Here is a 128,804-nt window from a genome sequence, read left to right as displayed (position 1 = left end):
GTACATTTGCTGGAGCAATATGACAATTCAGTGACACAATGGTAGGGATTTACTGAGTTGGACTTGGGTCAATGATAAGTCACTGTCTCAATGCAGCCTTATAACGCTGTGAAAGGATCCAGGAACCCAAACGATTTGGGTGGACCCCATCCTCCTTATAAAACTTTGTTTCCAGAAAGTATCAAAATTGTCAATAAATGTTATACCCACAGAGATGCAATAGTCTCATTGCCAATTATGGAGGACTAAAAGTCTGCTGAAACATTTATTGCCACGATTTAGGGAGGGCACAGGGCCAGATTGTCACGCCCTGACCTTAGTTATCTTTGTTTTGTTTATTATTTTGGTTAGGTCATGATGTGACTAGGGTGGGTATGTTAGTTTTTGTATTGTCTAAGGTTTTTTGTATATCTAGGTTTTTTTGTAAGTCTAGGTATTTGTATGTCTATGGTGGCCTGAATTGGTTCCCAATCAGATGCAGCTGTTTATCGTTGTCTCTGATTGGGGACCATATTTAGGTAGCCATTTTGTCTAGGGTATTTGTGGGTTCTTGTCTATGTGCCTGTCAGCACTCCTTTAATATAGCGTCACGGTCGTTTTTGTTATTTGGTTCAGTGTTCTTTATTTAATAAAGAAGTATGTAAGCTTACCACGCTGCGCCTTGGTCTCCTCCATACAACGAACGTGACAGATGAACCCACCATAAAAGGACCAAGCAGCGTGGCCAGGAGGAGCAGAACGGCGATACTAGGAGAAGTACCGAGGGGACAGGACCCTGTCATGGAAGCAGGTGGAAACAGCGCAGGAGGAATGGCGACGATACGAGGGGACACGGCTAGCACGGAAGCCCGAGGAGGCAGCCCCAATAACTTTTTTTGAGGAGATTGGTTGGGTCTGGTTGGAGACTTGAGCCAACTCTTCGTGCTTACTGTGGGGAGCCTGTGACTGGTCAGGCACCGTGTCATGCAGAGATGTGCACGGTGTCTCCAGTTCGCATTCATAGCCCAATGCGCTCTATTCCAGCTCCTCGTATTCGCCAGGCTAGAATGGGCATCCAGCCAGGATGCATTAAGTCAGCTCTACGTTCCAGATCTCCAGTGCGCCTCCAGAGTCCAGTACGTCCTGTGCATACTCCCCGCACTTGCCCTGAGGTGCGTGTCCCCAGCCCGGTACCACCAGTGCAGGCACCAGGTATCCAGTGCGACTCGGCAGTCCAGAGCGTCCGGAGACACTACCCATTTTGTTTAGGGTATTTGTGGGATTTTGTCTATGTGTAGTTGCCTGTCAGCACTTGTTTAACATAGCTTCACATTAGTTTTGTTATTTTGTTCAGTGTTCTTTCTTTAATAAAGAAGTATGTACGCTTACCACACTGCACCTTGGTCTCCTCCATACAACGAATGTGGCACAGGTATTATAGGGTATTTGTTGGTGTCACGCAGAGACCCAATCAGTTCTTTAAAATACATCTTCAGCTGTTCTGAGCTGACCTTCATAATGTCATTGAATCCCACAAACTATGATCGACTCAATTTCCTGATGCAGGTTTAAAATGTTTGGGAGCAGCTTAATGATGTTCTGTACTCGTGGTCCTGAATAGCACAACGTTTGCGCTCCAGGGATTGAGACATTTCTCACCATTGAACTACCCAATACAATGGCCAGTGAAGGGGATGGAGAAATCCACCCATTCCTACCCCTCACACAATTTGTTGAACCTTTCACTGGCACACGAGAAGCAGGATAGCATATGTCCGCTGCTCCCGGTGATGGGTCCACACCTCCCACAGCAGGCAGTGCCCCGTCAGATCCAGAGAGAGGAAAGGAGCCGAGCTCGACGACGAAGCTGCTGCTGGAGTCAGCATAGTTGGAGTTGCAGACACAGGCAGTCCCAGCGATGAAGGCGCAGGTAGATCAGGCACCAGTGCAGTGAAGCTATTCCTTATGCCAATCTGCTCCGAACCTCTCACAGACACTCCAGTCTGCTTAGCAGCATGCCATTGCCTTTGGTTTCCACGACTTGTGACATGGGATCTGCGCTGATCAGAAAATCCCACTTGCTGTTCTCCGTTTACTCCACTACAAGATGGAGGAGGAGAAGCAGATGGAGATGACTTCCTTGGCAGGCAAGTTCCAGGTGGTACAGGTCATTCGGAGAGGGACAGATGACAAGGCGGGGATGTAACTATCAGGCCCGAGCAGTGTCCAGCCACAGGATATGATTTGCGTTTTCCCCATAAGTTCCCACAGAATTGAAATTTGCTTGCTAAGGTTAGCCACCTCATTACTGTAATCCTCCGCAAACAAACAATTGCCACATTAGAACACCGGATTGTCAATATTGTCCTGGACAAGAGCGTAAAAAACTGATTCTTCAGTGCTTGAAACATTTGTTAGCTATTCCAGGTGAAGCGGACTCCATTGCAACCTAGATAGCAAGCTAGCTCTCTGGCTAGTTGGTAGCAGGTGTTGACACAAACACTTCAGAACAAGATCAAAATAAAACTTTGGGGCCTCCCGGGTGGCGCAGGGCGCTGTACTGCAGCGTGAGCTGCGCCACCAGAGACTCTGGGTTTGCGTCCAGGCTCTGTCGTAACCGGCTGTGACCGAGAGGTCTGTGGGGCGATGCACAATTGGCCTAGCGTCGTCCAGGTTAGGGAGTGTTTGGCCGGTAGGGAAATCCTTGGTTGGGTTGTCTATCAGAGGACGCATGACTTTCAACCTTCCTCTCTCCCGAGCCCGTACGGGAGTTATAGCGATGAGACAAGATAGTAGCTACTAAACAATTGGATACCACGAAATTGGGGAGAAAAAGGGGTAAAAAAAAATTTAAAAAATTAAATAAAAAAATAATTTGGAAACAGGACAAAACAACAGGTATCCAAGTTTGTGACAGGAGTTTGTGACAGGAAATGGAATTCGTGACAGGAAATAGTTGTGAGATATGTTTCGTGCATTTATCCCAAAAAATAATGCGAGGCAACAAAATGTCAAACCAGTTGGAGAATGTTCCTAGAACATTACCAACATTTTACCATGTTTGAACTTTTAGGAACATTCTGTAAAATATATATATGTTTTTGGTCAAGTTCTTTAAATGTGCTGAGAACGTTCAAAAGCCTACACCATTCCCAGAAAGTTGTGGGAAGGCTGTGGCAAAATAACCATAGGAAAACCACACTTTCACCAACCTCTAAGGTTCTCAGAATGTTATGTGTTAGCTGGGTATCCAGCACAAGCTACCTTTTTGGTTTTTCAAATTGCAGGCATCTTGATTTGCACTTTTCGCACCAAAGTATGTTTATCTCTAGGAGACAGAACGCGCCTCCTTCCTGAGCAGTATGACGGCTGCGTGGTCCCATGGTGTTTATACTTGCGTACTATTGTTTGTACAGATGAACGTGGTACCTTCAGGCATTTGGAAATGGCTCCCAAGGATGAACCAGATTTGTGGAGGTGTACAATTTCTTGGCTGATTTCTTTTGATTTTCCCATGATGTCAAGCAAAGAGGCACTGAGTTTGAACTTTGAAGTTTGAGCCTTGAAATACATCCATGGGTGCACCTCCAATTGACTCAAATTATGTCAATTAGCCTATCAGAAGCTTCTAAAGCCATGACATCATTTTCTGGAATTTTCCAAGCTGTTTAAAGGCACAGTCAACTTAGTGTATGTAAACAACTGACCCACTGGAATTGTGATACAGTGAATTACTATTGAAATAATCTGTTTGTGAACAATTGTTAGAAAAATGACTTGTGTCATGCACAAAGTAGATGTCCTAACCGACTTGCCAAAACTATAGTTTGTTAACAAGAATTTTGTGGAGTGGTTGAAAAACAAGTTTTAATGACTCCAACCTATGTGTATGTAAACTTCCGACTTCAACTATAGACTGACCAGATGAACCCAGGTAAAAGCTATGTCCCTTATTGATGTCAACTGCTAAAGCCACTTTTATCAGTGTATATGAAGGGGAGGAGATAGATAAAATAAGTATTTTTAAGCCTTCAGACATGGATTGTGTATGTGTGCCATTGAGAGGGTTTGAGCGTGTCAAGAACTGCTATGCTGCGGAGTTTTTCACACTCAACAGTTTTCCATGTGTATCAAGAATGATCCACCATCCAAAGGAAACCCGTGGGTAGCATTTTAAAAAATTTATATATATATATATATATATATTTTTTTTAAGGGCTGGATCAGCTTAATATTGAGGAAAGAATGTTGCCTTCATCAATGTAATTGTCTGCATCATTTCCAATCCCCCATATATTTTTGGGGTAAATATATATATCCATACACGCATGCATACATATACACATATATATATATATATATACAGTGCCTTGCGAAAGTATTTGGCCCCCTTGAACTTTGCGACCTTTTGCCACATTTCAGGCTTCAAACATAAAGATATAAAACTGTATTTTTTTGTGAAGAATCAACAACAAGTGGGACACAATCATGAAGTGGAACGACATTTATTGGATATTTCAAACTTTTTTAACAAATCAAAAACTGAAAAATTGGGCGTGCAAAATTATTCAGCCCCTTTACTTTCAGTGCAGCAAACTCTCTCCAGAAGTTCAGTGAGGATCTCTGAATGATCCAATGTTGACCTAAATAACTAATGATGATAAATACAATCCACCTGTGTGTAATCAAGTCTCCGTATAAATGCACCTGCACTGTGATAGTCTCAGAGGTCCGTTAAAAGCGCAGAGAGCATCATGAAGAACAAGAAACACACCAGGCAGGTCCGAGATACTGTTGTGAAGAAGTTTAAAGCCGGATTTGGATACAAAAAGATTTTCCAAGCTTTAAACATCCCAAGGAGCACTGTGCAAGCGATAATATTGAAATGGAAGGAGTATCAGACCACTGCAAATCTACCAAGACCTGGCCGTCCCTCCAAACTTTCAGCTCATACAAGGAGAAGACTGATCAGAGATGCAGCCAAGAGGCCCATGATCACTCTGGATGAACTGCAGAGATCTACAGCTGAGGTGGGAGACTCTGTCCATAGGACAACAATCAGTCGTATATTGCACAAATCTGGCCTTTATGGAAGAGTGGCAAGAAGAAAGCCATTTCTTAAAGATATCCATAAAAAGTGTCGGTTAAAGTTTGCCACAAGAAACACACCAAACATGTGGAAGAAGGTGCTCTGGTCAGATGAAACCAAAATTGAACTTTTTGGCAACAATGCAAAACGTTATGTTTGGCGTAAAAGCAACACAGCTGAACACACCATCCCCACTGTCAAACATGGTGGTGGCAGCATCATGGTTTGGGCCTGCTTTTCTTCAGCAGGGACAGGGAAGATGGTTAAAATTGATGGAAAGATGGATGGAGCCAAATACAGGACCATTCTGGAAGAATGATGGAGTCTGCAAAAGACCTGAGACTGGGACGGAGATTTGTCTTCCAACAAGACAATGATCCAAAACATAAAGCAAAATCTACAATGGAATGGTTCAAAAATAAACATATCCAGGTGTTAGAATGGCCAAGTCAAAGTCCAGACCTGAATCCAATCGAGAATCTGTGGAAAGAACTGAAAACTGCTGTTAACAAATGCTCTCCATCCAACCTTACTGAGCTCGAGCTGTTTTGCAAGGAGGAATGGGAAAAAATGTCAGTCTCTCGATGTGCAAAACTGATGGAGATATACCCCAAGCGACTTACAGCTGTAATCGCAGCAAAAGGTGGCGCTACAAAGTATTAACTTAAGGGGGCTGAATAATTTTGCACGCCCAATTTTTCAGTTTTTGATTTGTTAAAAAAGTTTGAAATATCCAATAAATGTCGTTCCACTTCATGATTGTGTCCCACTTGTTGTTAATTCTTCACAAAAAATACAGTTTTATATCTTTATGTTTGAAGCCTGAAATGTGGCAAAAGGTCGCAAAGTTCAAGGGGGCCGAATACTTTCGCAAGGCACTGTATATATATATTTTTTTTTAGATATATTTTTTTACCTTCATTTAACTAGGCATGTCAGTTAAGAACAAATTATTATTTTCAATGACGTCCTAGGAACAGTATATACCTATATAGACATACTTTTTAAAAGAATATACCTTTATTATTATTCCCCGCAAACCCTACCACCCAATTGAAGTAAACTAATAAACACTTCGGCTTTTACCTTCAATTTATACATCTTATACACATTTTACTGACAGTCTACTTTACAACAGTTCTCTCTTGTTTGTTCTTAGTCCTTCCTCTATTTCTGATGTCCATCCAGTTTGATTTCTATTTGTAACTGTGCTATTTCACCAAAGTTCTGAACCTATATACATTTTACAGACCCCGTATGTTTTACATTGGTTATCTTGTTATTAGTCCAACCCTTCAGCTCCATTCAACCCCTCCCATCTATCTCTCAACATCATCCATTTCAGATTTCGATTTGCCATATATTTTTCAACTGTGCTGTGATGCTTCACAAAATAATTGAAACTTTCTATTCTCATAGCTTCTGCAGATTGTAAATTAAAAATAAACATTTTTGCTAAAATAATTATTATATTATTGATTGATTGAATATGGCTTTTCAAATCACCCAGTATTGCTATCTGTAGCGTTAGTTCTAGGCAAATGTTGCAATTCTTCAGCCATTCCTGGACCTGTGACCAAAAATGAGCTACATAAGGACAATACCAAAATAAATGATCTAATGACTCTGCCTCCTCACAGCAGAATCTGCAGAGCTGGGAAGATTGTATCCCCCATATATATAACATTCTATTAGTTGCAAGAATTTTGTATAGTAAAGTTTTGAATCCAGCGTTGTTTTGCGTATCAATTCATAAACCATGTGCCATGGAATGGGTACATCGAAAATCTCTTTTGCAATTTATATGGCACAGTTGTCAGTTTTTTGGTCCTTAAATGAAATTGTTAGATGTTTTTATTTATCACACTTTTCTTTAACCAATTCTGTTCTTTAATACAGGGCCGACATACAAGTTCCTTACCTTTTTCCCCTCTTCCGTTTTTGTGGTAATGCTGCAATTAATTGGTTGTAATTTTGGGTAGAGCAGACATTTCCATATGTCTGTGTTAGCTGCATGTGTGACTTAACTCCACCAGTCCTATTTATGATATCATTCACTAAAATTATACCTTTTTTAACAATGTGGGGCGGCAGGGTAGCCTAGTGGTTAGAGCGTTGGACTAGTAACCGGAAGGTTGCAAGTTCAAACCCCCGAGCTGACAAGGTACAAATCTGTCGTTCTGCCCCTGAACAGGCAGTTAACCCACTGTTCCTAGGCCGTCATTGAAAATAAGAATTTGTTCTTAACTGACTTGCCTAGTTAAATAAAAATAAAAATGTCTTCGAAAAATACATTTTTTAAAAATCAATTAGTATATTTGAATTTAACCACAATATTTGTTGTATTATTTGTTCTGTCTTTTCAGGTGGATTAAACTGATATTGCAACCAACTTTCTAAGGCTTGTTTAAAAAATAAAGATATTTTGGAGATTATTTCCTTTTCAAACACCTGAAAGTGAGCAGGTGTAATCTGAATAAATGGGAAAAGGCCCTTCTTGAACATAGGATGAGACATTCGTACCAATTTACTAGAGAACCAGTTTGGATTGAAGTATAACTTTTGTATGACTGATGCCTTTAGTGAGAGGTCTAATGCTTTAATATTTAATACTTTCTGCCCTCCGAATCCATATTCGTTATATAAATAGGCCCTTTTAATTTTATATGGCTTGCCGTTCCAAATAAAATTGAATATTTTTTGTTCATATAACTTAAAAAGCAAGTCACTAGGTGTAGGCAAAACCATAAGCAAATAGGTAAACTGTGATATGACTAAAGAGTTAATCAGGGTGATTTTTCCACAAATAGACAGATATTTTCCTTTCCATGGTAGCAAGATCTTATCTATTTTTGCTAACTTTCTATAAAAATGTATTGGAGTGAGATCATTTCTTTCTTTTGGGATTGTCTACTGAGTATGTCCAAATCTCCGTCAGACCATTTAATTGGTAAACTACATGGTAATGTAAAATTTGCATTTTTTAGTGATCCAATACGTAACACACGCAAAAGTATCTAGGGTGATTTAGTGATCCTCTATGAGGCCGTGGAGTGACTCTAATTGTGGATTTAAAAGAAAACATGAATCATCAGCGAACACTGACGCCTTAGTTTTTAAGCCACGGATTTCTAATCCCTTAATATTATTGTTTGATCTAATCTTAAAAGCTAACATTTCTATGGTAATAATAAATAGATATGCCGATAGTGGACAACCTTGTTTTACTCCTCTGGATAGTTTAAAACCTTCTGAGATGTAGCCATTATTTACTATTTTACACCTAGGGTTACTATACATAACTTTAACCCATGGGTAGCATTGGAATCAACATGAGCCAGCATCCCTTTGGAACGCTTTCAGCACCTTGTAGAGTCCCTTCCCAATGAATTGAGGCTGTTCTGAGGGCAAAAGGGGGTGCAACTCAATAATAGGAAAGTGTTCCTAATATTTTGTACACTACCCCCATATGAAGGGCCTTACATGTCTCAACTTCCACAGTGAATGCTTTTAGTTATATGTTTTGTGGGTATGAATTGAATATTGCAAATGCATCAATAAAACATATTGCACCTATTTAATGTAACCCTTGCTGTTAATAGATTACAAAGCAGCATACAACTGACCTAAATGTTTGGAAATTATAAATTCACTTTCTCATCGGTGTCCCTCTACCGGGTTGAGCTTACGTGCACTAATGTGATTAGCATGACGTTGTAAGTAACAAGAATATTTCCCAGGGCATAGACGTGTTTTATATGGGCAGAAAGCTTAAATTCTTGTTAATCTAACTGAACTGTCCAATTTACAGTAGCTATTACAGTGAAGAAATGCCATACTATTGTTTGAGGAGAGTGCACAACAACAACAAAAAATGCATCACTGCAACTAGTTTGATACATACACCTCTGAAGGTAAATAATGTACTTACATAAAGTAATCTTGCTCTGATTTGTCATCCTGAGGGTCCCAGAGATAAAATGTAGCATAGATTTGTTTGATAAAATCCATTTTTAGATTCAAATGTAGGAACAGTTTGAACCCCTGCTGTCTCTGGCTCCACACCCACGCAACCCGGCCATCTAGATGTGTAAAAGTTAGTGTATAAGCTAATGAGCTATCATGTATGACATTCGTGGGAGTGTGTAAACTTACATTTTGTATTACCATGTCATTTTTGTATGTTTTCTATAGTTATGTACTTGAAAATGTATCAATTGACCAATCCGGCACATTTGGGCAGACTTGATACAAAATATTGTCCAGTATTGCAATACTTCACTGGATCAATCTGAAACTTTGCACACACACTGCAAAATCTAAATTGTGCCGAAACTGCAATATTACATTATGGCCTTTCTCTTGCGTTTCAAAGATGATGAAGAAAAAAACGAATTTATTTTTGGTTTGTATTATATTTCACCAGATCTAATGTGTTATATTCTCCTACATTACATTTCAAAGTGTTTCCTTTTAAATGGTATGAAGCAGACTTGTTTACGTGCTGCTGTGCGTTTTGTTGCTAACCTTACTTTGCTACCTGATGGTTTATACTTTTATTTTTTAACTCTGTTTATTAAGTTTTACACACACAGACAAGACAACACAAAGCAATATAAGTAATATACTCAACTAGAAAAAAAATACAAATAAAAATACAAATAAAAAAAATAGCTTTAAAGATACCATACTTTAGACAAGTTAACCACACCAGGCAGAAGGCTACAAAGGTTAAAGGGCAATCTATAGTACAGGGACAGAGCAAACACCTCACCATTGTTCCTGTAAACAGTCACGGGATAAGGGTGAAGAAATGCAACCACTCACCGACAGTCGTTGCCACAGACCGACCATCCACTGGACCAAAAATAAAGTTTACAATGCTTTAAAATAAAAAAAAAGCTCACACTTCAGTCTCTGCCCGGGCAAGATGTACAAGGCATCCGCGGGTCACAATCAATAAGCACATGGACCTTAATGCCCCCCCAACAAAAACACAGAGAGAAGCTCCTCCAACCCTTAAGTCACATGGGGGTCAAATACAGACTTATTTTAGTTTTAATTGGAATGCCATCAGAGGATGGACTGTTTAAAGTAAGACCGGAATGGAGCCCAAGCCTCATTAAACAGTTTGGGGTTTCCACGTGAATTGCATGTTTTCTAGTTTCAGAGAGCACAACACATCTCTCACCCAATATTTATAAGATGGGGGAGCTGCCATCTTCCAGTTCTGTAGTATTAGCCGTCTAGCTAAAAGAGTTGTATAAGCAACAGTGTCCGACTGGATTCTTGATAGGGGGTTACCCATGGGAAGTACTCCAAAAAGGGCTGTAAGGGGAGACGGATCTATAACAGTGTCATATATATCAGAAAAACATTTAATTATTAATTCCCAGAAACCTGACAGTTTATGACAGCCCCAAAACATATGCAACAGTGTGGCTGGTTCCACTTTATATCTGACACAGGTCGGATCAAAATCAGAGAATATTCTTCCATACGGATACGGTGAACCACCTTGAATTGAATGAGGCTGTGTCTAGTGCTAAAAGAGGACGAGTGCACCCTGTGCAGCACAGATTCCCAGGCGTCTTCCCCAAGTTCCTCCCCCAAATCCTTTTCCCATCGAGTCTTTAAAAGCGCCAAAGAAGGGTTCGGTAAGTTATGAATGATTGCATATACATCTGAAATTGCGCCCCTAGGAAGCTTGTTCAACTCCAAAATGCTCTCTATAGCTGTATTCGCAGGCCTATGGGAAAATCCAGGTGTGTTAGCTCTGACAAAGTTTCTAGTCTGGAGATAGTGCAAAAAGTGGGATTGGGGGAGATTGAATTTTTCCTGCAGCTGAGAAAAAGAGGCAAATGTATCATCAAAGAATAATTGGGCTAGCGAGGAGAGGCCTAGTGAGTGCCAAATGCCAAAAGCCCCATCATTCAAAGATGGAAGAAATAAAATGTTCTGATTGATTGGGCCTGATAGAGAAAAGCCTCGGAGGCTAAAGGCTAAACGGAACTGATTCCAAATTTTAAGAGACTGCTTTACAATTGGGTTGACACACCTTTTGCCTAGGGACACTGAGAGAGACGAGCACAACACAGAGGAAAGTGCTGCAGGTTTACACGATTCAGACTCCATCTGGACCCAGAGTGGTCTAGGGCCAGTAGGATCAGTCTGCAGCCAGTACAGAAGGGCTCTGAAATTTGCAGCCCAGTAGTATGTCTGAAAATTTGGTAGAGCTAAACCCCCCAATGACCTAGGCTTCTGTAAATGTTTTCTACCAATCCGTGGTACCTTGCCATCCAAAAATAAAATGCATGAATGTTTGATCCAGTGAAACAAAAAAAAGATTTTGGAATAAAAATGGGTAAACATTGAAATAAATATAAAAATTTGGGCAACACATTCATTTTAATGACATTAATCCTTCCGATAAGAGAAAGGGGTAGCGAATTCCAAAAAGTAAAAGATTGTTTCAAACTGTCTGCTAGAGCAACAAAGTTTTCCTGAAACAAATTTGAATATTTCCTTGTCACTTTAACTCCCAAGTAGGTGAATTGATCCCGGACAATCCTAAACTGAGAACTTGTAAAAGAGCACTTTAAAGCAGCCTTGTTTACCGGAAAAAGCTCACTATATTGCCTAGATTCAGCTTGTACCCTGAGATTGATCCAAACTTTTTAAGAACAGATAGGGCACGTGGCAATGAGGTATCAGGGTTGGAGATAAACAGAAGGAGATCGTCAGCATATAGCGAGACTTTCTGCTCCCAGCCCGCCCTGATTATTCCTTGAATGGCATCATTAGAGCATAGTGCAATGGCGAGAGGCTCGATTGCCAAAGCAAACAACAAGGGGGAGAGTGGACAACCCTGTCTGGATCCGCAGTGCAAGGGAAAATAGTCAGAGGACAAGTTATTAGTCCGTACCGAAGCCATGGGGGAAAAATAAAGAATCTTTATCCAATCAATGAATTTGGGGCCAAAGCCAAATCTATAAAGGGCAGCTGTTAGGTAATCCCACTCAACGCGGTCAAACGCTTTTTCGGCATCAAGTGAGACCACCACCTCCGGGTCCTCCGACGCTGGGGAGTACAGTATATTCATAAGGCGCCTAATATTGAAAAATAAATGCCTATTTCTCAGAAAGCCAGTCTGGTCAGAGTGTATTACTTGGTGCAGCAAGCCTTCCATACGGATGCCTAAAAGCTTAGCTAGGATTTTGTAATCACAGTTTAAAAGCGAGATTGGGCAATAGGATCCATATTCCAGGGGGTCTTTGTTTTTCTTTAATAGTAATGAAATTGAAGCCTGATAAAGACTAGGCGGTAGCTTTGAAGTAACTTCTTCGATATAGGGGGCGCTATTTTAATTTTTGGATGAAAAAACGTTCCCGTTTTAAACAAGATATTTTGTCACGAAAAGATACTCGACTATGCATATAATTGACAGCTTTGGAAAGAAAACACTCTGACGTTTCCAAAACTGCAAAGATATTGTCTGTGAGTGCCACAGAACTGATGCTACAGGCGAAACCAAGATGAAATTTCAAACAGGAAGTGCCCCAGATTTTGAAGGCGCTGTGTTCCAATGACTCCTTATATGGCTGAGAATGGGCCACGAAAGAGCTTACACTTTCTGTCATTTCCCCAAGGTGTCTGCAGCATTGTGACGTATTTGTAGGCATATCATTGGAAGATTGACCATAAGACACTACATTTACCAGGTGGTCGCTTGGTGTCCTCCGTCGCAATTATTGCGTAATCTCCAGCTGCAGTACTTTTCCGTTTGCTACTGAGGAGAAACCCAACTGCCACAAATGATTTATCATCGAATAGATATGTGAAAAACACCTTGAGGATTGATTCTAAACAACGTTTGCCATGTTTCTGTCGATATTATGGAGTTCATTTGGAAAAAAGTTCGCCGTTGTAATGACTGAATTTTCGGGGTTTTTTCTTAGCCAAACGTGATGAACAAAACGGAGCGATTTCTCCTACACAAATAATATTTTTGGAAAAAATGAATATTTGCTATCTAACTGAGAGTCTCCTCATTGAAAACATCCGAAGTTCTTCAAAGGTAAATAATTTTATTTTAATGCTTTTCTTGTTTTTGTGAAAATGTTGCCTGCTGAATGCTAGGCTTAATGCTATGCTAGCTATCAATACCCTTACACAAATGCTTGTGTAGCTATGGTTGAAAAGCATATTTTGAAAATCTGAGATGACAGTGTTGTTAACAAAAGTCTAAGCTTGTGAGTGAATATATTTATTTAATTTCATTTGCGATTTTCATGAATAGGAAACGTTGCGTTATGGTAATGAGCTTGAGGCTATGATTACGTTAAGTAAAACCTTAATACAATTAAATTAAAATGACTGAATGCTCGTAAGGCACGCACTAGATGATCAAAACATTAGATCACATCAAATAAGCCTGAATGGGTTCGCCAACTATACAAGACTAGCCTGTTATATCTAAACATAATTGTACCACAGGTGGGTTACTTGCTATCCACAGTTTGCAAGCAACTGTGAGCATGTTCAAGACTTCTTGATGTGACGTTGAATGTGAGCCATAGCCTCATCCGGAGATTCAAATGTGTAGTCTTTACCCTCATGAGATAGCCATAAATGGTCCGGGAATCGCAGTCCATACTTCACACTTGGATGGTCCCGAAGTACTCGTTTGGCCTGTCCGAAAGCTGTGCGCTGCCTGGAAACAGTGGGGGAGTAGTCCTGGTAGATGGAGAAGCTCTGTCCTTGAAAGCTCAGAGTTGTATTGTGGGCTCGTCGGAGGATCTCCATCTTCTCATATGAAAAAAGTGCACTGGAAGAATTATGTCACGAGGCCTCTCCCCATCCCGGGGCTTTGGGCGCAGCGACCGGTGGGCTCGATCAATCAGGGGCTTTTCATCTAAGGCAAGAACATCCTTCAGCAGCCCTGAAACGAAATCTGTGGCGCGATGCATTTCCGCTGACTCTGGGACCGATACAAGTCTCAGATTATTGCGGCGAGAGAATCCCTCTAAACTCACACAGCTCTCCTTCACCTTTTTCAAATCCGCAGCTAGGCGTTTAACTTCAGCCTCCAGGGATGTAGTTAAGTCGGAGACATTAGTAGCGGAGGTCTCCAGTGCTGCAATCATTGTAGTGTGTGACGCAGTTGTTGTTTTGAGAGATGTGATTGCTGGGACAGTCTCGTTCCGCAGGATGGTTAAATCTGCTTTTAAAGTATCAGAAACCTCCTGTATTCTGGCCTCAATCGTAGCAACCACCTCTGTTTTCATTTCAACTATCTCAGAGCGTAGTAGTTTGATGGCCTCGAGAATGTTCATTTCAGCGCCGCCAGGCCAAGCCGCACACCCGGGTACACTGCACACCCTGGCCTTATGTTTGGGCGACATGCTGACATTCGGAAGCAAAGTAGTCTTGGTTTTTACGGAAAGGACTCACCAAATTAATATTTGAAAATAAATACGGTTCTGCTGCAAAATTCACATAAACTTTAAGAATACCACGGGAGCAAACGGAAAACACGTCAGTCGCACATGGCGTCCCTCCTATCCCCCCCGGTTTATACTTTTTAATTACGGTTTATATTTTTAGTTTTTCCCTCGCTCAACTTTTTTTCATTAAACTTTTTCACTCGGGATGCTTTATCTGGATGTGGTTCGTCTTGACCTCCACCAGCCGAAGCTAAGTAGTTACATTAACATGATGCCTTCTGATTGCAGTCGCTGCACTCATAATATACAGGAGAACGATCGCCTTATGGCGAGGATAGCTGTGCTGCAAGCCCAGCTTCAGACGCAATCGTTAGGCAAGGGTCATTTCAGTGCAGGAAAGGATGAAACAGCATCTGTGCCACCAGTAAGTACAGATAGTAGTATAAATCCGCTCGCACAGTCCCCGCAGCCGGACAACTTTCTCATGGTTTCTGGAGGGAAATGCTGTAGGAATGCTCAACCGGTGTCGCTCATTCAGCCAATAGAAACATTCAATCGGTTCTCCCCATTAAGCAGCGAGTCGGAGTCAGAGGCCGAGCCTTCTAAGGTCTCTACTCCTCCCGTTACGGGGTCTGAGACGCCGAAGCCTCCCACCATTAGCTCTGACAAATTGAAAACCCTAGTCATTGGCGACTCCATTACCCGCAGTATTAGACTTAAAACGAATCATCCAGCGATCATACACTTTGTACAGGGGGCAGGGCTACCGATGTTAAGGCTGATCTGAAGATGGTGCTGGCTAAATCTAAAACTTGCGAGTGTAGAGAGTATAGGGATATTGTTATCCACGTCGGCACCAACGATGTTTGGATGAAACAGTCAGAGGTCACCAAGCGCAACATAGCTTTAGTGTGTAAATCAGCTAGAAAGATGTGTCGGCATCGAGTAATTGTCTCCGGCCCCCTCCCAGTTAGGGGGAGTGATGAGCTCTACAGCAGAGTCTCAGAACTCAATCGCTGGTTAAAAACTGTTTTCTGCCCCTCCAAAAGATAGAATTTGTAGATAATTGGCCCTCTTTCTGGGACTCACACACAAACAGGACCAAGCCTGGCCTGTTGAGGACTGACAGACTCCATCCTAGCTGGAGGGGTGCTCTCATCTTATCTACTAACATAGACAGGGCTCTAACTCCCCTAGCTCCACAATGAAATAGGGTGCAGGCCAGGCAGCAGGCTGTTAGCCAGCCTGCCAGCTTAGTGGCATCTGCCACTAGCACAGTCAGTGTTGTCAGCTCAGCTATCCCCATTGAGATCGTGTCTGTGCCTTGACCTAGGCTGGGCAAAACTAAACATGGCGGCGTTTGCCTTAGCAATCTCTATTTTTCTTTTCTCTCGCCAATTGGTAGTAGTTACAGTCTTGTCTCATCGCTGCAATTCCCGTACGGCCTCGGGAGAGGCGAGGGTTGAGAGCCATGCGTCCTCCGAAACACAAATTTCAATTTACCCCCAAAAAATATGTTTTAGTCTTTTGAGCTTCTAGTCATGAAATATATGCAGCCTACTCAATCACTTTTTATAGCTACTGTTTACAGGCCTCCTGGGCCATATACAGCGTTCCTCACGGAGTTCCCTGAATTCCTATCGGACCTTGTAGTCATGGCAGATGTTATTTAAATGTTTGGTGACTTTAATATTCACATGGAAAAGTCCACAGACCCACTCCAAAAGGCTTTTGGAGCCATCATCGACTCAGTGGATTTTGTCCAACATGTCTCCGGACCTACTCAATGCCAGAGTCATACTCTGGACCTAGTTTTGTCCCGTGGAATAAATGTTGTGGATCTTAATGTTTTTCCTCATAATCCTGGATTATTGGACCACCATTTTATTTTGTTTACAATCGCAACAAATAATCTGCTCAGACCCCATCCAAGGATCACCAAAAGTTGTGCTATAAATTCTATAAAAAACTATGCAGTATTTAGTTTTTTTACATGTAATTTATTACAGTGGTACCCCAGGTAATCTTAGGTTTTATTACATACAGTCGGGAGGAACTACTGGATATAAGAGCAATGTCAACTCACCATCATTACGACCAGGAATACCACTTTCCCGAAGCGGATCCTGTATTTTGCCCACCACCCCGGACAATGGATCGGATCACAGCTGGTGAACCAGTACAACGACGCCGTAAAAGGGGCAGACGAAGCGGTCTTCTGGTCAGGCTCCGGAGACGGGCACATCGTGTACCCATCCCGAGCATACTACTCGCCAATGTCCAGTCTCTTGACAACAAGGTTGATGAATTCCGAGCAAGAGTGGCATTCCAGAGAGACATCAGAGACTGTAATGTTCTTTGCTTCACGGAAACATGGCTCACTTGAGACATGCTATCGGAGTCGGTACAGCCAGCTGGTTTCTTCACGCATCGCGCCGACAGAAACAAACATCTTTCTGGTAAGAAGAGGTATGCCTTATGATTAACAAGACGTGGTGTGATCATAACAAATACAGGAACTCAAGTCCTTCTGTTCACCTGACTTAGAATTCCTCAAAATCAAATGTCGACCGCATTATCTACCAAGATTATTATCTTCGATTATAATCACAGCCGCATATATTTTCCCCCAAGCAGACAAATCGATGGCCCTGAACGAAAATTATTAGACTCTCTGTAAACTGGAAACCACATATCCCGAGGCTGCTTTCACTGTAGCTGGGGATTTTAACAAGGTTCATCTGAAAACAAGACTCCATAAATTCTATCAGCATCTCGATTGTGCTACGACTCCTTACTTCCAAGGCAGTTATAGTCAATGAACTAATCACTGATCATAATCTTGATGTGATTGGCCTGACAGAAACATGGCTTAAGCCTTATGAATTTACTGTGTAAATGAGGCCTCACCTCATTGTTATTCTAACTTCCGCGACGCATATAAGGTCCCCCCCGCCCTCCTTTCGGAAAAGCTGACCACGACTCCATTTTGTTGCTTCCAGCCTATAGACAGAAACTAAAACAGGAAGCTCCCGCTCTCAGGTCTGTTCAACGCTGGTTTGACCAATCTGATTCCACACTTCAAGATTGCTTCGATCACGTGGATTGGGATATGTTCCGCATTGCGTCAAACAACAACATTGACGAATACGCTGATTCGGTGAGCGGGTTCATAAGCAAGTGCATTGGCAAGGGAGAAAAAGCTGTTGCACGGCAACTCACTGCTTTCCTGAAGACAAACAATGTATGCAACATTTTTCAGTCTGGTTTTAGACCCCATCATAGCACTGAGACTGCACTTGTGAAGGTGGTAAATGACCTTTTAATGGCATCAGACTGAGGCTCTGCATCTGTCCTAGTGCTCCTAGACCTTAGTGCTTCTTTTGATACCATCGGTGACCACATTCTTTTGGAGAGATTGGAAACACAAATTGGTCTACACGGACAATTGGTCTACACGGACAGGGACTGGTTTAGATCTTATCTGTCGGAAATATATCAGTTTGTCTCTGTGGATGGTTTGTCCTCTGACAATTCAATTGTAAATTTGTGTTCCTCAAGGTTCGGTTTTAGGACCACTATTGTTTTCACTATATATTTTACCTCTTGGTGATGTCATTCGGAAACATGACATCATGGATGACACACAGCTGTACATTTCAATGAAACATGGTGAAGCCCCAAAATTGTCCTCGCTGGAAGCCTGTGTTTCAGACATAAGGAAGTGGATGGCTGTAAATGTTCTACTTTTAAACTTGGACAAATCAGAGATGCTTATTCTAGTTCCCAAGAAACAAAGAGATCTTCTGTTGAATCTGACAATTAATCTTGATGGTTGTACAGTCGTCTCAAATAAAACTGTGAAGGACCTCGGCGTTACTCTGGACACTGATCCCTCTTTTGACGAACATATCAAGACTGTTTCAAGGACAACTTTTTTCCATCAAAGTAACATTGCAAAAATCAGAAACTTTCTGTCCAAAAATTATGCAGAAAAATTAATCCATGCTTTTGTCACTTGAAGGTTAGACTACTGCAATGTCTACTTTCCGGCTACCTGAATAAAGCACTAAATACACTTCAGTTGCTAGAATCTTTACTAGAACCAAATATTTTTTTCATATTACTTCAATGCTATCCTCTGCACTGGCTTCTTGTTAAGGCTAGGGCTGATTTCAAGGTTTTACTGCTAACCGACAACGCATTACATGGGCTTTCTCCTACCTATCTTTCCGATTTAATCCTGCCGTACATACCTACACGCAAACTACTGTTATGTCCGTCGTCGGAGTGATTGAAGAAAGTATTTGATCCCCTGCTGATTTTGTACTATTGCCCACTGACAAAGAAATGATCGGTCTATAATTTTAATGGTAGGTTTATTTGAACAGTGAGAGACAGAATAACAACAAACAAAAAAATCTGAAAAACGCATATCAAAAATCTTATAAATTGATTTGCATTTTAATGAGGGAAATAAGTATTTGACACCCTCTCAATCAGAAAGATTTCTGGCCCCCAGGTGTCTTTTATACAGGTAACGAGCTGAGATTAGGAGCACACTCTTAAAGGGAGTGCTCCTAATCTCAGTTTGTTACCTGTATAAAAGACACCTGTCCACAGAAGCAATCAATCAGATTCCAAACTCTCCACCATGGTCAAGAACAAAGAGCTCTCCAAGGATGTCAGGGACAAGATTGTAGACCTACACAAGGCTGGAATGGGCTACAAGACCATCGCCAATCAGCTTGGTGAGAAGGTGACAACAGTTGGTGCGATTATTCGTAAATGGAAGAAACACAAAAGAACTGTCAATCTCCCTCGGCCTGGGGCTCCATGCACCTCACCTCGTGGAGTTGCAATGATCATGAGAACGGTGAGGAATCAGCCCAGCACTACACGGTCACACATCTTGTCAATGATCTCAAAGCAGCTGGGACCATAGTCACCAAGAAAACAATAGGTAACACACTGCGCCGTGAAGGACTGAAATCCTGTCCGCAAGGTCCCCCTGCTCAAGAAAGCTCAAGAAAGCACATATACAAGCCCATCTGAAGTTTGCCAATGAACATCTGAATGATTCAGAGGACAACTGAGTGAAAGTGTTGTGGTCATATGAGACCAAAATGGAACTCTTTGGCATCAACTCAACTTGCCGTGTTTGGAGGAGGAGGAATGCTTGGAGGAGAAGGAACACCATCCCCACCGTCAAACATGGAGGTGGAAACATTATGCTTTGGGGGTGTTTTTCTGCTAAGGGGACAGGACAACTTCACCGCATCAAAGGGACGATGGACGGGGCCATGTACCGTCAAATCTTGGGTGAGAACCAAGATTTTCAATGCCTCAGCCAGGGAAAATGGGTCGTGGATGGGTATTCCAGCATGACAATGACCCAAAACACACGGCCAAGGCAACAAAGGAGTGGCTCAAGAAGAAGCACATTAAGGTCCTGGAGTGGCCTAGCCAGACTCCAGACCTTAATCCCATAGAAAATCTGTGGTGGGAGCTGAAGATTTGAGTTGCCAAACGTCAGCCTCGAAACCTTAATGACTTGGAGAAGATCTGCAAAGAGGAGATCAAATACTTATTTCCCTCATTAAAATGCAAATCAATTTATAACATTTTTGACAAGTTTTTCTGGATTTTTTTTGTTGTTATTCTGTCTCTCACTGTTCACATAAACCTACCATTAAAATTATAGACTGATCATTTCTTTGTCAGTGGGCAAACGTACAAAATCAGCAGGGGATCAAATACTTTTTCCCCTCACTGTAACATTCTGCAGACAGTAACTTAACAAAGACAAGATCCCACAAACTCAGGTGGAAAACAGGCTGCCTAAGTATGATTCCCAATCAGAGACAACGATAGACAGCTGCCTCTGATTGGGAGCCATACCCGGCCAACAAAGAAATAGAAAACTAGAATGCCCACCCAAATCACACCCTGATCTAACCAAATAGAGAAATAAACAGGCTTTCTAAGGTCAGGGCATGACAGATACGGTCACAAGACGCAGGCCTCCTGTCCCTAGAATTTCTAAGCAAACAGCTGGAGGCAGGGCTTTCTCCTATAGAGCTCCATTTTTATTGAATGGTCTGTATCAAAAGTAAAAGTATGAATAATTTGAAATTCCTCATATTAAACAAACCAGATGGCACCATTTTGTTTTTTAAATGCATTTATTGATTGCCAAGGGTACACCCCAACACTCAGACATAATTTACAAACAAAGCAGGTGTGTTTTGAAGTTCTGCCAGATCAGAGCCATTCGGGATAATCAGGGATGTTCTCTTGACAAATGTGTGAATTGGACCATTTCCCTTTCCTGCTAAGCATTCAAAATGTAAAAAGTACTTTTGGGTGTCAGGGAGAATATATAGAGTAAAAAGGACAGTATTATCTTTAGAAATGTAGTCAAGTAAAAGTTGGTCTGGGATCACTTAGAAATGTCCTTGTTTTCCATGAAAACATACATGAAATGAGTTGCAAAATGAATAGGAAATATAGTCAAGACATTTACAAGGTTATAAATAATGATTTTTAATTGAAATAATAATTGTGTCCTTCAAACTTTGCATTCGTAAAAGAATCCTCCATTTGCAGCAATTACAGCCTTGCAGACCTTTGGCATTCCAGTTGTCAATTTGTTGAGGTAATCTGAAGAGATTTCACCCCATGCTTCCGGAAGCACCTCCCACAAATTGGATTGGCTTGATGGGCACTTTTACGTACCATACCGTCAAGCTGCTCCCACAACAGGAGACTGCTTCTTCCCTAAATAGTCCTTGCATAGTTTGGAGCTGTGCTTTGGGGTCAATGTCCTGTTGTAGGAGGAAATTGGCTCCAATTAAGTGCAGTCCACAGGGTATGGCATGGCATTACAAAATGGAGTGATAGCCTGCCTTCTTCAAGATCCCTTTCACCCTGTACAAATCTCCCACTTTACCAACACCAAAGCACCCCCAGACCATCACATTGCCTCCATGTTTGACAAGCACTCCTCCAGCATATTTTCATTTTTTCTGCGTCTCACAAATGTTCTTCTTTGTGATCCGAACACCTCAAACTTACATTCGTCAGTCCATAACACTTTTTTACAAAGTGGTTAGAGACAGTTTGCACTGTTCTGTAAAGGGAGTAGTACATAGCGTTGTACGAGATCTTCAGTTTCTTAGCAATTTCTCGCATGGAATAGCCTTCATTTCTCAGAACAAGAATAGACTGATGAGTTTCAGAAGAAAGTTATTTGTTTCTGGCCATTTAGAGTCTATAATCGAACCCACAATTGCTGATGCTCCAGATACTTAACTATTCTAAAGGCCAGTTTTATCTCTTCTTTAATCAGCGCGACAGTTTTCAGCTGTGCTAACAATTATAAAAGGGTGTTCTAATGATCAATTAACCTTTTAAAATTATAAACAAGGATTAGCTAACACAATGTGCCATTAAAACACGTGAGTGATGGTTGCTGATAATGGGCCTCTGTACGCCTATGTAGATTTCCATAAAAAATCTGCGGTTTCCAGCTTTTTTATTTTTCTAGACAGGTTTTTTATTTTTTATTTCACCTTTATTTAACCAGGTAGGCTAGTTGAGAACAAGTTCTGTGTGACACAGACAACAACACAGAGTTACACATGGAGTAAACAATAAACAAGTCAATAACAGAGTAGAAAAAAAGAAAAAAAAAAAGAGTATATACATTGTGTGCAAGAGGCATGAGGAGGTCATTACAATTTAGCAGGTTAACACTGGAGTGATAAATGATCAGATGGTCATGTGCAGGTAGAGATACTGGTGTGCAAAAGAGCAGAAAAGTAAATAAATAAAAACAGTATGGGGATGAGGTAGGTAAAATGGGTGGGCTATTTACCGATGGACTATGTACAGCTGCAGCGATCGGTTAGCTGCTCAGATAGCAGATGTTTAAAGTTGGTGAGGGAGATAAAAGTCTCCAACTTCAGCGATTTTTGCAATTCGTTCCAGTCACAGGCAGCAGAGAACTGGAACGAAAGGCGGCCAAATGAGGTGTTGGCTTTAGGGATGATCAGTGAGATATACCTGCTGGAGCGCGTGCTATGGGTGGGTGTTGCCATCGTGGCCAGTGAACTGAGATAAGGCGGAGCTTTACCTAGCATGGACTTGTAGATGACCTGGAGCCAGTGGGTCTGGCGACGATTATGTAGTGAGCACCAGCCGACTAGAGCATACAGGTCGCAGTGGTGGGTGGTATAAGGTGCTTTAGTAACAAAACAGATAGCACTGTGATAAACTGCATCCAGTTTGCTGAGTATGGTATTGGAAGCTATTTTGTAGATGACATCACCGAAGTCGAGGATCGGTAGGATAGTCAGTTTTACTAGGGTAAGTTTGGCGGCGTGAGTGAAGGAGGCTTTGTTGCGGAATAGAAAGCCTACTCTAGATTTGATTTTAGATTGGAGATGTTTGATATGAGTCTGGAAGGAGAGTTTATAGTCTAGCCAGACACCTAGGTACTTATAGATGTCCACATATTCTAGGTCGGAACCATCCAGGGTGGTGATGCTAGTCGGGCGTGCGGGTGCAGGCAGCGAACGGTTGAAAAGCATGCATTTGGTTTTACTAGCGTTTAAGAGCAGTTGGAGGCCACGGTAGGAGTGTTGTATGGCGTTGAAGCTCGTTTGGAGGTTAGATAGCACAGTCTCCAAGGAAGGGCCGGAAGTATACAGAATGGTGTCGTCTGCGTAGAGGTGGATCAGGGAATCGCCCGCAGCAAGAGCAACATCATTGATATATACAGAGAAAAGAGTCGGCCCGAGAATTGAACCCTGTGGCACCCCCATAGAGACTGCCAGAGGACCGGACAACATGCCCTCCGATTTGACACACTGAACTCTGTCTGCAAAGTAGTTGGTGAACCAGGCAAGGCAGTCATTAGAAAAACCGAGGCTACTGAGTCTGCCGATAAGAATATGATGATTGACAGAGTCGAAAGCCTTGGCCAGGTCGATGAAGACGGCTGCACAGCACTGTCTTTTATCGATAGCGGTTATGATATCGTTTAGTACCTTGAGCGTGGCTGAGGTGCACCAGTGACCGGCTCGGAAACCAGATTGCACAGCGGAAAAGGTACGGTGGGATTCGAGATGGTCAGTGATCTGGCTTGGCTTTCGAAGACCTTAGATAGGCAGGGCAGGATGGATATAGGTCTGTAACAGTTTGGGTCCAGGGTGTCTCCCCCTTTGAAGAGGGGGATGACTGCGGCAGCTTTCCAATCCTTGGGGATCTCAGACGATATGAAAGAGAGGTTGAACAGGCTGGTAATAGGGGTTGCGACAATGGCGGCGGATAGTTTCAGAAATAGAGGGTCCAGATTGTCAAGACCAGCTGATTTGTACGGGTCCAGACTCTGCAGCTCTTTCAGAACATCTGCTATCTGGATTTGGGTAAAGGAGAAGCTGGGGAGGCTTGGGCGAGTAGCTGCGGGGGGGGGGGGGGGGGGGGGGGGGGGGGGGCGAGCTGTTAGCTACAATAGTCATTTAAAACATTAACAATGTCTACACTGTGATTGATTACTTTGATGTTATTTTTAAAAATTGACAAAAAGTGCTTTTCTTTCAAAAACGTATATATTTTCAAGCCTATAAAAAAAACACTCCAGGCTTTCGTCATAGCTGTCAATTTATTGAACAAAAATGAATAATTACGGAGGGCAGTTTGTAAAAAACCCTCTGGAATAACGGGCATTCTGGGGTAGTAATTATATAATCAAAGTTCTCTGGTAATACTAGTCCCGTGACAATAGGGCTAAAATCGGCCTGTGGTGGAAGGCCGAGCTACATCAGAAAATCGGTCTTCTCAAAACGTCTGTAGAGTCCGAACGCATTTGGCCAACAAAACTAATATGGAAAGGGGAGACTCTCACTATGGTGTTCTCCGTTTTGCCCTACCACCCCCACCAGTGTCACGGGACTCGTCTGAAGGTAACCCATACAAACGAACAGAAGTATGGAGGTTGTGTGCCAACAAAAATAAGGGGTTAAAGAAGTCTGCCATCTCTTAGTATTTCTAAGACACTCCTCAAAACCGTATTTGATTTATTTTTTGACTGTCCTTTTTGCCATTTATGAATGCGTTATTCACTATGTGCTATAGTAGTAAAGGCCAACGTCAATATTTTATCAAATATGTTTTTAATTATGCCTAAAGGGTTTCGAAAAATAGCTAAATGATCCATGGTATGACTATCTTAAAACAATTCCAAATGTTAGTTTAGTACCCCCCAGGTTCTGTCTCCTCCCCTTAAACTACACTGACTGAGGTGGATTTAACAGGTGACATGGAGAAGGGATCATAGTGTTCACCTGGATTCACCTGATCAGTCTGTCATGGAAAGAGCAGGTGTTCCTAATAGCCTATCGGCTATATAAAATCCTTTGAAAATGACTTTTTCATCAGTCTCCACCAAAAAATTACCAAATTAAACGTTGACTGGAAAGTAGGCCTACCTACTGAATGATATCTTGATGATTTGTATCAAATCGGTTGCATTTGTTTTGCATACTCTGTCACATGTGCAGTACAGAAACCTGACAGAAACACCGCTTGTGTAACAAAAATACTGTGACTAAAACTTGGCTGGGACATGCTTTCAATGGTGCTCTCCAACAATATATTGGATTAGGGGGTGGGGGTACTCTGACTGGAACTCAAACCCTAGTCCCTGTGACTGTCATTCCAAAATCATTATACTGTCACAATCATTGCTATTTGAGCCATGATTAGGGTGGCAGGTAGCCACCCGGGTTAAGAGCATTGGGCAAGTAACCAAAAGGTTGCTGGTTTGAATCTCCTAGCTGACTATGTGAAAAATCTAATGTTCCCTTGAGCAAGGCATTTAACCCTGATTTCTGCTATAAATTGCCCTGGATAAGAGTGTCTGCCAAAATACTTAAATGTAATAATACTATGCCTACCAAGTGGGTTAACCCTATTGGCATGATGCATATGGTGTTTGCCTTTCACGCCAGTGACCCGGTTTCACTTCCTTGTCCTGCTACATTGGTTTCAGAAGTGGGATGGCGGTCATCGAAAAGCACGGCTCGGACGTGCTAGGGGGCTCAGTTGTCGAAGCACAGGGATGCGCCTTGAAGTACAGAGGGTGCAGTGTAGCAAACCTTGCTATATGAGCCATGATACAATTACCAGGAAATGGGTTAACCCTATTGGTACGATGCGTAGGGTACTTGCCTTTCACGCCAGTGACACAAGTTATATTCCTGCCCCACCATTCGCTACAATGCCAAAAGGCAAAATTCTCTTGATGTCACTAGGTGTATTACAAAGATTGCAATAATACTAAACAAGGGGTACAACTTTTAATTTTGTATACTGAACAAAAATATAAACCCAACATGCAACAATTTTAACGGAGTTACAATTCATAAAAGGAAATCAGTCAATTGAAATAAATTAGGCCCAATCTATGGATTTCACACAACTGGGCAGGGGTGCAGCCGTGGGTGGTCCTGGAAGGGGATAGGCTTACCCACTGGGGAGCCAATTAGAATGTATTTTTCACCACAAAAGGGCATTACAGACAGAAATTCTTCCCGGTTTCATCAGTTGTCCAGGTGGCTGGTCTCATACGATCCCGCAGGTGAAGAAGCCGGATGTGGAGGTCCTGGGCTGGTGTGGTTACAAGTGGTCTGCGATTGCGAGACTGGGTTGGAATTCCTGACAAATTCTCTAAAACGACATTGGAGGCAGCTAATGGTAGAGAAATAAACATGAAATAATCTGGCAACAGCTCTGGTAGACATTCCTACAGTCAGCATGCCCCCTCAAAACCTGAGACATCAGTAGCATTTTGTGTGGCAAAACTACACATTTTAAAGTGGACTAATTGTCCCCTGCACTAGGTGCACCTCATGCTGTTTAATCAGCTTTGTGATATGCCACACCTGTCAGGTGGCTGGATTATTTTGGCAAAGGAGAAACTCACTGATAGGGATGTTAATAAATCTGTGCACATAATTTGAGAGAAACACGCTTTTTGTGCAGAAAGAACATTTCTGGGATTTATCAGCTCATGAAACCAACACTTTACATGCTGCGTTTATATTTTTTGTTCAGTGTACTTTCAAACAAAAAAAGTCAGAACTCAAAAGCCAAATCAAAATAATTTATTTTTTTGTGACATTTCATACAGTTTGAGAATTGTGTCTCAAACACTTAATTGATCCATTGTCATATTTCGTTGCCACCTCAAACCAAAAAAATAAAAATGCCAAGCATGAGAAAAAAGCTATTCCTGCAGATTTTCACAAGCCTGTCTACCTCAATGCCATTACCATATGCTTCTAAAATGATTTCACATTACTTAAACAGTAAGATTTATTTGTATTTTTTTTTTAACAAGTGCATTTATTTAATTACACTAGATCACTAGCTGCTCAAAACTCATGAAATTGAAAAAAATAAAATAAAAGAAAAAGCCTCGGTGATTGTTTAAATCATTTAGAACTACATTACTAAACCCCAAGTCAATGCATCAAGTATTTCTCTCAGTTGAAATCTCAAACAATATGTCAAATGCGTGATTCTTTGCCAATGCGAGTTCACACACACAACTTTGGGGAAACCAGCCTACCAAGATTGGAAAAAGCGTTGCACAGTACGATTAAAATAAATAAAATGTAAAAAGCAAATAACGTCCAGTAAGTCCAAACTGCAAATACCCAAGTCAAATTTCGGTCTTCGTTTTAATCAAATTGGAAAACAGCAAACTCACCCTAAAAAGCACAACATCTGCAGTGGTGGACAGATACCAGTCTGACAAATGCCAGCCTCCCCTTCTCTGGAAGTTCAGCACTAGAACAAATACATTCTCCCACACACAACTCAAGTGAAGGGTTAATAATATGATATAGCATAGGCAACTACACCTCTACAGGTCTAAATGTTCAGTTTAACTGGGACAAAGTTCCCCCAAAGGACTACATTACCTAGCAAACCTTGACGAACGATTCAACTCTTGTGCGTCCCAAATGGCACCCTATTACCTATATAATGCAATACATTTAACCAGGGCCCTAGTCAAAATTAGTGCACTTTATAGGTAATAGGATGCCACTTGGGACACATCCCAAAGCTTTTACTCTACCAAGTCAACTAGGATCGTAGGCAGCTGGCACATAGCACATAGAAATGGTCTGATATCGTTTAACCCCTTTACTTCGCTGCCAAATGTATTATATAAGCTAGCTAAATCACTCTCAGCTAACAGCATTCAGCCTACTTCTGAATGATATTGCTATACCATCATTTATTTATATTTACAATACACAGAATGTGTTGCTAAACCTGAATATCCTGTGGAGAAAACAAGATCTTGCCAAGACCATTCCGGTCAACTCTTCAACCTAAGCACAGGCAGTCAGGTTTGACTGCATCGACCTAAGCCTGGTCTCAGATCTGTTCGTGCCCTTGCCAACACCATTGTTGTCATTGTTAAGCCAAACATGACAATTACATAAGGAGTTAGGGCAAGAGAGCCGAAACAGACTGGCACCCAGGCTACATCAACATATCTATTCCCTAGGTTTCCATAAAAATAGCCTAACTAAGCTACAATCCCATTGTGAATAGTAAGTTGTAAACAGAGAGCCTGACTGATTATCAGTATGTATGATCTGAATCCGTTAGAAGACGGGAAATCCAGACAAATCAGGAAATAAAGATAAAAATAGATTAAACAACTTCAAATAAACAGCATTGGACCAGGAGACTGCGATCTGCGAGTCGGACCAGGAGACTGCGATCTGCGAGTCGGACCGCGCGCTGCGCTGCTCCTACCCAGTGTGGATTTCAGCTTTAAAAAATATATAATAATAATAATAATTCACCCTTCCTTCCGCAAACAAGAGCCTTCCAGCTCTGGGCAAAAACCACCGACATAAAACTGTAGCTTGATTGTTACCGATAATTTTGTTGACCTTTATACAGATAACATAGTTGAGACAATAATTACCAAGCCTCAAATTATATATTTTTTATTTTCAATTAATAAACAGAGGATCATCTCTAACAGCCTAATTTCAGGTCATCGATTCCGATTCTAGAATGTTAGAATCACAATGAGCTGCTCGTTCATTCCATGAGAATCAGTGCAACAGCAAACTGAACTGAAGCACTCTGCCCCAATCTGTTTGCTTAGCAGCAGTCAATGCATTAACAGACATCTTAATTAATCAACCCAGCTCATCTACAGTCATTCATCCTTGCCAAACCTATGCTCAGAAGAAAAAAATAATAATAAGATGTCTCGTCGTCACTGCGTTGTTAGTGATATCTTTGTATGTGTACACGACATGTATGCATGTATGTTCTTTAGTGCATATGTTTCTTGTAGACCAACATCTATTCTTTAAAATCAAAAATGGTAGAGGGCCTTAATACAGGGCCCAAATGTCCCACCTCTCCTCAGAGAAGAAAATGAAACGGACCTCCAAAGAAAGCACATTGATTTTAAAATCACTGATTTTAAATTCTGTGAATACATTTGTTTACGAGGCCTAATTGAGATTTTTCCTTTTTAAAAATCACTGTGAAAGTTCACACTTCTTACGCAGTTTCTTTTTTGCCCTACTTTCTCCTGGATGTCCCCAGGCTTCCATTTTCATTTCATTGTCATTTCACAAAGCTTTTTTTCCTTTCTTTGGGACAATGCTCCAGGAGGCAGACAGGAGGCGGCTACCGTTAAGATTGTTGCTTTTATATGCATTTCATTTTTTATATATTTATATCCACGTATATATTTCATACTTTTTTGTTTGTTTTCGTTATTCATACCGGAAGTTTTACTTTGGCGATACCGGGGGGATGTTCTGCTCTTTGCCGGTGTGTCGGGGGCCTCCTTGGGGGGAGCTGCGGCAGGCTGGTTGGGGGCCCCGTCTCTGTTCACGGAACTTGAGGCCCCCGTAGCCTCCCTGTCTGGAGGGCCCGTTGCTGCGGTAGTAGCCTCCATCCCGGGAGTCCCGGTCTCGATGGTCACGATCACGGGGACGGGCCTCCTTGCACTCCCAGCCACCATCCCTGTCCTGGGCTTTGTCCAGCCGGTCTCCCCTTGGGCGGTCGCCCGAGCTGGTGGTAGAGCTGGAGCTTGGCTCCTCTACCTTATTGACACGCAGCTCACGCAGAGGCTGGGCTAGCGTGGAAGGGGAGGCTGAGGCTGGGGGGGCCGGAGGGGGGGCTCGCTGGCACACCTCGGCATAGCTAAGCTTACGGGGCTCCTGAACAAGAGCCAGAAAAAAGGAACAATGAGTTCAGAGGAACAGATGTAGATCTAAGAGTTCAGGTAGAGAACGGAAACCAATTACGTTTCATAAAATTAAGAAGCAATCCCAATGTAAAACAAAGCAATCATCTCTAAATGGCTAGATTAGAGGTACAGGATTATCTTTGGTGCCTCACCACTGATGCAGGGGTAGCGGTGGTGGCTGGGGTGCTGGGTGTAGCTGGAGTGGAGGACACTGTGCTGGGTTGAGGCTTGGGGCCAGGCATAGCTGGCGGTGTGGAGGGGACTCCGGGTGGGTTGGCTGCACAGGGAGCAGGTGTGGGTGGGGTTACTTTGGGGGCTGGGGCCTCTGCTACCCTCTCCACCTTCTCCCACTTCTTCTCCTGATGGGGTACACTACAGAAGAAAAAAAATCAGGAAGGAAAGGAAAGCCCCATTTGACCCAAAGTTAGTTTTAATGCCATTATGACTGAGGCAGACCTTTGTATGCTTCTTTGAGCTCTATTTATTGACGATTCTAGTCAATTCAGCACAACTTTATTGGCAGATCACTAATTAACAAGGCAAGTCTCTAGAATTCATCTGTGACATTAGCTTTACAGCTCATTGACTTGATGCTACCCAGTGATCTAGCAATTTTAATGTCTGAGTATAACAGAACTGAAACGGCAGGTGAAACCCAGAGGGCATATCACCCCCCCAAAAAAAATAATCCTACCACTGATTTCAATGGCTGGCACTTTTATAGTAGGGCGAAATCATGCCCGATTGCAGTTCCTAGGGCTTCCACTAGAAGTCTTTAGAAAGAGTTTCAGGCTGGTTTTGGGAAAAATTTGACAGAAATTGTAGTTTTTCTAGGTGGCTCCCATTTTGTCTGTAGTGTTTCCAAGTGCGTGAATGAGAGCGTGTTCTTTGGTATTTTTCTCCAGTAAAGACAATAACGATTCTCCGTCTTAAATTTTAACGTTTATTTGAGTATTAGGGTACCTAAGGTTTGATTATAAATGTTGATTGACTTGTTATATTATATCACTATTTCTGACTTTCGTGTCACAAATCCCTTGTTGAAAATGGTTTGCTACGCATGTGTGCGCTGGGCGCTGCCCTCAGATAATCACATGGTTTGCTTTTGCAGTAAAGCCTTTTTGAAATCTGACACGGTAGCTGGATTAACAACAAATTAAGCTTTATTTTGATGTATTGCACTTGTGATTTCATGAAAGTTGAATATTTATAGTAATTTAAATTTGGCGCTCTGCAATTTCACCGGAAGTTGTCGAAATGGGACACTAGCATCCCACTGATCCGCAAGAAGTTAAGTCTCTATACACAAAGAGAGTGATATTACACTAACCCTCTGAATAATAATGTACAAACTTCAGCCTATTTTCCCTTACCTGGGGGCAGGTACATGGATGGGGGTTCCGTGGGGGAGTACAGCAGGTTTGGCTGCAAGCTGAGCAAGATTAGAGACACACACTGCCTCCTCATGTCCTGGGGCTGGGGTCGGGGCTGGGACTGGTCCGGCACCCACTTCCTTGCTGGATTCCTTGTTTACTTGTTCCGGCGTCTGTAGAGAGAGTAAGGAAAGACTGAAGTCAGCATATGAGCGAAAAAAACAACACCCAAAACTAACTTGAGATCTGCATGTAAAACTCCAGTTTGTGGTTTAAGCAAAAGTCTGAGTTGATCATATGCATCTCAAGTTAGGATTCTGCCCAAAATGAAGTGATAGGAGTGTGGTAGTTAACCATAGGGATCCTGTCTTAACCTTGTCTCTGTTCAGTCCTCGCACCACGTCTGACATCCTGTTCTCCAGTAGGGGCTCTCCCTGTGTACTGGCTACACAGCCCGGCAGCGGGGGGAAGTTAGTAGCGGCCAGGTCAAACTTAGGGACCGGCACCTTTACCTCAGCCAGGGGTATGGGCCTCTGGGGGGAAAACAAAGAGATAACATTTACATTTTGCACCATACAAACTCAAAATGTACATAATAACAAAATAAGCTTAACAAACAAACAAAAAGACATGCAAACCAGAAAAACAAGGAAAGACAGTTGCGTTGATAACCGGTTCGGTCCAGATTAAATCTATTATGCAAAAGCCAACTAAATCCACATAGTAACTGTCATTCGTTTTGTAACGGTACCGTAATCCGCTCATCCTCTCTCCTCCTTCTTGTGCCTCTATATGTAGTCCTTCTGTAATCAAGGACAGAAAAGGTTTTTAAAAGTGGTTCAGAAACTAGTACACAAGTGTTCTGTTATCTGACTTAACATTCTCCATCAGACCTTCAGATCTCATAATCTTAGCGCTCATCGGGACAGGTGTGGAGGATCATAGCTTAGGGGAGAGGGGGAGCGTAGGTAGAGGACGAGGAGGAGAGAAGGGAAAAGACCCAAAGCCAGTCACACTCCACAGCCTGCTTTCCCCTCCTGCGCATCAAGTTGTCATCACTAGGTCTGATGAGATGACCTGGAAGAATTCACCACTTCAAAAACAGAATGCCATTGTTCCATTAGGGGGATAATACCATCCCTGAGGACCTCACTGTGTTCTGTCAGAATACTGGATCGAGATACATATATATATTTTTTAAACTTTCACCCCTTTTTTGTGATATCCAAATTGGTATTTACAGTCCTGTCCCATCACTGCAGGTCCCCTATGGACTCAGAAGAGGCGAAGGTCGAAAGCCACGCGTCCTCCGAAACACGACCCTGCCAAGCTGCACTGCTTCTTGACACACTGCTTGCTTAACCCAGAAGCACCAATGTGTCGGAGGAAACACCGTCCAGCTGGCAACCAAAGTCAGCTTGCAAGCGTCTGGCCCGCCACAAGGAGTTGCTAGATCGCGATGGAACAAGGAAATTCCGGCCGGCCAAACCCTTCCCTAAACCAGACGATGCTGGGCCAAATGTGTGTTCCGGTCACGGCCGGCTGTGACACAGCCTGGGATCGAACCTGCGTCTGTAGTGACACCTCAAGTGTTGCGATGCAGTGCCTTAAAACTGCTGCGCCAATCGGGAGGCCCCCCGAGAGACCTTTATGAATAAATAAAAAGTTCTTAAGTGTCAGACTCACCTTCCGCGTCCAGCCATGCTGCCGTCATCGTTGAGGTCCGAGGAGGTGGAGATGAGGGGGAAGGCTGAGGTCAGGTCTGGAGGTGTCTGGGTCTGCAGAGGTCCAGGGCCAGTGGTGGGGGGCTGGGGACTCCTCATGCCAGTCAAGCTCTCCAGGGGAACAGAAGCCACTTCGCCTGGTCTCCCCACCTGAGGCTTCACGTGTGCCCTAATAAATACGACCCAGGGTTACAGAGGCTAATCTTGGCACAACTGGGACGTGGTGGGGATACAAATAGCATGCAGCAGCTAGGCCTACATTTGATGATATATACACCAACATGCAACTGATGTGCAAAGAAAACTAGAAGACAAATGTTGGCTGAAATTAACTTTGCAAGAGTATTACAAACACCGCACCACCCTTTGAATTCATGCATTTGTTTTTTCAAGCCCATGCTTAAAAGAACTTCAGATATCAATCTTTGAACTTGTCGGGACAGGTGCGGAGATTCAGGGTTTTGGCGGGAGAGGAGTGGTTAGGGGTGAGCACAGGAGGAGAAACAAGAGAGACCCATTCTCTCCAAAGACTGTATTCCCTCTATGCACATCAATGTGTCATCAGGTCCAACCAGTGTCAGGGTTATACATGACACAAGAGTACAAAATAATACGCCAATCATTACGTCTGCCCACTACTGATCTTAAGAAATACATGCATTTGTTAAGTGGTGGACGCATTTCTCAATTAAAAAAAATACCCTGCAAAGTTAATGTGGGAATCCGTACCAATTCACCAGCTAAAATAAGGTCATTTCTTATTCAGGTTGAAATGGCAGTTTGCAAAGGAAAAGTTATCAGTCAATCATTTTTGGCTGACCAAATCTCCATTCCACATTACAGTATCTAGCTGTCTTATTTATACAGTCATATGAAACATTAGGTAACAGAAATTTCCCTCACCTCTTGGTAGCATGACTACATTAGCAAAGTAAAGCTGTACTACGGAAACATTTATAATGAAACTAAGAGATAAATGAAAATAAATAAAATGGTTAGTCAGGATGAGAGAAACGGTTAAATGACAAAATGGAGAGCTAGCTAGATCACTGTGGATAGGAGCCAAGTCATAGTTAGAACTTATCTGAGCTATAGCCTATAAAACTGTTATTAACCAGTTGCATCTCTAGGGGCGCTATTTCATTTTTGGATAAAAAACGTTCCCGTTTTAAGCGCGATATTTTGTCACGAAAAGATGCTCGACTATGCATATTCTATGCATATTCTCTGAAGTTTCAGAATCTGCAAAGATTTTGTCTGTAAGTGCCCCAGAACTCATTCTACAGGCGAAACCAAGATGATACGTTAAACAGGAAATGAGCAGAATTTCTGAAGCTCTGTTTTCTAATGTCTCCTTATATGACTGTGAATGCGACAGGAATAAGCTTAGACCTTCTGCCGTTTCCCCAAGATGTCGGCAGCATTGTGACGTATTTGTAGGCATATCATTGGAAGATTGACCATAAGAGACTACATTTTCCAAGTGTCCGCCTGGTGTCCTGCGTCGAAACTGGTGCGTAAAGCCATGTGCAAGTATTTTTCCATTTGATTGAGAGGGGAAACCATGCTTCCACGAACGATATATCATCGAAGAGATATGTGAAAACACCTTGAGGATTGATTCTAAACAACGTTTGCCATGTTTTCAGTCGATATTATGGAGTTAATTTGGAAAAAAGTTCGCGTTTTGAGGACTGAATTTTTGGTTTTTTTTGGTAGCCAAATATGATGTACAAAACGGAGCTATTTCTAATACACAAAGAATCTTTTTGGAAAAACTGAGCATCTGCTATCTAACTGAGAGTCTCCTCATTGAAAACATCTGAAGTTCTTCAAAGGTAAATGATTTTATTTGAAGGCTTTTATGTTTTTGTTGAAATGTTGCGTGCTGGATGCTAACGCTAATGCTAACACTAAATGCTACGCTAGCTAGCTACTGTTACACAAATGCTTGTTTTGCAATGGTTGAGAAGCATATTTTGAAAATCTAAGATGACAGTGTTGTTAACAAAAGGCTAAGCTTGAGAGCTAGCATATTTATTTCATTTCATTTGCGATTTTCATGAATAGTTAACGTTGCGTTATGGTAATGAGCTTGAGTCTGTATTCACGATCCCGGATCCGGGATGGGGAGATCAGAAAGGTTAACCAGTGGTGTCAAGTAAAACATATTTTAAAGTACTACTTAGTAAAGTACAGATATCCCAATAAACTACCTATTTGTATTTTTGCCAACTTTCACTCCACTACATACCTAAAGACAATGTACTTTTTCATTCATATACATTTTCCCTGACACCCAAAAGCAATCATTACATTTTGACAGGAAAAAAATGGTCCAATTCACACACTTATCAAGAGAACATCCATGCTGCCTCTGATCTGGAGGAATCACGAAACAAACGGTTCATTTGTAAATGTTACAAATGCACATAGGCTTGCTGTGCAATTAAACTGAACTTCTTTACTTCAGATGAAAATGTTAACTCACAAAACTCACTCATCCAATCCTCACAGCTCCGTTCACATACAACCTTAAACAGTGTTCAATACTCAAGTGAGCTACGACACCACATTACTGAACACAACAGTAAATTGTCTGAGTATTGGAGTGCGCCGCTGGCTATCCATAAATAAAAAATACATTTTGCCATCTGGTTTGCTTAATATAAGGAATTTGAAATGGATTATACCTTTACTTTTGATACTTAAGTTCATTTTTGCAATGCCATTTACTTTTGACACAAGTATATTTAAAACCAAATACTTAAGACTTTTACTCAAGTACTATTTTACTGGGTGTCTCACTTTAACTTGAGTAATTTTCTATTAAGCCATCTTTTCTTTCACACCACCAATTATTAACTCTTCTAAACATCTTGCAAACAGAAGCTGTCAAATGACTTCATATATGTCAATGTTAAAAGTATTAACTGAACTGTTATGCACTGGCTGTCAGAGCGAAGACCAGTTTTAGATTTAGTCATTTGGCTGTAGACTAGTATAGTAAGACATGGGATAATACTCAACTGTTCAATCAAAATCAAATTTGATGTAGCATATTTAGCAGACGTTATAGCGGGTGTAGCGAAATGCTTGTGTTCCTAGCTCCAACAGTGTAGTAGTACCTAAACTGTTAAACAGCTATGAACTGACAAAGCTGTCAGTGGTATTGCAAGAGATGGGGAAGCGATGAAGCTGTTATACAGTATAATGGCTGTACCTGAAGGCATTTATTACATTCTTTCTTGAATAGAGGGGTACACTGCAGGGACAGACAGTAAGAGAACAGGTGGTGAATTCAAAACCTTACCCTGGACTGGTTCATTCAATAAGACTCATACACTATTAATATGGAAATGCAAAATCTGTGGTTTTACGTAAGGATATATGCCATTAGGCTACGGCCACAGAGACACATGTACAAGAAATACTTCGTATTTGTATTAATCAATAGCCTGATTTTGTCAGTCAAAGGTTCAATCCAAGTAAACCATTTTCCCGACAAGCTGCATTAGTAAAAAGGTGAGACTATTGTGCATTTTTGAATGGATAATCTCAAATTGAAAAACCACTGGTTCAAGCCATAATTTCCAGACAATTTCTGTGCGGCTGTAGCCTTACTCTACGAAGAAGGAAGAAAATGTAACAAAGTATTTACCAATTTTACTATTGTTTATCCACAAACTGGCATGTACGGATTTAAAGCATTTTCACCCACAGAAAGACAACTTGAAACCACTCACGGCACTTCAGAGAGAATACAAGATCAACGTACCGGTTTCGGTTATAGGGCCGAGTCATATTCAGGGAGTTGTTGCCCGTTTTGTAGTGTCCAGTAGAACTGAATCCATTCACAAAGCCACTGTTGGGAAATGGTGCCTGGAGATGTGGGAAAAGGAGGAAGAATACTTAATTGTCAATATTCTTAAACTGAATTTTTCCTTTTTGTATGATCATCCCAACCCCGAGACACACACACAGCGGGATTGGAAGCACATGGTCAGTCGCAGTGTAGTGCAGGAGAGTTAGTCATTACACAAGTTTCCACCTTACAAATCACATTTATACAGGTCACTGTTGAACAAGAAATATCAATAATATTTTGTCATTCTCAATTTCATTAACCTTTTTGGGATAGCGGGAAGCATTTATTGTTGAACTGGGATTCCTGGGAGTGCCTTCTGATGAAGATCAAAGGTAAGTGAAAATTTATGGTGTTGTTTTTAACTTTGTTGACTCCAAAATGCCGGATATTCCTCTGGCTGTTTTGGGTTCTGAGCGCCGTTCTCAGATGAAGCTTTTTCCGTATAGTTTTTGAAATCTGACACAGCGGTCGCATTAAGGAGAAGTCTAATCAATTCTGTGAATAACACTTGTATCTTTTATCAATGTTTATTATGAGTATTTCTGCAAAATCACAAATGTTTTGGAATCAAAACATTACTGCACGTAAGGTGCCAATGTAAACTGAGATTTTTTGAAATAAATATGCACATTATCAAACAAAACATACATGTATTGTGTAACATGACGTCCTATGATGAAGATCAAAGGTTAGTGATTCATTTCATCTATATTTCTGCTTTTTGTGACTCCTATCTTTGTCTGGAAAAATGTCTGTTTTTTCGACTTGGCTATGACCAAACATAATCACATGTGCTTATGCTGTAAAGCATTTTTGAAATCGGACACGATGGGTAGATAAACATCTTGTTAATCTTACATTTGCTGTATTGGACTTGTTAATGTGTGAAAGTTACATATTTCTAAAAAGTATTTTTGAATTTCGCCTTTCTGCCTTTTCAGCAGAATGTTGTCGAGGGGTTCCGCTAGCCCTAGAAAGGTTAATAGGAAGACATATCTTCTATCATGTAGGATTTTCTCAATAAGACTACCCGAATGAAATTACAGTTGACACAATTTACGAGGATAAGGTTTATAGTCTGCTGAAACTTCCAAATAATTTGAATATTATACATTTATACCACAATTAACACCATAAAGATAATATATTGAGTGTTGATGTTCACCAGAGGAGTCTCGAAGTAGGGTGTAGGAGAGGGTGTCCAGGTCTGTGGTACGATGCCATAGAGAGGGTACTGCTGCTGAGGGCTATACACGTGCTGCATGTACAGGTTAGGGTTGTACTGGGACTGGGTCTGGGCAGCGTACATGCTGCTGTCCATGCTACGGTAGCCATTCTTAGCAAAGAACGTGTTGATGGCTTTTATCCTTGCCTGGAAGTTAGAAAAATCGAATCAAATTTTTTAAAACTTGTGAAATGAACCAAAATGTGGAAATGTGTCTTTGGCTTCACAATATGATTGTGAAGGGAAGAGAGATTAATAAAGGAAAGTGACAGTGTTAAATTACAAGTGATTGATTGTGTTATGTAACTCACCATGATAGGTTTTCCCTGAAATGTTTTCACCTCTTCTCTTAGATATCGGTGTGCCTGAACAGAGAGAAAGACAACAGACATGCAGAAATTCCATAGGTCTTCTCAACAAAACTGGGACTGATAAATGCTTACACCAATTAGAAGCCTGAATACTACTTTATACGCCAATCGGATCCAGCTTACCTGTTGAGCATCAGTGTCAGATTGGAATGTGATGTACCAGTTGTTGTTGTGCGCAAACTCCACACTAATCACTTTTGGACAGTTGTCATTTTTAAAGAGAGACTCCACTTCCTGAGGGGAACAAAAAAAAAAGATAAGAGTATGTGAGTTGTTGCTCAAATATAGCAAATGTGCCATCATTTTTACATAGGAGTACTACTAGCAATTCACCTTGTCATTTACAATAATAACACTGGCTACAAATATTGTTGTAACATGATTGCATATTGGTTATAAAGTGTGTATGTGTGTGTGTGTGTGTGGGGGGTTAAATTGTATTTTAGTTGTAAGAGTAATGTAACCACAGCAGTAACATGGTAATATATTGGTTTTAACACGGTCGTCTGACCTCTACAGGTGTTGTCTCAGGAACCTCCCTCAGGATGATGATGCAGCGTTTGTGATTAGGACGCACTTTCTCTCCTTTCTCATCCACTTGTACCATTGGAGAGGCTGAGAACAAGAACAAACATCAGGGTCACAAATTACATCACTATCCATCTACATTACCAGTCAAAAGTTTGGATGCCTACTGATTCCAGGATTTCACTTTATATTTGACTGTTATCTACATTGTAGAAGACAGCAACACTATGTACACACATGGACTCATGTAGTAACCAAAACAGGTGTTAAATTAAAATATTTTATATTTGAGATTCTCTTAAGTAGCCACCCTTTGCCTTGATGACACACTCTTGGCATTATCTCAATCAGCTTAATGAGGTAGTCACCTGGAATGCATTTCAATTCAATTAACTGGCCATCATGAGGACCACCAAAGGAAAGGAAGACCCAGAGTTACCTCTGCCGCAGAGGATAAGTTCATTAAAGTTCCCAGCCTCAAAAAATTGCAGCCCAAATAGAGTTCAACAGACACATCTCAACATCAACTGTTCAGAGGAGACTGCGTGAATCAGACCTTCATGGTCAAACCGCCATGTCTTTGTGAGACGCAGAGTAGGTGAACGGATGATCTCTGCATGTGTGGTTCCCACCGTGAACTATGGAGGAGGTGTGATGTGTGTGAGTGCTTTGCTGGTGACACTGTCAGTGATTTATTTTGAATTCAAGGCACACTTAACCAGCATGGCTACCACAGCATTCTGCAGTGAAACGCAATCCCATCTGGTTTGCGCTAAGTGGGACTATGATTTGTTTTTCAACAGGACAATGAACCAACACACCTCCTGGCTGTGAAAGGCCTATTTGACCAAGTAGAGTGATGCATCAGATGACCTGGCCTCTACAATCACCTGACCTCAACCCAATTGAGATGGTTTGGGATGAGTTGGACTGCAGAGTGAAGGAAAACCAGCCAAACAAGTGCTCAGCATATGTGGGAGCTCCTTCAAGACTGTTGGGAAAACATTCCACAAGTGTGCAAAGATGTCATCAAGGCAAAGGGTGGCTACTTTGAGGAATCTAAAATATATTTAGACTTGTTTAACACTTTTTTGGTTACTACATATGTGCAAATTCACAGTTGTCTTCACTATTATTCTACAATATAGAAAATAGTAAAAATAAATAAAACCCTGGAATGAGTTGGTGTCCAAACTTCTGGTACTGAACAAACTATAATTGTATGGGTTATACCACTCCATTGTCCAAAAAGTATTGCCATTGGTGCGTAACATTTAAAAAATTAAAAAGAATAATCAATACCATTCAATCACAAGTCCACTTGTTCCTAGACTGGTCACAGAGCTGTTTGTGCCGTCCAACATTGACCATAGGAGTTGGCAAGAAAACACAAACAGATTTGGGACCAGGGTACATAGTTCCACAAAAGTAGCAAAAATGACAAATAAAACAACGGTATAGTTCCTTACATCGGAGTATGTCTAGAATGAGCTCCATGTCAGTAGTGAGGGCCTTGATGCTCTCCATGCTGGCAATGGTCCATATGGGGACAAACTGGTCACTGTCCATCTGGGACATCAGGTACAGGTCCTTGGACAGGTTCTCCCTAGACATCAAATGAGTGTCAAAGGTTATTATCATAAAACATACTTGGCTATCAAACATACACATTTATCCTAAAGAATTAACTTAATATATAATCACATAGCCAAAGCCCCATCAGACTATGGGTCATTCAGTAAGGCATAGTGTAGCAAAATATTTGCAACTACAAAACTAATGTTTTTTATTGGACAAGTTCAGGTACTATCTCCCAGTTACAAACATAGGAACAATTACACTCACCTAGAGGTAGAAGACCTAACCTAGAACACGTGTACTAACCTTGAGAAGCAGAACTCCAGCTCTTTCTTGAGGGAGTCTCTCAGGTTCTCTGATGAGAGGGGCCTTTCCTCTGTCAGCTTTGTCTTCCCTGAAAACCAACATGTGTTTCATTAGCATGTACTAAGGTAGGTCAGAAAACTCCTGGAGGTCCGAAAAGACATCTGGAAGAGGTATGCCGCAATAATGCATCTGTAAAAGTGTTATAATTTGTCAGTGAGAAACATGCAGCTTTGTGGCTATGATTGACTAATCTTAACCATCTTTATTGTATATGGTGCATCATGGGTAGTGTAGTTTAGTTAATTGTGCTACATACCTGATGTGCCGGTAGTGGTCTCAGTGGGGATGAAGCCCAGGTCTGGGGGATCCATGCCGTTCACAGTGATCTCAGCTGTGGATGCTACCAAGGAGCTGCTATCCTCCAGGATAGTGAAACCAACACTGTACGGTTTACAACCGGGGGAGGACACAGACTCGGAATAACCTGGATGGGAGAGAGGGTACATCACGGTGTCATTTATTGTTCAATTCATCAGTTAATAGGATGTGTGATAATTGTAAGAACCTATTAGTAGCCTATTCGAAATTCCACTGCCGAAATGTCTGCACTTAAATAGAAACAGTGGAACAGGGGTCTTAAATTATTGTTAAACTCTTAACTTTGTGATAAATTGTAACATTTAGATTTTGTAAACTAATTTGGATATTGTGACTGGCTATGTCTGTTGCTGCTGTGCCACTGCACCCTCTTGGCCCCACAGTTTTATAAAGAGAGTTCTCAATAACAATAGGCCTACAGATTTCAGTATATGTGGCATTGATGTCATGTATAGTACAGCATAGGTTGTGGTATATTCCTTCTGTTGTCAGCCATAATAGCCCATCAGAGACAAGTAAGGGTTATTTCATTGATGTGGTGGATAAGATGAGCTTTCCTTACAATGTAAATTCACTTTGAGCATCTGGAAATGTGTTATGAAATATATTATGCATAGCCAATCAATGATTATAAATGACACCCGATGTACCCTCTCTCCCATCCAGGTTATTCCGAGTCTGTGTCCTCCCCCGGTTGTAAACCGTACAGTGTTGGGTATGGTGCTAGATATGTATGAAACCAAAAACATGTATGCACTCACTTCACTCTAAGGTGCATTGGCTAAAAGAGTCTAAACGGCATACATTATTATATGTTGTTAAGTGTCGTTTCTCACCCTCAGTGACATCAGCCGGGGGCCACTGTGCTCCGTCAGGAGGGACCTCAGCGGGGGCCACAGACACCTGCCACACCTTGGCATTGGGGTTTAGACCGGCGCCCTTGGAGGTGACCTTGGAACAGGGGGAGAGGAAATGCACTTAAAAGTACAGTATCATACACTTCAGGGTTGAAAAACAATAACATTTGGATTTTTTTATGCAACGTCAGTTTACTTTCTAAACAGACTGAATCAAAATGGAATTAATCCCAATCCTGACATACTTCTATTGTCTCCGTTTTTCATGCTGCCTGAGGAACACTCAAGTCGAAATGCGTTGCGGTAACGCGCCCTGATATATTGTCACTCTAGGCTGATCTGCTCTATGAATTTCTGTAAATTATTTGCAAATAGTTCACTAAAATTGGTGCCATCATACTGGTCACTGTCTTTATTTCTTGCCATGTCAAATACATTGCAATTTTCTTGCCCATCCTAAAACAAGGGAATTACACTCAGCATAACATTTGTATTTTGATTGTGCACACAACCACTCAAAAGACAAAAAAATATACTTGTCTGAGCTTCTTACACTAGGTAGACTTGTTTTTGGTAAGGGTTTCCCAGACTCAGTCCCGGGGCAGTGCTCCACATTTTTCTCCCAGTTTATTTTTGAATCTTTAAAACTGCCCTGTGAACTTAATTTTCCTGTGATTTAGAGATGGATATATCTATCTTCACACTGAAAAGGCCACTTGAAATGTGAGCCTGTTGTGGTGGTGAATGAATAGGCCACTTGAAATGTGAGCCTGTTGTGGTGGTGAATGAATTTTGGCCTGCTGTAAATTAGTTTATCCACCAATAAGATAATCCCCAAACCTCTCTCAATAACATATTGTTTTCAGTTTCCCCTCCACACTCACTGTCCGAGCAAATGTATTGCTTGAAAAATTCAGTGGTGTAAAGTACTTTAGTAGTTTTTGGGGATATCTGTACTTCACTACTTATATTGCCAACTTTTACTTCACTACATACCTAAAGAAAATATACTTTACACGCCATACATTTTCCATGACACCCAAAAGTACTTGTTACATTTTGAATGGCTAGCAGGACAAGAAAATTGTCAAATTCACACACTTATCAAGAGGATATCCCTGGTCATCCCCACTGCCTCTGATCTGTCCGACTAACAAAACACAAATACTTTGTAAATATGTACGTGTGTTGGAGCGGCGTGTACGTGTGCTGGTTCTATGTAAATAAATAAAAAACATGAAAATGGTGCCGCCTGGTTTGCTTAATATAAGGAATTTGAAATGATGTATACGTTTCCGTTTGATACTAAAGTATATTTTAGCAGTTGTAGCAATTGTATTTTATTTTGATATTTAAGTATATTTTAAACCAATTTTTTTTATTTATTACTTTTACTCAAGTATTATTTTACTGCGTGACTCACTTTAACTTGAGTCATTTTCTATTAAGGTATCTTTACTGTTACTCAAGTATGACAATTGGGTACTTTTCCACCACTAGAAAAATGACTCTGCTAAGAAGCCATTTGTTTCCATTTGACCATTTTAATTTAAAATATTCACAGTAAGGTACAGAAATGATTTGATATTGAGATTAAGGTCCAATGCAAAAGTTAAGTGTTCATGTAAATACCATGTAATGTGAACATGAATTGTAATTACCCTGTAATAACATTGGATAATCCCCTAATGTAAATCTGATAGAAATGTTAAACGTATTCAGGAGAAATATTTAACAAAAAATATATTACATAAATCTTGATACAAATATATCAAACGCCTCGAAGATGTATTACATTTGTTTCCATGAGCACAAAACCGAAACCAGAAAGATTCATAAACAAGTAGTTAACTAAGCTTTTGGGAACCAAATTGAATTCGTGGTCGATTTTTACATTTTATTTTCAGAAGAACCACTGATCGATAAACCACTATGACCAAGAAAGCCAAAGCAAGCATGGCGCGCTGTCCCCATCCACTATTAACGTTAGCCATTTTCAACCGCGAGCGTGTTGTCTACATTGTATCAAATAAAGATGCTTACCTCGAGATTAACAATTGTTGTACTTTGTGGGTAAACGTTTAAAACGCCAATGCTCTTCTATTGCGAACAAGAGTGAGAAGCAGCACTTGAGATACTTCACAGTAGTTATTAAAAATAATTTTAAAAAATTAAAGACTACCCATAAAGTCGATTGTTTTCGAAAAATCAACATGCGGTTCTCATTGAACTCCATCTACATCCTTAGCAGATGGACCCACATGACATGTTTCAGCAGAGCGCGCGCTCTCTTCCGTACACTTTACCGCCAACCCAAACCCATAATCGCTGTTGGCAGGCAGCACCGTCAATCTCAAACACAAGCGATACACATAATGACATTTTGTTGCTGCTGCTACCCCTGCTACTGAGCCCTTAACCATTCCCGAGGATACTTGAGGCACGTGCCACTTTCTCTCGCCCCCGCCCCACGTTCTAAAATTTAATATAGGAATTCGGAAATTAGTATTCTTCACAGGAGCATCTCGTCCGGTCTAGGGAGGATCCCCAATCCCCAGTTACATGACACCATTTTAAAAGCGGGTGTGGATGGGCTTTAGAGGCTTGGCACTAATCCAAAAAGGTGTAGCTAGCGCTACATTTGAGTAATTCAGCAGACTTTCTTATCCAGAGCGACTAACAGAAGCAATTATGGTTAAGTGCCTTGCTCAAAGGCACACCGAAGGATTTTTCACCTTGTCGGCTCGGTTACTGGCCCAATGCTCTTAACTGCTAGGCTACATGCCGCCCAAGAGCTGTCAGTTACATTGACTGGATATGACAGACAAAATATGTCAAATTTAGTTTGTCAGTTACATGTGTCATTAAAGCAACAATGCCATAAATAAAAACAATACTGTGAAAACAGATATATACTACGGCCCATAGCTTGACATAAACTACAGCATAAATCAGTAAATACTTAGCTAATGAATGGCAATGCCAGCTACGTACTTAAACATTGTTACATACATATGAAGCATTTGATATTGGTCGTCATCTTGTTTCACCTTAGAGTCCACAGAGCTAGCTTTAGATCAAATAAGTAAAATCTGCCACATAACGTTACCACTGAGGGGTCGTACCTAGTCACCACCTGCTACAAAATTATCCAACGTACTAGTCTAACTGTTACTCCTGGCAAGAGCAGCTGTCACATCTCAGTATACATTGTCGTTTTAAAATAATTTGATATATTAAGGAGCACACCTTACACGGTGCACAATACAGTCCCTTTGTCTAGCAAAGCAACTCGAATTAATCTGTAGCAACATACTTGCAGTGCTAGCTTGCATCTCGTTACTGTAGCCCCAGTTTCTATATAGTCATCTGACACCGACTGTGCTGCATAGGCCGGGTATTTGCAACGCATGTTAGCTAGCTAGGTAACGTTGATTCGGCGAATTTGCTTGCTGGTTTGGCTGCATAGTTTGACAGCATCGGTGCGCCTGCCCGCAGTCTCCAATCGATAGTCTACTAAAGAGCATTACAGTTGTCACTGCATATTGATTACTAGGTAAACTCCCAAATTAGCTAGCTAGGCTACTACTGCTAGTTAGGTTAGCAAATTAAATGGCTGCCAAAGTAGATTGCTGAACTAAGCTTCAGATAACGCTTGGCTAGATAGCCAACGTTAGCTGGCTAACTGAGTTACTCAATATTATTCTGTTTGCAAAATAAGATAATGGAAAATATTGTTTGCAACGGTGATTTACCCTAGCAAACCAAATGTGTGGGCTATTGAAAGACAGCAAATAAATCATTCAGCCAAACATATGGCAACATACCTAGCTAACGTTAACTATAAATAATCTCAACCAAGTTATCGATATGAATCGGATTGGTAGTTAGCAGAAATCATTGCAAATGTAGGTAATATTATCGGCCTCAGGAACCTATGACTGAGGCATGATGACCCTATTTGGAAAGGCAGTGGCAGGCAACAAATCATGGTGGTAGGAATGGGACTTAGGAGATGGTGTGTTGTGTGTAGGCTAGGCGACGTTAGCTTAGCTAGTTGGGAAGAGTAGAGGCCGCTACTCACCATGCCGCCTGACCCTCCCCCGATCCCAAGTGGTGTGTCGTCCACCACACAGGTCTTCGGTCCCGGATCACCCTCCTCCTGCAGCAGCCGCGGCTCTCCGCCCTGGTCCGAACTCATCGGCCGCTCCTGGCTCACGTCTCCCCCGTCGTTTTCCTCCCAACCCCCCGGTCTGCTTGCCACCCCTAGTCTCTCAAAATACTGGTTTTACTGTCTTACAATCAGTCTGCTTATCTCGTGCTAGAAATGTTTAGCCAACACCTAAAGCTAACTAAATAGGCAGGGTTAGCAAGTAAGCTATCCTACTTAGCTAGCTAGCCGGGTTGAATCAACGTGTATGAACCAAACTCGCACGACAATATACTACAGACGAAAACTATACCAGATCATGAACCTACTTTTACCACCTTTGTCACTAATGTTTCTTCCCACACATTTTTTCAAGCGTCAAAGGCGAATTCTTACCCGGGCAACCGAAGCGGACACTAGGGACACGCACCCTGCACGCACCTTCCTAAGAGCAGGCAGAAGCAGACATTAGTGAAGTCCGCCACCGTCCCAACTCACATTGCGAGTTAGAAATGACCTTAGGAACTTTCTTGGTACTTTCCGTTTCCGGTTGACAAACTTAAAAACAAACAGCTTGGTCAGGCAGGGATGTCTTAAAAAACAAACAAAAAAACAAAAAAAGCTTTCCATTTATTGTACAATAATTTCGTACGTTTGATCCAAGAAGGGCAATTACTTACCAATGCAACTGGGGTGCAGTTTTTGATAATTATTTGCTAAGAATAGCGTTTCTAAACCAGGGCTCCAACCTTGTCCATGGAGAGTTAACGTTACACCGTCCTGTACGTTTTCGCTCCAACGGTAATCTAGCGCATCTGGTTCTAATAATTAGTCTGGTGTGTTGGTCTTACAGTTGGGTGAAATGTAATATGCATATTAAATTTAAATGCATATTAACAGAAGTCAGCAGGTGTTTACATGGGTGGCAAGGCAATGAAGAGACCTTGAGAGGACCCATAATCAACAATAGAATCATGATTATCGCCTTTATATCGTGTGAGTGAAAGGAAGTCACTCTGATGAAGTTCAACTTCAGTGGACAGAACTTTTAGTCGAGCCAAGCGCCATGTGGTCAAAGATGACGGATGAGAGTGAGTCAGATCCGAAGAATGCACTTTATATTGGGTTATGGCTGGGTTGTGCCACCGGGGAACTTGGAGGTACCGTGGAAAAAGAAGATAAAGAGAATTAGGGAGAATTAGCAGAGGTGGCAGGTGTGGGGAAGATATTGGAGCCTAAGCCTCGCTCAAATGGATAAAGATGAATTTGGTCCAGTGGGAGTGACATTTTTGGGGAAAGTTTTTGTCAGACCCATATGGGATTTCAGGGTGGGTGGGAAAAGGAGTTGGGTGAAGGTAACCTGAAGTTGTCTTGTGACCAAGAGGGGGTGGATGCTCTGCACCACACAAATGGGGAAAAGAGATGTTACTTGCTTTGCTCCCAAGAAGAGGGCACCAATGAAAGGAATGATTACTGGGGTAGAGGTGAAGATGGAGCAGTGGAAATTCCTGGTGTCAAGCGTGGTGAAACAGATGAGGCACTCTATTTCAAATATTATTTATCACATGCTTCGTAGACAACAGGTGTAGACTAACAGTGAAATGGTTCATTACAGGTCTATTTTCAACAATGCATAGTTAAGGATAAGACAACAAATAAAATAAAACATTGAAATAATGAAACGGTGAATAACGAATAAAAATAACATGTAAAAATCTTATGGCTATATATAGGGAGTAGAAAACAACATGGCTATATACAGGTAGTACCGGTGCCGAGTCTATGTGCTGTACATAGAAATGTCCCTTTTTCGGGACCCTGTCTTTCAAAGATAATTCTTAAAAATCCAAGTAACTTCACAGATATTCATTGTAAAGGGTTTAAACACTGTTTCTAAGGGATAGGCGTCCCGTCAATGGGGCAGTTGTAGAATCATGCAGCGATGTGGAAATGTCGTTAAGACACTAACAGCTTACAGAAGGTAGGCAATTAAGGTCACAGTTATGAAAACTTAAGACACTAAAGAGGCCTTTCTACTGACTCTGAAAAACACCAAAAGAAAGACGCCCGGGGTCCCTGCTCATCTGCGTGAACGTGCCTTAGGCATGCTGCAAGGAGGCATGTGGCCAGGGCAATAAAATGCAATATCCGTACTGTGAGACGCCTAAGACAGCGGTACAGGGAGACAGGATGGACAGCTTTTCGTCCTCACAGTGGCAGACCACGTGTAACACCTGCACAGGATTGGTAAATTTGAACATCACACCTGCGGGACAGGTACAGGATGGCAACAACAACTGCCTGAGTTAAACCAGGAAAGCACAATCCCTCCATCAGTGCTCAGACTGTGCGCAATTGGCTGAGAGAGGCTGGAATGAGGGCTTGTAGGCCTGTTGTAAGGCAGGTCCCCCCCCAGACGTCGCCGGCAACAACGTCACCTATGGGCACAAACCCACCGTTGTTGGACCAGACAGGACAGGAAAAAAGTGCTCTTCACTGATGAGTCGCGGTTTTGTCTCATCAGGGGTGATGGTCAGATTTGCGTTTATCGTCGAAGGAATGAGCTTTACACCAAGGCCTGTACTCTAGAGCGGGATCGAGGTGGAGGGTCCGTCATGGTCTGGGGCAGTGTGTCACAGCATCATTGGACTGAGATTGTCGTCATTACAGGCAATCTCAACTCTGTGCTTTACAGGAAAGACATCCTCCTCCCTCATGTGGCATCCTTCCTGCAGGCTCATCCTGACATGACCCTCCAGCATGACAATGCCACCAGCCATACTGACCTGTTGGATCGGAGGGTGAGGGCTAGGGCCATTCCCCCCAGAAATGTCTGGGAACTTGCAGGTGCCTTGGTGGAAAAGTGGTGTAACATCTCACAGCAAGAACTGGCAAATCTGGTGCAGTCCATGAGGAGGAGATGCACTGCAGTACTTAATGCAGCTGGTGGCCACACCAGATACTGACTGTTAATTTTGCCCCCCCCCCCCCCCCCTTTGTTCAGGGACACATTATTCCATTTATGTTAGTCACATGTCTGTGGAACTTGTTCCGTTTATGTCTCAAGTTGTTGAATCTTGTTATGTTCATACAAATATTTACCCATGTTAAGTTTAATGAAAATAAACGCAGTTGACAGTGAGAGGACGTTTCTTTTTTTGCTGAGTTTAGGTAGGGGTAAAATGACTAATAGCAGTGTATGTAGTGTGTGGCATTAGTATGCATGTGTGTGCATGTTATGTGGGTGTGTGTGTGCTGGGGTGTTAGTGCAGGTATGCATGAGTGTATGGTTATAGTCCAGTATGTGTGTACAGAGTCAGTGCAAGAGAGTTCGTATAAATAAAATAAAGCAAGTTGCAACATTGAAATACATAAATAAACACTTTTCCATAAACAAGGTCTAAATCATGTTTGATGCACTCTGAATGTAATTTTTTTTGCAGTACTGTTTATTTGAGATGATATGAACACTGTGGACAATTTTCTGCAAGTTGCAGCTAGCTAGCTCACAGCTAGCTTGCACTCACCGTGGCACCCAGTACCGAAGCTATCCCTGAGGCCCACCTCCCAGCCTACTCAGCTGTTCACCCGAACCCCAATCATACACGGGTAGAGCCCAATACACCACCGGATCCTTGCTGTAAACTCTGGACCTTGGCACCGGATCACCGCTGCTACCGATTGGCTATAGTGGCTAATGCCACTGCCACGAAGCTAGCACCAGTTAGCCGTGAGCCAGGCGCATCTCCCGGCTAGCAAACTAAATTCTACAATACCTCTTTCGCCATCTGGCTTGGTTTCTCTGTCGACATGGCGCCCCGCCGCACCACCACGACTGGTCTGCCGACGAATACTTCATCCGCTGTGCCTTCAACCGGCCTCCGTCGGAACAGACGCTCCTACTAGCCCCGGGCTACTAACTTTAAACGCTGTGTCGCCCGCGTGCTACCGTAGTGGTGGCTTCCCTGTTCCATCTACTGCAGCCCCCTGGACACTATGATCACTTGGCTACATAGCTGATGCCTGCTGGACTGTCCATTAATCACGGTACTCCATTCTGTTTATTTATTTTTTATCTGTCGGCCCAGCCGCGAACTCAGGCTCTGTGTGTAGTTAATCCGACCCTCTCTGCCTAGTCTTCACCATTTTACCTGCTGTTGTTGTGTTAGCTGATTAGCTGTTGTTGTCTCACCTGTTGTTTTAGCTAGCTCTTCCAATCAACACCTGCGATTACTTTATGCCTCGCTGTATGTCTCTCTCAAATGTCAATATGCCTTGTATACTGTAATTCAGGTTAGTTATCATTGTTTTAGTTTAATGGAGCCCCTAGTTCCACTCTTCATACCTCTGATAGCTCCTTTGTCCCACCTCCCACACATGCGGGGACCTCACCCATTACAACCAGCATGTCCAGAGATACAACCTCTCTTATCATCACCCAGTGCCTGGGCTTACCTCCACTGTACCCGCACCCCACCATACCCCTGTCTGCGCATTATGCCCGGAATATATTCTACCACGCCCAGAAATCTGCTCCTTTCATTCTTTGTCCCCAACGCTCTAGGCGACCAGTTTTGAAAGCCTTTAGCCGCACCCTCATCCTACTCCTCCTCTGTTCCGCGGGTGATGTAGAGGTAAACCCAGGCCCTGCATGTCCCCAGGCACCCTCATTTGTTGACGTCCGTGATCGAAAAAGCCTTGGTTTCATGCATGTAACATCAGAAGCCTCCTCCCTAAGTTTGTTTTACTCACTGCTTTAGCACACTCTGCCAACCCTGATGTCCTTGCCGTGTCTGAATCCTGGCTTAGGAAGGCCACCAAAAATTCTGAGATTTCCATACCCAACTATAACATTTTCCATCAAGATAGAACTGCCAAAGGGGGAGGAGTTGCAGTCTACTGCAGAGATAGCCGGCAAAGTAATGTCATACTTTCCAGGTCCATACCCAAACAGTTCGAACTTCTAATTTTAAAAATGAATCTCTCCAGAAATAAGTCTCTCACTGTTGCCGCCTGCTACCGACCCCCCTCAGCTCCCAGCTGTGCCCTGGACACCATGTGAATTGATCGCCCCCCCATCTAGCTTCATAGTTTGTTCTGTTAGGTGACCTAAACTGGGATATGCTTAACACCCCGGAAGTCCTACAATCTAAGCTAGATGCCCTCAATCTCACACAAATCATCAAGGAACTCACCAGGTACAACCCTAAATCTGTAAACATGGGCACCCTCATAGACATTATCCTGACCAACTGGCCCTCCAAATACACCTCCGCTGTCTTCAATCAGGATCTCAGTGATCACTGCCTCATTGCCTGTATCCGTGGTCAAACGACCACCTCTCATCACTGTCAAACGCTCCCTGAAACACTTCTGCAAGCAGGCCTTTCTAATCGACCTGGCCCGGGTATCCTGGAAGGATATTGACCTCATCCCGTCAGTTGAGGATGCCTGGTCATTCTTTAAAAGTAACTTCCTCACCATCTTAGATAAGCATGCTCCGTTCAAAAAATGCAGAACGAAGAACAGATATAGCCCTTGGTTCACTCCAGACCTGACTGCCCTCGACCAGCACAAAAACATCCTGTGGTGGACCACAATAGCATCGAATAGTCCCCGCGATATGCAACTGTTCAGGGAAGTCAGGAACCAATACACGCAGTCAGTCAAAGCAAAGGCCAGCTTTTTCAAGCAGAAATTTGCATCCTGTAGCCCTAACTCCAAAAAGTTCTGGGACACTGTAAAGTCCATGGAGAACAAGAGCACCTCCTCCCAGCTGCCCACTGCACTGAGGCTAGGTAACACGGTCACCACCGATAAATCCATGATAATCGAAAACTTCAACAAGCATTTCTCAACGGCTGGCCATGCCTTCCTCCTGGCTACTCCAACCTCGGCCAACAGCCCCCCCCCCCCCCCCGCAGCTACTCGCCCAAGCCTCCCCAGCTTCTCCTTTACCCAAGTCCAGATAGCAGATGTTCTGAAAGAGCTGCAAAACCTGGACCCATACAAATCAGCTGGGCGTGACAATCTGGACCCTCTATTTCTGAAACTATCCGCCGCCATTGTCGCAACCCCTATTACCAGCCTGTTCAACCTCTCTTTCGTATCGTCTGAGATCCCCAAGGATTGGAAAGCTGCCGCAGTCATCCCCCTCTTCAAAGGGGGAGACACCCTGAACCCAAACTGTTACAGACCTATATCCATCCTGCCCTGCCTATCTAAGGTCTTCGAAAGCCAAGCCAGATCACTGACCATCTCGAATCTCACCGTACCTTCTTCGCTGTGCAATTTGGTTTCCGAGCCGGTCACTGGTGCACCTCAGGCACGCTCAAGGTACTAAACGATATCATAACCGCCATCGATAAAAGACAGTACTGTGCAGCTGTCTTCATCGACCTGGCCAAGGCTTTCGACTCTGTCAATCATCATATTCTTATCGGCAGACTCAGTAGCCTCGGTTTTTCTAATGACTGCCTTGCCTGGTTCACCAACTACTTTGCAGACAGAGTTCAGTGTGTCAAATCGGAGGGTATGTTGTCCGGTCCTCTGGCAGTCTCTATGGGGGTGCCACAAGGGTTCAATTCTCGGGCCGACTCTTTTCTCTGTATACAGTGCCTTGCGAAAGTATTCGTCCCCCTTGAACTTTGCGACCTTTTGCCACATTTCAGGCTTCAAACATAAAGATATAAAACTGTATTTTTTTTGTGAAGAATCAACAACAAGTGGGACACAATCATGAAGTGGAACGACATTTATTGGATATTTCAAACTTTTTTAACATATCAAAAACTGAAAAATTGGGCGTGCAAAATTATTCAGCCCCTTTACTTTCAGTGCAGCAAACTCTCTCCAGAAGTTCAGTGAGGATCTCTGAATGATCCAATGTTGACCTAAATGACTAATGATGATAAATACAATCCACCTGTGTGTAATCAAGTCTCCGTATAAATGCACCTGCACTGTGATAGTCTCAGAGGTCCGTTAAAAGCGCAGAGAGCATCATGAAGAACAAGGAACATACCAGGCAGGTCCTAGATACTGTTGTGAAGAAGTTTAAAGCCGGATTTGGATACAAAAAGATTTCCCAAGCTTTAAACATCCCAAGGAGCACTGTGCAAGCGATAATATTGAAATGGAAGGAGTATCAGACCACTGCAAATCTACCAAGACCTGGCAGTCCCTCTAAACTTTCAGCTCATACAAGGAGAAGACTGATCAGAGATGCAGCCAAGAGGCCCATGATCACTCTGGATGAACTGCAGAGATCTACAGCTGAGGTGGGAGACTCTGTCCATAGGACAACAATCAGTCGTATATTGCACAAATCTGGCCTTTATGGAAGAGTGGCAAGAAGAAAGCCATTTCTTAAAGATATCCATAAAAAGTGTTGTTTAAAGTTTGCCACAAGCCACCTGGGAGACACACCAAACAAGTGGAAGAAGGTGCTCTGGTCAGATGAAACCAAAATTGAACTTTTTGGCAACAATGCAAAACGTTATGTTTGGCGTAAAAGCAACACAGCTCATCACACTGAACACACCATCCCCACTGTCAAACATGGTGGTGGCAGCATCATGGTTTGGGCCTGCTTTTCTTCAGCAGGGATAGGGAAGATGGTTAAAGTTGATGGGAAGATGGATGGAGCCAAATACAGGACCATTCTGGAAGAAAACCTGATGGAGTCTGCAAAAGACCTGAGACTGGGACGGAGATTTGTCTTCCAACAAGACAATGATCCAAAACATAAAGCAAAATCTACAATGGAATGGTTCAAAAATAAACATATCCAGGTGTTAGAATGGCCAAGTCAAAGTTCAGACCTGAATCCAATCGAGAATCTGTGGAAAGAACTGAAAACTGCTGTTCACAAATGCTCTCCATCCAACCTCACTGAGCTCGAGCTGTTTTGCAAGGAGGAATGGGAAAAAATGTCAGTCTCTCGATGTGCAAAACTGATAGAGACATACCCCAAGCGACTTACAGCTGTAATCACAGCAAAAGGTGGCGCTACAAAGTATTAACTTAGGGGGGCTGAATAATTTTGCACGCCCAATTTTTCCGTTTTTGATTTGTTAAAAAAGTTTGAAATATCCAATAAATGTCGTTCCACTTCATGATTGTGTCCCACTTGATGTTGATTCTTCACAAAAAAATACAGTTTTATATCTTTATGTTTGAAGCCTGAAATGTGGCAAAAGGTCGCAAAGTTCAAGGGGGCCGAATACTTTCGCAAGGCACTGTATATCAATGAATGAGCATTTTCTTGTTGGCTTATGGCCCTATATAGCTTGTTGAGTGTGGTCTTAGTGCCAGCATCGGTTTGTGGTGTTAAATAGACAGCTACGAAAAATATAGATGACAACTATCTTGGTAAATAGTATGGTCTACAACTTATCATGAACCTCCAGACTTCCTTAATATTAGAGATTGTTAACAACAGCTGGTGTGCAGAGACACACTCCCGCCCTTGAGTTTAAGAGACAATGGGGTTCTGTCCTGCTGATGTATAGAAAAAACAGCTTGATTCATATTAAACATGTCCTTTTTCAGTCATGACTCCCTGAAGCATAGGATATTCGTTTTTCAGGTCCTGTTGATAGGATAGTCTGGAATGGAGCTTGTCTAGTTTGTTCTCCAGTGATTGTACATTCGCCAATAGAACAGAGGGTAGAGGTGGTTTATTCACTCTCCGCCATAGTTTCATCAAGATTATCACGAGTCTGTAATAAAACACAGCATGTGTGGGTCAAAGTCGAGGAAGAAAACACTGTTCAAGCCATCAACATACTTTTTTGGTTCAGCAAAAGGTTCAGAAAATGTATATTTTTAGACAGGCCTAGACTAGTGCGTATTATAATTCTCGCCTCTCTTTTCTTCGGCTCATATCTTCCCACTGGATATCTTCCTTTTCCTTCAAGAACCTTCTATACTCCCTCTGGTACGACACTTCTACCTTCAGTCGGTAGATTATTATCATGACACCAAGTAAAACGATACCCCACTGCAATCACAACATTTATAATCCATGTGTCAATCCCCCCTTTCAGGGATTGAGGAAGATATCAGAAGACCAGAGACAAAAAAATGCTAATCATTACGAAGGAATGTTGGTTAGGATTTCGCTAACCAGGTTTGTCTAACATAATAAACGGAAATTCCCCATAAATTCCAGTAAAACAATATAAAACAGACTTGGATTATCTGTGTAGTCAGTGGCAATCCGTCATTGAGGCCCACATTTTTTCAAAAAAATAATTAACAATTGCCTGTTTTGCATGTTATTTTGGCATTGTTTGATGCAAGAAACCACTTTACAAAATAAAATATATATTCTCATACCATTATTACAGAGAATCAGACAAATTCTATTACGCTCTGACTATTGGCTACTTAGCTTATTTAAGACCGTCTCAAAATACAACACTTGCCCTTTAAGACATAAAAAAAAGCTCTTTAACAGACTCGCTTTTCAAAGATTTATTGGAATTTTGTGCTCTTGTAAGAAGCAACCACTCCCCCATTGTTGACTAGAAAGTAGCTATAACTGGGCTCATAACTCACTAACTAGCAAAGAATAGGAACAAATGTGCACAGGTGGCTCCATGCAGTTCTCGCTTTGATCTCAAAACAAGGACCGCACATACTGTATCCTAAACATGGTCCAGTTCAAAATGAATGGCACAGATCCATATTTGGCAATGGCTATTTGCATATAGACCTACTGCAGCTCTGATTGGTCATGGCGCTGTGTAGAGTATGGGCCTGAGCCTACCTGTCAATGCAATGGCATCCTACTCCAATACACACTGTCTACAAGAAAATCTCTTACACAGTTAATTCTACATACGAAGTCTTGCATAGTTCGTTTTATTTCAGGTATATTACATTGAAAGTGGCTAATATTGCATTAATTCGATCACATTTCCAACAGTAGAGCAAAACGTTTATAGTGTTAACTGAAGGAGAAAACTCCAGAAAGGTAAGTGAAGTTCAGTCTCCTGCTTCTCTGTGCAGTGGATATTGCTTCTGCATGGCAGTCCGAGGGGAGCTGCGCGCCTGCGCATGTGTGCAGCTTAGAGGGAACATTGGTCACTATGTGAAAGGGTGTGGATAGATCCTTCGAGACGGATTTGAACCAGCGATCTAAGGATTACAGTTCCTTTAGCTCTTCCCCAACAGTCACAGAAAATAAATGATGAAAGATACACAACTGAGTAAGACCCTACAACATCCTTCGCAGACCCACATTCTATACACCGCTTCTTTTAGAAACTCACAACGTGAAGTGTCTTGAAGTGAGATGTTTTTTGGACCTCTCCTTCCCCTGTTGTTGTGAAGGTCATCACACTGGCCCCTGTGTTTGCCCCAGCAGAAGCATCGGAGACACACACAGTTTCCATGGTCGCTGCACAGCTGTGTGCCTGTGTTGTCTGTCTGTGTGGCAAAACACAAGGCCTCTAGTACCAGGCTGATACCCATGTCCTACTCGGTCTCACATTCACATCGCTGGCCTGTGTGACCTGGATCACAACTGCAAAATTAACAAAGATTCAGTAACAATTTACACATTTTTTAAAGGTTAATGAAAAATAAAACCCTAATATACCATGATTGGATAGGTATTCACCCCCCCCCCCCCCCCCCTCAAGATCTGTCAAGGTGTTGGGGATCAACAAGACTAGACAACAATTTAAGTATTTTGAAGCAGATTGAAGTCAAAACTGTAACTTGGCCACTCATTCACTGTCTTCTTGGTAAGCAACTCCAGTATAGATTTGGCTTTGTGTTGTAGGTTATTGTCCTGCTGAATGGTGAATTCCTCTCCCAGTGTCTAGTGGACAGCAGACTGAAGCAGGTTTTGCCTAGGATTTAACCTCTGCTTAGCTACATCCCGTTTCTTTTCATCCTGAAAAACGTCCCAGTCTTTGCCAATGTCAAGCATACCCATACTCGTCTGGCTCTCTGGGTGCTAGGAAGCCCTGCAGGTCGGTTATAAGACACCTGCTACAACCTCCGACGAGCCATCACAAGCAAAGAGTTAATACAGGACTAAGATCTAATCCTACTACGCCGACTCTGATGCTCGTCGGATTTGGCAGGGTTTGCAAACTATTGTGGGTTACAAAGGGAATCCCAGCCGTGAGCTGCCTTGTGGCGAGAGTCTACCAGAGGAGTGAAATGCCTTCAATCAACACTGAACCATGCGTGAGCACCAGCTGTTCCAGAAGACTGTGATCACACTCTCCGTAGCCAATGTGAGTAAGAGCTTTAAACAGGTTAACATTCACAAGGCCGCAAGGCCAGATGGATTACCAGGAAGCTTACGCAGAGCATGCACTGACCAGCTGGCAAGTGTCTTCACTAACATTTTCAACCTCTCCCTGACCCCGTCTGTAATAACTACGTTTCAAACAGAACACCATAGTCCCTGTTCCCAAGAACGCTAAGGTGACCTATCTAAATGACTATCGCCCCGTAGCACTCACATCTGTAGCCATGAAATGCTTTGAAAGTCTGAGCATGGCTCACATCAACACCATAATCCCAGACACCTTGGACCCACTCCAATTCGCATACCACCCCAACAGATCCACAGATGAGGCAATCTATATTGCACTCCACACTGCCCTCTCCCACCTGGGCAAGACGAACACCTACTACAGCTCAGCGTTCAACACCATAGTGTCCTCCAAGCTCATCAATAAGCGAAGGACCCTGGGACTGAAAAACTCCCTCTGCAACTGGATACTGGACTTCCTGTCGGGCCGCCCCCAGGTAGTGAGGGTAGGCAGCAACACATCCGCCACGCTGACCCTCAACACGGGGAAGCCCCTCAGGGGTACGTGTTTAGTCCCCTTCTGTACTACCTGTTCACCCACGACAGCGTGGCCGCACACAACTCCCAACACCATCATTAAGTTTGCTGACGACATGATTGTGGTAGGCCTGATCCCTGACGACGATGAGACAGCCTATATGGAGGAGGTCAGAGACCTGCCAGGACAACTACCTCTCCCTCAACGTCAGCAAGACAAAGGAGCTGATCATGGACTACAGGAAACGGAGGGCTGAGCACGCCCCCATTCACATTGATGGGGCACTATTGGAGCAGGTTGAGAGTTTAAAGTTCCTGGGTGTCCACATAACGAAGGAGCTATCATGGTCCACAACTGCACCATTGATAGGATCTTGACTGGCTGCATCACCGCTTGGTATGGCAACTTCTTGGTATCTGCGCTAAAGACGGTAGGGCGTACAGCCCAGCACATCACTGGGGCCGAACTCCCTGCCACCCAGGACCTCTATACCAGCCCGTGTCAGAGGAAGGCCCTAAAAATTGTCAGACATCAGCCACACATTTTTTGCAGTTTTGCTTTAGCCTTATTGCGAACAGGATTCATATTTTGGAATATGTTTATTCTGTACATGCTTCCTTCTCATTCTATCATTTAGGGTAGTGTTATGGAGTGACTACAATGTTGTTGATCCATCCTCAGTTCTCCTACCACAGCCATTAAACCTTGTTTTAAAGTCACCATCGGCCTCATGGTAAAATCCATGAGCGGTTTCCTTCCTCTCCAGCAACTGAGTTAGGAAGGACACATGTATCTTTGTAGTTGTATGGTGTATTGATACACCATCCAAAGTGTATTAATAACTTCACCATGCTCAAATGGATATTCAATATCCGTTTAAAAAAAAAAAAGCCATCTACCAATAGGTGTCCATCTTTGCGATGCATTGGAAAACCTTCCTGTTCTTTGTGGTTGAATCGGTGGTTGAAATTCACTGTTCGACTGAGGGGCCTTACAGACAATTGTATGTGTGGAGTACAGAGATGAGGTAGTCATTCAATAATCACGTTTAACAATATTATTGCACACAGAATGAGTCTTTGCAATTTTTACTCCTGAACTTATTTAGGTGAGCCCATTGCTTATTGACATTTACTGTAAAGACGACCAAAACACATTACCTTCTTTGTCCTGGTCTCCTCCTGGGGATCCCAGTATTAGTAGTCTTGAGCATTGAGTCAACATCGTAGGAAAGGTGATGGTTATGAATGTAGCCCTATGGAAGATACCAATGTGACAGTAGTCAGGGGTCATGAAGAAAGTCCAGACGTTTTGTCTGTGTATTGGAGGGAGGTCAAGCTTTGACAAGTTTGCACGAGAAGTGAGAACATTAGCAACTTTGGGTGTCTTTCCAATGCATAACATTACATTTTTCACAACATTTAGCTTACGAATGCCCGAAAGAGTTTCCACTTTCGCGAGGTGACTGCAACTGTACTTCACTTGAGCAAGAAGCATTTAACCAGTTTTTTTTTTGGAAAGATTAGGTTGATTCTTACGTCTTGACATTGCATTTATTTGTATTTTAAAGGAAATACATGACAATTAGTGAGCTGTAAATCATGCACAAAATAAAGCACAAGAGCCAAAATCGTAACGTGTTTAATTCTTGAAGCAGTAAAACTGGTTTCCAGATCAGGGCAGCGCACACACAGGGTTCACTGATTGAGAAATAAAAAAAAGTGTAAGGAAAAATGTTTGAGAAGATCAAAAAGAAGAGAATATGCAAGTCCAAAAAGAAGACAACAGTAAGAAAGAATGTAGCTCTTCTTTAGTTTAGTCAGATGATTCATTAAACCAGAAACATACATGCAAAACAGACATTCATGTAACATTTTTTTTTTAAAGTACTCTTCCCTTTCATGCACCTCTTCCTTCTCCATATGCCAGGGGTCTCCAACCTTTTCTAGCATGAGAGCTACTCATAATTGCTTTCCTAGCTTTGAAACATGCACTCCTTGTATTTTCCCGAATTCTGTTCTCTCTGTTTTATTTTTTGTGGTTTGGGATTTATTTTTATTTAACTCAGAATTACAATTATTCATAGAGAAACAATGCAATTTTATGTTCTGAATCAATGTCAATGCTTAAATCACACCAGAATACCATCTTTCGGCCTGGAAAAAAACCCAATTCTGATTTGAATGTAATACCACTTTAAATGCACATTTTGCGAGAGAGGAACGTGCTGGTTTAGCGATGTTTTTGCAACTGCATATGTCATACCAGTTTGCAAAACAAAAGCCCACCCAATTGATACAAATAATCATGATATAATTCTGCCAGGTAAGCCTGGTTTTCAGTTGACATTAAAATGATTAGGTTTGGGGTTAAGTCTTTCTGTCTACCGAGAAGACAATTGTTATTTCCGCTAACTGGTATACGAAGTGAATGATAGGCAAACGCGCACACCACACAGACATACAGGGGCAATATTGCGGGAAATGTATTGACAGATATTGTTACGTTTGGGTTTTAAGCCAGTTGTGACTAACTAGGGGTAATGTCAATGTGGATTTGATAGTAGCCGGGAGCTTGGTGTGTGTGTGTGTGTGTGTGTGTGATACTTGACAGTCTGCAGAGTTCTCATTCTCAGCCCGAATCCAACCGCGATCGGCCCAGTCTTTTAGTCCTACATAATAATAAAACGCTTGATTGTATTTAAAGGCATTAATGACTCGTTTGCTGTCTAATGGCATGAATTATTGATTGATTATATTTTAGTAGGCTAAATTAAGACACAACGTGCGCTCACAGCTTGATGGATTGATTATACAAGGCTACTACGAGGTGGGTCGAGCAAAAATACATTATTTAGGCTATTGCTTGCTAAATGTTTCTGATCAGTGATGGATGAGCTAACAAATAAATGAACCACCACCTCCACTTGCCCAGCCAGAGATCAATTAAGCAATATACAGACATAAATTCAGTGAAACAAAACCATATTGATTTATCAGTCAAGTCGCAGGCATTAGGTCGGGTGTATCACAGGCTACTACCGAGTGAAGAGCAACATACACTTGTTAGGCTTCATAACATGCTTGCAAAATGTTCTAATCAGCGAATATGAGCAAACTAGAATAAAGATTATCACTAGCACTCACCTCAATTGAATTAACATTTTCCCAGTCTAATTGGGAAAATAAAAATATTTGGATATCCAATCTGACATTGATTTAGCAAGAGGAGTCCCCCCACACTTGTCGCAAAAAGAGCGCAATGGGGCAGTCACAATCAAAACAGTGATGAAATGAACCCACAAGACTGACTTTAAACAATTTGGGAAGTGCATGTATTTTTCATAACTATTTGGTGGGCTGCTCCAATTGGCCTGTTGGAGAACCCGGATATAGACATACATCAGAGGTGGCTGGTGGGAGGAGCTATAGGATTGTAGTGGCTGGAATGGAAAAAAGGGAATGGAGTCAAACATGTGGTTTCCATATATTTGTGTTTGATATTGTTCCATTTATTCCATTCCAGCCATTACAATGAGCCCATCCTCCTATAGCTCCTCCCACCAGCCCTCCACTGACATACATGTAACATAGAACAATTACTCTTCCTCCTCGTGTTTCGTGGGGGGACATGCCTTCTTCATCAGTGGCGCTGGCATCGACACCCTCTTCTTGATAACATGCTCCATGTGGGCATGCTCAGATGTGTCCAGGCTGATGTTGTATTTAGCAAGGATCTTCATGATTGGCCTCAGTTTCAGCCACCACGATGTTTTGGGGATGCGGTGCCTGGACAGGACAGCAGAGGGGGGTAGAGAAGCCTTAATAGGAATGTTAGGGATATTTTGGCCCTGTCCAGGAACAACCACTAGCCCTTACCTCTAGACACTCGTGGAGATCTGAGAGGATTGGATAGCAATATGGTGATAACAGGTGCTAGGGTTAATTTCTGGACAAGGCCAATATAAAAAGTGGTCCTTTGTAGCTCAGTTGGTACGGTATGGCGCTTGTAATGACACAGTAGTGGGTTCAATTCCCAGGACCGCCCATATGTAAAATGGATGCACACATGACTAAGTCATTTAGGATAAAAGTGTCTGCTAAATGGCAAATATTATATTATTATAGAATAATCAGCAACTGCCACTTTCAAGTTAAGCGTCATAGATTTTATTTTTGAAAATATGTATGATTTAAAGGATCTTACACAAAGTCTGTCTGTTCCTTCAGCTCAGCAAGAGGCTGGAAGGTCAGTGCTCTCTTCTTCATGCCCAGCACACAGGCAGAGTCTGGGGTGTTAGCGAAGATACGACCTGGAGAACAGGAGAAGAAGATTAACTGTCACAGAGACAGAGATTTAAAAACAAGTATATGAATTTGTGAGGTATAAGCAGGGGTTATCTCACGTGGACAAACGCACGTAACAGAGGACGGTATCGTAGCGTCTGTCTGTCAGATTTTCTACATCACTGATCATTTAGACAAATTACGATTTCACAGGCTTTCGAATTTTGGAAGAGGGGACATTTGGCCCATAGACTTGCCCGAAATATGCAGCGAGAGGGGGGTGGAGCTACCATCGTGCTTCAGCTCCTCATTCTAGTATATTTTCTAAGACGTCTGCCCCCAGAACTTAATCAAGCATCTGACGCAATTATGCAAGATTTTAGTTCTGGGTTTCTGAGATTAAACCAAGGGATACAACGGACACAAAATGTACTATCAATGGACACATTTATTTTTTACATCCTATCTTCTACGTATGTGTACATTACAATTGCCACTAAGACACATGGGCTAATTGGAGACATCCCACAGCCTGTCTGTCTTACCGTGTCTATAGACCTCCTTGAGTTTCTCTGTTATCCACAAAACAGCCTTGGAACCCATCTTGGTGCCAAAGTTCCGGTCGAAAGGTGTTGGGGTGCCGCCCTGGGGAGAGGGAAGGTTGTATTACTGCATCTGAAGTCGACGTGCTGTATGTTCTGGAAAAGCTATAATATTAGGGACACTCTTCTACTACTTCTAATAGGGTGCCATTTGGGGATGCGGCCTTGTCACTGTTAACAGACCTGTTGCATGTGTCCCAGAACGTTCTTGCGGCAGTCAAAGATGCCCTTGCCCTCCTCAGAGTAGAGGGCGAAGATAAAGTCTGTGGTGTAGTTGGCATTGCAGTTCTCATTCCTGACACACAGAGGAATAATCAAAAGGTGTACAGATGAGATCTAAACATGAATGTAATGTGTATACACACTGTTGAAATGGCATGGCAGTTTTGGGTTTTGGGAAAGGTACAAGCATGGTAGATGAAATTGAATGAAGGAGTGCTTGAATGAACCCCACCTGAGAATCAAACCTCTCTTCACATCTGTCTTCATCTTCTGCACGAGATGCTCTACGTTCATCTGTAAACCAGAGCCCGTCGGTCAGCACACCTTGGTACCATGTAAACTATATAGAGGCCAGTTTGTACCATGTATACTTTTACGTAGAGGAGAAACTTAAGCCTAGTCCTGGACTAGAAAGTATGTTCAATGAAGATTCTCCACGGACAGCGCCTCTCCAGGAATAGTGTTCATGACTAAGCTTAATCTGTGTCCGGGAAACTGGCCCAAAGATTTTCACAAGCTGACAGACTGGTGTAGACTATGTATGTGTCTAAAGCTCTCCATGTCATGATAGAGACAAAGAGAGACTGCAAGAAAGTGTGTATCCTGCTTCAGCTCACCTCCAGGTCTCTAATACCAAATTTGTCCTCATAGATGTATGCAGCATCAGCCCCAGCAGCCAGACCTGCCATGGTAGCCAGGTAACCACAGTACCCTCCTGCGGTCTCAATGATGAACACACGACGCTTGGTGCCTGCTGCTGACTGCTTGATCCTGTCACAGGTCTGAGGGGACAGGGAACAGAGAGGAGACGGGTTAAGAGGGGGAGACTGACAGTTTTACAGCATCAGAGTATGTGAGCTGAGCGGAGCTGGAGCGGAGCGAGGAGCGGAGCGTGCCCAATTTGTCACTGGAGCGTGGAGCCTTCTCGCCCGCTCCAATTTCGCTCCAAGTAGCGCTCACTTCACGAGCTCAGGGTATGCCCGTGCCAGCATTAATTAGTAGTCTACTTGTGTGCTGCTATAGCCCCTTGCTTTATCTACTGTCATGGAGTTCGCTAAATATTTTCATAAAGAAACCGATAAAACACAGGTGCTAAATCAAGGTGACTTACAAAGATGAGGACCAAGAGCAAGAGAGGGAGTGTGGTGATGTAGAGTCCACAACTAAAGAATCATAGTGGAATCTGAAAAGACATGTATACTGAAAACACGATTTGTGTACTTACTACGTGCACATGCTAAAAGAAAGGAACGAGGCCGATAGGGGCGGCAGGGTAGCCTAGTGGTTAGACTAGTAACCGGACCGTTGGACTAGTAACCGGAAGGTTGCGAGTTCAAACCCCCGAGCTGACAAGGTACAAATCTGTCGTTCTGCCCCTGAACAGGCCGTCATTGAAAATAAGAATTTGTTCTTAACTGACTTGCCTGGTTAAATAAAGGTTAAAAAAAAAAATAGAGGTGGTCATTGTAGCAAAGTATTTCTAAACGAAAAATCAGATCTCTTAAACGTTTCGTTCATTTTTGTTCTATTTTCTGTACAATAGGCCATAATAGATTTTGTCCCAATAGGCCTGGCATATTCCCACGTTCAATGAGCTTTCCGTTTTGATCGATTTATTTTGCCTAAAAGCTTTTAGGCCTACCTATAGAAAAATAAAAAATTAACTCTGCATCTCTGCCTAGTCTGGCAAGAGTGACCAAGAGGGTGTTTATCATCCCCAGTGTTGAGAGGATACTCTCCAGGCATCATCGCACGTGCCTGAAGTCACAGACTGGCCAAACTTGTGTTTCTAAAAATGAATTCAAAAGTCATTGTCCCTACCAGCCTACAGTTGCACTCGCAAATGCTTCACAATGTTTTTCTTTGTAGGCTAGAGCCTTGAAATAATTGAAATACTATAGCCTAAATAATTCATTTTCGTTCCTTCTTAGGCTCCCTGTCTGGCTCCTGACCTATTTAGACTGTTTATATGAGGTTAATATGACATGTAGCCTATTTGAAATGGAGCGCGGGAGTTGATGAGCGGGATTTCCAACCACTCAATGCACACATTCAGAATATGGAGGTTATGGTTTAGAGTAGACCATGTGCCCTAACTGTTATTGAGCTGGGCCATTAACATCTTGTTTTTATGGGACAATTTCAGGTACACCTCCCTGTTCCAGCACCTCCCTGTTCCAGTTTAAAACGTTTTCACCCTACTGAACATGACCCAGGTGTTGGTGTTACTTATGGTGATGGTGTGTTCATGTATTACGGTACTGGCCATGGTTATGGTGTTGATATGTTACATTTCTGATCGCGGTGATGATGTATTACGGTACCGACCGAGGCGGTGGTGTTGATGTATTACGGTACCGACCGAGGCGGTGGTGTTGATGTATTACGGTACTGACCGAGGCGATGGTGTTGATGTATTACGGTACCGACCGAGGCGATGGTGTTGATGTATTACGGTACCGACCGAGGCGATGGTGTTGATGCATTACGGTACCGACCGAGGCGATGGTGTTGATGTATTACGGTACCGACCGAGGCGATGGTGTTGATGTATTACGGTACCGACCGAGGCGGTGGTGTTGATGTATTACGGTACTGACCGAGGCGATGGTGTTGATGTATTACGGTACTGACCGAGGCGATGGTGTTGATGTATTACGGTACTGACCGAGGCGATGGTGTTGATGTATTACGGTACTGACCGAGGCGGTGGTGTTGATGTATTACGGTACTGACCGAGGCGGTGGTGTTGATGTATTACGGTACTGACCGAGGCGATGGTGTTGATGTATTACGGTACCGACCGAGGCGATGGTGTTGATGTATTACGGTACCGACCGAGGCGGTGGTGTTGATGTATTACGGTACTGACCGAGGCGATGGTGTTGATGTATTACGGTACTGACCGAGGCGATGGTGTTGATGTATTACGGTACTGACCGAGGCGATGGTGTTGATGTATTACGGTACTGACCGAGGCGGTGGTGTTGATGTATTACGGTACCGACCGAGGCGATGGTGTTGATGTATTACGGTACCGACCGAGGCGATGGTGTTGATGTATTACGGTACCGACCGAGGCGATGGTGTTGATGTATTACGGTACCGACCGAGGCGGTGGTGTTGATGTATTACGGTACCGACCGAGGCGGTGGTGTTGATGTATTACGGTACTGACCGAGGCGATGGTGTTGATGTATTACGGTACCGACCGAGGCGGTGGTGTTGATGTATTACGGTACCGACCGAGGCGATGGTGTTGATGTATTACGGTACTGACCGAGGCGATGGTGTTGATGTATTACGGTACCGACCGAGGCGATGGTGTTGATGTATTACGGTACCGACCGAGGCGATGGTGTTGATGTATTACGGTACCGACCGAGGCGATGGTGTTGATGTATTACAGTACTGACCGAGGTGATGGTGTTGAGGGCTGTGTCAGCGCCGATGCTGAAGTCTGAGCCGGGGACGTTGTTGGAGACAGTGGCGGGGATGACCACCATGGGAATGCACAGCTCTTCATACTTATCTCTGCCCTGCACCAGCTCCAGACCACCCATATACGCCTGGGAGAGGGGACAGGAGGAGAGAGGAGAGGAAAAAGGGGAGGGAAGGAGATGCGAGAAGAGCAGCAGGGGTTACACTACTGAGGTACTGGGCTTGTGTGTCTTTTGTAGTTACATGTGAGATCCCACATAGACATTACATTTACATTTTAGTCATTCAAATTCTCTTATCCATGATGACTTACCTACTTTTAGAACATTGACTTGTAATTGTAAGACAGCCACACATTAAAGAAGACATGCATGTGATGAGACAATCTTCTGACTCTTACCTCGAACCCTCCAATAATCACCAGAGAGTGGATATTGAACTTAGCGATAGTCAAGCTGATTTCCTCAATGTACTCAGAAGGAAGGACTCTTCAAATAAAGGACGATTTAGTTAGTAGTGTGAAATATCAGCGATTTACCGTATCACTGCCCCAAAAATGATTTTACATGTCAAAATGAGTTTTGTGTGCCCCTCAGTTCCACTCCTGCTGACAACCCAAACTATTACACTGTATTCATCCTGCATCCTAATAATCATTCTGAGTAGTACCTCTTGGTGCCCAACTCAGAGCCCCCCTTTCCAGTCCAGCCTGACACCCCAGTCCAGGTGATAGGCTCAATCTGTGGAAGACAACAAAGTCAAGGGGTCAAGGGAGTGAGGTTTCCAGATTCACTGGACAAGAGTTATTGTACCAGGCAGAGGAGGCTGCTGGGAGGAGATATAGGAGGACGGGCTCATTGTAATGACTAGAATGGAATACATGGAACGGAGTCAAACATGTGGTTTCCATATGTTTGATACTGTCCTCCTATAGCTCCTCCTACCAGCCTCTTCTGGTACCAGGCCACACTTATTCTATATTTAGATTATAGATGACCTGGATCTGTACACACAAAGCATCCAAGAGTGTTGATCTAGGATCAGTTGAGCCTTTTAGATGTTGCATGGACAAAAGGGACCTGATCCTAGATCAGCACTCCTACTCTGAGACGCTTTATGAATATGGGGCCTGATAAAAAGAGGAGTTTTGGCTGAGAGGAATGGGCTCTACGCAATGTGTAGTGCGTAGGGTGTACATACCTTTCCTTGAGCGAGACCCTCGAACCCGTCATGAACGGCCAACATGTTGTGTCCCTGAATGATGCCGATCCTCACTGCAGAACGCACAGCAGCATTCATACCAGCACATGGAGCACCAATGTTTACTATAGCCACGTTGATGTTGCTCTGCAGAGGAGGAGAGGAGAGGTAGAGAGGAGAGGTGACAAGAAGAGAATGGTGACACATTTCTGTCAGTGCTAGAGTCGTAACTAATTTAACTAAACTCAGGTGTTCATTATGTAGCTGTTGTTCCCCACCTTGGTATCTGGAGGGTTGATGTGGGCCAGCATCTTGTATGTGTTCCAGTTGTTTTCAAAGCTCCTGGACACGGCCAACAAAACAGTGATGTGTTAGTAGACTGTGATAAAGTTCATATGTGACATCCAAGTGAGTTTCAGCAATAGTGAAGCCATTGTAAGAGTGGTAAAAGTAGGCTAGTGTTCTTACTTTCCTCTGAGCTTGATAGCATCCTCCCATCTCTTCTCAGCCATGGCAGTAGTCACATCCTTAGTCTGGGGGTGGGGGGGAGGGGGAAGATCATTAATGCATATTTACATAGAAGTTGAATCATCTGCCATCTCAGTCCATGTCATTGTTTTTCTCTGCCATATAATAATCAAAACCCTTTAGTAGTCAATTAAATTCTTGACTATGATGAACCCATTTGAATGGCACACATACAACAGTTGATGTGGGTTAGTGACTGATACTGACCACTTGGACACACTCCATGAGGGGCAGCCTGACGGCCTGGTTACCGGACAGACTGACCACACAGGCTGGGGTCTCTGGAGTGGCCTCCAACAGGGCCATCACAGCCTCCACACCCATCCTGCTGCCCTAGGGGAGAACACACACCAGGGTTAGACACACACATCACGGTCAAACACAATCACGACACACCGTAGCTAGATACACACAAAGACACACCAACAGAGCCAGAACCACCTCCACACCCATCCTGCTGCAGTGGGGAGGAGGGAGAACAGATAAACATCACACATTTAGACATGCTCATACGCACAGAGACGGAGAGAGAGAGACCTACCAGGATTCTGTCGAAGGCTGAGGGAGTGCCGCCTCTCTGCACGTGTCCCAGGACAGTGGTACGGGTGTCAAAGCCCAAATTCTTCTCCACCAGCTACAAATGTAAGAAGCACACACAAAGAGCTGTTAACAACCGTCAGTTCAACCGTATTCAACCATGACAATGCAGTAGAATCTTAGCACTTTAACTCTGAGGTATTATTTGGGAAATCGGCCCTATTGTGGGCTAAAATATGCTGACACATTGTTCTGTCAGTTTTATAGTCTTTTAAGTAATATTTAATGTGTTAATTGTGTAGCCATTGTCCCCCCTTGGTATCTGGAGGGTTGTTGTGGGCTAGCATCTTGTGTGTCTTCCAGTTGTTTTCAAAGCCATCTTTTTGTGTGTTGCCTTCTTTATGCTGGAGTGTTTACGGACATATTCAACCTCTCCCTATCCCAGGCTTTTGTCCCCACTTGCTTCAAGATATCCACCAGGGTAATTGAACTAAATAACTATCGCCCTGTAGCACTCACTTCTGTCATCATGAAGTGCTTTAAAAGGCTAGTCAAGGATCATATCACCTCCACCTTACCCAACACCCTAGACCCACTACAATTTGCATACCGCCCCAACAGATCCTCGGACGACGCAATCGCCGTTGCACAGCACACTGCCCTATCCCACCTGGACAAAAGGGATACCTATGTGAGAATGCTGTTCATCGACTACAGCGCTGCCTTCAACACCATAGTGCCCTCCAAGCTCATCACTATGCTCAGGGCCCTGGGTCTGAACTCCGCCCTGTGCAACAGGGTCCTAGACTTCCTGACGTACCGACCCCAGGTGGTGAGGTTAGGCAACAACACCTATGCCACGCTGATCCTCAACACAGGGGCCCAACAGAGGTGTGTGCTCAGACCCCTCCTATACTCCCTGTTCACCCATGACTGCATGGCTTCGCACGACTCTAACTCAATCATCAAATTTGCTGACGACATTAGTGGTAGGCCTGATTACCAACGACAATGAGACAGCCTACAGGGGAGGAGGTTAGAGCCCTGGCGGAGTGGTACCAGGAAAAGCCATCCACATCGACAGGGAGCAGTGGAGAGGGTCAAAAGCTTCAAGTTCCTTGGCATGCACATCACTGAGGACCTGAACACTTTTAGTTGTTGCAGAAATTGACCCACTACGCTGTTTATTTTCTGCATCTATGTAAAAATGTTAATAAAAAAATATTGTTTTACGGTTAGGAATGTTTCTTAACGTTAAAGGCTCCCAATTTCAATCAAACGTTTTAACAGTCACACACCTAGCCCTTCACAAACTTTGACAGATGCACCATTGACAGCATTCTGCCGGGCTGCAACACCGCCCTGTTACGGCAACTGCACCACCTTCAACCGCATGGCTCTCTAGAGGGTGGTGCGGTCAGCCAAATACATCACTGGGGGCACGCTGCCTGCCCAAGAAGATCATTAAGGACCTCAGCCACTCAAGCCACGGTATGTTCACTCTGCTACCACCTAGCCGACAGAGACGGTACAGGTGCAGCAGAGCCGGGACGAGAGACCAAGAAACTGCTTCTATACCAGGCCATCAGACTGTTGAACAGCCATCACTAACTGGCTACCTGCCAGACACTCAGCCCTGCACCGTGAGACTAATGCCTCATGTATAGAGTATACAGTGAACGCTGCTCACCTCATATTCAGTTTATATACTGTTGTTTACTCACTGTGTATGTACAGTGCATTCGGAAAGTATTCAAACCCCTTAACTTTTTCCACATTTTGTTACGTTACAGCCTTACTCTAAAATGGATGCAATAAAATAAAAATCCTAATCAATCTACACACAACACTCCCCAAACATGAAAACAGATTTGACATTTTAGCTAAATGTATTAAAAATAAAAAACAGAAATACCTTATTTAGATTCGAAATTTAGCTCAGGTGCATCCAGTTTCCATTGATCATCCTTGAGATGTTTCTACTTGATTGGAGTCCACGTGTGGTAAATTCAGTTGATTGGACATGATTTGGAAAGGCAAATGTTTATAAAAGGTCCCATAGTTGACAGAACATGTCAGAGCAAAAACCAAGCCACGAGGTCAAATTAATTGCCTGTAGAGCTCCGAGACAGGATTGTGTCGTGGCACAGATCTGAGGAAGGGTACCAAAAACATTTCTGCAGCATTGAAAGGTCCCAAGAACACAGTGGCCTCCATCATTCTTAAATGGAAGAGGTTTGGAATCCCCAAGACTGGTCGCCTGGCCAAACTGAGCAATCGAGGGAGAAGAGCATTGGTCAGGGAGGTAACCAAGAACTCGGTCACTATGTCAGAGCTCCAGAGTTCCTCTGTGGAGATGGGAGAACCTTCCAGAAGGTCAACCATCTCTGCAGCACTCCACCAGTCAGGCCTTTATGGTACAGTGGACAGACGGAAGCCACTCCTCAGTAAAAGGCACATGACAGCCTGCTTGGAGTTTGCCAAAATGCACCTAAAGGACTATCAGACCATGATAAACAAGATTCTCTGGTCTAATGAAACCAAGATTGAACTCTTTGGCCTGAATGCCAAGCGTCACATCTGGAGGAAACCTGGCACCATCCTTACGGTGAAGCATGGTGGTGGCAGCTTTATGCTGTGGGGATCCAGACTTGAACCTGATCGAACATCTCTGGAGTGTCATGACTCTCCTGGTCGAGGATCCAAGGCCTCAGATCAGCTTGGCAAATGAACAACAGAGAGACGGGGCGGGGCTTGGCCAGTTTTATGACACTTTCACACCCTGTAGTGAATCAAGTTACAGTTATAGTTCTGGCTTTCTAGTAGCAAGATTGGAATTACTTTGTTAGAGAAAAGATTTTGTAACATAACAAAATGTGGAAAAAGTGAAGGGGTCTGAATACTTTCCAAAGGCAAATCAAATCAAATGTATTTATAAAGCCCTTCTTACATCAACTGATATCTCAAAGTGCTGTACAGAAACCCAGCCTAAAACCCCAAACAGCAAGCAATGCAGGTGTAGAAGCACGGTGGTTAGGAAAAACTCCCTAGAAAGGCCAGAACCTAGGAAGAAACCTAGAGAGGAACCAGGCTATGAATGGTGGCCAGTCTTCTTCTGGCTGTGCCGGGTGGTCAGTTGGCTTTTCATAGCCGATCATTCAGAGTATCTCTACCGCTCCTTCTGTCTCTAGAGAGTTGAGAACAGCAGGTCTGGGACAGGTAGCACGTCCGGTGAACTGGTCAGGGTTCCATAGCCGCAGGCAGAACAGTTGAAACTGGAGCAGCAGCAACTGTTCTCATCCTAATACTATTACTGTACGTACCATTTCCTTTTCCAAATTATATACTGTCTATACACATCACGTATTTATATTCAGGATTCTCACACATGCTCACTCTAATATATCTCTGTGGATTGTTACAGTGGGGCAAAAAAGTATTTAGGCAGCCACCAATTGTGTAAGTTCTCCCACTTAAAAAGATGAGGCCTTTCATCATAGGTACACTTCAGACAAAATGAGGGAAAAAAATCAAGAAAATCACATTGTAGGATTTTTAATTAATTAATTTGCAAATTATGGTGGAAAATAAGTATTTGGTCACCTACAAACAAGCACGATTTCTGTCTCTCACAGACCTGTAACTTCTTCTTTAAGAGGCTCCTCTGTCCTCCACTCGTTACCTGTATTAATGGCACCTGTTTGAACTTGTTATCAGTATAAAAGACACCTGTCCACAACCTCAAACAGTCACACTCCAATCTCCACTATGGCCAAGACCAAAGAGCTGTCAAAGGACACCAGAAACAAAATTGTAGACCTGCACCAGGCTGGGAAGACTGAATCTGCAATAGGTAAGCAGCTTGGTTTGAAGAAATCAACTGTGGGAGCAATTATTAGGAAATGGAAGACACACAAGACCACCGATAATCTCCCTTGATCTGGGGCTCCACGCAAGATCTCACCCCGTGGGGTCAAAATGATCACAAGAACGGTGAGCAAAAATCCCAGAACCATACGGGGGGACCTAGTGAACGACCTGCAGAGAGCTGGGACCAAAGTAACAAAGCCTACCATCAGTAACACACTACGCCGCCAGGGACTCAAATCCTGCAGTGCCAGACGTGTCCCCCTGCTTAAGCCAGTACATGTCCAGGCCCGTCTGAAGTTTGCTAGAGAGCATTTGGATGATCCAGAAGAAGATTGGGAGAATGTCATATGGTCAGATGAAACCAAAATATAACTTTTTGGTAAAAACTCAACTCGTTGTGTTTGGAGGACAAAGAATGCTGAGTTGCATCCAAAGAACACCATACCTACTGTGAAGCATGGGGGTGGAAACATCATGCTTTGGGGCTGTTTTTCTGCAAAGGGACCAGGACGACTGATCCGTGTAAAGGAAAGAATGAATGGGGCCATGTATCGTGAGATTTTGAGTGAAAACCACCTTCCATCAGCAAGGGCATTGAAGATGAAACGTGGCTGGGTCTTTCAGCATGACAATGATCCCAAACACACCGCCCGGGCAACGAAGGAGTGGCTTCGTAAGAAACATTTCAAGGTCCTGGAGTGGCCTAGCCAGTCTCCAGATCTCAACCCCATAGAAAATCTTTGGAGGGAGTTGAAAGTCCGTGTTGCCCAGCAACAGCCCCAAAACATCACTGCTCTAGAGGAGATCTGCATGGAGGAATGGGCCAAAATACCAGCAACAGTGTGTGAAAACCTTGTGAAGACTTACAGAAAACGTTTGACCTATGTCATTGCCAACAAAGGGTATATTGAGTATATTGAGATAAAAGTATTGAGATAAACTTTTGTTATTGACCAAATACTTATTTTCCACCATAATTTGCAAATGAATTCATTAAAAATCCTACAATGTGATTTTCTGGATTTTTTTTTCTCATTTTGTCTGTCATAGTTGAAGTGTACCTATGATGAAAATTACAGGCCTCTCTCATATTTTTAAGTGGGAGAACTTGCACAATTGGTGGCTGACTAAATACTTTTTTGCGGGAATTGTATTGTATTTGCGAGACATTCTACTGCACTTTTGGAGCTAGTAACATAAGCATTTCTCTGCAGCTGTTAAAAGCAACGCTAAAAGAGGTCCTAAAATAACAAGCAAACAAACTCATTTCAACTGCGAGATACAGTAATATGAGGTAGAGCTTGCCTTCTTGATGTCTTCAGAGCTAATGGGGTTTCCAGCTCTGTCCATAGCTCCCTCAGCCACAATAATCACATTCAGACGAGATCCTCTGGCTCGTTGCTGTCAGAGACCAAAGACACAAGATGTCAGCCTGATGATTAGGTACCAACGATGGAAACCGATGAGTGGGATTAAAAATTCTGTTGTAATGTGGTGTGTTTAAAAAGTCATTCAATATGGATAAAGGAATCTTTCAGGTCAGAAGTCAGTCTGTCTGTGCATGTAAACCTACATCAGCCAGTCTTCTGCACAGATGTCCCTCCCATCCATCATCTGGGGGCATCTCTGGGATGAACACCCAGTCAGCACCGCAGGCCAGAGCAGTCACCAGGGCCAGGTAGCCACAGTGTCTACCCATCACCTCCAGGATGAAGGTCCTCTGGTGACTGAGGAGAACAACAGAATAACCATCTTTGTTATAAACCAGGTTCAGAGGAGAAAACTGAAACAGGGTGTGTGAGCGACATAGTGCTGAGTGATTAACCAAAATGTATTTATTTTTTTGTTATTAAACAAAGACATAAAAATAAAAGTTTTTGAACACCTACTCATTCAAAAGATTTTTCTTTATTTTTTACTATTTTCTACATTGGAGAATAATATTGAAGACATCAAAACTATGAAATAATACATATTGAATCATGTAGTAATTTAAAAAGTGTTAAACAAATAAAAATATATTTTATATTTGAGATTCTTCAAATAGCCACCCTTTTCCTTGCTGACAGCTTTACACACTAGGCATTCTCTCAACCAGCTTCATGAGGTAGTCACCTAGAATGCATTTCAATTAACAGATGTGCCTGGTTAAACGTTAATTTGTGGAATTTCTTTCCTTAATGCGTTTGAGCCAATCAGTTGTGTTGTTACAAGGTAGGGAGGGGGCTTGTACAGAAGATAGCCCTATGTGATAAAAGACCAAGTCCATATTATGGCAAGAACAGCTCAAATAAGCAAAGACAAATGACAGTCCATCATAACTTTAAGACATGAAGGTCAGTCAATACGGAAAACTTCAAGAACTTTGAAAGTTTTTTCAATTGCAGTCGCATAAACCATCAAGCGCTATGATGAAACTGCCTCTCATGAGGACCGCCACAGGAATGGAAGACCCAGAGTTAGATCTGCTGCAGAGAATAAATTCATTACAGTTGCAAGCCTCAGAAATTGCAGCCCAAATAAATGTTTCACAGAGTTCAAGTAACAGACACACATCTCCACATCAACTGTTCAGAGGTGACTGTGTGGAACAGGCCTTCATGGTCAAATTCCTGCAAAGAAACCACTACTAAAGGACACCGATAAGAAGAAGAGACTTGCTTGGGCCAATAAACACGAGCAATGGACATTTGTCATTTATTTAGAATTCAAGGCACACTTAACCAGCATGGCTACCACTGCATTCTGCAGCGATATGCCATCCCATCTGATTTGCGCTTAGTGGGACTATGATTTGTTTTTCAACAGGACAATGACCCAACACACACCTCCAGGCTGTGTAAGGGCTATTTGACCAAGGAGAGTGATGGAGTGCTGCATCAGATGATCTGGTCTCCACAATCACCAGACCTCAAACTAATTGAGATGGTTTGGGATGAGTTGGACCGCAGAGTGAAGGAAAAGCAGCCAACAAGTGCTCAGCATATGTGGGAGCTCCTTCAAGACAGGTGAAGCTGGTTGATAGAATGCCAAGAGTGTGCAAAGCTGTCATCAAGGCAAATGGTGGCTATTTGAAGAACATCAAATATAAAATATGCTTTGTTTAACACTTTTTTGGTTACTGTGTTATTTCATAGTTTTGATGTCTTCACTATTATTCTACAATTTAGAAAATAAAGAAAAACCCTAGTAGTTGTTCTAAAACTTTGACCTGTAGTGTAAGTTCAAGTATTTTGAATTCCGTTTAGTTCTGGGTTTTTTTGTGAGCCCAACGGTGTCATTTGCTCTAGAGAGAAATCAAATCATTCACGAAGGAAATCAATTCAAGAACTATGTGAGATGCTGGACTAAAAGGAGTTGTAGATTTCCTTAAGCAAATATTCAACCTAGTTCAGTGCAGAAACATGGTAATTAACTACCATGACCATAATCCATTGCCCCTGTTCTTTACGGCTGGAACAGAGACGGATACACTCTTATGCCTGCTAAATTAGGTTAGATACACACAGACCGCATGAGAGAGGAATGTACACAACAGAACAATGAGAGGGATAGAGGCAGTTCGTGAAAGTATGCCTTGGCTTATCTAGTTTGAATAACAGGTCAAACGATTTAGTCAGACAGCTCTGCAGCATAAATAGGATGACTAACAGTACAGAGATAACGTTAGATGGATGTCTGGCTGGCTCGTTGCTACTGCCTTAGCAGAGATGAGATGATGACTAACAGTACAGAGATAACGTTAGATGGATGTCTGGCTGGCTGGCTGCTACTGCCTTAGCAGAGATGAGATGATGACTAACAGTACAGAGATAACGTTAGATGGATGTCTGGCTGGCTGGCTGCTACTGCCTTAGCAGAGATGAGATGATGACTAACAGTACAGAGATAACGTTAGAAGGATGTCTGGCTGGCTGGCTGCTACTGCCTTAGCAGAGATGAGATGATGACTAACAGTACAGAGATAACGTTAGATGGATGTCTGGCTGGCTGGCTGCTACTGCCTTAGCAGAGATGAGATGATGACTAACAGTACAGAGATAACGTTAGATGGATGTCTGGCTGGCTGGCTGCTACTGCCTTAGCAGAGATGAGATGATGACTAACAGTACAGAGATAACGTTAGATGGATGTCTGGCTGGCTGGCTGCTACTGCCTTAGCAGAGATGAGATGATGACTATAAGGAATACAAAAAATGAAGTCATCAAATAAAAAAAGTAATATACACAACTGAAATATTTCATTATTTCATAGTAATTTCCACTTTTTCTATTGATTTATACCCAATGCACCTGACAGAGACAATGGAATATTTTCTATGTTTTAGCAATTGAAAAAGATCTCAAATAATTTTGTCATTATTTCATAATGCATTTAGTGTTTGAAAAAATGATTGCAACGGAAATTGAAAACCATGATTATTTTTTAAATAATCCAACTGAAACCGAACCAACCTTTAAAAAGCACGAATCGCTCAGCACTAGATTGTGCATGCGTGTGTGTCAGGCTGCCGTTTATGGAGTGTGTCCAAGTTGTTACTTACAGTAATTAAGCCCATCAACTGTGTGTGTGTCTGCTTGTGTTGTGTGCGCACAGTTGCAAATTTGAGTGACAGTGATGACCTCTCCTCACCTCTGTGCGGTAGTGGTGATGGCATCCACCACCTCTATGATGCGGTGCAGAGCAGAGTCAGTCCCGATGGTCATGTCTGTCCCACAGAAGTCATTGTCGATAGAACCCACCATGCCTACGATGTTCAGGTGGCACGATTTCCGGGCCTCGTCATCTGTAATTTTACCTGGAGAGCAAGCATGGTAACAAAGTAGTCAGTCATACACTGTCAGTCAAACACAGCAGCCGTTTCACCAATGTAACCAGGCCTGGGCTTAAATAGTATACAGTTGAAGTCAGAAGTTTACATACACCACACCAAATACATTTAAACTCAGTTTTTCACAATTCCTGACATTTAATCCAAGTAAAAATTCCCTGTCTAATTCCCTGTTAGGATCCCCACTTTATTTTGAGAATGTGAAATGTCAGAATAATAGTAGAGAGAATTATTTATTTCAGCTTTTATGTCTTTCATCACATTCCCAGTGGGTCAGAAGTTTACATGCACTCAATTAGTATTTGGTAGCATTGCCTTTCTATTGTTTAAATTGGGTCAAATGTTTCAGGTAGCCTTCCACAAGCTTCCCACAATAAGTTGGGTGAATTTTGGCCTTTCCTCCTGACAGAGCTGGTGCAACTGAGTCAGGTTTATAGGCCTCCTTGTTCGCACACGCTTTTTCAGTTCTGCCACACATTTTCTACAGGTTTGAGGTCAGGGCTTTGTGATGGCCACTCCAATACCTTGACTTTGTTGTCCTTAAAGCCATTTTGCCACAACTTTGGAAGTATGCTTGACTGATGTCTTGAGATGTTGCTTCAATATATCCACATCATTTTCCTACCTCATGATGCCATCTATTTTGTGAAGTGCACCAGTCCCTCCTGCAGCAAAGCACCCCCACAACATGATGCTGCCACCCCCGTGCCTCACGGTTGGGATGGTGTTTTTTGGCTTGCAAGCCTCCCCCTTTTTCCTCCAAACATAACAATGGTCATTATGGCCAAACAGTTCTATTTTTGTTTCATCAGACCAGAGGACATTTCTCCAAAAAGTACGATCTTTGTCCCCATGTGCAGTTGCAAACCGTAGTCTGGATTTTTTATGGCGGTTTTAGAGCGGCCTTTCAGGTTATGACAATATAGGACTGGTTTTACTGTGGATATAGATACTTTTGTATCTGTTTCCTCCAGCATCTTCACAAGGTCTTTTGCTGTTGTTCTGGGATTGATTTTAACTTTTCGCACCAAAGTACGTTCATCTCTAGGAGACAGAATGCGTCTCCTTCCTGAGCGGTATGACGGCTGCGTGGTCCCATGGTGTTCATACTTGTGTACTATTGTTCGTACATATGAACGTGGTACCTTCAGGTGTTTGGAAATTGCTCCCAAGGATGAACCAGGCTTATGGAGGTCTACAATTTATTTTCTGAGGTCTTGGCTGATTTCTTTTGATTTTCCCATGATGTCAAGCAAAGAGGCCCTGAGTTTGAAGGTAGACCTTGAAATACATCCACAGGTACACCTTCAATTGACTCAAATTATGTCAATTAGCCTATCAGAAGCTTCTAAAGCCATGACATAATTTTCTGGAATTCTCCAAACTGTTTAAAGGCACAGTCAACTTAGTGTATGTAAACTTTTGACCCACTGAAATTGTGATACAGTGATTTATAAATTAAATAATCTGTCTGTAAACAATTGTTGGAAAAATTACTTGTGTCATGCACAAAGTAGATGTCCTAACCGACTTGCCAAAACTATAGTTTGTTCACAAATTGAGAGTGGTTGAAAAACGAGTTTTAATGACTCCAACCTAAGTGTATGTAAACTTCCGACTTCAACTCTATGTTTTCTTTCAAATACTTTCATTGTGCTTGATTGAGTTTTCCTGGCACCATGGAACCAATGGAATAGCCTAAAAAGTGCAAACTTGCCAATTTGGCACTCCAGGCAGACTCAATGAAATGCTCAAAGAATTTTGGAAGAAAACAAATACTATTTGAACCCATGTCTGGAATACACTCAAAGTTCTTAGGGCTTTCCTATGGTTCCTGGGGTTCGGGGGCTCAGTCTTACCGGCTTTGACCAGGTCGACCAGCAGAGTGGCCCACTCCTTCCTGAACTGGTTAGCTCCAGTCAAGCTACCGTCACCCCCAATCACACACAGGTTGGTGATGCCCAGCTTGACCAGGTTCAGGGCAGCCTTCATGCGGCCCTCCCTGGCTCTGAAGTCCATGCAGCGGGCACTGCCGATGACTGTGCCACCCTGGTAGAGAGAGACTCATAGAATTAGAAGAAATAATGGACAAAGTTGTGGACTGCAATTTGGTGGAGCCTGTTAAAAATCATTGAAGACCAAGATGGCCGAAACAACAGTGTTTTTTAACTTTTCTAAACGTGATCTTTAATGATGCATATGAATCTCAACTCTAGGTCAGTTTAAGCACTGAGAATATGTCAGGCTATCATGAAAGAGAGGCAGCTCTGTAATCACACCCTGCTGGGATCTTTCCATCCAGTTTGGCCACATCCAAACTCAACTTAAACACCCTGTGTACGTGGAGGTCAGCTTGTATTACTGGAGCTGACCCCTGCTCTCCCTTAGTTACAGTAGGCATTGTCTATCCATCTATGAACACATTTGGTTGTGTGTTTGTATCTGTCTCTAATATTAAAATAAACCAGTACTCTTGGTTTCTTGTCATTCATTCACTGTAATACCCTCTCTAGACAATGACAGCTTATGACAGTTGTGTACTGTATTGGCATCAGTGCTTGTGAGTGTGTGATAACAGGACTCACCAGTTGCAGCATCATGGACACACTCTCCCAGGTGGCCAGTTTGATGTTGTCTCCTCCATCCACCAGACCCTGGTAACCCTGCACACATCATCAACACAAATACAAACTCCATTATCTTCTGAAATGGGAGACAACACCATGCTACCGCAGCCACACAACTTCTCTCTCAATGTGGGTTGTGATAGAATCCATTTTTGGGGGGTATTTCTTAAAACTTCAGTCAGATAAATCACAATGGTAATCAGGATCAAATGGATAGTAGAGGCCTCTGTGGGTGATCAGCAATGATAGGCAACACATTATCGAGTGAATAAACTTGGATAACAGAACTGTGATTCTACTGTATGACTTTACCTCATGAACAAAGTAGACCTTGGCTCCGGTGTAGATACCAACTCTGACTGTGGCCCTCACGGCCGCGTTCATACCTGATAGTCACAGATAGACAGACAAACATGGGTTTACAGGATTAACACAATAACGAGCAGCTTGTCAAAGCCAAACTGTGACATACACAGGGCCACATCTCACAGAGGTTATGGCGTAAAACAACCTGTTTAACAAATGCTAACATTAAGACTAAATCAAGTTTACATTTGGATTTCAGCATCGTCATCATCAAACACATTAATATGACTTTTATAGCCCCTAAGTGGCTTGATACCCATATATCGATGCTTTATACACATATTTAATGTGTATCAAGCATTGACATATGGGTATCAAGTCCCTTGACATTTGTGTTTTGTGCTCAAGAGTATTTTGGCTACAACATCCGGCTGACACATCCAAAATGGCTCATAAACTTATTTTCAGAATTGGAATAGAGAGGTGTCATGTCTGTAAACAGATCTGTAGACTGTACTCTATCTTCTCTCCATGTTCAGAACACTAAAGGCCAAGATGTGTGGGTGCGTGTTGTGATTGGTTGGTTGGTAGACAAGCATGGTACGGAACCGTCTCTTGTTACAGTAGAGCAGCTGAGAGAAGAGCGTGGCCATATCCTCCATACCGTGACGTTCCACAAAAAAAGGTCAGAGGATCTAAAATTAACACCAAATTAGAGGGGGAGACGGGCGGGGAATAGGCGGGAGATAAGTGGCTTAGAGAAAAGGTTATGGGACACATTTGGAATCATATATCTAGCAATGGTTTTCATTTTATATTTTTTATTTAACTAGGCAAGTCAGTTAAAGAACAAATTCTTATTTACAATGATGAAACAGCTAGACAAACATCAGTTATAATAATAATGTTTAATAGCCACTACACCCTATACCTAGCCACACTGGCAATGTCTCTTGCAACAACTTAGTAGAGATCTGTCCAAATAAATATAATGTAATGGTATTTACTGGTGGGCCAGCTAAGGTATTATGTGAATTTAAAGTATAAACACAGTCAGCACTACTGAAATGTAGTTATATGACATTGCCAGTAAACTACAGTCTCATTTTACTCTACTTTTATTTGTCTCTCAACAATCATGGAGTAGTACACAAATTTGAAGCATAAGTTATGCAACTTGAAGATAAGGAGTGTACTCTGCTAGGGAAAGATGCAGGTCAACAATGTTTGTGTAGATATTGCCAATTTGAGATCCTGGTCAAGTTGGGAAGTTAAGTTATCTGTATCGGGTGTCAGCCTAAAAAGTCCCGTGGCTCTAAGGGTACAGGAAAGCTATCACGCTGTACTCATCACGTTGTCCTCACTGCCCTGCCAACCACAGTAAAGATAAACCTAAAAGCTAAAGACATTCATCAACTCCTGACACCTGGCCTCTGGGACTAAGTGATCATGAAGACACATAATTCCAGAATCTAACTGGCATAACTGATCGCTCAGTTGCCCAAATCTTCTTTGGCTGCTTTTAGCTTGCTTTGGATGTTCTTCAGAGATAACTCCAGCCCTAACTCAATAATTCAACTCGGGGTGTTGAGTTAATATAAACTGTGATGATTTGATTTCACCTACAGAGCTGGAGGTCCTCACAGTCAAACCCAGACTATTGCAGTACTAACACTGGCACACACAAAAAAACACACACACAGTTACAGGCACACAAAACAGTTACAGGCACACACACACACTGCCTCTCTGACGTCACAAATACTTCTTACCTTGGGCATCACCACCAGACGTCAGCACGGCTATAGACCGGCCGATGCCCATCTTGGTTGGATCCATGCTTGTATGTGACATGGTGTCCACAGGGCTCCACACCAACTAGGTGGCGGCACTAAGGAAGGAAAGGAAAAGGATAGATTAGCTGCTATGGCTGCTACCCTGTTTCTCAAGAGAGAATGGTAAGGTCACTGGCTTTATAAGGACACTGCCCCATAGCCCTGCCCCCGAATCTCTCTCAAACACGCACACACACACACAGCCTTGTTTAACTGACCACACAATTCAGTCCCATTCAAAATCTTACTTTCCCTCACACCTAACCTATTCCTAACCCTAGCTCCTATAACCCTAACTTTTACCCTCTATAAATAACATTTGACCTTGCGAGGACTGAAAAATGTCTCTAGTTGGTCAATTTTTGTTTGTTTACTATTCTGGTCCCCACAAGTATAGTTAAACACATCCACACACACACACCTCATGACTGAACTAAATATACATCACAGTGACTGTCACCTCCTAGAGGGCACAGTAACAGAACATATGATAGAATGTAGGCTACATTTAAACATGCTTGAGGGATTAAAATGTGAACATTTAAAACTAATACATTATAATACATTCATCTCTGAGACCAGAGACCTTGAAGGGTCCCTGTGTTCAAAAAGAAATAACAAATGTGACTCTACCCACATCAGGATACTGCTAGTAGACTGCATGTCTGTTATGTTTTGGTACACCCAGCACAGATGATATGAGAAAACCATGATAACATAGAAACTGTAAGTCACCATTAAGTCAAAATTGACATCAGGACCAGGCTTATGCATTTCAAAGTGACGACAATGGCCGTTGCCTAGGAGTTGGCAAGACACACAAACAGATCTGGGACCGGGATAGACAAGCCCACCTACATAAATGTGGCAATCAAAAGACACGGGCCACAGACAGTGTGCTGGGTCATCTCTACCCCCTGTCTACGTGTCCTTTAATTAACCTGCTGCTTCAGAAACAGACAGGGTACATTTCAGATAACCAGCAGTAGAGAATTGCTTACGTGATCATCATGTGTTCCTCATCCAGTATGTGTTACATATACTATAGTCTTGCTGGTCTCCACCACCCCCAGTGTCAGAGATACAGTGGCTGTGGTAAGAGATGACTTGCTTCCTGAAAACACTGTGTTTAAAGTAACTGTCCAGTGTTTCCAGATTTCTGTTAAATATGACCTATAAATAATTACAATATGCATGAAATTGTTTTCCTTCCAAAAATGTTTTAATTAAGTATGTTCAAAAGCAGCCTTTATGTGTTGGAATGGTGTGGGCATACCCCAACGACATAATGTGTGGGCGGTATACCAGCCATTACAAATAATTCTGCGAGTAGACCTCTAACAATGAACGTAGCCTTAAGATGCTTTTGGGAAACGGGGCCCAGTTTGACATACAAGTTTTTAAAAAATAGTTTGAACCCTTTTTCTCTCCAATTTATGCTTTGGCCACAAATACAAGTATAAGACGAGTCAACGACATTATGAGGATGAGTAAACATAATATACACTATTAAAAGTGAGATTTTCACTAAACAGATACTTTAATTTTAGTATGGCCCAGTATAAATTCAGGGAATGTTAAAGTTATTTGTCAATCACCCGTAGACACACATTATAAATTGTAATATGTTATGAGGTTGTGGGGCAGAAAAGTTCAGATGAAGACACGAAATATTTTAACATGCCAAGCGGAACAGTTGCCAAAGCCAATGGTATGCGCTACAGGTCGCGTTCTACATTGCAGTCGCACACTAATCTCCCAAATACTTATGTTGTGCTTTACATGCTACTAACTGAATCAATATATGACTGCAATGTAGATGACGTAACATTAAATAATTGGTAAATGTGTGTCGCGTGACTACTTTACAGGTGTCTGGTGTCTGGAACGCGACCCTAGTCTTGCTCTTCTTCAGAAGTGATAGCACAGGCCAGGGTATTCATCTGTTATGCGGTATAGCCCAGTTAAAGGGAATGTCATACTGCTAAAGGCTTCAGATTCCAGATGGCAATTTCATACACAGCGCTAGAGGCAGTTGACACATAGGGCTGGATTCAATTCAGGTTATAGCTCGATTGAAATGTAAAGGCAATGATCCCGCCTTCGTGGACTGCATTCACGGTAAAAGCAGCGTCGTCTCAATCTGAAATTACCTTTACATTTTAACGTGGCTCTTCTTGGTCGTCATTGTAAATAAGACTGGTTTAAAAAATGAAGAGACACAAGTCTGGCTCTGCGAGATTGCTGTAGTTGATTGACACTGTGCATCAGAACCTAAAAAGCAGTCTGGCTCTGCGATATTGCTGTAGTTGACACTGTGCATCAGAACCTAAAAAGCAGTCTGGCTCTGCGATATTGCTGTAGTTGACACTGTGCATCAGAACCTAAAAAAAACTATATTTCAGTAAGTATAGGTTCCAACGGGCTTCACGACCATGTCATAATAAAACTCACAAAACATGCATAGTACGAGTTTTACACGTCCTGAAATCTACACAATCTGATTTCGGCCTCATTTCTTTAGTGTTTAACACGAAACAATGCTGACATCGATATTGACCCAGTTTTATGAAAAATTACAATCAAAATTCGAATCAAATCGACATATTCCCCTCATCATTTCCGGAAGATCTTTTAATTTAAATATTTGTAACATTGATCAAGCCACAAACTCCAAATAGTGTCCAAATGGGTTCAGTAGTCTAGAAAATATCAACATTGATTTGACAATTCATTTTCTTTGTTTGATTCGAATGAAACACTTCTAATGTCACATTCTTGGATACTGTAAATACGGGCAAAAATAAAAGGATTTATGCAATTACAGCCTTGAGGCTTCTTGGGTATAACACTACAAGGTTGGCACACATGTATTTGGGGGTTTCTCCCATTATCTGCAGATCCTCTCAAACTCTGTCAGGTTGGATGGGGAGCATTGCTGCACAGCTATTTTCAGGTCTCTCCAGAAATGTTTTTTTATTTTACCTTTATTTAACTAGGCAAGTCAGTTAAGAACAAATTCTCATTTTCAATGACGGCCTAGGAACAGTGGGTTAACTGCCTGTTCAGGGGCAGAACCACAGATTTGTACCTTGTCAGTTCGGGGATTTGAACTTGCAACCATTCGGTTACTAGTCCAACACTCTAACCACTAGGCTACCCCGGGTTCAAGTCCGGGCTCTAGCTGGGCCATTCAAGGATATTCAGAGACTTGTCCCGAAGCCACTCCTGTGTTGTCTGGGCTGTGTGCTTAGGGTCGTATTCCTGTTGGAAGGTGAACCTCAGAGGCTGCAGAGATGGTTGTCCTTCTGGAAGGTTCTCCCATCTCCACAGAGGAACTGTCAGAGTAACCACCAGGTTCTTGGTCACCTACCTGACTGCTCAATTTGGCCGGGCAGCCAGCTCTTGGTGGTTCCAAACTTCTTCCATTTAAGAATGATGGCACCCACTGTGTTCTTGGGGACCTTCAATGCTGCATAACTTTTTTAGTACCCTTCCTCAGACCTCTGCCTGGACACAATGCTGTCTCTGAGCTCTAAGGACAATTCCTTAGAGTTGTGTGTGCCAATTCCTGTGTGCCTTTCCAAATCATGTCCAATCAATTGAATTTACCCCAGGTGGACTCTAATCAAGTTGTAGAACATCTCATGGATGATTAATGGAAACAGGATGCACTTGAGCTTCATTTCAAGTCTCATAGCAAAGGGGCTGAATACTTATGTAAATAAAGGTATGTTTTTTTATTTGTAATACATTTTTCCAAAAAAACAGTTTTTGCTTTGTCATTATGGGGTATTGTGTGTAGATTGAGAAAAAAATGATTTAATACATTTTAGAATAAGGCTGTAACATAACAAAATGTGGGAGAAGTTAAGGGGTCTGAATACACATTAAACATTATGGGCAGATCATTTTGGCTACCATGGCTATGCCCCCCCATAGGATGATAATGCCCCCATCCAGAGCATGAATGGTCACTGAAAGGTTTGTGGAACCTGTAAACCATACGCCATCTCAGTCATCAGATCTCAGCACAATTGAAAACTTCTAGGAGCTTCTGGAGTGGCATCTGAGACTGCGTTTTCCACCAGCATCAAAAACAAAATACTAAATGATAGAACTTCTCGTGGAAGAATGGTGTTGCAATCTTCTAACAGAGTTCCAGACACTTGTAGAATCTATAGTATGCCAATGTACACATTATGTTGGTGTTTCCTTTATTTTAGCAGTTACCTGTACATACATACACTCCTTCAAGTCTTTGCTTAACAATCCGTAATTTTTACAGTGTTTTATCAGTAAACAAGACCATACAAAAAAAAAAGATTAACATTCTCAGTGCAAAAGCCATCATCTCTCCTGTAGAGGAGAGGAGCAGGGGGAGGAAAGAGCAGACGAAGGGTCCAAGATGATTGACCGAAAACTCTGAAGGGGAGAAAGGAAGGGAGGAACAGGAAAAGAGTTTCAATTTACTTTGAACTATCACAAAATGATCAATGATGCTCTTCTGATTATTGGACAATGAACATGAATCCTCATCAATAGGTAGGAAAGTCTGAAGACGCCACCCTTCCAAGTCTTGTTCATCACTCGGCTACTGGAGGAATCTTAGAAACCGATGCTATAGATGGGCTAAATGCCTGTAGGACTAATATGTAAATTAAACAATGCTACCAAACTCACAGTGTAGTCCTGCAGATACAGGGCTGCTGCCACAGGGTTTCCACAGCGGGTCTGCATGGGCCCGGAGGAGGTGGCAATGGAGGAGCAGGGAGGGGCTGGGGAGGTGGTGTAGGTAGCCACCTCCTCATCCAGACGTAGCTCCTGCAGAGGGGGGAGGCGCCGGCGGAGCAAGGCTGCAGCAGAACTCAGAGCGCCGCTCTTTGGGATGATGATACTACCTGCAACGACACAGGCTACTGGTTAGACATTCAGAGGACCGAGGTCAGTCAATCAAATGTATTTATTAAGCACTTTTTGCATCAATGGGATAAGAACCATCACATGTTTATCTATCAATGGATTCTGCCCACTCTACTGAGTCAGCCCAGCTACAAGGAGTATCAAAAGGTAAATTGTCTCAGCAGTCCTACCTCTGGGATGACTCAGGGGGACAAAGGCTGAGGGGTTGGCTAGCCTGGTCAAACCTGATGCTACGGCTGCAGTAGCAACCGTGGATAGAGCTTCTGGCCCAGACGAGGGTCTGACTGGATGGAGCAGGAGCTCGAGGACAGTCCCCTGTGCTGAAGCTCTGGCCCCAGGCCAACACTTCTCCAGTAGCCCACTTCGCTCCAGGGGCCCACCTCGCTCCAGAAATCTAGCCACAGGGCTTTCCTGTTCTTGTGCTGGAGCTGCTCTGAGCAGCTTCTTCCCCGTTGAGAAGAAAATAACAGATTCCCTGTGTGGGGCTTGAAAGAAGGTCTGGAGTCCTCTTCCCGTGTTATTTTGCTCTTTCTCCTCCTCATCTTGGTCCTTGTCAGCTCGGGTCTCAGCAGGGTCTTCGTCCAGCTCCCCGTTGTCTATCCTATCCTCCTCTTGGTCCGTCTCCTTGAATAATCTCTGAACAACCTCCTGCCACAAACACACACTCAATTACTTAACTGACTCAACATTATGAAATAGACGTTAGCAACCTAATTCAGTCATGTGGTGTAGGATATATATATTCCATTAGTAAGCCTTTGTCCTCACCTCCTTCTGTGTCTCCAGATCTCGGTTGTGGCCCTGGAGGCCCCAGAGTCTAGGAGAGCATGCATAGGGGGTCCGGTGGGCAGACAGGTGCCTCCCCTGAAAAAAAGATGGCTCAGTGAGTTAGAGCATCTATGGTGCTGGCAATATCAGGATTGTCAGTTTGATTCCACCATGGGCAACATTTGCTGAGAAGGTGCCACTTTAGTGTTGACAGTTCAAAATCAAAAATATTCTACATACAGACCATGGACATACGAGTGAAAGTGCACTGTAACATACTTACCATGGGCTGATGCCTGGTGTCAGGGACCCGCTGGGGTGTCCACTTCTGGCCGACTGGCATCATTGACGAGAGGGACAGACAGATAGATCATATTGACAGACGGACAGCGACAGTCTACTTCATAACACAGAGACAGAGCAGAGGGGTATCCTACGAAGCAGGTTTGAGGAGTTAGCAACTGTGGTCAACTCAAGAGTTCAAATCAGGATTAAATAAATAAATACAATTTAAAAGAAAAACGGTCATGCGGAAGTGGCTCACGTTTCAGCCAGGTACATGTCTATGGAAACTAATCCTTCAGAGCGAACCTGCTCTGGGGCTGGCTAACTAACTCTACTTACCCTGAATGCAATGACAAACGCAAGTTGAAGACCAATCAGATTCACTCCCTGTTGCAAAGATTGCGTCATCATCCCCTTCATTTGAGGAAGATTAATTATTCAATATTTTATTACTCAAATGTTTTTCCGGTGCAAAAAAAAAAGTTGTTAAAATATATCACATTACACATTTAGTAACGACAGAATCCATTTTAAACTTCACGCAATGTAATACAAATATTGATAGAAGTGGGGGGGGGGGGGGGGGGGGGGGTGCTTGTGCATTGATAAGCACACCAAAGACGGCATTAACGATAAGTAATACAATGAAGATGGCACAAGAACAATCCTACTTCAAAAAGCAGTATTCCCCGTCGTATTAAGGAGGAAGCCTGAGCTGGAATGTGAAACTAACTGACGCTGGTTAGCTTTAGAAAACCCTCAGGAGATCCAGCTTGCTTCATAGGATACTCCTCAGAGGACCGCTAACTCTAGCAGGCTTGTAACTGTCATATAAAAGTTTTACTGTGCGTGCATTCTGTCATTACTAAATGTGATAGGAATTTTAACATTTAACACAAAAAAAAAAGAGAATACTCAATCAGTTGTGTTCCATAAATGAATGGGATAATGAAGCAATCTTTGCGATAGTGAGGGAATAGGATTTCATTGGTCCTCAACTCACAGCTCACACTTCATTCAGGATAAATGTAGTTAGCCTGCCCTGGAGCAAGTTAGTCCTTAAGGATTCGTTGACATAGAAATGTACCTGGCTAAAAGGTGAGCCACATTGATGGTACCGGTTGACCAAAGATACCTCGCTAACTCCTCAAACCAGGTATGTAGTATTGTGCTCAGATCAAGTTATAAAGACAGACATAACATTTTAACATTTACATTTGTGTCATTTAGCAGACGTTCTTATCCAGAGCGACTTACAATTTGGTGCATTCCTCTTAAGATAGCTGGGTAAGACAACCACATATTAGTCGTAGCAAATACATTTTTCCCTCAAGGCCCCTGAGTAACACAGACCCAAGAGGAGAGGGACAAACCGGTGAATATCTGGCGATAGAAACGGTAGCATATACAGTGCATTCAGGAATTATTCAGACCTTCACTTTTTCCAGGTTTTATTACTTTACAGCCTTATTCTAAAATTGATTTTTTTTAAAATCCTTATCGATCTACACACAATTCCCCATAAATGACAAAGCGAAACAAGTTTGTAGAAAGCAAAGTATTTAGACCATTTACTCAGTGCTTTGTTGAAGCACCTTTGCCAGCGATTAGTCTTCTTGTGTATGCCGCTACAGGCTTGGCACACCTGTATTTGGGGAGTTAGGTTGTATGGGGAGCAATGCTGCACAGCTATTTTAAGACTCCAGAAATGTTTGATCGGGTTCAAGTCCGGGCTCTGTGCGGGCCACTCTATAACATTCAGAGACTTGTCCTGAAGCCACTCCTGCGTTATCTTGGCTGTGTGCTTAGGGTTGTTGTCCTGTTGGAAGGTGAACCTTCGCCCCAGTCTGAAGTCCTGAGCAGGTTTTCATCAAGGATTTCTCTACTTTTCTCTGTTCATCTTTCCCTCAATCCTGACTAGTCTCCCAGTTCCTGCCACTCCACTGAAAAACATTCCCACAGCATGATGCTGCCACCACCATGCTTCACCGTGGGGATGGGGACAGGTTTCATCCAAACATAACGCTTGGCATCCAGACCAAAGATATTTTTTCTCATGGTCAGAGTCATTTAGGAGCCTTTTGTCAAACTCCAAGCGTGCTGTCATGTGCCTTTTACTGAGGAGTGGCTTCCATCTGGCCACTCTACCATAAAGGCCTGATTGGTAGAGTGTTGCTGAGATGGTTGTCCTTCTGGAAGGTTCTCCCATCTCCACAGAGGAAATCGGGAGCTCTGTCAGAGTGACCATAAATGTTTCCATTTAAGAATGATGGAGGACAATGTGTTCTTGGGGACCTTCTTCAATGCTGCAGAAAATGTTTTGGTACCCTTCCCAGATCTGTGCCTCGACAACAATTCGTTCTCGGAGCTTACGGACAATTCCTTCGACCTCATGGCTTTGGTTTTTGCTCTGACATGCACTGTCGACTGTGGGACCTTATATAGACAGGTGTGTGCTTTTCCAAATAATTTCCAGTCATTTGAATTTACCTCAGGTGGACTCCAATCAAGTTGTAGAAACATCTCAAGGATGATCAATGGAAACAGGATGAACCTGTGCTCAATTTAAAGTCTCAAGAGGAAAGGGTCTGAATACTTATGTAAATAAGGCATCTGTTTTTATATTTTAATACATTTGCAAAAATGTCTAAATCGTTTTTGCTTTGTCATTGCGGGATATTGTGTGTAGATTGATGAGGAAAAGGCTGTAACGTAACAAAATGTGGAAAAAGTCTGAATACTTTCCCAATGCACTGTAACTATACTGAACAAAAATATAAAACGCAACAGGTAGTGTTGGTCCCATTTTTCATGAGCTGAAATAAAAGATCCCAGAAATGTTCCATATCCACAAAAAGCATCTTTCTCTCAAATTTTGTGCACAAAATTGTTTACATCCCTGTTAGTGAGCAATTCTCATTTGCCAAGATAATCCATCCAGCTGACAGGTGTGGCATATCAAGAAGCTGATTAAACAGAAAGATCATTACACAGGTGAACCTTGTCCTGGGGACAATAAAAGGCCACTCTAAAATGTGCAGTTTTGTCACACAAGACAATGCCACAGATGTCTCTAGTTGAGGGAGCATGCAATTGGCATGCTGACTTCAGGAATGTCCAACAGAGCTGTTGCCAGAGAACTTTACCAAAAGCCACCTCCAACGTCATTTGTAAGAATTTGGCGGTACATCCAACCAAGTGGGTGGGCCTATGCCCTGCCAGGCCCACCCATGGCTGCACCCAGACCCAGTCATGTAAAATCTATAGATTAGGGCCTACAGAATTTTACTAAATTGACTGATTTCCGTCTGTGAACTGTAACTGAGCAAAATCTTTGAAATTGTTAAATGTTGCGTTTATATTTTTGTTCAGTATAACTTACCCAGAGGTCCTCCAGATGCTTCAGTGCAACTCTTTGTGACAGGTACTCTCTGAGCCTGGAAAGGTAAAGCACCACAGTGAATATTCTGTTTATATTCCTAAAGCCTCTCTATTATCATCAGTAAACTGTGGCTGACTGTTTCATGCAGCACTAAGGAGACATGACGTGAGAAATAAGGACATGAGGCAGTACTATGGCAATGACTTTTAAATCTTAATTGAAATGCATATAAAGTTGTTGTCACCCTAACTGGAGCGGCTTTATATGCATTATCAAATCATACATTTTAAATACATTTATCGATCAAAATATTAACTCACAGTGTAGATGGAGGTTCCCCTGCCAGAGGGGCAGACAGAGGTGCGTTGTGGTGTGGCCCCCAGCATTCCCCCAGCTGTCACCCCTTCATTCTGCAGGATGCTCCTCAGGGCCGTGTGGTCTGGGGTGAACGGGACACTCCGTCCTGGACCTGGAACACAAGCACATACAAGGTTAGAGACATGTTAGTTTAACTTATTTTCTTTCTTTTAGCACTGGTTGAAGCTAGAAAGCTTCTTTACAATGAATATTTTTGCATCACGATAATGAAGCAGTAGTAAGCTATTGCAGGCATTTCTACACTTTGTTCTTCAAAACGTGTTCAAAGATGGAACATGTCCAAGTAGTACTACCACTGACCTGCCGAGGCTGCAATCTTCTGGTGACTCTTCATGACAGACACTCTCTGGGGCTGCAGAGGGTAGGTGACCCCTTCATTCTGAAGGATGCTGTTGAGGGCTGAAGGCTCAGGGGAGAACTGAATAGATCTTACTGGACCTATAAACAACAACAAGCACATTCAAGTGTACAGACTTGCTAGCCTATCCTAGGCCCTTAGATTGAGCTGGAGTAGGAGTTTGAATAGGCTGGCTAATTAAACAGATCAGCGCAAATTGTGTTTTTAAAGGGGTGCAACATGCAACATTTCCACACGGAAATAGCCTTCAATGTCAATGCTAAACTCAGCAAAAAAAGAAACATCCTCACTGTCAACTGTGTTTATTTTCAGCAAACTTAACATGTGTAAATATTTGTAAGAACATAAGATTCTACAATTGAGACAAACTGAACAAGTTCCACAGACATGTGACTAACAGAAATGGAATATTGTGTCCCTGAAAAAAAAGGGGGGGGGGGGGGTCAAAATCCAATGATGCTGTGACACACCGCCCCAGACCATGACGGACCCTCCACCTCCAAATCGATCCCGCTCCAGAGTACAGGCCTCGGTGTAACGCTCATTCTTTTGACGATAAACGCTCCTGGTAAGACAAAACCGCGACTCGTCAGTGAAGAGACATTTTTGTCAGTCCTGTCTGGTCTAGCAACGATGGGTTTGTGCCCATAGGCAACGTTGTTGAGGTTGATGTCTGGTGAGGACCTGCATTTACAACAGGCTTACAAGCCTTCAACCCAGCCTCTCTCAGCCTACTGCGGACAGTCTGGGTACTGATGGAAGGATTATTCGTTCCTGGTGTAACTTGGGCAGCTGTTGTTGTCATCCTTTACCTGTCCCGCAGGTGTGATGTTCGGGTGTACCGATCCTGTGCAGGTGTTGTTACACGTGGTCTGCCACTGTGAGGACGATCAGCTGTCCATCCTGTCTCCCTGTAGCGCTGTCTTAGGCGTCTCACAGTACGGACATTGCAATTTATTGCCCTGGCCACATTTGCAGTCCTGATGCCTCCTTGCAGCATGCCTAAGGCACGTTCACGCAGATGAGCAGGAACCCTGGTCATGTTTCTTTTGGTGTTTTTCAGAGTCAGTAGACTGGCCTCTTTAGTGTCCTAAGTTTTCATAACTGTGACCTTAATTGCCCACCGTAAGCTGTTAGTGTCTTAACGACTGTACCACAGGTGCATGTTAATTAATTGTTTATGTTTCATTGAACAAGAATGGGAAACAGTGTTTAAACCCTTTACAATGAAGATCTGTGAAGTTATTTGGATTTTTACGAATTATCTTTTGAAAGACAGGGTCCTGAAAAAGGGACATTTATTTTTTTGCTGAGTTTATATCAGCAGTACATAAACCGTTATATGCAGCTTGGAAATGTCCAGTACTACTACCACTGACCTGCAGAGGGTACAGTCTTCTGTTGACTCTTCATGATGGACACTCTCTGGGGCTGCAGAGGAAAGATCACTTCAAGTTAGTTCACAGACTGATTTTGGACACACAAACTCAGAAAGATCATCAGTCAGTAAGTACCCTGCAGATCTGGGTTCACTTCAATTGGTATTTGTTTTCTTTCAAATACGTTGAGTGTTTGATTACTGACTATTCTATTGGTTCCATTGCGCCAGGCAACCTCAATCTAATAGAACAAAAATAAGTTGATGCTGGATAGTAAACAATGGCGGAACAGCCTTTGTGCAAACAAAATCAAGTAACTCATGTAGTGGAAAAACAAAAAAGCCTAATGTATGGTAAGAATAAAACCCACCGATGCCTTGCAGCCTCCATCAGGGTGACAAAGAATAGTGGTGGACAAACTGTTGTATAACCCAACTCTCACAGGAAGTGACTCAATTCATTAACATATGTAGTTGATAAAGCAAAAAAAGACTTGAGGATAAAAAACATTCAAGATACAAAGACAAACATGGCATAATGAGAATAGAACACCACAAAAGAAATGCAATATCATAAAAGGAAAAAAAAAATGTACACAAGCTCTTGCTACTAAACTTAAGATTGGATAACAAAAAAATGTATAAACCACATATCTCTTTACAGGAAGGGAGAATAATAGTGGCTTTCGAAAGTATTCACCCCCTTGGCATTTTTCCTATTTTGCTGCCTTACAACCTGGAATCAAAATTGATTTTTTGGGACTTTGTATCATTTGATTTACACAACATGCCTACCGCTTTGAAGATGCAAAATATAATTATCTTGTGAAACCAACAAGACAACAAAAAAAAAACAGAACTTGAGCATGCATAACTATTCACCCCCCAAGTCAATACTTTGTAGAGCCACCCTTTGCAGCAATTACAACTGCATGTCTCTTGGGGAATGTCTCCATAAGCTTGGCACATCTAAACACTGAGATTTTGCCCATTCTTTAAGGCAAAACTGCTTCAGCTCCTTCAAGTTGGATGGCTTCTGCTGGTACACAGCAATCTTTAAGTCACACCACAGATTCTCAATTGGATTGAGGTCTAGGCCATTCCAAGACATTTATATGTTTCCCCTTAAACCACCCGAGTGTTGCTTTAGCAGTATGTTTAGGGTCATTGTCCTGCTGGAAGGTGAACCTTTGTCCCAGTCTCAAATCTCAAAGACTGAAACAGGTTTCCCTCAAGAATTTCCCTGTATTTAGCACCATCCATCAATCCTGACCAGTTTCCCAGTCTCTGCCAATGAAAAACATCTCCTCAGCATGATGCTGCCACCACCATGATGCTGCCACCACCATGCTTCACTGTGGGGATGGTATTCTCGGGGTGATGAGAGGTGTTGGGTTTGTGCCAGACATAGCGCTTTCCTTGATGAGCAAAAAGCTATATTTTAGTCTCATCTGACAGATACTCCAATCTCCACTGTGAAGCTTTGCTTCTCCTTCAAGGTTATCTTTGGTCTCTTTGTTGACTCTCTGATTAATGCCCTCCATGCCTGGTCTGTGAGTTTGTGTGCGGCCCGCTCTTGGCAGGTTTGTTGTGGTGCCATATTCTTTCCATTTTTTTTTAAATAATGGATTGAATGGTCCTCTGTGGGATGTTCAAAGTTTCTGCTATTTTTTTATAACCCAACCCTGATCTGTACTTCTCCACAACTTTGTCCCTGACCTTTTTGGGGAACTCATTGGTCTTTATGGTGTTGCTTGCTTGGTGGTGCCCCTTGCTTAGTGGTGTTGCAGACTCGGGGGCCTTCCAGAACAAGCGTATATATACTGAGATCATGTGACAGATCATGTGACACTTAAAAAAGGTCCACCTGTGTGTAATCTAACTAATTATGTGACTTCTGAAGTTAATTGGTTGCACCAGATCCTATTTAGGGGCTTCATAGCAAAGGGGGTGAATACATAAAGAAACACAAGTGGTTTGTGCATTTTTTTTGAAACAAGTACATTTTTTCATTTCACTTCAGCAATTTGAACAATTTTGTGTATGTCCATTACATGAAATCCAAATAAAAATCTATTTAAATTACAGGTTGTAATGCAACAAAATAGGAAAAACGCCAAGGGGGTGAATACTTTTGCAAAGCACTGTACATTTCCTCATTTAAACCTGGCAATACAGTGGCCCTTAGTTTAAAGATCCTGAAATTTCATATTTGAGACAATTCATTGACTACAGCTCAGCGTTCAACACCACCTCAAAGCTCATCACTAAGCTAAGGACCCTGGGACCAAACACCTCCCTCTGCAACTGGATCCTGGACTTCCTGACGGCTTCGCCCAGGTGTTAAAGTTAGTTAACAACATATTCGCCACGCTGATCATCAACACGGGGGCCTATCAGGGATGCATGCTCAGTCCCCTCCTGTACTCCCTGTTCACTCATGACTGCACGGCCAGGCACGACTCCAACACCATCATTAAGTTTGCAGATGACACAACAGTGGTAGGCCTGATCACCGACAACCATGATAAAGCCTGAGGTCAGAGACCTAACCGTGTGGTACAAGGAAAACAACCTCTCCCTCAACATGATCAAGACAAAGGAGTTGATTGTGGACTACATGAAAAGGAGGAGGACCGAGCACACCCACATTCTCATCGACGGGGCTGTGTGGAGCAGGTTGAGAGCTTCAAGTTCCTTGGTGTCCAAATCACCAACAAACTAACATGGTCCAAGCACACCAAGACAGTCGTAAAGAGGGCACGACAAAATATTTGGCATGGGTCCTCAGATCCTTTAACAGCTGCACCTTCGAGAGCATCCTGACGGGTTGCAACAATGCCCGATATGGCACCTGCTCGACCTCGGACCGCAAGGCACTAGAGGGTAGTGCGTACAGCCCAGAACATCACCGGGGCCAAGCTTCCTGCCATCCAGGACCTCTATACCAGGCAGTGTCAGAGGAAGGTCCTAAAAATGGTCAAATCCTCCAGCCATCCTAGTCATGGACTGTTCTCTCTGCTGCCGCACAGCAAGCGGTACCGGAGCGCCAAGTCCAAAAGGCTTCTAAACAGCTTCTACCCCAAAGCCATAAGACTCCTGAACATCTAATCAAATGCCTACCCAGACCATTTACATTTCACCAGGGTCAGGTCTCTCACCCTTCTACGCTGCTGCTACTAGAGTTCGACCGATTAATCGGAATGGCCGATTAATTAGGGCCGATTTCAAGTTTTCATAACAATCGGAAATCTGTATTTTTGGGCGCAGATTTTTTTTTTACACCTTTATTTAATCTTTATTTAACTAGGCAAGTCAGTTAAGAACACATTGTTACTTTCAATGACGACCTAGGAACGCTGCCTCGTTCAGGGGCAGAAAGACAGATTTTCACCTTGTCAGCTCGGGGATTCAATCTTGCAACCTTCCAGTTAACTAGTCCAACGCAATAACGACCTGCCTCTCTCTCGTTGCACTCCACAAGGAGACTGCCTGTTACGCAAATGCAGTAAGCCAAGGTAAGTTGCTAGCTAGCATTAAACTTATCTTATAAAAAACAATCAATCATAATCACTGGTTAACTACACATGGTTGATTCAGGGACACGTGTGGACCTGGAACCTATAAAGTTCAATCATTTGTTAACTGCAACACTACATATGTGGTGTACAAGCTGAAGTGGCCACGTGGGTGCTTTTACATAGGACGTACTAAGAGAAGGCTCAAGGACAGGGTGTCTGAACATGCCTATGCTATAAGGACTGCTAACGATAAGTATCCTAATGCTAAACATTACAGACAGGTAATGGTAGCCCAAACTCTCCCTTTTAGAGTTGCCTTTTATTGTCCCCCAGCACAAGGTGCACCTGTGTAATAATCGTGCTGTTTAATCAGCTTCTTGAAATGCCAGTTGGATGGACTATCATGGCAAGGGAGAAATGTTCACTAACAGGGATGTAAACACATTTGTGCACAAAATTTGAGATAAGGGTTTTGTGCATATGGAACATTTATATATACATTTTTTGATAGTTTATATTTTTGTTCAGTATATAACCAAAGATGCACTCCTCTCCTGTGTCTCTCAATCTAATAGAGTACCAGGTCTGCTGTGTAAAGGAACCCTAGGACAACTCACCATGTTGTTATAGGCTTTTGTAGAGGGACGGCTAGACATAGAAGCCCCAGCAGCATTGACTCCGATATTCTGCAGGATACTACGTAGGGCAAAGGGGTCAGAAGAGAAGGCCTCCACACGCCCTGGAACACACACACACACACACAAGGGACAATGAAACACAATTTCAAAAACTAAATATAAATCTAAAGATGACAAAAACATAGAAAATCTAGGGACAAGGGAGAGAGAAAACAAACACCATGACACTGCAGCTATATGATGAGCTCTGAACTCACCAGCGGTGCTACTTAATAACTGGCCAGGCTCGGAAAGATCTTTGATGCTGAGCGTGTCCAATTGGCCCCTGCAGGCTTCCGTACTGAGGGCAGTGGGCTTGGCTGAGGTAGTGGAGGAGTCACTGCTAAATGAGAAAGCAATGGACGAAAGACCTGAGCCAGGACCAAATGAACTGGGAGGTCTGGAAAGACCAAGCTGTCCCGATCCAGATCCGTGAAATGGATTGTCTGAAGAAGACTGTGCCTTTGGTTTCAGATGTTGAGACAAAGGCATGGAGGTGGCAGCACTGGTAGCCTGGGACCAATGAGTCTTCCATTCTTCTCCATCGTGATGTGACAAGATGCCTGCTAGCCCTGGACCTTCTTTTCTGGCCGCCAAGTGTTGTGCGAGTGTAGGGAGTCGAGCAGCGAGATCTACTGTTGACTTTGTTCGGGCCTTGTTATGAGTTTGTGGGACGGAACTGGGTAGTTTAGCTGTCGTTGTGAGTCTTGTTTTATGGCTGGCAGCAGTGCTAAAAGTATTTTCAGGATGGGTGGTTTGAGCAACCAGCGGCCTCCTCTGGTTCGTTGCCCCCATTCGGTTGTCTCTAGGATGGGTGAAGTTGAAAGGTACAGGCTTGGTGTTTGGCTTCTTCCTCTTTGCTTTACCCTTTAGGAAAACAGATAAGGACAAAAATATAAATGACATCCCTTAGCACTGGCAGTAATGCTAGTAAGATACACATTCAGGGCCAGTTTCTCAACAAAGTTAGGGCTATTCCTGGTTAAGAAACACTTTCAATCTAGACTCCCCATCGCACATACTTTTTAATGCAGAAATGTGGATTAATATCAGACCAGAATCAGTGATATATTTCATTTGAAGCAATGGGTTTACCATATAAATATAATTGGGTTATGCATTTAGAATCTATCTATAGTTCTTACCGCTAGAGAGTTCTCCTCCCATCTCTTGTGTGACTGGGTGAAGTCAGAGGGCGTCTGAAGGGGCAGGGATTTAGCAAGCACTGGCAGCCTGCTGATGCCCAGTGGTCTTACAGGGGGCTTAGGGTCTTTGTCTGAGGTTGCTGCTGGGACCTTGTTCTCAGTCCCTCGTTTGGAATGGTGTCGTTGGGGTACAGAGGGGTGTTTGCAAGGGTGGGGTACAGACGGGTGTTTAGAACCTGGTTTGGGGTCTGCTGTCATTCTGTTGATCTTCATTCTGTTTGGACTGGAGTTTGACAGTCAATGTAGACAGACATATATACTTTCCAGGCAGTGTATACAGTGTTTTTAATTCAGGTTAGCTTATCAACAGTACTTGATAAACAGTGGCCATGCATCATTAGGGAGCGGCGACTGCCAACATAAAGCACAATTGAATCGTTAGTTGTTACCGTTAGTTGTTACCTTGAATGGTTTTTCAGGATTTTGTTCTGACTATGCTGACGCAGAATCGGAGAGGAATCCATCATTGGCTCAGTCAGAGAGGTTCAACAGAATTCTGTAAATAACAAACCCTGAACCAAATGTTAGTTAACATAATTCAGCATGCTAGCTAACACAGTTGACAAGAGCATATACTTTTTAGAGACAAAAACAGCAACCACATTGTCACATTGCTTAATTGCTTTGCTATAAGTTAGCTAGTTGAATTGTTTAATGACTCGCTTAATAGCTGTCGTATAAAGCAAATAACCCACTGAAATATTCGAATCCCTTAGAAAACACCACAAAACTTTTAACAATTTAAACGGTACTGTTGCTGCTAGCTTCAAGCGAGCTACTGAGAGAAGGGGCAGCTTGCTCTCTGGGTATCTGACCGTGACAAGAGAGAAAATCTGACTGTACTCACATGCACACTTCAAAATAGAGAATTGTTTACTTGCTTCACAAAATGTTTTCGAAAAAAATAATTAATATATCCCAGACTTTCCTCTGTTTTCAACACAAAAGAGGCATGAGAAGAAGACAAGCTCAAAACTTCCTGAACATGCTCCAGTTTGTAAAAAGCAAGTATTTTCATTGGTTAAAACAGAAAAGCTAGAAGCCAATCGTTGCGCTAGTTGTTTTCAAGAGCCGTATTTCCTTTGACCAATCAGCATCAAGCGTGCAAAAACAACTCCATGGAAACGACGCATGATGCTCCACCATGTGATCCAATGAGTCCCTCCCCACACACCCTCTGAAATGTCTTTGTCCCTGTGCCCCCTTCTGAGCTTCAAGTAGCACCCTTGGTTCCATATAAATATTAGTAATCTGTATATTAGTATTCTTCTTTTCAATCTGTCATTTGTATTTGTATGTATTATGCCTTGGCAGCAGCTACTCTTCCTGTTATTCAGCAAAAATTAAGGCATTACATTTTTTTTTATATACATTATAATTAATACATTTGATACATTATAATAAACATTTGAAACATTCAAATACATTTTACAACAGATTTCACAATACATTAAGTGTGTGCCCTCCGGTCACAACTGTGTACGTGTGTGTATAGTGTGCATGTTATGTATGTTTGTATGTGTGTATTTGTGCATGTGTGTGTGACTCTTCACAGTCCTTTCTGTTCCATAAGGTATATTGTTATAAGATTTTTAAATCTGATTTTATTACTTGCGTTTAAATCTGATTTTATTACTTTACTTGATGTGGAATAGAGCTCCATGTAGCCATGGCTCAACGTAGTACGGTGCGCCTCCCATAGTCTGTTCTGGACTTGGGGACTGTGAAGGGACCTCTGGTGGCATGTCGTGTGGGGTATGAGTGTACAAGCTGTGTGCTAGTAGTTTAAACAGACAGCTCGGTGCATTCAACATGTCAATACTTCTTACAAAAACAAGTAGTGATGAAGTCAGTCTCTCCTCTACTTTGAGCCATGAGAGATTGACATGCATATTATTAATGTTAGCTCTACGTGTACATTAAAGGGCCAGCCATGCTGCCCTGTTTTGGGCCAGTTGTAATTATCCCAAGTCGCTCTTTTTGGCACCTGACCACACGACTGGACAGTAGTTCAGGTGCGACAAAACTAGGGCCTGTAGGACCTGCCTTGTTGATATTGTTGTTCAGAAGGCAAAGTGGCGCTTTATTACGGACAGACCTCTCCCCATCTTAGCTACTGTTGCACCAATATGTTTTGACCATAACAGTTAGTCTTGTTGTTGATCCCGCCTCAGTTTTATCCCATCACAGCCATTGAACTCTGTAGCTGTTTTAAAATTACCAATGGCCTCATGGTAACATCCCTGAGCAGTTGCATTCCTATCCTGCAGCTAAGATCAGAAGGACAACTATATTTTTTATGTGTCTGGGTGGTTTAATACATAATCCACAGCATAATTATTAACGTGAACATGCTTAAAGAGATGTTCAATGTCTGATTTGTTATTGTTAACCAATCTACCCTTCTTTATGAGGCTTTTGAAAAGGCTTTTTGTAGTTGAATCTGTGCTTGAAATGCAATACTTGACTGAGGAACCTTACAGATGCTGTATGTATGGGGACAGAGGAAGGGTTAGTCATTCAAAAATCATGTCAACCCCTATTATTTCACACAGAGTGAGGCCATGTATCTTATTATGTGATTTATTGAGCCACATTTTACAGATGAACTAATTTAAGCTTGCCTAAACAGAGGGGCTGAATACTTAAGCAACGATTATAGTTTGGTTATTCTTTATTTATCTTAAAAATAAAAATAAATCTTCCACTTTGACACTCCAGAGTATTTTGATGACAAAAAATGTACAATGACTTGTTTTTAATCCAACTTTGTAACACAATACAATGTGAAGAAATTCAAGGAGTCTGAATACTTTTTGCAAAGCATAATAATGGCGCAGGCTGCCGTTTTACAGGCTCATAAGCAACTGTGCGCTTAACTCTATTTCTTGAACTGCATTGTTGGTTAAGGGCTTGTAAGTAAGCATTTCACGGTAAGGTCTTTAGCTGTTGTATTCGGCGCATGTGACAAATACAATTTCATTTGATATGATTGTGGACCCCTACCTGCAGTGTTCTGCCCCACCAGCAGGTGGGGTAGCTGAGACTGATTGGATTGTAGTGCTGTCAGCACAGGTCCTCACGAGCCACAGTACAGGGTGTGTGTGGGTGACTGTTGGCTGTCATACATAGGGCCACGTATCAAGAGGAGGGGAGAGGAGAGAAAAAAAAGCTGTGAAAGAAGGAGAAAAACCGAACGTTATGCTGCTGTAGACATGGACCTACGCTCAGAGCTCCTCAAGTCCATTTGGTATGGTTTCACAGCCTTGGATCTAGAGAAGAGTGGGAAAGTGTCAAAGTCTCAACTTAAGGTAAGTACCTGGTTACATTAGGTAAAGGTAGATTTTATGAGGTTTTTTTGGACTAATGCTTTGGGGCTCTTTCTTCTATCCAGGCACGCTTGCTGTCTAATGTCCGACCTCAGGAACATCATATTAATCTTCTCTTCTTAAGGTAGCTGGAGTCAGCCAACAATATATAAAGTGAACTGGATCCACAAAAATATACATTTGTTGACATTGGATGATGAGCAGAACAGGTCCTGACCCAGCAAGCATATAACGTTCTGGGAACCATATGTTTACCTTCCCACAACTTTCTGGGAATGGTGCAGGATAGTTGCTTGGCTTTAGAACATTCTTAACACATTTAAGGAACTTGACAAAAAAGCGTTATTTTCTTGTTATTTCATTAATTTAACAGAACGTTTCCTAAAATGGTCACATTTAATTTAAATTTAGTTGATGTTCACGGAACATTCTCCAACTGGTTTGACATTGGAAATATTCTCAAATAGTTCAGAGAGTGTTAGGAAACATTGTTCTTCTGTGCGAATTTCAGTGCTTCAGCATAGCGTTTCCTACATCTTTCCTCATGGTTCTATTTAAAGTCATGTTCTCACATTGTTATATACTATATTTAGTGCCTTCAGAAAGTATTCAGAAATATTGACTTTTTCTACATTTTGTTATATTACAGCCTTATTCTAAAATATCTATTTTTTTACCTCATCAATCTACACATAATACGCCATAATGACAAAGCAAGTATTTTTTGCTAATGTGGATATATAACCCCCCCCCCCCCCCTGGAAATGTCATATTTACATAAGTATTCAGACCCTTTATGCAGTACTTTGTTGATGCACCTTTGGCAGCGATTACAACATTGAATCTTCTTGGGTATGACAGCTAGAAGCTTGGCACACCTGTATTTGGGGAGTTTCTTCTATTCTTCTCTGCAGATCCTCTCAAGCTCTGTCAGGTTGGAGGGGAGGGGGAGTGTCGCTGCACAGCTATTTTCAGATCTCTCCAGAGATGTTCGATCGGGTTAAAGTCCGGGCTCTGGCTGGGTCACTCAAGGACATTCAGATAGTAGTCCGGAAGCCTGTGTTGTCTTGGCTCTGTGCTTAGGGTTGTTGTCCTGTTGGAAAGTGAACCTTCACCCCAGTCTGAGGTCCTGAGCACTCTGGAGCAGGTTTTCATCAAGGATCTCTCTGTACTTTGCTCCATTCATCTTTCCCTCGATCCTGACTAGTCACCCAATCCCTGCAGCTGAAAAACATCCCCACAGCATGATGCTGTCACCACCATGCTTCACTGTAGGGAAGGTGCCAGGTTTCCTCCAGACGTGACACTTGGCATTCAGGCCAAAAAGGTCAATCTTAATTTATCAGACCAGAGAATCTTGTTTCTCATGGTCTGAGAGTCCTTTAGGTGCCTTTTGGCTAACTCCAAGCGGGCTGTCACGTGCCTTCTACTGGGGAGTGGCTTTCTTCTGGCCACTACCATAAAGGCCTGATTGGTGGAGATGGTTGTCCTTCTGGCAGGTTCTCCAATCTCCACAGAGGAACTCTAGAGCTCTGTCAAAGTGACCATAAGTTCTTGGTCACCTCCCTGACCAAGGCCCTTCTACCTCGATTGATCAGTTTGGCTGGGCGGACAGCTCTAGGAAGAGTCTTGGTGGCTCCAAACTTCTTCCATTTAAGAATGATGGAGGCCACTGTGTTCTTGGGGACCTTCAATGCTGCAGAAATGTTTTGGTACCCTTCTCCAGATCTGTGCCTCGACATAATCCTGTCTCGGAGCTCTACAGACAATTCCTTCGACCTCATGGCTTGGTTTTTGCTCTTACATGCACTGTCAACTGTAGGACCTTATATAGACAGGTGTGTGCCTTTCTAAATCACATCCAGTCAATTGAATTTACCACAGGCGGACTCATATCAATGTGTAGAAACATCTCAAGGATGATCAATGGAAACCAGGAAACCTACATTTTGAGTCTCACAGCAAAGGGTCTGAATACTTATGTAAATAAGGTATTTCTGTTTTTATTTGTAATTCTTTATATCTAAAAACCCGTTTTCGTTTTGTCATTATGGGGTATTGTGTGTAGATTGATGATAGAAAAAAAACATTTAATCAACTTAAGAATAAGGCTGTAACGTAACAAATGTGGAAAAGGTCAAGGGGTCTGAATAATTTCCGAAGGCACTGTATATGAAAGTATGTGAACACCCATTAAAATAGGTTGATTCTGCTGTTTCAGCCACAACCATTTTTGACAGGTGTATAAAATTGAGAACACAGGCAGTAGAATGGCCTTACTGAAGAGCTCAGTTACTTTCAAAATGGCACCGTCATAGGATGCAACCTTTCCAACAAGTCAGTTCATCAAATTCCTGCCGTGGTCAACTGTATGTGCTGTTATTGTGAATTGGAAACATCTAGGCTCAACCACGAAGTGGTAGGCTACACAAGCTCACAGAACGGGACTGTCGAGTGCTGAAGTGGGTAAAAATCGTCAGTCCTCAGTTGCAACACTCACTACCGAGTTCCAAAGTGCCTCTGGAAGCAATGTCAACACAAGAACTGTTCGTCAGGAGCATCATGAAATGGGTTCCCATGGCCGAGTAGCCTCACACAACTAAAATCACTATGAGCAATGCCAAGCGTCAGCTGGTGTGATGTAAAGCTCAGCGCCATTTGAGCAGTGGAAATGCGTTCTCTGGAGTGATGAATCACGCTTCACCATCTGGTAGTCCTATGGACGAATTTGGGTTTGGCGGATGCCAGAAAAACACTACCCGTCTGAATGCATAGTGCCAACTGTAAAGTTTGGTGGAGGAGTAATAATTGTCTTTTTCATGGTTCGGGCTAGGCCACTTAGTTCCAGTGAAGGAAAATCTTAACGCTACAGCATACAATGACATTCTAGACGATAATGTGCTTCCAACTTTGTGGCACCAGCTTGGAGAAGGCCCTTTCCTGTTTCAGCATGACAATGCCCCTGTGCAGTGGCAGTTCTAGCTTGTATGACTCCAAGGGCGAACCCCCCCAACAACAAAAAAAGCACAATTCTGCATTAACTGTAATTTATATTAAGATTTGGAACAACACAAATAATTCATCAGAACATTTAAAACCATATAAAAATATATGCAAAAATAAGTAACAAAAATAAGTAACAAAGACAAATGGAAACAAATTTGTGTTGATTTGGCACTCGAGCATCAATACATTACCCATCCCCCAACACTGTCAACCAAAAGTCAAGACTAAACCAATTCACCCTGCTGGTGCGCATACTGGTTTTATATTATTCTTAATGATTTCACACAAACCAGAAAAAAATGCAACAATATGTCTGTGAAACTATATGTTCACAGTATTATAAATTAATTGTGGTTTATTTGGTAGCATTTCGTAGTGTGACTGATTTTACTAATTGCATTAGTACTGTATAAAGTTAGAGGTGTGCTATTTGATAGATTCCCACGCTCCCTCTACCTCGGACTTCCAGTGGGGAGACCTGAGGTCAACCTACCCCCGCCCCCCGCCCCGTCTCGTACTTCTGAGTGGATGACCTTCCCAGGCCTGCCTAGCTCACAAACTAGAATCAGGGTGCTCACTCCGACAAGGTTATTGACCAACAGTCCCACACGGTGACAAGATATCATTGACGTGACATGCAAATGAGCGATAGAAAACCGATCACGCAAATTCATATTTTTTTTGTTTGTGAAGCCCCAGGCAAGATGCCGTCCCGGGCGGCTGCCCATGTCGCCTATACCTAAATCCGCCACTGCCCCCATGCACAAAGCGAGGTCCATGTAGAAATGGTTTGTCGAGATCGGAGTGGAAGAACTTGACTGGCCTTTATCGAGTACTGTCCTCAACCCCATCAAACACCTTTTGAGATGAATTGGAACGCCAACTGCGAGCCAGGTCTAATCGCCCAACATCCGTGCCCGACCTCACAAATGCTCTTGTGGCTGAATGGATGCAAGTCCCCGCAGAAATGTTCCAACATCTAGTGGAAAGCCTTCCCTGAAGAGTGGAGGCTGTTATAGCAGTAAAGAGGTGGTTTGAGATGTTCGACAAGCAGGTGTCCACATACTTTTGGTAATGTACTGTAGATGGCTGACTCAGTGATGAAGATGTTTCCTATGGGGAGCAAAACAGTAATGATAGTGAGAGTGAACAATGTGTGCTTGTGTTTTAGAGGCAATGCGAGTGTGGAGCTGACAAGTAACAGTTTGCTCTCAGTGTTTCTATGAATAAGAGCCCTTATCACCAAGTTGTACCCAGACTGGTCCATGATGTCACCACATACAGTGCAATTGGTACTGTGGCACTGAACATGACCAAAGAGGTGGTGAATGGAATAGAATGTGTCACACATTGTCTTCAATACTATGGTCATGTACATCTTCAGTGCTTATTGTTATTGACAAAGTAGTGCTGTAGAAAGTTGGATATATAATCATTACATTACCCTCCATCTATCCTCCATCTATCCATTCGGCCAAGTGCTACTTGGATATATAATCATTACATTACCCTCCATCTATCCTCCATCTATCCATTCGGCCAAGTGCTACGTTCAGCCAAGTGCTACTGTCTTTAACTACTAGAACCTCGTGACAAAGCCTATCCCGTCATACTGGTGGTGGGGCAGGCTCTAGTCTATAGTATTGTCCAGACCAGAACCATGCAGTTAGGTTTATCGAGGCTAAGTACTCTGGTCTGGAGTATGGCCCAGTCAGTCCAGAGACCAGGGAGTCATATACCCTTTTAAAAATCGACTTAGCCAAACTGAGCTGAGCTGTATCATGTTGGCTACAGTACACCGACCATCCACCATAGGTGATGGAACCGTGCTGGAAAAATGAAAAAAAAAAGAGCCAGCCAGCACAGTATGGTTCAGGTTGGAATGATATTGTGAAAGAATAATAGAGGCTTAGAAGACAGCAGGCCGCAAAGGTCACATACTCTTGGTTTCGTAGTGAAAAGAGGAGGGAGGGAGAAGGAGAGGAAGACAGGATGTGATGTTTCAAAAGATGTGGGCTGGATGCACTGACTCTAACCCTCCTTCCCTCTCAAAAAAAAGGATTGTCTCAAATTCTATTTCAATAATCCTCCAGTTATTTATTGATGCTCTCTTGAAAAACTATAAACTTCACAGGAATAGCATTGTATTTTCTCTGAGGTCTAAATGGCAGTTGAAACATTGTTGCGCGTGTGAGAACCACTCTTGAATGACATTTTTATGGGTAAATCATAGATATTGTAGCAACCCTAACCCAACACTTAGCGATCTTGTCAAAGGGTTCAGATCTCGTTGTAACGGCTAAGGTGTTGGCTTGCCAGTCGCGGGACCAGGGTTTGAGTTCTGGTCGGGGCTACCCCCCAAATTCCCTAGAATATGTAAACTAACTTTTTTAGAAGACTAAAATACTTTCATGATTCAGCTTTGATGTTTCAGTTCCTTCATAAACCGGCAAAGTATTTCTCTTTTTACTGTACGCCACATCTGTCTGACAGAGACAAGTCACAGTTTTTAAAAGGATCTACCAAAGATTTAAACTTGATATGTAACTTATTTTCAATATACATTTGGCTGTATCTCATCTACAGTGCAGTGAAACTCTTTTTGATACTGAATGTTATCAGATCTTCAACCAAAACCTAATATTAGATAAAGGGAACCTGAGTTTACAAATAACAAAAAAAAGGATACTTATTTAATTATCAAAGTTACGCAACACCCAATTTCCCAGTGTTTAAAAGTAATTGCCCCCTGACACTCAATAACGGGTTGTGCCACCTTTAGCTGCAATGACTGCAACCAAATGCTTCCTGTACAGTGAGGGAGAAAACTATTTGATCCCCTGCTGATTTTGTACATTTGCCCACTGACAAAGAAATGATCAGTCTATAATTTTAATGGTAGGTTTATTTGAACAGTGAGAGACAGAATAACAACAAAAAAAATCCAGAAAAACACATCAAAACTGTTATAAAATTATTTGCATTTTAATAAGGGAAATAAGTATTTGACCCCTCTGCAAAACATGACTTAGTGCTTGGTGGCAAAACCCAGACGTTTCTTGTAGTTGGCCACCAGGTTTGCACACATCTCAGAAGGGATGTTTGTCCCACTCCTCTTTGCAGATCTTCTCCCAAGTCATTAAGGTTTCGAGGCTGACGTTTGGCAACTCGAACCTTCAGCTCCCTCCACAGATTTTCTATGGGTTTAAGGTCTGGAGACTGGCTAGGCCACTCCAGGACCTTAATGTGCTTCTTCTTGAGTCACTCCTTTGTTGCCTTGGCCGTGTGTTTTGGGTCATTGTCATGCTGGAATACCCATCCACGACCCATTATCAATGCCCTGGCTAAGGGAACGAGGTTCTCACCCAAGATTTGACGGTACATGGCCCCGTCCATCGTCCCTTTGATGCGGTGAAGTTGTCCTGTCCCCGTAGCAGAAAAACACCCCCAAAGCATAATGTTTCCACCTCCATGTTTGACTGTGGGGACGCTGTTCCTCCTCCTCCTCCAAGCATTCCTCCTCCTCCAAACACGGCGAGTTGAGATGATGCCAAAGAGCTCAATTTTGGTCTCATCTGACCACAACACTTTCACCCAGTTGTCCTCTGAATCATTCAGATGTTCATTGGCAAACTTCAGACGGGCATGTTTATGTGCTTTCGTGAGTAGGGAGACCTTGCGGGCGCTGCAGGATTTCAGTCTTTCACGGCGTAGTGTGTTACTAATTGTTTTCTTAGTGACTATGGTCCCAGCTGTCTTGAAATCATTGACAAGATCCTCCCGTGTAGTTCTGGGCTGATTCCTCACCGTTCTCATTATCATTGCAACTCCATGAGGTAAGATCTTGTATGGAGCCCCAGGCCGTGTGAGATTGACAGTTATTTTGTGTTTCTTCCATTTGCGAATAATCGCACCAACTGTTGTCACCTTCTCACCAAGCTGCTTGGCGATGGTCTTGTAGCCCATTCCAGCCTTCTGTAGGTCTACAATCTTGTCCCTGACATCCCTGGAGAGCTCTTTGGTCTTGGCCATGGTGGAGAGTTTGGAATCTGATTGATTGATTGCTTCTGTGGCCAGGTGTCTTTTATACAGGTAACAAACTGAGATTAGGAGCACTCCCTTTGCGTGTGCTCCTAATCTCAGCTCGTTACCTATATAAAAGACACTTGTGAGCCAGAAATCTTTCTGATTGAGAGGGGGTCAAATACTTATTTCCATCATTAAAATGCAAATTAATTTAACATTTTTGATATGCGTTTTTCGGATTTTTTGTTGTTTTATTCTGTCTCTCACTTTTCAAATAAACCTACCATTAAAATTATAGACTGATAATTTCTTTGTCAGTGGGCAAACGTACAAGATCAGTAGGGGATCAAATACTTTTTTCCCTCACTGTAGTTGATCAGTTTCTCACATCGCTGTGGAGGAATTGTTGCCCACTCTTGTTTGCAGAACTGCTTTAACTCAGCAACATCTGTGGGTTTTCAAGCGAGAACTGCTCGTTTCAAGACCTGCCACAATATCTCAATCGTGATTAGGTCTGGACTTTGACTATGCCATTCTAAAACGTCACATTTTTTGATTTTTAACCATTTTCATGTAGACTTGATTGTGTGTTTTGGATCATTGTCTTGCTGTATGACCCAGCTGTGCTTCCACTTCAGCTCACAGACGGATGGCCTGACATTCCCCAAACCATCACACTACAGTACCACCGCCATGCTTGACGATTGGTATGAAGTTCTTACTGTGGAATGCAGTGTTTGGTTTTTGCCAGACATAGTGGGACCCATCTCATCCAAAAGGTTGACCAAAAAGCACCTGGATGATCATCAAGACTCTTGATCAGATCAGTCAAAAGTGTAACTTTTATGCCTGCCGAAAACCAAACACTGCATTCCACAATGAGAACCTTTAACCGACAGTCAAGCATGGTGGTGGTAGTACAATGGTGATGCTTTGCTGCCTCAGGACCTGGACAACTTGCCTTAATAGAAGGAACCATGAATGTGTGTGTGTGTGTGTGTGTGTGTGTGTGTGTGTGCTAAGGTGCGGAGAATCAGTGCAAGTGGTCAGTCCAGTCCAATTATTTAGCAGTCTGATGGCTTGTAGATACCCACAGGCACAGAGACAGTTTCTATCAGACCTCATGCTCCGATACTGTTTGCCCGACGACAAGGGAGTGAACGGCCCTCACAACCCTATTGTTTGTGTGTTCTAGGTCCTATCACATAACTTGTGTACGGTTCTGTCCATCCCTCACGACCCGGTGGCTCTGGAAGAACATTTCAGAGATGATGACGATGGACCGGTCTCCAGCCAGGGGTACATGCCTTACCTCAACAAATACATACTGGACAAGGTAAAGTCATGTACACAAACACACCCAAGTCACCTTACATTTTCTGCCTCAGTCGTTCCTTTTATTTTGTTTGTGTGCCCAGATGCCACCACTAGGTTTATCCAGAAGGAAAAGAGCGCAAAAAAAATGCTAGGTACATTTTCCTTACTCAGTGCTGTTTTATTATGCCTCACAGGTTGAAGAGGGCTGTTTTGTGAAAGAACAGGTTGATGAACTGTGCTGGACTCTCACTGCTAAGAAGAACTACAAACCGGCGAAGGACAATAAGAACGTGTTGCCAGGGAAAGATGCCTTTCATCTCTGGAGTCTGTTTAACTTTCTGTCAGAGGATAAATACCCTCTCGTTATGGTTCCTGATGAGGTGAGTTATGTATACAAAGCAAGCTGGGTTCTGTAGCGTAATTATACAACAAATTCACCTAGAATACAGTGGATGGATGCTAATACATTTAGTCACTTAAAAAGGGAAAAGGTCCATCACTAACTTTCAAAACCGCTGTAACCAAATCCAAACACTCATTCTAATTGTAGTATTTAATTGTAGGGGCAGCAGGTAGCCTAGCGGTTAAGCTCGTTGGACCAATAACCGGAAGGTCTCTGGTTCAAATCGCAGACTAACGTTCGGGGGAAAAATCTGTCTGTGCCCTTGAGCAAGGCACTTAACCATAATTTATCCTGTAAGTCACTCTGGATAAGAGCGTCTGCTAAATTCCTTAAATGTAAAAATGTAGTATTTATCTGCCAAACCTCTATACAGCCTGCTCTCATAGACTAGACGTAACATAGTAAATGTAAATCAGTATGATATGTTACATTTGGTAAGGTTACTTAAGGCAAAAACAAAAGTAGGGAGGTTGGGCGTGCGTGTAACGCGAACATCTAGCAACCCAAAGTTTGAATTCGTATCTCATTATGGACAACTTTAGCAACTTTTCAACTACTTATTACTTTTGAGCTACTTTGCAACTACTTAGCATGTTAGCTAACCCTTCCCCTAACCTTAACCCTTTTAGCTAACTCTTCCTCTAACCCTTTAACCTAACTCCTAAACTTAACCCCTAACCCCTAGTCTCGCTAATGTTAGCCAGATTACTAATGTTAGCCACCTAGCCATCCATCTAGAATTTGTAACATATTATATGTTTTGGAAATTCGTAACATATAATACGAATTGCAATTTGTAACAATTTACGTAATGGGTGATGGATATCGACAAATGAATACATAACATACAAAACGTAACATACAGTATCATACTAAATAGTGTCAGAATTACGTATAGAATAATACAAAATGCTCTGAGAGAGGGTTGCTAAATATAGCAAACCCGTGAGGAATGTTTTTCTTCCTACTGATTGCTGTGTGTCTTTCAATACCTAAATATGAGCTTGTATGTCACTTGTAGCATGGCTTTTGGTTTCAGCCTGTTTTTCACAACCGGTGTTGGCAGTATGATTGTGATAAGCCACAGATTTCAGAGCAGGGCACTACAGTGCCTCAGAGTAACAACCAGCAGTCGGGGTGGTTTCACTGAAAACAAAAGCATAGGTTACATTATCATCCAAATATTATCTTGAGTTGTGACGGACTATTAAGATAAACAAGATCGAGATTGAGACTTCTTTGTGTTTTGTTTGAATTATTCAGGTGGAATACCTCCTGAAGAAGATTTGCATGGCCATGAGTGTTGAGCTCAACTGTGTGGAGCTGGAAGACTTCATCTCCCAGGATGCAGTGCGACAGAATGGTTTCACTGTCTGGTCCTTCCTGGAGATGATGAACACTGGGAAGATAACCAGAGGCATGGGCCAGGAAATCACCAGCATGGCCATAGAGGAGGTCTACAGGGAGATAGTTGCTGATGTCCTCAAAGAGGTAGGGTACTTAAAAACAACAGAACAACAATACAGCATCTCTATACTGCCTACCTGCCTGTGACCTCCAATTCTGTTTCAGTGACGTGTGTTGATTGTGACAGTTCTGTGTGGGTTGACTCTGTTGCCTACAGGGGTACCTGTGGAAAAAGAGTCAGCTGAGGAGGAACTGGAAGGAGCGCTGGTTCACCCTGAGGCCGATTACCCTGGATTACTACACCAGTGAGGACCGCAAGGAGCGCCAGGGAAGCATTGCTCTGGATGGGAACTGCTGTGTGGAGGTAGGCTGGGTTTGAGGTGGGGTGGGACCTGGGGTGGGGCAGTGGGGACAGGCACAGCAGAGATGGGCCTGCTCTTTTTTGAGAATGGGTGACAGATAGGAATAACTTATTCAATCAGAGCTACAGGGTAAACACATCCCTCACTCATATGCTTAATTTGAAATAGCTACAAATATAAATGAATTTACAATGAATGTACAACAAATATATATACATTGTGCTAATGTGTCACAATGAGTACTTCTCCTGTTGATCAGGTGCTGCCAGACCGGGATGGGAAGAGGTGTATGTTCTGTCTGAAAACTCTGTCCAAGACCTACGAGATGAGTGCCTCGGACACCAAGCAGAGACAGGAATGGACTGCAGGTACCACGATCAATAATTTGTTAATTGAGCATTTACATGTTGTTGACACAATTATTTAGGGATATGATGAATTACCAAGCTTATAACATCTATCATACTTATGACAAAAGTAGTGAAGGCAACGATTCCCCCTGCCCTATATGTTGGGTTGATTACTGGGTTGATTATTCAAAGTCAAGCAGTAAGCATATACTGAGTACTGACATCCTGTCCCTCCCTTCACCCCCAGCCATTCAGACAGCCATCCGTCTACACACTGAAGGGAAGACCTCTCTCCACAAGGACCTGAAGCTGAAGAGGAGGGAGCAGAGGGAGCAGCGGGAGAAGAGGCGGCTGGCCAAGGAGGAGGAGCAGCAACGTTTTCAGGCTCTGCAGGAGGAGAAGGAGCGTAAGCTGGCCGAGCTGGAGCTCCTAAAGGAGGCGCAGAGGCAGGCCCAAGTCCTCCTGGAGCAGGACGAGATGAGACGGCGCCAGCATCATGAGGAGATGCAACAGGCCCTGGAGGTGCAGCTCCGCGAGGCAAAGGAGGTGAAGACTGGGAGGGGCAGGGGTGTAGGAAGTGTACGGGGGAGGAGAGGGTGGAGGGAAGAGAGGAGTGTGGTTGCTTGGAGGAGAAAGGTGGAGGAGTGCTGATGAATGGAGAAGAGTGACGACTGCACAATGTTTACCTGTGTCGCGCAGGAGAAGGGTGGAGGTTGATTCAGACTGGAGGAGTGGGTGTTTAGATGTTCCATGCTGATGTGGGTCTCCTCTTCCAGTCGCGGGCCACCATGCAGGCAGAGATGGTTCTGAAGGAGGAGGAGGCGGAGCGGCAGAGGAAGAGGATCAAGGAGCTGGAGGAGATGCAGACAAGTCTGGAGGAGGCTCTACAGCAGGAGATCAAAGCTCGGCAGGACGAAGAGGTCTTTCGATACGCACAGACTGGGTAAAGGGATACACACACACACACACACACACACACGCAGGTAGGCAGTTACCTACGCACGCACGCAACACACTCTCGCATACACACACACACAGGCTGAGGGCAGGGTGCTGGACACACTCAGACATTGTTTCGCTCACACTGACTCACAAACCTAGTACCCTCACTACTTTGCTTACAAGACACAGGCTCATTTTAGGGCTTGCTGTCATCGTGTGAGAAGGCACCAAGTTGGCACGTAAAAGCTGCATGTCTTTTTACAGAGCACAGTACACAGCAGAGAGACAGATGGTGTTAAGAGAAGCCGATTGCTGTTGAAGAGAGGCTGTTGCATTAGTTAGGTTCCTGAGGAAGTTGAGTTTAACAGAGGAAGTTGTCTAGCTACGATCTGTGGGATCTGTTGACACTGATAGGGTGTTCATGGTGTGTCTGTCACAATCTTACATGTAAGAATAAGCAGTGTGCTTTGATGCATTTATTCACCGACTGCTCGATGGGAAACATACAGATCCTAACCTGTTCTATTTAATTTTGTGACTGGAAATACCAAGCGCCAAGCTCTCTGCTTGTCTCAAAAATCCAAAACACTCACAGACAAGGCAACTATAGCATACAAATATGAAGTAATACGACATTAAAGGCTCATATATGCTTTAAAAAAAAAGTACATAACATTGTACAGTATATAATGAAAAGTAATGGAGATATGCAACAGCGTTAGGGGGCACCTGTGTTTTACTGGACACTTTTTGAGAGATGATTGCGAGGTCAAGAGTTTGCATGTGTCACGTTTCTAAAAACATTAAATGTGTCTCGTCCAACTTCTTACCACACAATGCCATATCTACTGTATGTCTTCCAGTTAAAGATTTTCTATTTGTCCTATACGTTTATTGTACAGTTTGCTGTCTGAGGAGGAGGACAAGATGAAGGCCCTGATGGCGCTGCAAGAGGAGCAGGAGGAGTACATCCTGAAGACCCAGAGGGAGAAGCAGGAGCTAAGGCAAGAGATGGAGAACAAGTCCCGCGCTCTTGAGGAGGCCCAAAGGCAGCTGGAAGAGGTCAGGGCCAACCGCTACAGGGTCGACCAGGATGTTGTGGTAAGTGCAGAGATACACTATATAATATAAATACCTGTGCATAATGTTATAGTTCTATAGCGATGAGTCAACACACCGTTAATGGTACTTCAAAACAGCCCTGGCTATTTGGGTATCACATCCCAATGGGCACAGACGTCAGTTCAACGTCTAGTTTCGATTTACATTTGGTTGAGTTGTCAACTATGGTGAATTTAACATGAAATTAAAAATATTCACCATGTCATTGGCTTTAGGTTAAAAATTGTGAGAAAAAAATACGAAATGCCCTGGTCGATCCAATTAGTTTTCCACATTGATTCAACGTGGTCACAGATTTTCTGGGTTAAAATTAGGTGGAAACAACGTTGATTCAAGTTTTTGCCAAGTGGGATGTGAGCAGGGATGGGATTGCGGGAGATAGTGAGAGAATTAAGTAAGTTTTACTGTGTTTGCGGGGGTGTTTTTAATCTGTCTTGTGTTCTTATAGGCTGCCCAGAGGAAGCTTCGCCAGGCCAGCACCAATGTCAAACACTGGAATGTTCAGATGAACCGACTGATGCGTCCTATTGGACCAGGAGGTAGGCTACGTCACACCACACCAGTGTCTTCATTGACTGTAAAAAAACATACACAGAAAGCTTAGGTTTGATATATTATCATGTTTGAGGCGCAGAAAAAGCAAGGAGGAGTAGTCACGATCTGCAACATAAACACTGGTCGTGTCCCAAATTTTGACCGGTCAAAAATACTGCACTATAAATGGAATCGGGTGCCATTTAGGACCTGCCAAGTGCCTGCTGCTAAGTGCTCAGCCATGATTTATGCAATCAGGTCACTAGAATAAGCCTACGTTTCCTTGTGGTTTGGGTGGCTTTTAACTATGCACAAAGAGCATGTAGTGGATAAGACCTACAGTAGTAGGTGTATAGTATGCTAAAGGTCCCTCTTTCTCACGGTGGTAGCAGCTGGGGTTTGTCAAGATCATTTTAGAAGACGTCTTCCTCAAACATAGTGTAGACAAGACGCGTTCGTGCAGTTCTATTTAATTGATCTTAATCATATTTTGAACTGAAACCCTCTGGCTCTACTCATTCCACCCTTACCAGGTGACATGCCACCACTCCCCCTGCATGGCAGACACAGAATCACATGGATCTGTCTCCTATCTTTGCCAAAGTTAGACAGCTTCAAGTTAGACCAATTACATTTCAGGGGGTGACTGATATTTTAGCTGCAGACAACCCTGGTTTTCTTTGATGACATTGTTCCTTCAGTGCCATATATGTTAAAATAAATGTTTGTTGTTCTGTCTCCTGATCTCCCTCCCATGGTTCTAGAGAAGAGACCATCAGGGGGGGGCTCTTTCTCCAGCTTCCAGATCCCATCCCAGAGAGATCCAGGTCTGCGTCTGAGACAGAGATCTGAGGAGCCAGACGAGGAAAGCAAGGAAAACGTGGACAACAGCAGCAGTGCAGGGTCGGGGTGTGAAGGAGAGAGAGTAGAGAGGCGTCTCTCTCAGGCCTCTAACGGAGACATGGACATTCCCTGAGGATCATATGGTGCTTCTCGTCAAAGCCTAACTCATCAACTGTTTATTTTGTTTGTGTTTTTTCTAATGGAAAAGCAAGGTGGAGAACCTTTTAGTATGAAATCATATTTGTAGGTTAACTTCCTGTCAATTGCTGGGTAGGATAAAGGGAAAGTAAACACACTGTTCAAATGATCTCCCACAAACATTTTTGTAATTGTATTAACTTTTTAGTAGTTTGTATTATTCTCTCACCTTCTCTCACAGTATGTTATAACAGATCTCCATGTTTTAATGAAGAATGAAAGAACCATAATGCACCACTCTGTATTTTGTAGATATATATTTACTAAGTAGTTTGTAACCTCGTCCCCAGGCTCAATTGAGCTGGCTGGCGGACCAGATTAAATGGTTTGGAATCTAGTTTTTGCTCGCCTCTTTGTGTGTCTCCATTAAAGGTATTATCAAACGATAACGGGTTGGGCTCGATATGCAAACAGAGAGGACTGATTTGTAGAGGGAAACTAATGCAAACTGCTTCTGTGGTCTCTATTTCCTGTTTCCGTTGTAAGTCAACAGAGATCAAGGCTCTTTCTGGGGTGCCTGCCTTACCTACATATTATGCAACGTTGACGTGGCAGTTTCTCAATGTTTGTGTCTAATTCTTGCTTTTTATTTGAGTGCATCCATTGCATTATTTACACTGAGTGTATAAATATTAGGAACACCTTCCTAATATTCAGTTGCACTCCCTTTTGCCCTCAACAGCCTCAATTCGTCGGGGCATGGACTCTACAAGGTGTCGAAAGCGTTCCACAGGGATGCTGCCCCATGTTGACTCCAATGCTTTCCACAGTTATGTCAAGTTGACTGGATGTCCTTCGGGTGGTGGACAATTCTTGATACACACAGGAAACTGTTGAGCGTGAAAGACCCAGCAGCTTTGCAGTTCTTGACACAAACCGGCGTGCCTGGCTCCTAGTACCATACCCGGTTTAAAAGGCACTTAAATATTTTGTCTTGCCCATTCACCCTCTGAATGACAGATATACGCAATCCATGTCTCAACTATCTCAAGGCTTAAAAATCCTTCTTAGTGAGCGTTTCTCCTTTGCCAATTTTATCCATCCACCTGACCGGTGTGGCATATCAAGAAGCTGATTAAACAGCATGATCATTACACTGGTGCACCTTGTGCTGGGTACAATAAAAGGACACTTTAAAATGTGCAGGTTTTGAGGGAGCATGCAATTGGCATGCTGACTGTTGGAATGTCCACCAGAGCTGTTGCCAGAGAATTTAATGTTAATTTCTCTACCATTAGCTGCCTTCAATGTTATTTTAGAGAATTTGGCAGGAAGTCCAACCAGCCTCAAAACTGCAGACCATGTGTAACAAAAGCAAGCCTATGCCCACCCATGGCTGCACCACTGCCCAGTCATGAAATCCATAGAGTAGGGTCAAATTAATTTATTTCAGATTTATTTATATGAAATGTAACTGTAAAATATTTGAAAATATTACATTTGTATTTTTATTCATTATAAAAAGGCCCTATAAAATCCTATCATTGCTATGTCGATGGCACTCAACTACTCTTCTCCTTCCCCCCTTCTGACACGCATCTCGGCGTGCCTGGCAGACACCTCAGCTTGGATGTCAGCCCACCGCCTCAAGCTCAACAAAACGGAACTGCTCTACCTCCCGGGGGAAAGCCTGCCCGCTCCAAGACATCTCCATCATGGGTGACAACTCCACGGTGTCCCCCTCCCAGAGTGCAAAGAACCTTGGCATGACCTTGGACAACACTCTGTTGTTCTCTGCAAACATCAAAGCAGTGACTCGCTCCTGCAGGTTCATGCTCAGCAACATTCGTAGAGTATGATCTTTCCTCATACAGGAAGCGGTGCAGGACCTAATCCAGGCACTTGTCATCTCCCACCCAGACTACTGGAACTCTCTGTTGGATGGGCTCCCCGCTTGTGTCATCAAACCCCTGCAACTTATCCAGAATGCCGCAGCCGCCTGGTGTTCGACATTCTTCTTCTTTGGTATCATGTCGTTCACACATTTTGTTTGTGCATGCCGCCACCTACTGTAGTGTGTGTTCAATCACCTTAGATTTTGTTATACAAAAATAAAAAGGGGAAACATTTAAGAAATAATAATATGCACCACTAACTGACCCAACACCTATATATCACTATTTTTTTTTTTATCACCACCCCATTCCACTATTTTGACCCTATCTGGTCCATGCCACTTGCCTGGGAGGACGGGACACCACCACTTCACACACCCTGTAGCTCTTCTGAAGTAAAATCTCGTGTACGCAAATACTTCTCTGCAGCTGCCACCACAACATCTATTTTTTGTGATTTTCGTTCCATTTCTGTGCTTCAGTTGATAACCATTGATATGAACGCTAAGAAGCCAACCTTACTAAAGCATACAGTGTATCATTCGATGGCCTATCCCTCTGTGCTGGCACAGATCCACTCCTCACATGGATCCTCTCACCCTTGACGCATCCTCCTCTACTTTCTTCACTGCCTCAGCATACAACACATTCTGCACTACTCTGACTCTGGCCAGCTCCACCTGCCTCTCTTGCACCGGACACTTCCGATCCCCAGCAACATGGGCACCCCTACAGTTGACACACAACTTTATTAATCGAAACTACACAATCCTCCATCTCATGCACTCCTGCACTCTTCCCACATCTTTGAATCTCCCTCCTACAAACTGCTGTGACATGACCATAGACGTTGCACCTGAAATACCGCAATGGATTCGGCACAAAAGCTCTAACGGGATAACTGATATATCCTAACAAGACTTTGTCAGGTAAAAAGACTCAAAACTCAAAAAGGACTGACAGTTTCACCACCGGGTCTGCGTTGCAGCAAACGGCAGGCATCACAAACGGCAGGAATCTTCAACTTCTCCACCTGCACACTTAACACTGCCCCAGAAATCACTCCATTAAATGATGCCCTATTCCTAAGCGCAAAGCAAGAAACAGATCTTGGCCCAAGTTGCGTGACATGGAGCGCCTGCTTAACTGCTACCAACTTCTTTCCTAGCCACCCTTAAACCGCACATGGATCCGCCAAAAGGCAAGGATTTTCACCTAAAACGACATACCCAAATCAAACTGCCTGTAGCTCAGGACCTGAAGCAAGGATATGCATATGCTTGATACCATTTGAAAGGAAACAATTTGAAGTTTGTGGAAATGTGAAATTAATGTAGGAGAATATCACACATTAAATCTGGTAAAAGATAATACAAAACAAAAAAAACATGCGTTTAAAAACAAAAAATTCATCTTAATATGATAATATAATATTGCAGTTTAGGTGCAATTTAGATGATGCAGCGTGTGCGCAAAGTTTCAGATAGATCCAGCAAAGCATTGCAATACTGGACAATATTTATTATCAAGTCTGCCCAAATGTGCCAAATTGGTCAATTGATTTATTTTCAAGTACATAACTAGAGAACATACAAAAATGATATGGTAACACATTGAAGTTTTACACACTCAAAGGAATGTCATACATGATGACTCATTAGCTTATACACTAACTTTCACACATCTAAATGGCAGGTGAACCGGGGTGAACTGTAGAACCCAGTTATAACATTTGAATATAAAAATAGATTTTATCAAACAAAACTGCTACATTTTATCTCTGGGACATTCAGGATGACAAAATCGGAGCAAGATTACTGAACATTATTTACTTTCAGAGGTGAATGTATCAAACCAGTTGCCGTGATACATTTTTTGTTGTTGTGCACTCTCCTCAAACAATAGCATAACATTTCACTGTAATAGCTACTGTAAATCGGACACTTCAGTTAGATTAACAAGAATTGAAGCTTTCTGCCCATATAAGACATGTCTATGTCCTGGAAAGTTCGCTGTTACTTACATCAAGTACATGCTAATCACATTAGCACCCGTTAGCTCAAACATCCTAGTCATGGTCTTGCACATGGCTCACTCATTTTGCACTTGACACCAATCTTCTACAACACCCCATCTGAAAAAAAGCCATCTTCCACAAATTCAAATCTCTGCTTTCCTTATTCTCTTCAATCTCTTATTCCTCTTCTCCCAACATTGCTTGCAGCCTGTCCTCCACAGTGACCACCGGTGTTCAACCTTCCAAAGTAATCCCATGTCACCCCTCAATTTTTTCACTAGCATTGACTTTGCCGATAAATATTTTGTTGAGGTAAAATGTACTTGATATGATTGTAATGTGTTGTCTCACTTGGCTATCTTAAAAGTAATGCACTAACTGTAGGTCTGCTAAATTACTAAAATGTAAAATGAGGGGAACTCAGGGTAGTCACTAGTTACCACAGCCACAAAGTCGTAAACCCCGCCTATTTCTAACATTTATATTCTTAAAATTTGATTTTAAACCTAACCATAACCACACTGCTAATCTAATGCTAACCCAACCCTTAAATTAAGACTCAAAAGCACATTTTTATTTTCATGAATTTTTACGATATAGACAATTTTGCCTTTGTGATTTTGTAACGTGAACTAATGGAAGCAGGCACTCAGAGGGCAACAGCGGTACGCAGAGAAGGTTGACTGAGTGAGGTGTATGATTCACACTGGGCTAACAGTAGTTAGCAAGAGCTCACTGAAAAGTTTGATACAAAATGTACTTTAACCAGCCAGCTACCAGACACGGAGGCTGTACTGCAAGCATACAGGACAGACTATTTGACAGTATTGACAGATGAATTGGGATTTTTTTTTACAAGTTCAGAGCTAGCTAACGTAAGCTAGCTAGCGTTAGCTAGCTGCTAGCAAACAACACCTCACAGCCAGCGAATCGAATCAAGTGCTAATGGACACGTTTTGGTAACTTCACCGGTACACATTCTTTGGAAAAGCAAGCAACACCATTGAGAAAGGTAAGAATGGACTTACGGTTAGCTGCCATACTAGGCTAGCTAGTTAGCTATATTCACCAAGACAAGAACAAGAACAGTTCAATTTATTCACTAGCTTGTCTTCTGCCTCTGGTCTGTACTCGGGAACTATCAGACATTGTTTATTTAGGATGATTGCTTTCACGTCACTATAGTTAAGTCTATAGATTTCTTTCAATTCATGTTTGCATTTTCTGTCAATGTGATTTTTGAATGCATGTTTTGGGATATGGAATATGGATTCAATCAAATCTACCAGTCATGATTTAAACAAAAGTCTCATGATAAGCCTATATTGCTGACCTTATGAGCCTACTTGACATCAAAGCAACATTTGGTGTTGGAAGAGCCTGTATTGGGAAGAGGATTCATCAGAGATGTTTGTGATGCACTCACTCGTAAACACTTTTTTGTGTGTCATGTATACTTATATTGTGCTATTTTCGACCCTGTCTGTGCCAATCAATGGTGCCAAGCCCTTTAGAGTGACTCACTCAAAGCACAGCAGCAGATTTTCTGAGAACAAGCATGACAGGTTATTAGCTAGGTGACAAGTCTGAACGAGTGTTTGAACAGTAATTTCCTACAGTTTTTGTCTACTAGACTTGTTCTATTGAGTAAGCCTAGAATTGGTATTAAAGGAAACATTTGTTGTCTCTTCACAGAGTCAAAGAAAAGGGAATGTTTTGACAAGTGTGGCACTCAGGTTGGTTTTGCTGAAACCTCAGACTGTTACTACCATGGTTACCCCATTGCTATTCAGTCTGAAAGAAGTTTGCCTAAAAAAAGTCTACAAGTCAATGTTGATTTACATTTTTAGTTAATTTTTTATTTCACCTTTATTTAACCAGGTAGTTTAGTTGAGAACAAGTTCTCATTTGCAACTGCAACCTGGCCAAGATCAAGCGTAGCAATTCGACACATACAACAACACAGAGTTACACATGGAATAAACAAAATATACAGTCAATAATACAGTAGAACAAAAGAAAACAAAAAGTCTATATACAGTGAGTGCAAATAGGTAGATAGCTGGGCTGTTTACAGATGGGCTATGTTCAGGTGCAGTGATCTGTAAGCTGCTATGACAGCTGGTGCTTAAAGCTAGTGAGGGAGATGTGAGTCTCCAGCTTCAGAGATTTTTGCAATTCGTTCCAGTCATGGGCAGCAGAGAACTGGAAGGAAAGACGACCAAAGGAGAAATTGGCTTTGGGGGTGACCAGTGAGATATACTTGCTGGAGCTCGTGCTACAAGTGGGTGCTGCTATGGTGACCAGTGAGCTGAGATAAGGCGGGGCTTTGCCTAGCAGAGACTTGTAGATAACCTGTAGCCAGTGGGTTTGGCGACGAGTATGAAGCGAGGGCCAACCAACGAGAGCGTACAGGTCGCAATGGTGGGTAGTGTATGGGGCTTTGGTGACAAAACGGATGGCACTGTGATAGACTGCATCCAGTTTGTTGAGTAGAGTGTTGGACGCTATTTTATACATGACATCACCGAAGTCGAGGATCGTTAGGATGGTCAGTTTTACCAGGGTATGTTTGGCAGCAGGAGTGAAGGATGCTTTGTTGCAATAAAGGAAGCCAATTCTAGATTTAATTTTGGACTGGAGATGCTTAATGTGAGTCTGGAAGGAGAGTTTACAGTCTAACCAGACACCCAGGTATTTGTAGTTGTCCACGTATTCTAAGTCAGAGCCGTCCAGAGTAGTGATGCTGGACGGGCGAGCAGGTGCGGGCAGTGATCGATTGAATAGCATGCATTTAGTTTTACTTGCGTTTAAAAGCAGTTGGAGGCCACGGAAGGAGAGTTGTATGGCATTGAAGCTTGCCTGGAGGGTAGTTAACACAGTGTCCAAGGAGGGGCCAGAAGTATTCAGAATGGTGTCGTCTGCGTAGAGGTGGATCAGAGAATCACCAGCAGCAAGAGCAAAATTATATTTACACATACTTTACTGGTTGTACATGCTGTTGGTCCTTTTGGCGGTAGGAAGTGGATATTGGGTATCCACAGGAAAGTCTTGTTTACTCTGATTTTTGCTGCTCCAGTAGGTTCTGTTGCTTGCATTTTCAATCTCCTGACACATGCATGTGATGCACAATATGTAAACAATAGCTGAATGTTACCAAAAGTAGAGGACCTAAGCAAGTTAACTCACAATCAGCTGTGAAATTTGCCAGCAGATAGTGTGGGGCAACATTTGGTCTGTGGTTCGGTTAGGCTCGGCCATATTGTGCAAGTGTTTGTCATGTATTGAAAGAAAGAAACCGGAATTTTTTATTTATTTTTTATTATCTGTTAATATGTTCAGTTAAGTTGACTGAGAATAGTTCTCATTTACAGCAACGACCTGGGGGATAGTTCGAGGAGAGGAGGGGGATGAATGAGCCAATCGTAAAAATACAAAAGATATACAGACTAGAGGTCGACCGATTATGATTTTTTTTTTTTTTAAGCAGATACCGATTAATTGGCCAATTTTTTTATTTATTTTTTACATTTATTTGTAATAATGACACAATTACAACAATACTGAATGAACACTTATTTTAACTTAATATAATACATCAATAAAATCAATTTATCCTCAAATTGGCCAAGATAAAGCAAAGCAGTTCGACACATACAACAACACAGAGTTACACATGGATTAAAACAAACATACAGTCAATAATACAGTATAAACAAGTCTATATACGATGTGAGCAAATGAGGTGAGATAAGGGAGGTAAAGGCAAAAAAAGGCCATGGTGGCAAAGTAAATACAATATAGCAAGTAAAACACTGGAATGGTAGATTTGCAATGGAAGAATGTGCAAAGTAGAAATAAAAATAATGAATAATAAAAATACATGTAAAAAATAAAATTAAACATGTTCAATTTGGTTTAAATAATGCAAAAACAAAGTGTTGGAGAAGAAAGTAAAAGTGCAATATGTGCATGTAAAAAAGGCTAACGTTTAAGTTCCTTGCTCAGAACATGAGAACATATGAAAGCTAGTGGTTCCTTTTAACAGTAGTCTTCATTATTCCCAGGTAAGAACTTTTAGGTTGTAGTTATTATAGGAATTATAGGACAATTTCTCTCTATACGATTTGTATTTCATATACCTTTGACTATTGGATGTTCTTATACCTTACAGTATTGCCAGTGTAACAGTATAGCTTCCGTCCCTCTCCTCGCCCCTCCCTACCTGGGCTCGAACCAGGAACACATCGACAACAGCCACCCTCGAAGCAGCGTTACCCATCGCTCCACAAAGCCGCGGCCCTTGCAGAGCAAGGGGAACAACACTTCCAAGTCTCAGAGCGAGTGACGTTTGAAACGCTATTAGCGCGCATCCCGCTAACTAGCTAGCCATTTCACATCGGTTACACCAGCCTAATCTCTGGAGTTGATAGGCTTGAAGTCATAAACAGCTCAATGCTTGAAGCACAGCGATGAGCTGCTGGCAAAACGCACAAAAGTGCTGTTTGAATTAATGATAACGAGCCCGCTGGTGCCTACCATCCCTCAGTCAGACTGCTCTATCAAATCATAGACTTAATTATAACATAATAACACACAGAAATACGAGCCTTAGGTCATTAATATGGTCGGATCCGGGAACTATCATCTCGAAAACAAGACGTTTATTCTTTCAGTGAAATACGGGACCATCTGTATTTTATCTAACGGGTGGCATCCATAAATCTAAATATTCCTGTTACATTGCACAACCTTCAATGTTATGTCATAATTCTGGCAAATTAGGCGGTCCAAACTGTTGCATATACACTGACTCTGCGTGCAATGAACGCAAGAGAAGTGACACAATTTCACCTGGTTAATATTCCTTGCTATCCTGGATTTCTTTTAGAAAGATATGCAGGTTTAAAAATATATATACTTCTGTGTATTGATTTTAAGAAAAGCATTGATGTTTAGGTACAGTTGTGCAACGGATTGTGCTTTTTTTGCGAATGCGCTTTTGTTAAATCATCCCCCGTTTGGTGAAGTTGGCTGTCTTTGTTAGGAAGAAATAGGCTTCACAGAGTTTGCAACGAGCCAGGTTAGCAGGCAATATTAACTAAATATACAGGTTTAAAAATATATACTTGTGTATTGATTTTAAGAAAGGCATTGATGTTTATGTTTAGGTACACATTGGAGCATGACAGTCCTTTTTCGCGAATACACACCGCATCGATTACATGCAACGCAGGACACGCTAGATAACTACACATGGTTGATGATATTACTAGTTTAACTAGTGTTTGTGATTGATTGTTTTTTATAAGATACGTTTAATGCTAGCTAGCAACTTACCTTGGCTTCTTACTGCATTTGCGTAACAGGCAGTCTCCTCGTGGAGTGCAATGTAATCAGGTGGTTAGAGCATTGGACTAGTTAACTGTAAGGTTGCAAGATTGAATCCCTGAGCTGACAAGGTAAACATCTGTCTTTCTGCCCCTGAACAAGGCAGTTAACCCACCATTCATCTAGGCCGTCATTGAAAATAAGAATGTGTTCTTAACTGACTTGCCTAGTTAAAATAAGGATAAATAAAGGTGTAAAAAAAACCAATAACAATTTCCGATTGTTATGAAAACTTGCAATTAATCGGTTAATCCGATTAATCGGTCGACCTCTAATACACAATATCGGGTAAAGTACGTTGAAATTAAGTTTGTTCAACATTCTGACTTGTAATGGGACTGTTTGGGAATGCTGAGCCTACATGTTAGAGACGAGTGTACGTATTTTACTCTTGGATTCTTAAAGAGGCTAAGGTTGGTTATGAGACTGTTTGATTGCTGCACTAGCAGAGACATTTGAGCTCACTCTTGCTCTCTCACCCTCTCTCTAATCCTACAACAAAGAACCCCAATAACTAGGTCATGTTCATTAGGCACCAAAACCGAAGAAAACAGTCTGAAACAGGGAGGGCCTACCAGGACTTGTCCAATAAGTATTGCACATTTTCTGTTTCAAATGTTTAGCTACAGTTTGCCATAATAACTCTACCTGGGTTTCCTTTTGATATGAACCTAGTGATCCATTCAGTCATATGTCAAGTATATAGAGACGCAGATAAGTCTTTAAATGTTGTTGCATAATTACGCTGTTCCTTACCTTAACAGGGGAGACCATGTCAGCAACATCATGACAGACAGGGAAGAGGCGCTTTAGCATCCTGACCACAAGGTAAGGAGCCATGGATGTGTTACAGCAGCTACCTTCTCCTGAGCACCTTGAACAGGTGAATGGGGAGACTAGGACAGGCCCGCAGCCCCTATGTGGCCCAAACTCTCCACATCCCCTGGACACGGCAGCTGATGATATATGGACTGCAAGGGAGGTGGAGGCAGTGGCCCCTGACTTTGGAGGGTTGACGGACCTGCAGGAGCTGGGGGTTGAGGAGGGTGAAGGCAGTGGGGTGGAGAGGCCGAGGTCCCCCATCTCGAGGGTATCATGGAATGGGACTGGCAGTCAACAGAATGGAGAGAATGGAGGAGGGGAAGAGGAGGGACTGGAGAAGGACAAGACTAGCTACAGCAGACAAGACAGTCCTGCTGCTGATAACAACTATACAGGTAAAAGAGAGTAAATTAAGTACATGTCGTTGGTTATATTTGAAATAATACGCTAAGTGGGATGTGATATGCTTCACTGTAATATTTTGGACTGATCGTGAATACATCAGCAGACCAGAGCAAATGGGTATGGCCTGGTCCCAGATCAGTTTGAGCTGGTAATAAGAGTCTCTCGTACGACAATCAGATGGGTGTTGTCTCTCTGTGTGCCAGACCTGTCTCACACGTCGTCTCCCTCGCTGTCGGAGCAGCTGCGTCTGGGACGGGATGAGGCCACAGTCCCTGGTATCAACGTGGAGTGTAGGATCTGTGCTGACAAAGCTTCAGGGTTCCACTACGGTGTGCATGCCTGCGAGGGCTGCAAGGTGAGAGATTTCACAAGTCTACCAATGGGGCTTAATAATCAGAAAACAATTGTGCTTAATGTTCTTAGGTCTTAAATCCTGGAGGTTTTGTCATGGCTGCTAACAGCCTCAACCTGACCTGAGCTTAGCTTCAGTTTAGTTTGTGTCCTATGTTGCAGCATTCCAGTCCGGTAGCCCTTTCCTGCAGTCAAATGACCAAGTGGCCTCATGGGTGGAATGTTATTAATATCTTTTTTTTAAACATTATTTTAAATAACCCGTCAATCCGGTCTTTCAATGTCCCAACAGTTTTGTTTTATTTCAGTTTTCTGTGCTGTATATAAAGTGTAATATTGGGATGCAAACTTAATAATGAATACATTTCAACTATACAGTGGGGCAAAAAAGTATTTAGTCAGCCACCAATTGTGCAAGTTCTCCCACTTAAAAAGATGAGAATTTAAATTTTCATCATAGGTACACTTCAACTATGACAGACAAAATGAGAAAAAAATATCCAGAAAATCACATTGTAGGATTTTTAATGAATTTATTTGCAAATTATGGTGAAAAATAAGTATTTGGTCAATAACAAAAGTTTATCTCAATACTTTGTTATATTCCCTTTGTTGGCAATGACAGAGGTCAAACGTTTTCTGTAAGTCTTCACAAGGTTTTCACACACTGTTGCTGGTATTTTGGCCCATTCCTCCATGCAGATCTCCTCTAGAGCAGTGATGTTTTGGGGCTGTTGCTGGGCAACACGGACTTTCAACTCCCTCCAAAGATTTTCTATGTGGTTGAGATCTGGAGACTGGCTAGGCCACTCCAGGACCTTGAAATGCTTCTTACGAAGCCACTCCTTCGTTGACCGGACGGTGTGTTTGGGATCATTGTCATGCTGAAAGACCCAGCCACGTTTCATCTTCAATGCCCTTACTGATGGAAGGGGGTTTTCACTCAAAATCTCACGATACATGGCCCCATTCATTCTTTCCTTTA

The 128,804-nt window shown here is 42.6% G+C and overlaps 5 protein-coding genes across 10 annotated transcripts in view; 2 read left to right on the top strand and 3 right to left on the bottom strand.

Moving 5' to 3' along the window:
* Positions 1–26,668: 26,668 nt before the first annotated feature.
* Positions 26,669–46,685, bottom strand: LOC110491923 (la-related protein 4). 3 transcript variants are annotated; one of them, XM_021565777.2, is made up of 17 exons: positions 46,114–46,685; positions 42,009–42,123; positions 41,111–41,278; positions 40,795–40,882; positions 40,380–40,516; positions 38,894–38,997; positions 38,506–38,616; positions 38,323–38,376; positions 37,952–38,158; positions 36,697–36,800; positions 36,142–36,183; positions 32,881–33,087; positions 31,946–31,997; positions 31,569–31,727; positions 31,195–31,367; positions 29,974–30,193; positions 26,669–29,792 (listed from the first exon to the last, which is right to left on the bottom strand). In XM_021565777.2, exons 1-17 carry the CDS (start codon positions 46,228–46,230, stop codon positions 29,361–29,363), a joined length of 2,490 nt encoding a protein of 829 aa, XP_021421452.1. In that variant the 5' UTR covers positions 46,231–46,685; the 3' UTR covers positions 26,669–29,360. The 3 variants fall into 3 exon arrangements, with proteins under 3 accessions (XP_021421452.1, XP_021421454.1, XP_021421453.1); XM_021565779.2 differs by lacking the exon at positions 46,114–46,685 and adding an exon at positions 44,073–44,369; XM_021565778.2 differs by lacking the exon at positions 36,142–36,183 and having other exon boundaries at positions 46,114–46,684.
* A 12,938-nt stretch (positions 46,686–59,623) lies between these two features.
* On the bottom strand, positions 59,624–82,415 carry LOC110491922 (ATP-dependent 6-phosphofructokinase, muscle type). 2 transcript variants are annotated; one of them, XM_036946802.1, is made up of 22 exons: positions 82,222–82,415; positions 80,456–80,529; positions 80,102–80,179; positions 79,376–79,565; positions 77,318–77,483; positions 74,258–74,411; positions 73,990–74,085; positions 68,819–68,911; positions 68,485–68,610; positions 68,218–68,282; positions 68,028–68,091; positions 67,750–67,896; positions 67,219–67,289; positions 66,950–67,037; positions 66,525–66,677; positions 63,726–63,890; positions 63,341–63,402; positions 63,070–63,181; positions 62,830–62,929; positions 62,205–62,310; positions 61,633–61,786; positions 59,624–59,698 (listed from the first exon to the last, which is right to left on the bottom strand). In XM_036946802.1, exons 1-22 carry the CDS (start codon positions 82,301–82,303, stop codon positions 59,696–59,698), a joined length of 2,349 nt encoding a protein of 782 aa, XP_036802697.1. In that variant the 5' UTR covers positions 82,304–82,415; the 3' UTR covers positions 59,624–59,695. The 2 variants fall into 2 exon arrangements, with proteins under 2 accessions (XP_036802697.1, XP_036802696.1); XM_036946801.1 differs by having other exon boundaries at positions 59,624–61,786.
* A 4,067-nt stretch (positions 82,416–86,482) lies between these two features.
* Positions 86,483–100,194, bottom strand: troap (trophinin associated protein). Of its 3 annotated transcripts, none has more exons than XM_036946800.1 (14): positions 100,007–100,194; positions 99,562–99,671; positions 99,100–99,373; positions 98,173–98,821; positions 97,895–98,016; positions 93,758–93,809; positions 92,321–92,458; positions 91,963–92,111; positions 91,643–91,697; positions 88,259–88,320; positions 87,976–88,071; positions 87,378–87,855; positions 86,968–87,185; positions 86,483–86,709 (listed from the first exon to the last, which is right to left on the bottom strand). In XM_036946800.1, the coding sequence occupies exons 2-14, from the start codon at positions 99,624–99,626 to the stop codon at positions 86,635–86,637; spliced, it is 2,433 nt and encodes an 810-aa protein (XP_036802695.1). In that variant the 5' UTR covers positions 99,627–99,671; positions 100,007–100,194; the 3' UTR covers positions 86,483–86,634. The 3 variants fall into 3 exon arrangements, with proteins under 3 accessions (XP_036802695.1, XP_036802694.1, XP_021421446.2); XM_036946799.1 differs by having other exon boundaries at positions 99,100–99,382; positions 100,007–100,193; XM_021565771.2 differs by having other exon boundaries at positions 88,259–88,311; positions 99,100–99,382; positions 100,007–100,193.
* Positions 100,195–102,374: 2,180 nt separating this feature from the next.
* Positions 102,375–117,335, top strand: LOC110491920 (differentially expressed in FDCP 6 homolog). Its single transcript, XM_021565773.2, has 11 exons — positions 102,375–102,470; positions 110,716–110,856; positions 111,032–111,217; positions 112,504–112,731; positions 112,865–113,011; positions 113,269–113,377; positions 113,607–113,905; positions 114,136–114,302; positions 115,204–115,402; positions 115,872–115,962; positions 116,722–117,335. Exons 1-11 carry the CDS (start codon positions 102,375–102,377, stop codon positions 116,931–116,933), a joined length of 1,875 nt encoding a protein of 624 aa, XP_021421448.1. The 3' UTR covers positions 116,934–117,335.
* Positions 117,336–121,358: 4,023 nt separating this feature from the next.
* Positions 121,359–128,804, top strand: part of ppardb (peroxisome proliferator-activated receptor delta b) — an 18,299-nt gene continuing 10,853 nt past the window's right edge. Inside the window, exons 1-3 of the mRNA XM_021565774.2 lie at positions 121,359–121,862; positions 127,006–127,458; positions 127,672–127,823. Of these exons, the coding sequence (XP_021421449.1) occupies positions 127,080–127,458; positions 127,672–127,823 (531 nt within the window). The 5' untranslated portion in view covers positions 121,359–121,862; positions 127,006–127,079. The remainder of the gene's footprint in view (positions 121,863–127,005; positions 127,459–127,671; positions 127,824–128,804) is intronic.

Source organism: Oncorhynchus mykiss, chromosome 16, assembly GCF_013265735.2.
Source record: "Oncorhynchus mykiss isolate Arlee chromosome 16, USDA_OmykA_1.1, whole genome shotgun sequence".
In the NCBI taxonomy this organism is placed as follows: Eukaryota; Metazoa; Chordata; class Actinopteri; order Salmoniformes; family Salmonidae; genus Oncorhynchus; species Oncorhynchus mykiss.
The sequence above is the reverse complement of the archived record's forward strand: the minus strand, read 5'-3'. Positions and strand labels throughout refer to the sequence as shown.

What these genes read in the sequence shown, in the direction of transcription:
- LOC110491923 (XM_021565777.2), bottom strand. Translation starts at nt 46,230, where the DNA reads ATGAGTTCGGACCAGGGCGGAGAGCCGCGGCTGCTGCAGGAGGAGGGT. An exon ending in CTGAGACAACACCTGTAGAG is followed by an intron (nt 38,617 to 38,893) that starts GTCAGACGACCG and finishes TGTTCCCCTCAG; the next exon opens with GAAGTGGAGTCTCTCTTTAA. An exon ending in CTGACACTGATGCTCAACAG is followed by an intron (nt 38,377 to 38,505) that starts GTAAGCTGGATC and finishes CTCTCTGTTCAG; the next exon opens with GCACACCGATATCTAAGAGA.
- LOC110491922 (XM_036946801.1), bottom strand. Translation starts at nt 82,303, where the DNA reads ATGTCACATACAAGCATGGATCCAACCAAGATGGGCATCGGCCGGTCT. An exon ending in ATCACCACTACCGCACAGAG is followed by an intron (nt 74,412 to 77,317) that starts GTGAGGAGAGGT and finishes TGTTCTCCTCAG; the next exon opens with TCACCAGAGGACCTTCATCC. An exon ending in TGATTATTGGAGGGTTCGAG is followed by an intron (nt 66,678 to 66,949) that starts GTAAGAGTCAGA and finishes CCCCTCTCCCAG; the next exon opens with GCGTATATGGGTGGTCTGGA.
- troap (XM_036946799.1), bottom strand. Translation starts at nt 99,626, where the DNA reads ATGATGGATTCCTCTCCGATTCTGCGTCAGCATAGTCAGAACAAAATC. An exon ending in ATCTGGAGACACAGAAGGAG is followed by an intron (nt 87,856 to 87,975) that starts GTGAGGACAAAG and finishes TGTTTGTGGCAG; the next exon opens with GAGGTTGTTCAGAGATTATT. An exon ending in CCCCCTGAGTCATCCCAGAG is followed by an intron (nt 87,186 to 87,377) that starts GTAGGACTGCTG and finishes GTGTCGTTGCAG; the next exon opens with GTAGTATCATCATCCCAAAG.
- LOC110491920 (XM_021565773.2), top strand. Translation starts at nt 102,375, where the DNA reads ATGGACCTACGCTCAGAGCTCCTCAAGTCCATTTGGTATGGTTTCACA. An exon ending in TCGTTATGGTTCCTGATGAG is followed by an intron (nt 111,218 to 112,503) that starts GTGAGTTATGTA and finishes TGAATTATTCAG; the next exon opens with GTGGAATACCTCCTGAAGAA. An exon ending in GGGTCGACCAGGATGTTGTG is followed by an intron (nt 115,403 to 115,871) that starts GTAAGTGCAGAG and finishes GTGTTCTTATAG; the next exon opens with GCTGCCCAGAGGAAGCTTCG.